Source organism: Strix uralensis, chromosome 9, assembly GCF_047716275.1.
Source record: "Strix uralensis isolate ZFMK-TIS-50842 chromosome 9, bStrUra1, whole genome shotgun sequence".
In the NCBI taxonomy this organism is placed as follows: domain Eukaryota; kingdom Metazoa; phylum Chordata; class Aves; order Strigiformes; family Strigidae; genus Strix; species Strix uralensis.
Window position 1 is genome coordinate 16,458,093 of NC_133980.1, and position 144,179 is coordinate 16,602,271.

The window sequence follows — 144,179 nt, forward strand, 5'->3', positions numbered from 1 at the left end:
GAAGTCAGGAAGTTGCAACTAATGTTCCCATAGTGAAATTAACTCAGGAATGCTTATAGATTTAAACAGTATGTTTTAGATTATATACCACACTTAGGTATTTATACAGATTTACATATGTCTTGAAAATAATTGTGGTTAACAAGCTCTGACAATCATCATTATCTGTTAACCATTTCCTTACTGGATCTCGCTGTGATTCTTAGCAGCGCAATCAGGCTGCAATCTGCAGAAGTTACGAACTCACAGGGAACCTTTGCTGTCACCTTTCCCAGCAGGAAACACCCTGTGAGCTTCGTGGGCAAGACGCTCCCTCGTGTGGGGATTTGTAGTTTTGCAGAAGAATACAGATGACGCCAATTTGCTATTCTCACTAGTTTCACACTGGTGTCATTCTGTTAAATTCAATCCTTTCAATCCTGACTTACTCTAATGCAGATTGAGAAAAAGAGACAGATTTTTATATTACTTTTTCTCTTTAAATCCCTTTGCCATCTTGGGCAGAAGTGACTATTATTGTAGCCTACAGTCTTGGGTCTCATGCAAAACCATGTCCTTGCACTGTTGTTGAGTTGTGTGTGTGCGAACAGTCAGACGAATGCAGAACCCTGTGAGATCAGCAGGCTCCCCTGCTATCTGCCACTCTTCTTCAATTTGCAGCCTTATGACCCTTGACAAGCCAAAGACATCTTTGAAGCAAATGTGTCCAAGCACCATTGAAGTCAATACAAAATAGGGTCTTATTTACCAGCAGGGCTGAATTTGGCTGTGAGTATCCACATATATACCTTGTAGGTAAGCAATACATGCATTTATTTTTTATATATTGCAACCAGATGATAGTACTGTATTTCTTGCACTTAGTGACTGTTGCTCTTTTGTGAGTTAGTACAACTTTTGTTTTTGTGTGTTTTTTTTTTTTTTTTCCCAAGTGTAATGCTTGCATACGTGTATAAGTATGTTTGAATGCCTCTATTTACACCCAGAGGCAACTTCTGGGATGTACAAGACCAGGTTCAGTCCCTGGATAAAACAAAGCACTGGGGCTGGGATAGCTCTTGCTGGTTGGAACTTCCTCAGCAGCCTGCTTGACCTTGGTTCCATCCTTCAACATCCTGGTAGAAATTCAGTGCCAATGCCAGTGTTTTTTCAACTGGAAGCTTCTTTATCTAAACCACAGCTGCCATATGAGGGCAGGTATTCATCCTCAGCAAAGATGATGGAGTTCTGTGTGATATTACTAAAGAAAAGCTAATGTGTACTAAGATTTTTAAAACCTGCAGCTCTAGCTAGTAACTCTTTCTTATTAATATCAATGTGTTTCATCATTATGGAAGCTATGTATGCTCTTTACTAATCTCACCTTTCAAGATTCCCCCACAGGTTAGGAGTGGCTCTCCAAAGGAGAATTCAGTATTTTCCAAAGGGGGACAGATATTCTCTAAAGCAGATTCATGTCTGGAACATCTTCTAGAAATAAACATGATTGTTCTAATGAAACAGAAATTTTACTTAGTCCAGCCAAGCAAATAGTTCCACACTTGATCACTAACAAAATTGTAAATCTATGTAGTACATAATTCTTGTGTTCAGTAGATGGCAGCAACTGTTCATTATTACAGTATTTAGGTTTCCACAGATCACAAGTTGTACCCAGGACACTGATTGAAGATCAAGACACCTTTAACCTCTAATTGATTTCTACCCTTAACTGGAGGATTTTATTTGTCTGATATTAAACCTTTGCCACATGATGCTGGTTTATCTTTATTGCCTGCAACTTACAGCTGAATTATGGGTGACTGATATTTTATGAGATCTGGTAGATGCATGGGCAGAATCCAGTCTACCACAAAGTGAGCTCTTCTGGTCAGCCCAAAACATATTTTTTGCACCTGGAGCATCTCTCCAGCTTCCACAGGTGGACAGAGGAGAAGCCCCAGCCCCAGGATGTTCCCCACCTTCTGCAGAAATAGGAAGTGCTGTGTCTAAAGGAGATTGCTTTGTGGTGGGGCCCCTAGAAATGTGGAAGGTTTCTATGGGTAAAATAACTTTGCTCCCGTGTTATGTCATCACAGTCCATCACTATGTGCTGTCCTCGGGCAGAGGGATGGAAACCCCCTGTAGTGCCAGAACCCCAGACAACACCAGTACCTGGGAAGGAGCTGGTTTGTCCATGGGAAAATCAGCTGCTTTTTGTAAGATAGTGGCAACACAGCATCTCTGTAAGGTAGAGATTTTTTGGTTATTTAGTAATATGGTGGATACAGAAGTACTTTTCTTCACAGACTTTGATATGTGTACTGAAAAAATCTTTTTGTTTCAATTGAGCTATTTGTTTTAGGATTAGACAAGCCTACAAATGATCCAAAATACACATTTTCTAATGGAGTCTAAGTGGTACCTGTTTGGAAAAAAAAAAAAAGCATGCAGTTTCCTCCCCCCGACTCTCTTCTTAATGGTATTGATTTCTTTTCAATTAGAATGGTATGTTCTATGTTCAAATGATACATACTTGTTTCATTCAAAGATCAACTTTAGATTTTTAAATGTACTTTTTTCTTCCCTAAAAATGTTTCCCTTAGGGGGAAAAAAAGACTTTAGTTCCTTAGGAAAAATTACCCCATATCCCGTGAAAGGAGAGTTGTTATTTTTTTTCTGGAATTCTAGATGTTTTTCTAAACTTGATCCATCTTAGGAACAGCTTCCTTGATGCCAGAACATTACCGAAGTACTCTTATTAGCACCTGCCATGAGACAACAGTTTATTAATGATTTGTCAGCATTTTATTACTTCACTCCTCTAAAATTGAAGATAACAAAACAATTTTTAAGAGACTAATACCTACTTTTTGGAGTGAGACAGCCCAGGCCAGATACAACTTTCTGCTTTCGTTCCATATTTATTAGTGTTATGCTTACAAAAGCACAATAACCTTTTACAAAAGAAAGGTCAGAAGGACAGAGACTGATGGGTGCCCAGTGGCTGTGCCACCAAAGTATGTTCATTCTTTTATCCCAAATGACAGTGAATTCCTGCCACTGTGAAAGGGAGACCTGCAGGTGACCTCACATTGCTGCATATCTCCTAGATTGCCATTGAAAATTAATCTCAGTTCACAGTTAGGTCTTATTCGCTAGTCTCACTTTGCAAAAACAATGCAGAGATTTCTCACCCCTATTCTCACTTTCATTTGTTTATGTCAAAGGAGTATAAACGTAGTTATTACAACATTGTTGTAGGAGTCAGAGCCCTGACCTCATCTGCCATGATATCCAGCAGAGCTACTTGAAAGCTACAGATTTCATGTTAAATCTCCTGTATTAATGTACACAGGACTATTCAATCCATGAGTCTCAAGTCCCACTGATTATTGAAAAGGCACACAGCGAAGTTCATGTTGGTGGGTTGTGTTTCCAGTGTGGAGTCCTGGGGTTGACTATGAAGCCATGCAGCACTGGTACCTGTACAGCTGGTTTGTCAGTCTTGGTTTTGAAATAAGTTTACTTTACTATTGCATGGATTAAATCTATCACCTCCGTTTATTATTCGCATTCATGAGGAATAAATAAGTGAGGCAATCTTGCACAGACCCAAGTTCAGTGCTTTCACAGGCTGCAGGTTCAGTTCTCTGTATTTCTCATTACATGGGCTCAGACACAGAATAATAAGTCCTTAAATCTGGATATTGGCAAGCAGGTAAGCGTGGAGACTGCTCAAATGCTTAAAGCTAGGTGAGCATTTTGTGTGCTCTTATTTCTAAAGAACCCAGTACCTCACAGGTTTAATCCTCGAATAACTATGTAATGAAAAATGTTGTTGAGAACTCCTGAGTTCTCACATAAAATCCCAATTGGGACAAAAGTCCCCACTCGAGTGACCTCATTAATTCTGCTGCTTGTTTATCTAAAGTAGGAGTAATTTCCAGTAAATGTTAACAGATTAGGTTAAGTGTGCAATAAAATAAAATAGTGCTATGGAAAAATGCAGGGTAGGACCAAGTGCGGAAAGCCACAAGGCAGCACCATGAGAGCCTTGCAGCCACCCCAGGGCTGGGGCATCCTCTCCTCCGTCCTTACAGGGAAGTTGCACTTTGGGTACATGAGGCTGGAAAATAGGGAAGCACACACCACACGTTTTCCATCTTTAAGTTTCTATAGGCCAGTCATAGTAAGTCTAATAATGTTTTTATTCTGGCAGCTGGGTGAGTATTGAAGGAAAGATCTTCCTGCAAGTCATTTCAACAGGACTTGTTAGCTCAATGTGTTCTTCTACTTTAAGATATTAATTTGAAGGACTTCTTTTGCTCTGTGCCAGGCACATCAGGTAAGTGCTGTATTTACATTACTGATGTTCTGTATTTAAAAAACCCCAAATGCAACAGCAACAAACACATATAAACCCCACAAGCTACTGTTAACAGACACTGCTCTATTGAGAAATAACTGTTTCTATCTAGAAATGACCCTGGACATTTTTTTTTTTTTGGTTAGTGTTTTTTTCTGGGTTGTTTTTTATTTTTTTTTCCAGATGAACACATTTAGAGAAAGAAAATGTCACATGCATGTGTCAAGGTCCAGTGTTGCTTTGTAAGTCTTTCTTTAGTTGTTTATGGATTGCTTGCAGAGCTTGGGGAATTTTTGGACTAGGCTACTGACTGTATTAGTTTTCTATCCACATGTTTTTTTTCTGGACCCTTGAAGAATTGTATTTTGCCATCAGTAATCATTCTGGGGAGCTGTCATGATAATGCCCCTATATACTAACCACGACTGAAATAAGAACTACAGCCTGGATCAAAATAAGGATCATTACTAGAAATATCTCATATGCTTCACACTTTTCTAGAACTCAGATTAAAGTTTTGAGCATTTTTGTAATTCCTTCTGGGTTTCATGAAGAACCCAAAGTGTGAAAATACTATTTTATTTAAAAAAGAAAAATCATAGTTGCTTTGTAAATCCAGGGGACATATTTTGGCTATTATATAAGATAGCTTGCTGATTATTATAGGATAGGAGTGAAAAAGGTTATTTTTTAAATTATTTATTTTAGCTTCTCTCCTATCTCTGGTTCCATATAGTTGTAGATTAAGGCTCAGAGCACCTGGGTACTAAGAGCCACAAGTGATGCTTTCTCTAACCTTCAGCATTGCCCAGCACTAGGGCAGCAACACCATACTTGGAACCCTGTTTCCCTTGAAAATAAGACTAAGGTGTCCTGATTTAGCCCCAGCTGGCAACTAAGACCCACAGAGCCTCTTGCTCACTCTCCCCTGGTGCGATGGAGGGGAGAATCAGAAGGGTAAAAGTGAGACAAATCATGGGTTGAAAGAAAGACAGTTTAATAGGTAAAGCAAATGCCATGTACACAAGCAAAGTAAGGAATTAATTCACCACTTCCCATCACAGGCAGGTGTTCAGCCATCTCCAGGACAGCCGGGCTCCATCACATGTAACGGTGACTTGGGAAGACAAATGCCATCGCTCTAAACATCCCCCTCTTCCTTCCTTCTCCCCCCAGCTTTCTATGCTGAGCATGATGCCACATGGTCTGGGATATCCCTGGGGTCAGTTGGGGTCAGGTGTCCTGGCTGTGTCCCCTCCCAACTTCTTGTGCACCCCCAGCCTCCTCGCTGGTGGGGTGGGGTGAGGAGCAGAAAAGGCCTTGACTAGGTGTAAGCCCTGCTCAGCAATAATGAAAACATCCCTGTGGTATCAACACTGTTTCCAGCACGAATCCAAAACATAGGCCCATACTAGCTACTATTGAAGAGAATTAACTCTATCCCAGCCAAAACCAGCACATAAGGTTACACAAATCCTTACTGTTTGCAATTCAAGGGAATTTTTAAAATGTCAGTATTTAAATCAGGAACTAGATGTGCATTTTAAACTCCTTAGAGTTTGGAACAGTTTTGATTCGATAAATATTTGATTCTGAAACATTTTCACTTAACTGAACCTACCATATGAGAGCAGCATCACTCCAATGCTCTGAAAATGCAACAGTTAGATAAAACCAACCAATTTAGTGGAAGCCAGGACAAGCAGGTTATTACTTAAATTAACAATTTAGTAAATAAATGAATTAGATAGTTCCCTATCAGGAACAGTTTTATCTCTGCCATTATTGCTTCAGACTATCAAAAGCCTGATATAAAATGGTGCCATCTAATACAAACTCTCAGAAAAGTGAAGCCCCAACAAGAATTAGTGGAGTACAATGTATTTCATCCTTCTTGATGCAGTGCTTTATCTGTTGTCCCAGCGAAGTCAATACAGTCCCACAGTTTGATTCCTTTCCTTTCCTAATGGAGCTTAATAGAAAATTAAAGAGATTTTTTTTCCTTTTGATGATCTGCTGGATCTGTCATTATTGATGTCCTTCATCCACCTGGATGCTCATATGGTATTCATCACTGTGATACCAGACCAGTGCTCACATTGTTAAAAACACGTGCAATGTGAAGTGGTACTATGCTTGCTACTGAGGAAAGCTTGAACGGCTGCCTTTGCTTCTTGCTTTGCTGAATAACTGCAAACAGCGCATAGGAAACAACATGAAAGTTTCAGGGCAATAAGATAAGGACAAGAGACACAAAAGCTCGGGAGGACTGTAGAGAGGCACACCTGTGTGAACAGATAGGGTGTGTCTTTGGGAAAGGTTTTGTTCAGTAAAAGCAGAGAAACAGACTGATATGGTGACATCAAATGTGCCAGCAAGTGTGACACCTAAATAAAGAGTGTGTATGCAGTCCATAAAAACTTCTGTTAGCTAAAACTGTTTGCTTTTAGCTGCAGTGGTTGGAACTGATGGGACTAGGCATTTTGTTCTCATTTTTGTTTTTTCAACAGAAAAACTTATTTCCTCGAATGGGTATATGCATGTGACTTCTGTACACACACCAGCTGGGAGACTGTTATAAAGAGGTGTGGTTATATGGCTGGGGGAAAAAAGTGTATGGGCTTGACTTCAGACTAACCTGTGTGTATAAGCAGTCTCATAAAATGATTTGTTTCAATTCTTTTGGTCTTTTGCCCAGTCCTCTCTTGGCAGTATTGGGTTTGACACATTTCAGCGAACAGGGTGTTTTAGTTGAACAGTCACCACCCTGGGTGAGGCCATTGGTCCTGGTGTCAGGGAAGGGTTGAATGATTGCGGAGCTTGGGCAGAGAAAGAATCTGACTGAGATAAACCCCTGCAAAACCACAGGGTAACTTGAGCTGAAGGAAAGAGTGAGGGTGTCATGGGAACAAAATGAGCAGGAGACAGAGGAGGACACAAGGAGAACAAAATATTTTTATCAAAAGTAAATGAATGCTTTCAACTAGCTGTGAAGTCTAATATGGTTTTTACAAATATGTGATCAGTGGAAAAAGTGTGATGGATCTTCATTAACAAAATAAACATCTGCTTGGTGAAGTCACGGTTACCTAATGCACTGCTGATCTGTTCAAGCTATAGTCCTCTCATCTTGTAGTTCAGGAACACCAGTGATAGAAGATGACTGCGAAGGAAAAATGTTTTAAGAAAATCTGCAGAGATGCAGAATGCATCATGCAGCATTGATGTGCTTGGCACCATATATATATTTATTACTGCAAATATGCGTTAACTTTCCAGGTGAACATTTCACTCTAAATCACTTAACTGTAAAAAAACAAAATAGAAGCCTTTCCTGAAGGAGTCATATCATAGCAGAAGAAGTAAAAAAGCCAAACCTGTAAAAGAGGGATCAGACTCCTCTCTTCTCCTATGCTGTCCCAGAAATTAAATTCTGTAAATAGCTTTGTTCAGTCTATAAAGCATCATCTTAATTGCGGTCTTGGTCATAAAGCTTTGTTCAGTTTATAAAGCATCATCTTAACTGTGGTCTTGGTTGATGTGAAACATTAAAACACAGGGCTTCATTCAAAACCAGATGAAATAAAGGTTAGCCTTTGGATCAGGTCATTAAGGCCTTTTGTCAGATGAGTTCAGAGTAATTCTATGCAGCTCTATCAGCAAGCATTTTATATTATTAACTCAGAGAAAATAACTAGTAAGTGGTGTAAAATACTTGTTCTAGTTCTAAAGCCATAGAAAACACTGATTAATGCTAATATAGATCCACTTAAGCAGAAATCACATGCTTTGAAATTCTGTGAAAGATCATTGAAAGAGAACCATATAGAATAATTGTAAATACCAGTGTGAAAAAGGCTTTTACCTCAATTCTGGAGACCTGCCTAACAAGCATTGGTTCTAGAAACCTGTAGAGTCTACCAGTGTAGACTTGTAGGCCAACTCATGCCATCCAACCTACAGAATCTGCAAGTCCAGGGGAATGGCCCTCCATTTTCCAGCAGGAAAGAGTGGACATTTCTCAGGATCAGGGGGCCATGGGGCAAATATAATTTAGAATACCACGTGATATAGCAACCAGGGAGAAATATCTTGTGGGCTGAGTAACAAAACTTGCTTTAAGAAATAATAGGACTAAATGTGAATCTCCTGAAAGCTGTGCTCAGGATTTCTAAGGAATGCTTCTGGCCTGAGGGTGAGTGCTTTGGTGAGCAATTTCTTCATGTGTAATTACATCCCACGTAGTCAGTATGAGATAAGCGTTTACTGTACCTGATATTTGTTGCTAGGTCTTAATAGTGAATAGGGTTTATGTTTGATGTAAATCTTCTGTTTTCCTTTTCCCGTGTTTTCTCCACCCCAGCTTCCAAACCTCCTGAAATACCCCTCTCTGTGAGAAGCAGTGCCCAGTGCTGGGTTTCCTCGATTCTTGTTCTTAATTGACCTGTAACTTCACCTCATAAACTCTTGCAGATTTAGTGGCACTTCTACCTTTACAACTTCTTAATTAATGAAAGCCTCAATGTCCCCAGGATGTTTTTATCAGACAAGTCTGTTATGAAATGCATTAACTTGGACTTTATTGGTTTTAATAACATCCTCTCCTCAGCCTGGTTATGTATTTAGGCATTGCACTATTCATCCTCAGGTTGATAAAAGAAGTGCCAGCGTATATCACAGCACTATCAAAACCAACCTAATTTACAGCTTCTCCTTTATCAGCAGCTCCTTGACAAGCCTAAGGTGCCTAATCAAGAACAGAAAAGTTAAAAGGTATTATTTTTTCATAATGCTGAATTAAAACCCAATGCTAGTATCCAAAAGACAAAAATATTGTAAACAAAAGCAGATGTAAGTCTGGATGCTGTCAGATATTTTTTGCTGTGCTCAAACAAAGGTGGAGTGGGGAGTGGGGGCTCCAGGGGACCGGCAAATGGAGCGGAGGAGACTCCTCACCTTGAACCAAAGATACCCCATGCACCGTGGCAAGGGGTGGCTGCTTACCAGCTTTTTTATTTTATGTACCTTTTAAAAGGGGAGATGTCAATTCAAGGCCCTGGATGTCCTAACATAACCATTTTACGTGATTCCAGTTTTGTAGCAGTGTAGCAACTTCAGCTTTAGAGGAGTCCAGTGAATCACACCCACTCACATTCCTGCTTGTGAGGAAAGGTACTGGAGGGAGGGAGTGTTCAAGGACTACTATCACTTGATTGCTGCTTTAAGATCTAACATTGCCTGCAACAGTGCTTAAATGAAAGAACATGGCCTTGCAAACAACCCCAAACAAACAAACTCCCCGAAGGAGATCACTCTAAGCAGCCTGGAAATTCAGAGTGCCAGCTTCAACACACGGAGATGGACATCTGCAGGATGTGGAGTGTGGAATTGGCCTGAGCTGGCTTTTCTGGTGTATTGTTTTAATTAAGCTGGTATTAATTATGCTTTTTAGGAAAAAAAAGTCATGCTAGGAATATGTTGCCTTTAAATATCTATTTGCAATATCACTATCCCTTTAGCAGAAAACAGGATTTACACAATCTGCATTTTAAACTCTTGGTATCACAGTTAATCCTAAATGCTGTAAACTGTAATGGCCTATTTCTTTATGTTGATCTGTTCTTTTTCTTGTTATATCCTGGTTTCCAGCTCTAAAGTGGCTGTGCCAGTTCATCTGCAGTGCTGACATTTAAATACATGAATGACTGGTGGCAATAAAACTTTATTTAGCCTCCTTCTCAGTCTAAGAAAGAACTTGGTTTGGCACAAAAACATTTAGTAGCAAAATCAAATGTGTTGTATTGTTTCTATTGTTGTTTCATTGTTGTTTTCCCCTTGTGTTCAAATATCTTGAGGAAAGACTGATGATGATGTCTGACAGTTCAGTGTGGAAATTGCTTTTCCTGTTTAAATGATTTTCATGATTATTAGTAACAGCCCGAGGGGACATGTTGCTGGTCAGTATATGTAAAAATATAAGGACTGCCCCTTTATGGGGTTTGGAACTATTAACTGTACAATCCTGCTACCTGGATGCTAAATTAACAAAGATATTATATTACAATACTAAAACCATTTTCACCCAGTTTTCCTCTCAAAGGAGAACTTAAAACTCATTTGTTAGACTGCAGGCTTGATGACTGACTTGACATTGTTAAATGAAATCAAATACGCTAACAGTCCTGTTACCACAGTTACAAATCATTAATACAGAGATAATGTGTTAGCTGCCTCTTCCGGTTTCATGAATACATTTTTTATTATCTTGGTGAAGGACTGATTACTGAACCAAAAAGAGAGCTGGAACTTGGGAGATGTCAGGTGCCTGTCAGCTGTTAGCATGATGGAATCTATTTACCCCACTTCCACATCAAAGAAATAATAAAAATAATAGTAATTTATCTACTTTTAAAAATGTTTGTACATGCTTTTTACTGCATGTACCTCACACACTGGTAGTCATCTGATATTAGACTCATTGTGTTTTATTAAAAATGTGGATTTTGCCTATGGAAACATTTCCTTATTTGGCTATCTGCTTTCAAAACCTCTACTAGTTTGGATACAACAAGTAGTATAAATGCAAAAAGGAAAATAATTTATTGATTCTGTATAAGATTCCTAAAATGTGAATAATTGGGGCTGGGGTTAGCCTTTTAAAACGCAAACTCTTGAGGCAAGTTCTAAGTATTGTGAAAATCATATCATGTGATTGTCACTTTAGTCAGATTTTAAAAGTGTGTTTTTGTGTTGGCTATAAATTGTGTGGTCCTCGCCATCAAAATCTGTACAGTGCAGAGTAGCCAATATTGCAATCTCTGGTACAGTCAGGATCTACCACTCCTCCTGTATTCACCAAAATGTTTCTGATATTCAGTTTTGCTTTTTCCCCATCATCCATAGATGGTAATACTGACTCCAATTTACTCGACCCTGCTTCATCCCTGCACTAGTTTCCATGCAGAGGGATGGAAGGATTTTACAATGCAGATGTCCAAGCCCTGCTTGGTGGGTCCTAAATCTTAGGTGAGAAACTGAAGGTCCTGGACTCGGTGAGTACCTTTTCTGTTCCTCTGCATATGCAGTTTGAGTGACATCAGCCTTTCAGAGCTGTGCACAACTGATGGATGGGAAACAGAAAAAAAAAAATGTACCCCTTGGCTGGGGCCGCTGCCAGTGCAGTTCAGGAGCCTTTCCTGGCCTGCCACAGGGAGGAGGGCATCTTTTTTCTTTTTTCATTTGTTCTTTTTCCTCTTTTTCCCTTTCTTTTTTCTTATCATTTATTTCCTGGCAGCACCCTCAATTTTGCATCTCAAACCTCACATCCTGTCTTTTCTGTATTTAAGACAACAACAACTACTCACAGCTACTGTTTCTCTGCATCTGCCAGGGCTGCTTGCTGTTCTGGGTTTGTTTTCCAGATCACAAACGCTGGAGAGTGAGTCTGCATTTTCTGTGGGTTTATGTCCACAGGCACAAAAGGCAAACCTGCCTGTAATCACTGTTATTTCTTGTGGCATGCAAACAATGCCTTTCTTGAGGCGAAATGCAGTTATACACAGTTTGAGCTGCACAAAGGCTGCACAGGTAGGCTTCTCCAGTACAACTGTAAGTGAGTTTCCTCCCATGTTCCATGACACAGACTGTACTGCCTGTGCACTAAGGGAAAAGGAGCTGCTTAGGTGATGTTAAGAAGAAAGATGAGAGCTGCTTTGGTCAACACAACTCTATCCAGCAAATGAGGTTACTGGAGACCTCTGTGTCAGAAGCTGGTGGAGGAACTGATCCCATTTCTGGTGTTGGGTACCATGGGATCAGACAAGGTGCTGCAGTCAGAAGGGTCAGAAGCTAAAGTGGTAGAAAGTAGTATTCTGAATATGCAAACCATAAGCAGCATACCTAGAAAATGGGGTCAAGAATCTACAAATAATGTTTCTTTTCAGGTAAACACGCTTAAACCTAAAAGAATAAATTACTAGGAACATGGTACCTTTCTCACCTCTTTTGAAGCAACTCCAGCTTCTCTTCTTAATGTTTAAGGGTTTCCCTGCGGCACTGATTAAATCTCACTGGAGAAAATAAAAAGGTACTGAGCATTTCAACCTACCGATCTAACAGAAAAGCACTGACTGCCAGTCATAACACCAGTGATCCCAGTTGGATAAGAAAAGAAGTGGAGCATTATTTGATATGGCAAAGACCAATAATTTACTTTGTGTTGTGTGAATCATGGCATCTTTTTTCCTGCCACCACAGGTGAATAGGTTTTTTCCTACTGATAAATGCCTGAAAGGAAGAGGAAGAGGTATGCTGTTATCTCTGTTCTGTTTGATAAGATGAAGATATCCTCATCTAAGAAATAATATTCATCCTATGTTAAAAAGCTACATTAGCTGGGCAATAAAATTTAATTTTTTTTTGCATATAAGTCTGAACTGAGCTAAATATAACTATGTTATAGTCCTGTTAAAAAAGAATGGTAGTATCAAATGCTACCATGTATTTCTAATTTCCCAGCCATGTCAAAATAATTCTATACCTATTTCTTTAAAAATGTTTAAAACCTATTTCTTGGTGTCTGCTATTAATCCTCTTAGTGGGCTCAATGCAGATACGTGGAAAAATGCTAGTCAGCTTTAGATTAGATTCTTATGGTCCTGAGGAAACTAGCAAAATAAAATCCTCAAATCCTTGTCATATCTGGTGTCTAGGTGAAATTCAATGCAGGGCTAGTATAATAGGGCTTTTTGTTTATGGAAAGTTGAATATTGAAATGAAGACCTTATTTTGGGAGTTAGAAAACCTGCAAAGTGACCTACACTTACTAATTTCTGTTTTCTTTATTAAGGATTCAAGTTTAATTCTAAGTCTCGGGATTCATGCATACAGAAATTACCGTGATCAGGTTGTCTGGTTTAGATTAAGTACAGTTTACTTTGCAGAGACATACACGGACACCAGCAGCTCCAGTACGGAATGGACTATGTGAATGTATAGAAAAGGATGCAGAAGGTTAGTTCACCAACACTGTTAATCAGGACATGAGCCAAGTTGTTCCAAGTGACTTTCCCAAACAACTCAGTATTTGTTTGTTTTTGTTCCTGTACCTATAGCATCCATATGAGTATTTTTTTCCCTGAGGTGGTGCCTTATAAGCAAGGTAAAATAGTTTCAAATATAATTTAATCTCCTTTCAAGGTGGATGTACAGCTTGAAGCTATGTAACCAGGTATTCTGTGGCTAAAAATTAATTAAATTTATTAATTTTATTAAAATGAATTAAAAATACACTGAATCAACATTATATTCTAAGTTTGGAGATGGAAAAAGTAAATATAAGGAGAAAAGCTAAGTAATCTTTAGAAATATTTTACATTTTACAATCAGACACACAATGTGCTTTCTGCCCTTCCACTCTGTGAGAGGAAAAACAGGCTCTAAAAGAGAAAGTGTTAGTTAATTCTGAGGTTTTTTGGGTTTTGTTTCTTTTTTCCTCAGTGAAACAGAGTAATACATTTTGATAGAGGGGTTGTTTGGGTTTTTTTGAGTCGATATTAAATGTGTGGCTCTGTAAACAGTAGAGACTTCAGTATCAACAACGTCATAATGTCATAATGTCTCAGGGTGTGACGTTGCTGCAGGAGCGCGCTGAAGCCCAGCCAAGTGCTGTTCCTGCCCTGGTACCTGCTCGAACATGCGGGTCCAGCACGGTCCAGATGGAGCTGGGCGAATGGACTGTTGGGCTGCCAGCCAGGGGAGGCTGCAAACTGCATCGCTACCGCTCTTTTCTGCTGAATTTTATTGCAAGGTTGACTTTAAGGCAATCCAGAAAAGTTGTTACAACTTTTCCAGATGTATCCAAGTTTTCAAACAGCTAGGATCTGCATCATGGGTGTTCTGGTTTAACCCCAGCTGGCAACTGAGCCCTACAGAGCTGCTTGCTTGCTCCCCTCTGGTGCCATGGCGGAGGGAATCGGAAAAGTGAGAAAAATCATGAGCTGAGAGAAAAACAGTTTAACAGCTAAAGCAAAAGCCACATGCACAAGCAAAACAAGGAATTCATTCACCACTTCCCATCTGCAGGCAGGTGCTCAGCCACCTTCAGGACAGCCAGGCTCCATCACATGTAACGGTGACTTGGGAAGACAAACGCCATCACTCTGCACACGCCTCCCCCCCTCCCTGCTTCCTTTCTTCTTCCCCCAGCTTTCTATGCTGAGCATGATGCCACATGGTCTGGGATATCCCTGGGGTCATCTTCCCTGTGGGAAGATAACGGAAGATTGGTGAGGAGGATTGTAAACATCTCAAGTGACTTTCTGTTGGGGTGTAGAAAACCACATATATCATACTAATTGTTTAGTCTTGCGTGTTTGACAAGTAGAACATCTGTGTTTAGATACCATAGGCCTGTGATAGACTTAGAGGCATGTTATTGAACATCCTTGAGATTTCTGCCCTGCTGTGGGAAAGATCAAAGCACAGTGGTAAACTATGCCTGCGCAAATCCCTGGTATACAGGCGAAAGCAGCAGATTCGGTGATCCTCCAGCATGGACCGAGCTCCGCGATGCCTACGTCTCCGCTTGTGTGCCTCTGCCCGGTTGCTGCTTTGGAGATCTCCCAGTTGACAAGGTAACGAAAATAAATTTACTCTTTGCATTTCATCCATGATTTTGTGGTTGTTCCTGCATCCTGCCTGTGCCAGCTCACACAATTGCTTATCTACATAACATTGACGTTAATTACATCTGTTGATCATCTTTAACCTACAAATATTTGGAATATACAACATGTTTTGTAATAAGTAGCTTCTTTCTTAAAAAGTTGGAAGCTGAAAGTGAGGGATTTAACACCTCCCTGTCTTGATCTCACATGATTCAACAGCAAATCAACAAACAAATGGGACACTTTGAGCTATAACTGTATGTCTTTTTTTTTTTTTTTTTTAAATAAATTTAAAAAAGGTAGACCTTATTTAATAGAAACCCCAATGAGCCTTTGTTTTAGGGTGATCATCTGGGTCCAAAACTGCAGCTGCTTTTACGTGAAAGACCTTCAGCAGCTCTCCTGATACTCTCTTTTTGGGTCTCTCCATTCTTCATCACTAAAGGGCTGCTAATAGATTAAGGGTGACAAGTGGCTCTGCAGGAGCTACATGGAAACAGGAAAGTACAGTAAACTTCTGACCATGCACAAAATATATTTGTATAAAGTCAGGTTTGAAATTAAAGTACTGTCTGCCCTCCTTGGGCTTCACTTTGTATGGTTAAATTTGTTATCAAAAGAATAAACAAATTAATGTGTGCCCCCATTCCTTACCCCAGTTCTCACTATCACATATGTCTGGATTCTGCATTGTGAAACTGTCCTTTTTTGTAAGACTTATTTTTGGGTTAGCTCTCCAGAGGCAAATGTTTTTGAAATAAAAATCTTTAAAAAGTTTTAGGAAACTTCTAGAAACTTTGGATATTTTCAGACTTGAAAAGTGTTTTCTCAGGCACTATGAATGCGCCGCACTGTCTGTACATCTCCAGATAGTACCATACCACTGAGTATTAATGTAGTATCAGACAGAGTGAACCGAGGATAAGGTGATCATTAAATCACCTGTGTTTTGAGGAAATCTTTCAGAAATAGCACATCAGGATAAGCACCAATCAAAGGGGTTTAGGGTTTTGCATTTTTTTTTTTTTTTTTCTTCCACTGACAGATATTTCACAGAAATCAGCTGTCTGATGAACATTTAGGTTACAGTGGAAAATGTTTCTTACGGTGGAAACTTTTTCAGACGGGAAAAGGTGATAGTGTAAGGATTATAGGAAACCTAAGACTTTTTCAGGGTTGTACTTTACTGTGAATAATCGTATGAAAGACGGTATGGGGCAAGTATGGGCAGTATGGGCAAGTTTGAACCGCCTCCTTAATGAAAGAACTCCGGTGTTATTGTAGTTGCAGAAATTATACCGAGAAAGACGTTACTACCTTCTAGAAATACGGCACCACTTAATTTTAAGCCAACATTTGACCTTCTGCTGCACGGCCATAGCAAGCGGCGCTCGGGCCGTGCCCCGCGGAACGCCGCCGCCCCCGGCCGCCGCGGCTCCTACCGGGAACAAGGACCCGCCCCCGCTGCCCGCCCCTGCGCGGCCCCGGGAGCCGCCCGCCCGCCCCGGCCGCCACCCCCGGGTGGGTCTGGGGCTGGGGCCGCCGCGACGGGGCGGGGACGGGCGGAGCGGAGCGGAGCGCGGCTGGAAGCGGGGCTCGGTGCGGGACGCCGTGGGGCGGCTCCTCGGCTTTGGGATCGGGTATTTTTTTTTGCTGTGAATATGTGACTTAATGTCTGTGATTGCTTGTAGGTGGTCCTTTCAGGTATCTCTTTTTGTTTTCATCGCAGGGATGTTTAATGATTAGAAGGGCCGTGGAAAGGTCCTGACGATTAGAAGGGCCCCGTTTTCCGGTTGCAATTGTGCAATGAATTACAAAATGTTTCTTCATCAAAGTAACTTGCTCGCAAAGGCTGGTTTAAGGAAGGATCTTGCTGCCGAGGCTGTCCTGGGAGAGCCCTGCTCGAGAGAGCTGAGAGCAGCAGGCACGGTTCAGGTTAAAATCCAGGGGCTGAACAGTCTAATATAACGTGGTGAAGTGCCACAAAACTAGCAACGGTGAACTAATGCATGCCTCGCTGCTATTTTGCCTTCCAAGCCTGTTTTTTGAATCATAAACTTTTTCGGAAAGGGCCTGGCTTGGTATGTAATTGACAGGATGTGTGACGTTCTCTTGGCACTATTTTAGTGAGCTGGAGAAGAAACGAAACTGATTGTCATGCTAGTATACTGTTTTTCTGATAAAAAAACAGAAGTTCTGTAGTTAACTGGATTAACATCTCTAAATCAGTTGCAGTGTATCTGTTGACATGAATCAGGGTAAGGGAGATGTAGCTGTGTAATGCAGTTCTGAAAATGAGAAAGTGATTGAAAAGAAACATGGACATTCTGTCATTCCTTAAAAAGGAACAATCTAGGGATGTTATTTCCTTACTGTTCTCTGAACTAGAACAATTTTCTTCTGACTTCCTTTGGAATCAGTATTTCCTTGATTTCCTTTCCAAAAGTTTTTGGCTATCCTTAAGTGCCTGGGCTCAGAAGTCCTGGAGGAGGAACACTGTGCCTGGGCCTGGGTGCCTCTGGGGGTTGCTTCCATGCTACCCATTAGAATAACGATTCAAGGAAGTAAGGAGAAAGTGAGCAACCGGTTGGGTGTGCTGGTGCTGGGTGAGAGGGTTTAGGCTGTTGCAGCAATTGACTGCTAGTTCTGAGAGCAAAGGGAAAAGGTCTGGGAACTCCTATGGGTGTGGAGGAAGCTGGCAATATGTGTTCTAGATAGTGCAAAGTAGAGGCACAGGGTATGAAGAATGAGACTTCTTGATATGAGTTCCTTTCTCTCATGAGCAGTACAGCAAAAGAGATGTAGGGGTCTGCTGTCAGCTTGCTAACCCGCAGCCGAACAGCTGCTCTTGGCAGTTGAAGGAGCGTTTGGGGAGGGGGGCAGTTCTTTTGCCTTTCATTTCCTCTCTCTGTTGCAGTGGTTGAAGCTGGAAACCATGCTGCGGGGTTCAAGTTGTGTTTTTAGGAGAGGCGGCTGGCTGTGTGTAACCTTTCCTGCTCCTGGCATGCAGGCACAGCAGGGGGGCCTCAGACCATCCAGAGACTGTGTTTCATAAGTGTCGTTCATTACCCAACAGCCACTTTGCATGAAGCTTCTCCAATTCCCCTGGTGCTTCCTTCTTGCTAGAAAAATTGCTTCTGCTTTCCCTTGTGTAAAGCTGAACCCAGGTATGTCCCCTCCTCCAGAGCAGAGAGGATATTTATAGCTCATCTGTACTCCCTTTGGGAGAGTGGACCCAGAGCTATGAGTTACTATGGGAATCTTGTCAGGAAAGGGCAAAGCTTGGTGGCTTTACTTGGCACAGGCTCCCTCATGTAGCCCTAACCTTAAAATAGCCCCAGTGAGGGGTGAGGTGCTGGGAGCTGAAGCTTTCTGCACTCCAGCTGGGGTATTCTGGGGAATGTTTGATCAACAAATACCTCAGGTAATGTAATAACGTGTGAAGGACCCTTGCAATCCTAGCATAATTTTGATTGTAAAGGTCATTTGAGGACCTTTGGAGTAATTTGGTCCATTCCTTTGCTTAAAACCAGACTAAATTCAAATTAGGTGGGATTGCTTAGGGCCTTATAAAGTTTTTTATAAGATGTATGCAAAGATATACAGCTGCTTCTTCTGAAACACCACAACCAGCTTATTCACTCCAATACAACTTACTGGTGATTTGTGTTGTGCATTCAGGTTGCAGCATGTGGCCAGTGTAGCACAAGGGATTCATGCAGCTACTGTTTTTGTTGAACTAAAATTAATTCAGTAATGGACTTCTGTTTGCTGAAGCACTTTCTTTCTGGTGTTTTCCTTTAAATCTGTCGAATTTTAACTCAATTACAAAGAAATAACATTCTCCCTCTTTTGTATTAGTGGGAACTAAATGTAAATATCTTTTACTTTTTCCTGCTAAGTAAGTAACATTTCAATGATTATTCCCTATATTTTTTTAAAAAAACTGTTACTAGAGCTAGTAATAGATAGCAGCATGTAAAGCCTCATTTTATTAAACTGAAATGAAAATGTAGGCTTCAAATCATTGCTCTGTGTAACCCAGGCACCTGGAACCAACACATTTCTCAGTGACTGGTCTGCTCATTACTACTATTTCTTGACTGGGATTACACAAGGTGGACGTTTCCCCACGAATAACAACATGGCTGAACAATATATTGTTTAATATAAAGGCTGACAAAAGTGAGTTTTTGTTCCTTCTTCCTTTGCTATTTCAGAATTTTATGCTATTTCACAGTCTTTATAAATTATTTGGATTAAAAGCAGGGCATGACTGACAATGTGTTAATCTTGATGACTGAATGGGAGGTGGTAGAAGGAGTCTAGATAAAAAGCAGTAGAAATAAAGAGATAATTTTAGTAAAAGAAATAATCAACCATTCTCTTTAACATCATGTCTGATGAAATGGGAGTTGAACTTTGTAAAATCTTTGTTGCTTTTCTGGCTAAAGGTCTATCAACATTTTCTAAATCCTAGATTGCACAGTGGCATATATGTGTGGTTGTAGGGAGAAAAAAGATTCTGGGCTACTCTAAAGCTTTTCTTTTAAATAAATCATATCATTCTGTCTCTACTCTCCCTTTACCAAAGGGTTCAGTTATAATTCTCAGTATTTCACTGAAGTTCAGGTAGCTGGAACATCTCACAGTATAAACTAATAAACTGATCTTTTGCTAGTTTAAGTAATGTTTTTTTATTCATCTTTAGTTCATGTTTTTCCTACAAGCTGGTAGGTTTGTCAACATATTTTAGTATGGTCATATATTAATCTTGTCACTCTATATTATCAACTATGAGAACAAAGTTTAAGTTACGTAGTTTGAATGTGTTCTTTCAGATTTTTAGGTTAGATGTATAATTTTAAATTATTTCCTATTTTTTTTAACCTTTATTCATGTGGGGACCAGAATCCAATTAAAGTACACAAAATAGGATGGTGTCTTTGCTAGCGAAGTAAAAAAAAAACAGAAAAAGAAACACTTTAAAACCAATCTATTAAACAAAGAGGATGTTGTGTATGAGTTGGAAACTGAGCTAGGTGCCATGTCATCCCAGAACTGTTAAACATGCTCCTGTGACATCTGCTTTTACTCTGAGAGTGAAAAGCAGGAAGGAACTGCTTTCAGTTTCGATTTCATTCCCAGCTTTGCACGACCATCTTCACTGAACTTGAACTAGTTGGAAGAACCATAACTGACAAAATATATTAGTAGTTTAGCTTGCACTGAGTGCTTTTTAAAGAATAACTAGGTTTATTATTTATTTTAAAGGTTTTGATCCTATAAAAAGAAGCTCCTATAACCATTCTTTTTTATACTCTCTTTACGGATCTCCTGGATATTTTGGACCCCTGTCTTTAATAGAAGTTGCTGCCATCGTCTTACTTCTCTTGTACCGCAGAGACTGAAAGAAGCATCTCTCAAGGTTGATGCTGGCATCAGTAAATGTCCCTTCTACTTTTTTTTAACTCCTTTTGTCAACCCTGAAAGAGTAGAAAGAAAAAGACAAGCAGTTGGCCCTTTCAATCATGATATTCTGCTGTGGAAGCCTACACACCAGTGAAAGCCCACCCTTTATTATCACACGGAGACAAAAATTTGATATGTGATATTTAGTAGTACCACTTCAGAAGTGGAATAGCATAAAGAACTGAATAGGCAGTAGCATGGCATCATGGCTGCTCCAGGATTTACCCAAGCAGATTTGTAGTCAACATCAATACACTAAAACAGTTGCTCTGAAATTACTGCAGTAATTTGTTCATCTGAATTTCATGATGCTTCTGAATGGCTGCACAACGGAGTCTTGCACTGCAATGAAATAACTGCACATCCTAATACTTTCCTCTGAGTTGAGCATGACTTAAGGATACTCAAAGCATGAGTGCAGGCATAGATAATTCAGATTTATGTTTTGGTGGAGGCAAAGCCTAGAAGATATTTAAAGTTATTTTAGCTTGTGTTTGTAATTTGGCTTTTCCATACAGTCTAGACAGGCAAGTAACTTTTATCAATAATAGAGAATTCTGAATAACTCCTGTGAAATGATATAATAAAAAAAGCACAAAATAAATATGTTGTTTTGCAGAACAATTATTAGCTGATCCACAGCAATGCAAGGTGAGTATAATATAAACAGAATGTCATCTTTTTTTAATATCAGAGATAACACGGGTCCTTCCAAGGTGCTCAAGCAGTATTAGCATAGCTATTAATTTACCTTCTAATTTTATGAAGTATGCATGAATGTTTTAAATTGAAATTATTTAAATTTTAAAATTGAATAATTTACAAAATATATGGCTTACATTTTCAGATCTTGATTTCTGAAGTTAAATTAAAAAAAAACCCACCTTGAAATTCAAGTTATTTCTGCTTACAAACTGAACTTGCTGAATGTTTTTAACTCCATAACCCTCTGAGTCTGCTGGTGAGACATTAATATAGTTCTAACTTGGAGAAATTGAAAGAAAATATTTTATATAGTGGAGAATGGCTCATTACCAGTCTGTTCCATATAGGAGAACAGCCTGTCAGTTCCCTGGCAAGTCTTTGAATTAAATCCTCCTTCTAAATATAAATGAACAAAGGCGCCTCTGGTCCAGACAGAAAGTGAACTGACCCTGCTTGAGCAGGAGTTGGACTAGGTGATCTCAAGAGGTCCCTTCTAAGCAAAATGATTCTGTGGTTCTGTGACATCTTTGTGACATCATGTGCAATACTTGCCTTTTTTCTGCACTTTAAGGATCAGAACTCTTGTAAGTTCTACTGATGTTTAATATTTTGAATAAATACAAGCTTGTTACACAGTTTTTGCTATACAGAGAACAGCTACTTAATTTTCTTGTACGTCTACTCTGAAAAATGAGGCAATGTTGTGGGTCTTTCATCCTAGGATAGGAGGAAACAAGCAATACTCAAAGCATATGTTCCATTCTTCCAGTGCATCAACCTGCCCCAGTGCCTGGATTTTCAAACGCTAACGCACCAGAAAATCAAGTCCCCTATGGCTACCCACAGCATGCACCTGGGACTTACCAAGGTAGGTTGCTTGGCTACAGATCTGCTATATCATTAAGAAATAAGCATGGGAAGTAAGAGGTTTTATGAGGGCGACCATATCTGATTTACTTTTCTGATGTTAATTCTGTAGAGTTTCTGTTCATTTCTGTTTCACTGAAAAGTCATCTTCTTTCCTTCTTGGTGCGACATGTTAGCGTGTGCTAAGCAGTACTAACACTGGTAGAAGTTAAAGAAGAAAAACTTTGTCTTAAAATTCCTCATTCGCTCAACTGACGACTTGTAAATGCCAATACTTTTCATGTATTTTAAGGCATTATGTCTACTTACAAATAACCTTCATTTATTTATTTCTAATTTTTGAATTGCCTATCTTTATGTGAATAAAATCCTGCTATATTCAAGAATGATGCATTTATTTTATTTTGTTATTTATTATCCATTTGTCTGGATGGATTAGAACATCCCAATCCAGTGTAACTTCCTTCACAAAAGTTGTAGTGTTCATAACAGAAATATATTGTAGGTATAAGGATCTTCACAGTTCAAAATAGTGAACAAATTAATCTTTTGAAGATCCATGGGGCAATTCTTTTCCAACATCTAACTTTCATAACTGCATCTCTCCTACCACACCAAATGTCACAGGTGCGGGGAGCTATGGCTTCCAGGTACAGGCCATGGGAGTCCCAGGTGCTCCACTCATCCAGAACCAGCCCATCGTCAAGGAGGGGACAATCTGGATGCCCGTCCCTCCTCCTCTTCCTAGATGCCCTCCTGGACTGGAATACCTTACACAGGTACCTGCACACTTCCTCCTTCCCCAGAGAACAGGTGTTCTCCGGAGAATCATCCTGCATCCATGAAAAAGCTAAAAAAAGCATCTGGCTTTGTTGCAGCTGCATAGGTTGCTGTTTTGGGCTGCTAAGTGAACCCTTTTGTAACGTGATTGATGCATGTTTGAATGTGGAGGTGCCTGTTGTGGCCGCAGCACTTCACAGAGTGCTCTGCTGCCGAGTGAGATGCTAAAGGACCGGGGGCACATGGCCATCATACATCCTTCCTATTTCTGAAGCTACTGTTTGTGAGATGTAATGTGATTTGGCAAGCTGTATATAATAAACGTATATAATGTGGGCAACTGTAGAACATCAGAGGTGCTTAGTTTTCTACATGATGCTTTCTTCACACCTCTTCATGATGTTGTTAGGAGAGGCGCTAGTCAGACTTCACAATGTAGAGAATGCTAATAGCCAAATAAGAGTTGTTTCCACATTGCAGAATATGTCCTTGTACTGTAAAAATACAGTTCATCTCCTCACTAGGAGCAAATATCAAGGCTTAACACTGATGTATTGTTGCCAGTTTTGCAAATTGCTCAAAAAAAAAAAAAGTAGCAGTGAGGAGAGGCTGATTTTTCCTGAGTTTCACTCAGAGCTAAGCAGTAGCTGAGCTTCTCCTCTAAAATTTGTTTCCTGCTTTTTTCCGTACAGACTCCTGATGTAGGCATCTGGGATATGTGGTGTCGGAGGCTCTGTCAGGCTCTGTAGCTGAGCTACCCTGAGCCCTGAAAGGAGCACAGGCACATTAGCCCTGTGTGCTTGTAACCAGACCAGCTTGGGTACAACTTCTGCTATCTGCACCTGTGCTCTGAAACACTGTTCTGCTAAATTGACAGAGAACAGGACAGGGGGGACATGAGCTACTTCCACAGCTTTACCAGTAGATGATCTGCCTGTAGACAATGTATTGATCCATAAATCTGCATTCTGAAATGAAACAGCAATGTTTCTTAAAACTAGTTTTCTCTTAGTTACAACTTGTTAACTATTTCTGTTTAATTTTTCAACCACAAACAGATTGACCAGATATTAATTCATCAGCAAATTGAACTTCTTGAGAGTAAGTGAAAGTATTTATAATAGAGAAATGTTTAAATCTAATGATCCCAAGAACAGTAAAATTTAGACTTTGATACTACATATTTAAGGTGGATTGCCACCTTTCTCTTTCCTGCCTCTGTTATTTGTCTCAATTCCTGCGGAAGTTGTGGAGGACAGGAAGGGGAAACTAGGAGGGCAGAGGATTTTAAGCAGATTCTCTATCTTAAAATATACGTAGCAATGCAACTGAATAATCTTGGTAGCTAGTTATAGCTGAAGTCATACTTTTCCCATGTTATCCATTCACAAGATTTCTACTTGCCTCTCTTCCCTACTTAAAGATCTTCTTTTCTGTCCTCTCTTACTCTAGCTAATTCCATAGACTGGCATGCAGCTCCGATCCCATTTCCAGGCAATCCTGCTGTTTTAGCAGATTGAACTGCTTTCCTTCTACTCCCCCCATTCCATTCACTTTAAGAATATCAAAGTCATCTTATCAGTGTCTTTCAAATAGATGAAATAAAATGGACCATCCATCTTGGCTGACACTTAATGCTGTTGCATTTTCTTTCCATAATGCTTCAAAGAGTACTTTCATTTGGTAGAGAAATTAATCAAAATTTCTGTCCTGGCTCTTGTTGTTTTCTATTTGGGCAGCTGTGAATCTTGACTGTGAGGCTTTTTTTGTGGCCTTCTCATTCTGAACATATTTGTGTCCTCTAGAGCCCTTTTCTTGCTTCACCTCCAAATTCACAAGTTTCTTTAATTCTCATCCCTTCAGCTCTTCCCTGAGAATCTTCCATGCTGTGTTATTTATAATTGTGGTGCTTGTTCTGGCAGTAGGTGTCCGTATGTGGTGGGAGGGGACTGATGGACATCTCTGTGCTGTTTTTGCACTGCCATGTTCATGGTGGCTTCTCCTCTCTTGAACAGGCTGCTCTGTTCAAGGGTCCTTCCCCACCATTTCCCTTCACTAGTGGCTACCTCTGACAGACTTTGAGTGAGGCCTGCCTTCCCAAAGGGTAGTTTTAGAGTTAGCATGGTGACTTTTCTGACGAGATGCACTTCAGAAATTTAACAGTTCTGTTCCTATTTTTCAGTTTTGACTGGCTTTGAAACAAGCAACAGATATGAAATCAAGAATACGCTGGGGCAAATAGTGTACTGTGCAGCAGAGGACACTGACTGCTGTACCAGGAATTGCTGTGGGCCAGCACGACCCTTCACCCTCCGGATTATAGACAACTTGGGCCACGAGGTGGTAACGCTGCAGAGACCCCTTCGATGTTCTTCATGCTGCTTTCCTTGCTGCTTACAGGAGGTCAGTTGCTCCTTCTCACCATCTTCCCCCATGTGGGAGATGATCCACCTGTGCGGTTTTAAGATGGGATTGTCTTGAATCAGGAGGTGAGGTGAAACAAGTCAGGTTTTGTCTGTAAGTTGTGGGGAAAGAGATCTGTGGGGTTTGTGCATGGGGTCTCTTTGGTCTGGGAAGAAGCTAGTGTGCTGCAACACTTAGGTTCACTCTGGCCACTTCTGATTATGGTAATGAAAAATTTGATTCAACAACATGTCAGGAAACTCACGGTTGGTGCCAAAATCTGTGCTGGAGATGGATTTGTGGTGTAAGAGTTGGGCAGTGGCTTTCATAAAATAACAGCTAGAGTTTTCACTATACTGCTGTGAAAGCTATAGTTAAATTCAACACAGTAAATTGTGAGCTTTCTTAATATTAAAATAATTATGGGGTGATGCAACTTCTGAAACCTCAAATCCGAGCCTACTCAGAAGTCTTACTGAGGGATTTGTAGCTGCATCCTGTGGTGTCTTCACTGAATGCTTTCAGGATGCTCACAGCCTTTCTTTCAGTAGTCTTTGATCTTTCTACTGTAGATACATAGCTTGTGTGTGCCACAGCCTTAGGAGCATCTTGTTGCTTTCAGTGAAGGGAAAAGTTGCAACCTGTGTGCAGTTTTCTGAAAATATTTGCAGAAAACCCCATGCAGCTTCGTGCATTGGAAAACCAGATTGTTGTGGAAAAAAAGCTGTATTTGGTTTGTGTGCTAGGTGGGCTTTGTCTAACAAGCATGTCATGTGGAGATTTTCTTTTTCCTGAAGCTGGAGGTTCAGGCGCCTCCAGGAACACCAGTTGGTTACGTTGTCCAGAACTGGCATCCCTGTCTGCCAAAGTTTACCATTCAAGATGAGAAAAGAATGGATGTATTGAAAATTATTGGCCCATGTGTTATCTGCAGCTGTTGTGAGGACATTAATTTTGAGGTATGCAATGCTAAAAATTGTATGTATCTTCTTTCAGGTAGTGGTTTGATAGTAGCTGTAGTATATATTAAGTAATTAGTGCATAATCTTTTAATGCTAGTATAATCACTTCTCTAGATAAGCCAAACAAACTTCCACAAATGACATCTTAAAGCTACTCATCAGTGATCAGTGAGACTGATTCCCTGTGGCTGCACACAAATCTCCTAATTGAAATATTTAGCAGCAAAATCTTTTTGAATCTATTATATTAGACCCTAACAAAAAACTTATTCTCAGCTGTATCAGTTATTTATGAAAATGACTTCCTACAACCACTCATTTAATCATTTAATAATCATTCAATGACCAAGTAGATCAAGATAATTTAGACCTAAAATACAGATTTGAATGACTGAAGAGTTACAACTTTCACTTAAAAATAACAGTGATTAATGCATCATTATTTTTGTACACATTAATTAGTAGATACAGTAGTCTACCATTTAATATTTAAAATGATGTTGTAAATAGTTGCTAAAGCAAATTTGGTATAATTTTATTTTTGGGGACTAGTCTTTCACATGACCCTGAAGACTGGATCTAGTTTTAGGAAACATAATGTTGACAAAGGGCTAATCTCTGCTTTGGAACAGAAGAATGTAATTTGTTTCATTTTCACTTGAGCAGTTCCTGATACATGGCAGGAGAAACTAATTCACTCTCTTGGCTAAAAGGCAATACTTCCAGCAGAGTGTGTGCGTGCATGCAGTAGCTGTCTTCCAACACCATTAAAGCATTGAACTTCACAGTCAGATTTAGAATTAAGTTCATGTCAGTGCTACTTAAAGCTGACTTTCTGATAGTCAGGGGTGCCTTTTGGTACAAACACTTGCATTCAATGACGGCGTTAATTCAAATAACACAATCAGAAGCTTTCAAATGAAACTATCGTGAAAAAGATTTGGGAATATTATGAATGACAGATTTGTTTTTTTAAATTTATTTTACATTATACTAGGTGAAGTCTGTGGATGAGAGTTCTACTGTTGGGAGGATTTCTAAGCAGTGGACTGGGTTTTTGAAAGAAGCCTTTACAGATGCAGATAACTTTGGAATTTCATTCCCAATGGACCTTGATGTAAAAATGAAAGCTGTCATGATTGGTGCTTGCTTCCTTATCGTAAGTCTGTCATTCACTAATACTTGAACATTAACTGACTTTTTCATCTTCATGTTCAAACTGAGTTGGTAAAGAATTTGACTCTGAGCTCCTTGAAGTGTGCGACAGCTTGTTGTGAACTTCCTGTGTCTAAAACTAGCTATGGAAGGCGACAAAGAATTATTTCAGATAATAAGCTTATTCTAGACCTCCACCTAAACTGAAGGTAGTCACCATTAACTCCAGTTTGACATAAAATTGAAGGGACTGAGTCAGGTTGAACAAAGCCAGGGCAGGAATCCTGAGTAAAGGAAATATAGCTTTGGCTAGTAATTTAAAGTTTTCATGTAGGTCTTCCACCACTTCTTTCTCTCTCTGTGGGTGGCCTATTCTGAGAGACCCAGGTGAATGGGGGAATGGAGAGACATGCTCCCACCTTCTTCTCATCATCTGAGGTTTCGAGAGGAAGGTGCTTGGAATACCTTGCAAAGCAACCAGGAGATCTCTGAACTAAGAACTACATTTAAAAGGTATTTATTTGCTTTTTGTTTGCTTCTTAGGACTTCATGTTTTTTGAGCATGCTGGTGATAAGCAACAGCGAGTAGGAGTTTGGCAATAGAATCTAGAACTTTTATATAGAAGGAAGAAGAACATAAATCTCCCAACTTTCCAGTGGACTGCAGAGCTCCAGTAAGAAAGTGAGAAATGTACATCTTGTACTTGTAGTTATATTTCTATAAACTAAAAGCTTTATGGTCTTTTTTTTGTTTGTTTGTAATCTGATGAAATAATTTTTAGTATTCAAATAGGAACCCTTTGTCTGTACATATCAATATTGTGATTTATAGAAATATATAGCAACCTTTTTTTCCAAGAAATTTAGAATTGTAAAATAACTACTTATAGTTACTTTAATACCTAACAAGGAGGACTACTACTATATTGAATATTAATATAAGCTGTGAGCCTAATAAAGAGGTCCTGATCTCTTCCTGTGTATCCTTCTTTGGTAGTTTTGCCTTGGTGTTCACATTCTGTTGTTTCCAACTTCTTATCAAACACATATGTTCAAATCAAAATAATCTAAGTGAACAGAACTATCAGAAATCATTGTAAAATTATATTAATCTAGTAATAAATTTGCTGTCAAATATGACTCCTTTAGTGTAACTTAGTTTCATAATTCAGGTTGGTTTAAAATTTAAGGCTTTGATTTTCACCAACAGAAGTTTAGAGGAGACAGGAAATATAAATGCCTGTGGTTGCTTCTGTTTAATAATCCTTTAATAATTGCTTTGTGCGTGAGTGTGTATTTCCTGAGGCAAGGAAAAACTAGTTGGTTACTTTTCAGTTTCTCCAGTCCTCTTTCCTTTTCATTTAGTCCATGATTTTCACAGATTGTACGTCTGTCTGTAGGTGTGAGGGCACAGGAATAATAAACAGAAAATTCCACTTTAAAAGCAAATGCATGAAATGGCAGGTCTATTTCTTTGCATTTATATCTTTATTTAAATGTGCAAGCAATGGATAAAGTTGCAGTTTCTTACCCCAGATTCACACAAGCATGTGCATATTGTGGTTCTTGGGATCCAGCTATGGGGAGAGGTCCTTGCCAACATTTTCAGTTATATACTAATTCAGCTAAAGATTCTTTCTGTTCAGTATTTTCAATTTATTGATTGCTTCTGGCCAGTCAAAAGGCAGAGGAAAAGAGGAGTGCCTTTGCTGCCATTGGACTCTCTTTGATGTTACAAGAATTGTGCAAATTCATGATAACAATCTAGGCTCTTCTGAAAGTCTTTAAAATTGTATGTTATGCCTTGTTGAAGTTAGCTTCTGCTGCTAAAGACATAATTCCTCAAATATGGTGATAGGGATTGCTGGAGGTACATTTTTGATTCATCAGCACTATTGTTAGGGAATTAATGTATTGTTATTTTGAAAATATTTTGTGCTTTATTATAAATGAGATACTGGAAATTCAGTCTTGCTAAAAGCTGCTAAAAGCTTCTGATTACTTAAGTTAGGAATAGAAGTTACATGTATAGAAACCAAAGTAGCACACCCAGGACCAGACCTGTCCTGTAGGGATTCATATGGGTAAGCCCATCAGTATTATTTTTTCCTGCAAGGGGTGACACACAGCTTCAGTTCTGCCTGTAGCTCTGAAGTCTGTTCAATAGCTTGAGCTGTAGCTCAAGCCTGTTCAATAGCTGCACTTTCAGCAGAGAGCAGAGTTACTCAAATGTCCCATAAGCATTTTTTTTTGAGATATTAGAAAATACCTGTTTAATTTCATGGCTGGTCCTGCATAGCATTTAAATTTACTTTCTGCATTGGAGTGAGGTCTGTTTGTGTCTCTTTGAAGAATGGATGGAATAATATTTTGCAAGTAGGCAAAACAGTGATACCTTTGCCTATGCTGAAAAGCATTTTGCATCATAAATTCATCCCTTGACAATAAACTAGGAGTATATGCAAATTTAAGTAAGGTATTAGGACCTCGGGCTAATGGGACATAACCAGCAAACTTTATTTTTATTCCTCCAAGTAATTGAACGTTTTATGTTCAGATGTTGTGCTTAGGTATTCACCATAAGTCCTGGAATCACTTGTCCCAACAACCTTGCATACAAAATTACATGGAAAAATTCACATAAATCTCTGTGGAGCAGTAAGGGAAGAATGTGAGAATGCAAACAGTCAAGAATGGTCAGCTTCATATCAAGATGTGTAGGAAAAAAATCTTGCAACTCTTGTATCTCAAGTAGAATTGCAGTTGCAAGCAGTAACAATTCTGTAAAGTGTAATCAAAGGAAAGATATCTTTGCTTACAAACAGATTTCTCAACTACAGTGAAACCCAACAATGAAGTTGTGTAAGTTGTGCTGTTGTCATTTAGATTTTTTGATTTTGTGCTGCTTGAGTCTAGTGGTCAAATTGTTACAGCTTATTCCTTTACCATGTATTTAGCAAAATTCGTAAATAAAATGAAGAATTAGATAGCCCAAGAGAATCAGTATGTGAATCCAGCTACATAGTGAGGTGTAAGAAGTTCAGGCTAAGCCCCTTAGATTTGCCAGAATTGTGGTAAGAACAGGAAAGAAGTTCCACAACCTCAGATCATAAAAGGACAGAGAGAGCATTGCATTAGGGGAACTTTCCGTCAGTTGGGTAACTGGATAGCTCTGACACTGGTTACACTTTTGTCTTGTGAAATGGTTCATAGTCTCTCATGAAGGTAAAAACATTGCATGCGAAGTCCTAACTAAAGTTATTAAGGGGTAACTCTAGTTACCAAACAATGTCTTACCACTTTTGTGATCTCATTTGCTTTTTCCTAAAGTTATTTAATTGAAAAATGCTTATTCCTTAGATTTTTCTAGACCTTCTGGATACAGCTGTATTCACTTGCTCGTTTCTGAAACTGATTGTGCTAAATGTAGAATAAATCATCCTTTGTGTTGTCTTTCTTCATTTTGAAAGAACCCATAACAGCATCCATATTTAATAAATCACCAGACTCTAGAACTCTCCACTCTATATCCATCAAACTATAAGCAATACAATGATTTATCCCCCTATCCATAAATCCAGGCTTTGGAAAGCGTTAGAAGACTTTCAGTACACTGCCTGTTATTCAATACCATCTCAGTTAGATAGAACTGTTACATAAAACCTTTACAGAGTGAGATTTGCAGATGGATTTCTCTAGTTCTGTTAATGACCTTTCCATCTGTATCATCCCTGTAAGTTTTTAATCTCCAGCCATACAGGAGATGCCATCAATTAATGAAACCCTAGGATCTATACGGCACAGAAAGGTATAATTTATATGATATTTCTCAGTAGAAAAGCACAATTAATTCCAGTTTCCAGAAACGAAAATTATAAGTGTAAAAAAAAAAAGTAAAAAAAAAAAGGTAATTTACTCCTTCTTTAGTCTTAAGCAAGATCGGGTTTTTGCTAATTGAGGAGAGCGAATAATTTTGCTAATCAGAGAAAAGAGAAGCATTGTTTTAAAGTATATCGTATTACAGTTGGTCTCCTAAAAAAATTTTCATTCATATTAGCAAAGTTCATAAAAAGGCCTCCTTGGGTGTTTTTGTAGACCCAAGGACAGCTCTTACATCCCTCATGTACCTCATCTTTGTTTTACTAACGAGAAAAACTTTGATCAAAAGCTGACAGCGGGAACAGAGACTGCACAAAAAAAAGTGAGTCAGGGAAGCAGAAAGCAACTGGTTTTCCTGAACTGAATTTAGCTCATCTACTGTAGGTGCAGGGGTAACTCATTGGAATGCTAGGGGTAATAAAGAAAATAAAATCTTTGTTCACAGGTATATATTGTAAAATTGCATGATTTAAGTGTTTGACTACTAATGGGCGTTGTATGCAGCACTGGTGAGGCTGCACCTCTAATACTGTGTTCAGTTTTGGGCCCCTCACTACAAGACAGACATTGAGGTACTGGAGTGTGTCCAAAGATGGGCAATGAAGCTGGTGAAGGGTCTAGAGCACAAGTCTTATGAGGAGCAGCTGAAGGAACTGGGGTTGTTTAGCCTGGAGAAAAGGAGGCTGAGAGGACACCTCATCGCTCTCTACAAAGGAGGTTGTAGCAAGGTGGATGTTGGTCTCTTCTCCAAGTAACAAGTGTTAGGATAAGAGAAAATAGCCTCAAGTTGCGCCAGGGGAGGTTTAGATTGGATTAGGAGAAATTTCTTCACCAAAAGGGTTGTCAAGCATTGGAACAGGCTGCCCAGGGAAGAGGTTGAGTCATCGTTCCTGAAGGTATTTAAAAGATGCGTAGATGTGGCATTTAGGGACATGGTTTAGTGGTAGACTTGGCAGTGCTAGGTTAACGGTTGGATTCAATGACCTTGAAGGTCTTTTCCAACCTAAATGATTCTGTGATTGCTAATAATTTGTGACAGGAGTACTTGTGAAATTGATAAATGGTAAAGGTAAAAGGATGATGCAGGGAGGAGGTTGTGAAATCAGAGGAACTTGCAGATAGGTGAACCTCCCATGACCAGGGCAAGGAAACAGATACAGGTTGCATGGAAGGGAAACCACCACTACACCACAGATGAAGAAGCCATGTTAAGAAAAAGAAATCATGTGGTAAGATTTGATCTTAAAATTAGTGAGACGTAAATTAGTAGGACGTAAAAAATGAATAAAAACCCCACAGAAAATAGCAAGAGGTCAGAGGGAGAGAATAACAAAGAAAAAGGTGCAGCTCTCCCAGGGTGGACGGAAGAGCCCAACTAGCGGAGAATTCTGTTGTGCTGAATCATGTGCTTTCATGATATATACACTTATACATGCTATGCTTGTGTACTGGATCAGATTGCTTTGGGACTCTAGTAGTTCCCTGTCACCACTCACAGGGAGACTTCCATACATTGCTGATTTTGTTCTGGAGAGACTTTATCCTCTGTTCTACAGATATATTTGACATGTCACTTGGTTTTAGTTTATTTGCATTTTTCCCCTGAAAACACTATGTTATTAAAGACAGCAGCAAAGAGAATTTATACATGAAAGCATTGCAACAAATACCAAAAAGAGATGAGAACAGGGATTTATGACTGCCTCTCCTATTTTTCAATGAGAGGCAATAGGTGGCAGTGTTAGCACAGGAATTATGTTTTCACTGCGTAAAAAATGCTCTGAGACTCACAAGCAGTATTGTTAGTTGTCATTCTGATTTTCTCAGTGGAAGAATTTCAGATTACACTATCTCCAAAGTATGCATTCCCTACATGTGTGTGGAAAGCTAGATGTGTCTTTCCCACCAAAGTTGCAAAATCTTAAGCTTCAAATGCAATTATGTGCCACTAGGAAAATTAAAAAGTGTGTGTGAAAGTATGTTAAAGATCATCGATTTAAAAAAAACAAACCAGAAAAACACTGTATAATATCCTTAAAGTTGCGTTAGGCTTGGTAAATGGTAGAATTTGGAATTGGAATTGGACTATGATTTCTGACAGAATTTACTACATAGTACAAAAAGTTGTTAATATATGACAGCAGGGTACATCAAAGCAAACAGGCTAATTTCATTGCTGGTTTAATGTCACTGATTTACATCTGAGATGCATTTAGCCCTCTAGACATGAGATGGCTTCAGTGTGCGTGGCTGTGACGTGGCCCTGGCCCGCCAGCACTGCAGGGCAGTGGAGGAGGGGGTGAGGGATGGGAGAACTACAGCCAGGAGGGCCTGGGAATCTGCTCCAGGCTTCCCCCCAGGCTTTGGTTGTGTTTTTCTATTTATTTATTTTTTTTAAATTAAAACTTGATGCTCATGTCTCAGCTGGTTTAACCTTTAGCTGACCTAGTTATTGAACCAGGGCAGCTGGTGGCAGCTGAGGAAGTCAATATTTCTCCTTTGTTGATTGCCATTTACTGAGGAGCAAACAGACACTGGTACAAGGCTGGGCAGTACGTGCAGAGGGGAGCCTGTGCTGGTGCTGTATGTACCAGGACCTCAGCAACTTCTGGTCTCCCCACCCCTGCTGTGCAACCAGCTCCAGTCCCTGACTACAAATGCATGCCAAAAAAAATTGGGGAGTGGGCTAGTGTAATGCAGAGACCACTGGCCTGCCTGGCCTTCTGGCCAGGAGCCTCCTGTTCCTTGCTGTGTGTGCTACAGAGAGGGAGTGACACAGAGACAATCAGCAACAGGAAAATTCCGGTGCAACCCTCCGTCATGACTGCAAGGAAAACAGACAAAGGTATATTTCAAAGGTAAGTGGTCAAATGCTGCAACACTGCCATAGCACTGCATATGAAGCTGGGAGATGGCGCTGGCACTGTGGTGATAGCACTGTGGTAATGCTGTGAGCTGGTGCTGAGCCCCAACAGTGAGCAGTGGGTGGCAAATGCTGCGTGGCAACTCCTATGCAAACTTGGGAAGCTGGGGTTTATGGTGAAGGCTCTTAATTAAAGATATTCATAAGAAGAAAATTATAAACAAAAGGTAACCTGCTAATTTAAATGACTCAGCCATAGATTTTGACCCTGAAGACACTAAAGACCTTGGAGCTGCCTTGACTTTGTGGCTTACAGCAATGTTCTGTTGGTATTACGTATAACCAGCACATCAGTGCAACAGTGTTCTGTGCTTGAGATCCTGGTTGCATGTTCCTGCTCTGAAGTATAATCCCTCTTGTGTAAGCGTACAGTTCCTCCTTGAAGTGTTGGGATTTTTTTTGGCACAATTGGAACAGCACAACCTCCCAAAGAATCTGAACTTGCACAAGCAGTGCTTTGTGCTGGTCTACTTTCTATTTAGTTATACCCTGCTATACAACCGAGCTGTTGTGTACATCACCAGTGAGCTCACTCCAACAGTCTTTACACAAGTTGTTCCTTCAATTCTTTCTGATCTTTCCCAATCCCCCCAGCTGATATTTCAGCTCAGGCTCTGTCTCCTGGTTTTACTGTGGCTCTCTCCAGCCACACAGTATGACACAGAGCAACACTTGGCCTGGGGAGTTGGAACAAAATGAATACTAATACTGCAAGGGTCAGGTACATTTGCCAGAGACCTACACTAGCAGCTAAATCCTGTTTTCTTTTACTCCTCCTGCAGCCAGTCCTGCTTTTCAACTGGTATAAAACTTTTTAACTGGTATGCAACTATTTTTTATCCCACTGAGTATGGCTGGACAATGGAACCAAGGCACATTGTTTTATTATGTCAGCAAATTTCTCATTTTTCAGGGAGCAGAATTTGTGGCTCCTGGAAAATATAGGTCTTTCAGTGGACTGAGGCTGAGCTTGCTAGCACTCTGTTTATGTCCATAGTCTGCTTGTTGCCAGATTAGGATAGAAAAGAAATACAAGCAAAGTTGTTCAACACAGACAAGGGCTCACTGTGCCCTGTCCTCTTTTTCCACTGAACAAACTTTGGAAAGGCCATGAGAGGTAGTGAGCTAATATTAAAATGCACCAAGAATTAAAGCCAGCCATTGAAATAAACAAGAACTTACCTGTGCTGTTGCAACACATGTTTTTCCATTGGGAAAAAAAGGAAAAGAACTAATAGTTAATGTTTCAGTGGTAGAGAAGAGAGAAAGAGAGAGTAAAGTAAAATCTCTGCTGAATAAATCAACTAAATTTATGTATGTTGATTGTGCTCCATTTATGGTGTTCAATCTTCTAAGCAATAAGTTTAGTTGAAGGAAATACTTGTGCAAAAGTGCATATTAAAGAAGAGTAATGAAAAATAAATCATAACAATGTCAGTGGTTATGTATGCTTTAAGGGAGCTACTCCAATGCGGTGCCAGAGTAAAACGTCAACTAATCAATGCCTGTTAAGCTGCAAATATGAAATCTTTACAGCAAATTGTTTTTCCTGGGGATTTGCACTTCAGTAATTGTGTGGTGAAATTTAGCAAAAGCTTTCACTATCAGATAAACTCAAGCCAAATTTGCAGAAATACACACTAGTCAAGTTTTTATCTTTTCAAAAGGATGCAATGAAGTGTAAACATCTATGAAATATGTTTTACTTCAAAATCCTATTGAGTCAAAGCTCAGCAAAGTCAAAGGCCTGGTCCAGAGGGCACCTAGCACCACTGATAAATCTCAGCATCTCAGCTCAGATCTAGCCACACCCGTATTCTATCCAGGTACAGATTAGGGGATTTTTTTGGGGGGGACGTTTAAGACTAGAATTTGACCATTTAAAAATACAAGTATACCTGCTGATAATGGAAAAAAGCAAGAAAAGGGTGCTAAAAATATTGGGGCTTAAGTGACTAGATAAGAGAGCGTGATGAGTTCTTGCCTTGGAGATGTGTTTTGGTGCTGCCTGACAGCTGTACCTTACAGGTACATGGAAAACTGTTGCAGTTCCTGAAACTTCATCCCTTCCCTGAGACAGCCACCTTCCACTCCACCTGAGCTCTCTACCTGCCATTCGTATTGATTCAAGTACTTATTCTTCAGCTAGGAGGAAGAATATGGCATATCCACCCAGGCCACAAGAACTGATGCTGTCTGTCCTTTTTGCTGCTGAGGTAAATCTGTATTGATAAAGCATTTGCAAATGCCTTCCTACAAACTCCCACAGCAATTCCACTAATAGCTGGTTGCTGTTAACAGGCTGTCAGCATGGCATCAACATTACTCTGCTGAGAACCAAAATGTTTTAATCTAACTCATGTTCTTGGCTGTAATATGGGGGTACATAAGAGGAATGCAATGAGTATGACATTCTGGTCAGAACAGATGATCAAATATTTCTTCCACGTTAAAATATAAGAACTATAATATTTTCTTCAAAAAAAAGAAAAAAGCAGCCAAATAGAATTATGAAGATGTTCCTGTTAATCTAGCAATTTTGTGCTTAATGTTTTTATATTTTCATACATGATGGAATTCTCTAAATAATGATACTTGAATTAATGATTGTATTAGATTTAGTTAGTGCCCTGTTTATTGCAGATTTCTGTGCCTGTGGAACAGTAACAAAGCTTCTTCTAAGTCCCATAAGTTCCTTGTTAATAACAGAGCAGAAGACTTGTGCAAAAGGTTACTTTGGTTTAAACGTTTACATATGCAACTCCTGAATGTGTTTTAGTGCAAGATTACGAATTTATTCCATAAATTTAAAATCTGTAGAAGGCTGAAAAGCGTTCACACGAATCAACTCCTTAAAAGCAGTATTTGCTTCCTCTACCACCACTGTAAAGGCACAGGGTTCTCTATAGCACTGCTGTAGGGTGTAGTCCTGTGGCAGCTGGGGAGGCCCAAGGTGCTGTGCAGAGTGGCTGTAGGTGCTGCTGCCAGTGACATAAGCTGTCCCCCAGTGACTTGACATAAACAGCCACCTCGGGCACAGCATACATGGAAAAACAAAGCATATTTGCTAGTACATGTTTTCTGAATCTTTGCTGACTGCCAAATATTTTTCAGTGGTTTAGGGGGAGATCTAGTCACAGACAGATGCTGCTTCCTTGCTGTCACCCATCCATCATCTACATTAGGTGTTTTTAAATGTTTAATCACTAAAGTATCAAAGCCTATCTCTGCCCAGTCATGCTTTCTGCTTATGGAGCCCCAACATGATGGGAATCCCAGATTGAGGTTTGTGTGGAGTTAGAAGTGTATGGACAAATTCAGAATCAAGCCTCCTCCATAAGGACAGACTGATAAATCACGTCTGTTTTCCTCTACATTGCAAAGAGGGAAAAAGCAAAGGAATGACCTAATTTAGTCATTGAGAAGTATGGTGTGACGGAAGAGTGTTCCTAAAAATGCACATAAAATGTAAATCCATCTTTCCTGTAAGTGCCTGGGCAACAGTTGACTTCTGTGACTCACTTAAGAGAAATTCCATGGGAAAAAGGTTAGACTTTCTCTGGGATGAAAAGAAAAAGAGTAAATGATATAAATGGTGATTGTAAAGCAGATCTCTGCCTAATATCCCCTGCCTGCACTATATGAAAAGCAAACACAGCCAGTAAAATTTCAAGTGCTGCAGTAAGTTCCCTGTCTTTCAGCGGTTAAGAGTACACACTCCCACAGCGCTCAGCCTTGAAGGTCAGCCTACGAGCACTGATCCTTTTCAAAAGAGAGAGGGAGTGTATCTCATCTGAGGCTCTTGGCATGCTGGCTGAAAATCATGGATATTTAACCAGCAGCTTTTTCTTTACTCCAATCAGATGTCGGTCTGATGTGCAGTGATCTACAGCAGAATCATAGCCAAAACATCTTCCCCAATTGGCTTCAGGGAGAAACAGCCAGAGTGGAAAAAGCGTGTGGATGGCCTACGTGCAGTTGAGTTCAAATGCACAGCATTTGTTTATGAAAGCTTATATTCAGCTGCAACGTCAGCTGTCTCAATTATAGTCCTAGAGCATAAGGGGAATAAAATGATAGAATTATGTTTGAGAACTAGAGAATTATTTGTAATAATTCAACAGAACAAACGCATATTGATACACAGCAAGCTGGGTTGCTGACAAACAGCAGAAGGAAGGTATGAAGAGCAGGATTAAATGGCCTACTCTTACTAAAAAACCAATAATCGTCAATAATCGTCTCTCTGACACTGATTTGGAAAAAGACGCATGAGGTACCAAGAAGAGAAAGAGGCTGTAATTGAGATTTTGCAGAAGCCTGGCTTTAATGGTGTTTGAGTTTTCTTGAATTTCTGTGATTTAGAGGGGATTTTTTTCTTCTTTATCTTGTCTTTGATTTCCTTTGGAAATTGCATCACAGTGCTCTCTCTGGCTTTGTTAGCTGCTTCAAGCATGGTCCAATTTAAAAATTATATTTTGTTTTGGGAGCAAGTGATTTCTACTCTTTGGATTAGAAATCCAGGGAGGTTATCACTATTATCTCCAGAGGGGTGAACCTTAAAACTGGGTAATGTGAATAGCCTGTGACAATATTAATACCTCACAACAGCTGTATATAGTGATTTGAGGAGTCCTGATGGCTCAGTAAATATTTAATAATAATCTCAACGACATCATTCAGATTGCTAGTCCCCTGCTAGCCCAGGTGGTGCTCAGTAGGCTTTTGCAGACTGTCAATATAATGCTGTGCACAATGTGTCTGATGCTCCTCTGGAGTCAAACAATACCAAATTTACCAGAATGATAACAATAATAAAATCAAATTATTAGCAATCTACTGGGATTACTTAATGTTCCTGTCTGAGGAAAGATGTTCACTAAACACTTTTTATCTTGAAAAGCTTCCAAAGGTGTTTATAATATGGATGTGCTATTTAGGAAGGCAAGGTTGAAAAAAAATTGCCTTGCCTTTGGATGAGAAACTAGTAACGTTGGTAGTAGTTCTGGTGTCTTGCACACTATACAATTTCAAAATTACTTTCAAGAATACTATTTTGAGGACTGGATACCATGGCTTCTATGTTATCTGGCAGCTTTAAATCTTTCAGATGGCACTAACCTGCAGGGGCCTGATGCAACAACTCTTTCAATCTGCATTCAGTTTAGGTACAAACACTTCAACTGGCTAGCATAAAAATACATGAAAAGTGGGAGGATTAAGTGATCCACAGTCTTGGGATATGATTTTTGCATCTCATGAACCAACAACTTCAAAGGGATCTCGAAAAAAAGATGAAGGCCACATGCCTGGAAATGCCGTACTCATGGCTGAATGTGTTTACCAAATGGCTGTTTCTGAGCACTATTCCAGGTTGGAGCAGACTGACAGACTTAAAGAAGGTTGAATCATCTCCATGCAGAGCTGGAAGAACAAAAGATTATGCACAAAAAAAGGGGACTGAGCTAAAAATAGTCACATGTCCCTGTCATGAAACACAGAGAATGAAATATGTATGAACCTGCGGAGCTTTTATACTGAGACTAGGCTAATACAGTACTAAAACAGCTCTGGCTACATTGCATGAGCATATTTGGGTAGAAAAAGTGAAGCATTTTGAAAACAATGATACATGAAAGGGAAACAATATGAAAATGACTGGCATAAGGGATATTTTTTGTTTATAATTTGTATCAAATCTGTCTGGTTAGAAACAATTTAGTAGCTTAACACAAGCATTTACATAGCCTTTCCAAGCAGAGTAACAAGAGTAGTATTAGTGATTTTTTTTTTTCCTGAATCGGGTGTACAAATCCCACTCTGGGAACCCAAATGCAAGAGTGAGTATTATCGATATTACCTGCTACATGTGGGGAGCATTACAGCTGAGCCACAGTGAGTTCTGTCGGCCTTATTTCAGCATTCTGAATTCTAGCAGGCAGAATGTAAGCATGAGACAGGCACATTAATAAGACTTTCCGGTAAGTAAGGGTTTTGCAGAGGTGATAATTTGCTAGGAAGCTGCCTGCCAGAGTCAGATATAGAGGCTACAATGTTTTCCTTATTTCCTTCTGGCTACATCAAAGAACATTGTTAATGCGTAAATATCTCAAAGGCAAGAATGGCTTACACTGGTACAGGGAAGCAAGGAAAGGGGACTTGTGTCTACCTCTTTTCTTTGCTATGACAACAGGATGGCTTTTACCTTGCCTTTTACTAGGAGCATCCTGGGGATGTGTGCTCTGTGCCTACCAAGTGTCCCTCCTCATTTAGGTACCCTGCAATAGAGGCTGCCTGCACAGTTTATCTGAAGACACTATTAGGTTGAGTATTGTGATTTCTGCTCTTCTAAACTTGATGAAGGTGATTTTAGCCTTATATACTATGCATATCTCCTTAATGGAGTGAAGAAAGACTGAGGAAGAAGGAAAAGCAGAAGATGACAGTGACCCAGGCTTGTCAGCACATGATGCTCAAGCTATGTGCAATTTTTGCCACTTTCTTAATCCTGCTTGGGATTTTATGAATAGCTATTCACAGTGCTGGAGCACTGCTGGGCTACCTGCAACTCCTGCTATTTATTCATCATGATGTTCCTCACCATTCTGGAGGAGGTTGCTTCCTTCTTCCGAAACAGAAGGTAAGTTTGTTTAGTTTTCATTAAATGGGAAGGAATTTCATTCCATCACATTCCCTAATGTAGAATCAATCTGTATGTTGCCATGAACAGTAAAGGCTTCAGATTATCTGGAAGTGAAGCAGCCAGATCGCCCCTGAAACTACCCACCTAAAGTCCAGACTACAGGACCAAGATGTACTGCCAATGTCAGGTTTTGCCAACCTTGACACGTCATCAGAATCATCTTAGCTAGAGACTTCATCTTTCTAAGCATGCACACTAAAGAAGCACAAACTGCAGTCTCTGATAAATTCTTCCAAAGATACAAAGGAGCCATCCTTCTGGCTTCTTTTAAGTGATGTGTTAAAAAATAATTAAATTTCCAAATCTTTTGAAAAAAGCCCTCTTGGGAATCTATTGGAAGTTCTCAATTTATTCCAGTCATTCCCTCAACAGCAGATATGCAAGTTGTCTGGAATGAAGTGTTGATCACATTTATCAAAACTATGCTGCGATTCAAAGCTTGCCTCCTCTGTGCCTCTTCCTGTGTAAACTGAGAACAGTCAAGCTCCCAGTCTTAAAAAAAGGCACATGTGCTTTTGCTCACTGGTCTAAGAAGTTCAATCGAGAAGAAGCATCCAGACTGAATGCATTTCACTTTCACAGTACACAGCCCAAAACCTAAAACTTTTTCATTGCTTCAGTAACTCCTGGCCATTTTAGTGTTAAAGATCTGAATCTGTTCCGTGCTCACACTTACCCTACCAGTCACCAGGTTAAGTGATGAAGTACACTAGTGTGGGTTAACAGTTGTGAACCCTGCTCTGCAGAGAAAGTTTTCTAGTAGTGCTCTGAATGTAACCTCCCTTCATATCCCTTTTTATCAAATAAAACTATGTGCACATGCAATGCAAGATGGAGAAGAGGATGAGAAAAAGCCCCTCAAAGGCAGTGTTTAGCTCCTAAATGTTTCAAAGCCTGAAAGCACATTCTCCTACTGATTCAGTCATGAGATTTTCTTGCTTTCTTGCTCATGTCAGGGATGCTGCTCACAACCTCAACTTTCCTGGTAACTGTATTTAACTGTTCATTTAAAGACAGTATTTTTACTTTCCATGGCTTGTTTTTATTGGCTGCCACCTCTTTTTCCCTGTAAAAGGTTTTCTTGTCAAGAGGCAAAATAGTTAGGTATTGCAAAGCCGTATAATATTTTGACCAACCAGAGAAGGCACTAAATTAAGTAAGATCTGTTCCTCTTAGCTTTTCCTCACCTTTCCTGTGGTCACCCTTTCACACAATGCCTTCTGAAAAGTGGAAGTTGGAAGGCTCCGTGCAAGAGGACTTTAGCAGCAGCAAAATAACGGCCAGCCCATCTCCTTTCTTTCTCAAGTACAGCACTCCAGAAATGCTGCCAGAAGTTGTTCTGGGGCCATCTGGGGTTCCTCATTTAGATCATACAGGAAGTAGGAAATAAGACTAATTTAATGGCAATTTTGTTATAAATCAAACTAAATTAACTAAAAAGACCTACCTGTCAAAATTAGGTTTTGTCAGACAGCAGTTTCTATTTACCTTATACAAGTCAGCTGGAGAGAATGAGATCATTGTGGACAGGCAGAACAGTCATAAAACTCCTAGAGCAGGGGCAGGAAAAGAAATTTCAACCAAAACCATTCCAGTAAAAAAGAATATGAAATTTGATGTCTTCCCGTAGGGGAATACTTGTGGGACATGCTTCTCAGCTCCCGTGGTTTTCTCAAATTGCTACTCTAGGATTCTCCACTAGGCTTCTGAAATCCCCAAAAAAGTAGGCTTTAGGGTGATTATTGTAAAAGACATACTGACCTCCCCTCCTCTATTGGTCATACACGTGACACGCTTCAGTCTGTTTAATACCACAGGATTACTTCAGAGGAACATTTTTGACATTATGATGGTTTGTTGACATAGACACAAGCACACACATAGACTCCCAGCTTCAGACAATTCCATAAACACATTTTTTCATTAGTTCCTATTAATCCCACAGTAAATATTTAAAATTATTTTTCTTTCAGCCAGTTTTCTTGAATGTCAGTTTCTTTTCCATTATATTCTTTTCTGCATCCCTAAACTATAACAAAAGCTAGACTTAAAATTAGTCATTATGATTAATTGTCCATTTCAGCAACTCTCATTTGAGGCTCTGGGAAGCATTTTATAGTTTACTGGGTGATGGGACTGAAATCTTTACAAGATCAACCCTGACCAGCAGGGTTTACAAGATACACTCTGCAGGATTTAGTTCTCAGTTTTTTGTCCCTATATAAATCACGTAAAAATGAATGCAATGAAAGCAAAAAATGGGGATCAGACCTTTGTGTCCACCAGAAGCAGTGACAGAGGTCTAAAGCATTTGGTTTAAGGCCAGGTCAGCAGGATTTATTCTCTTATGATGTCCACTGACTTCTGTAGCGTGGGATAGGACCGTGAGGCTGGAGCAATCATGTCATAAATGCCAAAGGATGGACCGCAGACAAAATCTTAACACGGCTTTTCATGGGCACTCATGTTTTCCTGCTCAGCCTCAGTAAAGGAATGTACTTTCCTTGTAATTTCAAAGCCACTCATTCAATCTTTTGAGTAATTATGGGATGACAGCTGATTATACCCTGGAAATGCTTGCTAACACTATTAATCTTTTGCTCATATGGGCTGTATATAGATATAATTATAAATGAGTGAATGAAGCAAAGTAATTTCTGATTGGGTGGCTTGGGAAAGAAACTTGACTATAGCCCAAAGGATTCACTCAGTGCTCAATAGTGAAAGGTGCTGAGCATCTGCTGAAATCAGTGGGGTCTCAGCACCTCTGAGGCATGCTCAGCATGTCTCGGCAACAAGCTGGATCGCACCCATAATAACAAGACTGGGGCGGCAACTCAAAGAGATGCTCTTATTGAAGTTGAGGATAAATTAAAGGGAGGCAACCTAAGAGAAACTATTTTCAGACAGTGGGAGTAGAATTTCAGTAACATTTAGACTGATTCCTTAGACATAAAAAGTCTATAGAAGATTTCTTATTAGGGTTGAAGTACTTATGAAGCCTTTATTAAAGGCTTGCATACACATACTCTGTCAGGCAATGTGATCCATATTTTAATGCCATATTATTGCCAGATGGGCCTTTACATTCATATTGATGTGTTTTTGCAAAAATTATACACGCTTCTTTTTTTAAATTCTAGTTTAGTTCTAGTGTTTCAATGGCTTGAGGTCAAATCAAAACAGCCACGAGCATCTAAACAAAATATATCTGAAGAACATTTTTTCCTATGACTGAAGAGGGATTTTTAAGCTTTCTATTACATTGGAATATTAATGTCTATTAGTATTATTCTGTAATAACAAACTTCTATTTTCAGCTACCCCTGACTCATGTAAAATACTTATATGTATTGAATCTATAATTCAAAACCATTATTTTCTTTTTAGGAATTACACAAGGTAAATAATTTAACTGGAATAAATAAATACGATTTACTAATTCAAAGGTGTTTTACTAACCTAATCTTAAACTCAGGGTTACTACTTGAATATAATAAATTAGATCAGTGATATAACCACAGGAAGCCAAAAACTCTGTTTAATTCTATAGTTTGTATGCAATTGATCCAGGCAGTAAAATCACAGGGCTATGTGATTACCTCTGTAACACAAAAAGAAGACAAATTTTATGAAACTAGAAAGATATTTGAGAGGACATGGATAGAAGGACAGGAATTAATTTGTTCATTATAACAAATGACTAATGACTGTTGCTATTGAAAATACATGGGGAATGACTGACTTTTGCCCAAAGAAAATGGACTTTTGACTGTTACATGTCAAATTCATTGTCTGTTAGAAAACTCTTTATGATGTTTATTGAGGTAAGGTACTTAGGATCCTTGCATGGTGATTTTTTTTTTTAATTCTTGGAATACTGCTGCTGGTGAATTGTTGATAATTTCTTCCGTCCCATGGCTTTCCACAGGCCAATCGTGTAATTTTTATTTTCTTTTGATTTTATTACTGTATAATAAACAATTTCAGTGTTGCAAGATTAGGGAAGGAAGTTCATGTGACCAACACCACTCCATTTTAGCATCTGTGGAAAAGGTATTCTAGTGGGGCACCAGAATAAAAGAAGAGATTTTGAGGCCTAGATGCAAGGTAAGGTGAGTTCAAGGGCAGGCAAAGCACAGAGGAGCACAGACTGTGTTCTTAAAGACAGTGAAACGAAGAGTAGTCAGAGGATGTGAAAAACGCCTCTTATAAGAAGCTTCTGTAGTTTAGAAGGCAGATTACTATGACAGGACTTCGCTCCATGTGGCTGCAGTGACAGGCTGGCAATGCAATGAACTATATCTGTTTCCATTCCAAGTGGCACCAGCTATATGCATTCTGAAATATAAAATTGTTGGTGGTTTGGGGAAGATGGAAGTTGCTAACCCCATGATGATTTCTTACAGACAATTAGGAAAGAGACGGGGAAAAGGAGGTAGGGGTAGGTAGATATAGACAGGGGTTTACTGAGGCTGCAAAAGAACTATCGAGACATCTGAGGAAAAGGCACTGAAGGAGTGGAGATTACTAACAATTCAGGAAGCTGTTGTGTCCTGCAGAGGTCCTGTAGATTTTTGCCCAAACATCTGCCAGCTGAATTCTAGACATTATTGCTGATCTGTTGAAAATATACCAGATCTGCAAAAAAAAAAAAAAGAAAAAGTTAGCTTGGCAACTGATTGTGAGGTTACAGAAAATTGTTCTTCATAGTGACTTTCTGAAGCGAGGACTGCTTGCAGTTCCTTTTCTCATTTTGCTCGCTATTGCTGGAGTTGTAGGACAAGAACACTCCTTGGGCTCCCATGTTCAGAGCCCCACAACTAACAGTAATGAACTCTCTCCTCTCCTCCATGCCTACTTAACCAAACTGAGTAATTTCTCATTAAGAAACTGCCTTGTAGAGGAAAAGAAGGTTTTATTATTTATGAAAAAGGCTTGATAAAGGAGCAAATAGTGACAACAGCAAGAATATAAGACTGTTTCTTGGGACATTTGTAGGAATTGTTTCTAGAGTTAACCTCTGTAGTATAATGTGCATGTATGCACATACTATGTTATTATTTAAAATTATTTTGATTTGAAGGTAAGTTCCTACTTAGCAGTTCAGATATTTAAGTGTTGAGTAGACTATAACAGTAATACAGTACTGAAGCAGCTTGCAACAGCACCAGGAGAGCTGAAGACTCTGCTAACCACCAGCTGCCAGTTCAGGCCTTGAAGTTGGTATTTCTGGACAAACGTAGCATTTCTAACCCAAGTGTCTGTGGAGGCAGGGCAAGACAGAGCCCTTGGGCACTGAGCAGCTGGCAGAGCTCAGTTCTGAAGTTTCACAAGCATTTTCCTTTCTATCGGCCAATGCCTGAGGAAGCCTCTGGGGATAGGAGATGTCTTGGCCGCATCTGTCACTTTGAAAGCAGTGTTTTGGTTAGTTCTATTTTCTCTCTGGGGGCAAAACTTGCATTTTCTAAGAACAGTTGAAAATGAAATTAGCTTTCAAGAGAGCAAGGAAAATGACAAGAAAATATGAAAGTTTCTAGCCAAAGTCTGGGCTTGCACCTGTATGTATGAGCTGTGTTTATATCACAGTACTCAACCCATTTTCCTCATACATTAGAAATCTGTCTTTGCCAGCTATTTCCTTTTCTTTCATTAATGCATATTTACAGCCTTCTTTCACTAATTCTTTTCATTCTTCCCTGCTACTGTTTACATGTACCTTTTGATAACAAAATGCCTCTTAGTATTTCTCTCGGATGCTCCCTCCTTTCTGTGCCCGTTGGTTTCCACCTAACGCTTTTGGTACCTGTGCATTAAGTCTCTGGTGAAACTGGCTGCTGCTCCTGACAGGTGAGGTGCCAAGCTGTGATTTCTCAGAGCACTGTGTATGTACTTTATTGAAGTAATCTGTAATTTCTTTCATGGTTGATGGTATTAAGTGTGTTCTACATGTCTCTTGTGATTTAATTCCTTCTCAATGATTTAGTATTTTCTCAGCTTTGTTATTACGCTTTCTTTGTATGTACAAGAGTTACTGTTAAACTGTTCTGGATCTGAGGTGAGGTTTGATCTGTTGAGGACCTCTTTTGAAATGCTTGTTTAGCTGTTTTCTACCTTAAAACTGTAGCTGTAATATAGTAACTATTTTTTCCATCTTCATTTTTCATGAGCCCAATTTCTTATTTGAAATCTTGAACTTGTTTTTTAAAAAACCCATGAAGATAAAAGTACTTGCAGTATCATCCCAGTGATGGCATTGATCATTTTCAGCTAATGCAGTCCAGGTACCTACAAAAGTTGATCAGTGCTGGTTCTTGGAAGAGTGGGCAGAGGCCATTCATGGATGTGTGCATAAATGCGGTCATACTGTCTGCATGCAAAAGATATTTGTTCTCTGGTGAATGTCTGTGTGCCTGACAGAGGTGGCAGGAGAAAGCAGGTCATGAGTAATTGCCCAAAAACTGGAGGGTCTTTTCTGTTTCTCCTACAGTTGGCAACTGCCGCTTCAGCATTGCATGAATGCATTTTCAGTATTTCCTAATTGATGTTTTCCTGGGCCTTCTCTCTTCTAGGAGTTCCTTGGGATTGAGGACTGAGTCTTTTTCTTTGGTTTGCTCTACCTCCCTCCCTGCTGTGTGTGCTGCCTGGTCCAGAAAGCATGAGCTCTCCCAGTTAACCATAAAAGCAGGCTCTGATTTCTGCTCTGGGTTTCAAACAAAAGCATGCAGTTCTTACAGTTGCAGTAGCCAAGGTCAAGTTTTCCCTTCTTTCCCTTTTTTTCTTTCCAATGTGGCTCCAAAAAAGCACATCTGTTAGGCCCATAGAGACCTTTGGGATAAAAAATGAGGTGTCTATTTGATGACTATGTAGGTGGATCTGAAATACACGAATTCCGCTTTCAGCACTAATGTTTTGGATTATGCCTTTGATCCTCAAATAATACTTCCAAGGTGTAAATCCACACTGATTCCAATAGGCTGCCATCTGCTTTTATAATTTTACATGACTTTTAAACATTTAAGCTATTGTTTACAGTATTTTTTTGAATATACTTTGTATTGCAGTAGGAAAAAGAGCAGAGGTGGGTCAGTATGTCTCCTCCACCATCACCATACTTGTTTTCAGCAACTTGGTGATTTGTTGGGTGTTTCGTTAATGATAAAAGCGTAATAGTCTTGTGTGTTAAGATTGGGCATACGAACTGTGTTCCTTTATGGAAATCTGAACGATAGAATGACGGAGTGTTTGACCGGTATGTGGTTCACAAGCAGATGGGATGCACATGTGGTCCCGATGCCAACAGTGCCATGCCCATACACTCAAGGGTTAGATTGGTTTTTGTTGGCTCGTGGAGTAACTAAGTTGTTCACAATTTCCCGAAAAACATTCAATTTTCAGGAATACGTTTATGGGGACGTAATAGCGGCCAACACCACCACTGACAAAACGCCTTGAGGGGGAGGCGAGTACAATTCCCCACGCGGCCAGCACCGTCGAGAATGTTTCCAGGAGCGGGTCGCTGCCGCCACCTCGGCCCCACACCCGGGCAGGTACGGAAGGCGGGGGGGCACCGCGCTGTGCCGGGCCAGACCCGCTCCGGGGCAGCTGCGGGCCCGCGCTCCCGGCCCGCTCCACCCCGCTCCATCCCCGCGGCGGCGGGCACCTACGGCGGGGCCCGGGCGGCGGAGGCCGAGGCGGGGCTTGGCCGGCGGCCCCTCCCCTGCCGTCCCCTCCCCCGGCGGCGGCAGCGTGCACCCGGGCGCGGCGGCCACAAGCGGCTCCTGTTGCGCCGCTGGGTGCCCTCGTTGCCCGGGTCCTCCCACCGCCGTATAAAGCCCGGGGCGGGCAGCAGCGCCCGTCGCTCCTGCCCGCAGCGGAGGAGGAGCAGGAGCGGCGGCACGCCGGGCGCGGCGGCAGCTCCCCAGGCACCGGTTTTTTCCACCTCGTTTTCCACCCCCGCCCCCTCTTCCCCCCGCGCTCGGGGGCTGGCGGCGCGGGGAGCGGCGGCAGGCCGGCGGGTGCGGAGGGGGAAGATGGCGTGGAGCGGCGCCCGGCCGCCGCGCCTCCTCCTGCCGCTGCTGCTGGCCCTGGCGCTGCCGCGGGCGGCGGCGGAGCGGCGCCCCGGGACCGGGCCCGCAGGTGAGGCGCGGCGCGAGGGTTGGGGTGCGGTGGCGGAGCCCCGCGGCGCGGTCCCGCCGCCCGTGGGAGGAGTGTTCGGGCGCGGTGAGGGCGGCCGCGGCGGGGATGCGCTGCCGGGAGGTACCGGCGCTTTTGTGCCTCCCGGCTCGGTAACATCCGCCAGGAGGGGAAAGCCCTCCCGTCTCCTGCGCGGAGGCTGGGACCCGCCGCTTTCTCCATTGATCCCCCCCTCGCCCCTTCCTGCTCCTCCGCCCCGCACCTCAAAATGCCGCTCTAGGCGCCCGAGCGTGCTCGGCGGTGCGGGCGGGGGCTGCGGGCCGGCCGGGGCAGGGCTCCCGAGGCTGCTCTCGAGGGGAACCCCTTGGCCGAAAGTGCTTTAACCCGCCGGCGTGAGTCGTACAGAGATAGATGCATAACCCGCCTTGAAAAAGAAAAACATTCCTTATTGGGTAGTGAATATCCCTGGCTTTCTCCTCCCCCCCCCCCTTTTTTTTTTTCCCCTTTCCCTGTGATAAGGTGTTGATCAACATGTTTTTCCAAGTCTAGGAAAAGCATAGCGTCATTCGCTTCTTCCCTAAACTGTAGCAACCGCAGATGAAGTTCACTACTTCATGCAAAAGTCAGCTGGAGTCTTCAGTGCTCCTTGCTGTCCCTCAGAGGCTTGCTTGCTCTTTGTTCGTTCTGTTTTGTAGTCACATTAGTTTCAAGGAGCCAAAAGATAGAAATTTTATCTTCGGTATGTATAGTAAAAGAATGTATACAGGAAATTCCCGCAGAAAGAGGTGTCCAGGCACATGTATGTTCAACTATATGCCAAAACTTATTTCTTGCTCTAATACTGTTCTAGAGTCTGTACTGCTGATTTCTATTCTAGGCATACAAAGGTATTTCATCCCACTAGATTATTACCACATGAAATCCAAAATAGTTTCATTTCTTGGCTTGTTTACTCAAGAGTGTAATCAAGTTATTTTTAATATCTAGCTTAATTTTCTTCTGGTGTGCAGAAGGAAGCTCTTCTTTTTGAGAAGTTTTGTCAGCAAGTTGAAATTTTGATAGGAAATCTGCTGACTTGGTTGATAACGAGTGTAAAAAAAAAAAAAAAAAGTGTTGATGAATACCAGACTCTACTCAATGAGCTTCACATTTCCAGTTTTCCTAATGCTTTGCTGCCTGTAGGATTTCTCTGCAGATTGTGGTCTGTGCACTGTATGCAATCTGTCAGGGGCGTGTGAGCATTCCTGTTCAGCCTTCACTGTCCCTTGAGGTGCAGCCTACGGGGGCATGTTTTGAGTAAAATGTTTAGCTCCTATGCCTGTTGTCAGGCCAGTGAGATGTAAGTCAAGCTACTTTGGAAATCAGTTATTGCAATCACAGTTATATTTTCTTGAAAATATCTATTCCAATAATGCCCTTTTTTACACTAAGTGTTTGAGTTGTGGGATCTCCAGCTAATATAATAGTTGGCATGGTGAGGATTTTTCTTTAATCCTGCTGATGTTCAAAGGTGTGAAAACCAGAGAGTGTGTAGTCCAGATAGCATTGTATGATTCAGCAAACCAAAAGTAGACTGCTACATCTATATAAATAATAAAAATGATGCTACACAAATTACAGTGCTATAAAGCACTGAATCATTTATATGTAGGTGTTCACAGAGGAAAATCTTAATCCTTTTTAATTTAAACATGAGTAGCCTGAATTGTAGCAGGCTCTGCTGAGTTGAAACCACTGCTTGAGTAGTTTAGTAACCCCAGACACTGCCTGCTGTGTTACTTGGTTTTATTCTGGTTTTAACCCTTAAATGTCTTTCCTGAGTCTGTGCTGGGTTGCTTAAAGAGAGGCAGACCTCAGTGTGTCTGCAGTTCTAGAAATCTGGTTTTTAGTTTGTAGTCTCCTGATACTGTGTACAACTTGGTGTAAAGCAGCATGCAAAGCCACCCTGACAGGTTTTAAAGCGGTCCATTAGTGTTACTTGCTTCAGAAATAGACTGTAACAAGGGTGTCTAAAACCGACTGCAGAGCTGCAACTTCTTAATAAGATTTTACTACTTAGAAAGGCTTGGAAAAGTTACATCAAGAGAACTACTGGTTGCACAGCAGTGGTGACTTGGGCAATGAGCAGTCAGCGTGGCCCTGTGGCAAACTGTGTTTGCAGAAATCCCTTCTGTGCTCCTTTGCTGAGGGTTTATGTTTCAAGCAATCACAGAGAAGAGCACCACTGAGCTCTGAAACACTGACTCCTGCACCGTGAAGATACAAAAGTTTCTGTGTTAAAACAGTGTTAAAATATTTCCATTGCACCGTACTTGCCGCATGCACGTTGCCTATGTAATGCAGTCCAGGATGTGCGGAGAGTGAGTGGAAAAGACATTTGTCATTGCGCTACAAGCAGGCACATTGCTTGGCAACAGATGTAAATGATGTTCCCGCCTAAAATGTTTATTAATCAGCTGTTTACACGAGTCTGTTCCCCATAGCGGCTGCGAGGACTTGGCTGGCTGGAGCACGGCTGTGCTGAGGTGTTGGGGCCGCAGGCTGTAACAGTGGCCAACGCCAACGGGCAGGTTTTGAGATGGGCCCCATGGGTTGTTTCTGTATGTGCTCCTGAAACGTGAGGGGTGGGAATGTGGGTTGGGAGGGGGTTTGTCATGGAGAGGGCCCCGGCAGCACGGGTGACTTTCCAGAGGCAGCCCAGCCGTCCATGGGAGCGCTCTGAGCCAGCAGGCTTTCCTCCAACCCGGCATTCATCAAATGCTGGTCACAAGTGCTTCAAGCAGTAATTGCTGACTGGCCTAGCTCTGCCAGGACTCACTTGGAGACACACGTGTACTACTGCCATTTCTGTTGACTTCTCTGGGCTCAGCCAAAATGGTTGCTGTGAGTGATCGATATGCCTTTCGCTCTGAGGTGTCTGTGGTGCGCAAGCAAAGGAATTTAGTCATTCAACCATCTTGACATACTTAGAAGTACTGAAAGACTCAGCCTGCTTGGTGGGGGAGAGGCTGTAAATACAGCACTCTATGCCTGCCTCTGTCTCCCTGCCTGATTTTTTTTCTTGCTTCTCTACTGATGCTAGTTTTGTCCCATCTTGTCACCATGTTATTTAAAACTGCTACATAAAACTGGGTTGGGGAAAAGCCTCTTCTAGGTTTCTTGGGAGTTTTGTGCCCTTTTGTAAGGACTGTACGAAAAAGCTGTCACCTGGCTTTTACAGGTAAAGGGTAAGGGCAGGGGGTGACTACCCAGGACCTGACCTAGCAGGACACAGTGGTTTTGGGTTACCCATGTGCAGAGGGCACCATCATTCTGAGTCCCGGGGGAGTATTTAGGAGTGCTTGTAGCATCAGTGTGCACCACTTCACATGGGTAATGATCACTCGAAGTAGATACCTTTAGGCTCCAGGTTTGAAATAAATGGTGAATAACAAATGAAACAGTGTGTAGTGGGCAGGGGCATGTGTGTATGTGTTTGAACATTAGTTAAACGTAAGTGAACATGGCTGTGGAGGTGCAAAGCACCGAAATAATTTTTCCGTCACGTATTTTTCTCTTGAAAATACTCATCCTTGAAGATACTCCAAGTTGGCAGTCTGAGTTCTTCGTAGCACCTGGTTTAGAGGCTGCACAATGGCAGTCTCTGTTATAACACACAAAAAAATATTTTAGAGTTTTTTTGGCCAGGTTTTTCTTTCTTCCCTTAGTTGGAGGGAATAAATAGGCTGTGGAGGTAGACCACAGTGGTGGGTGTGACATTGCTTCTTTCTGCAATATGCAGTGGGGTTGGATAAGATCACTGCAACTGTGACTTAAAATGTGCTTTTAATTAAAACAACAAAAAGTAAAACAGTTGTGACCTTTATCATCAGCATTTGATGCTATAAATTGCAGTATAAGGGCACAGTGGAATGACCACCATGGTTATTTGAGTCAGGGAGGTTTTGTGTGAAATGTGTTCCTGTTGGGGATCTAAACTAACAGATTATTTCTCAAAGCTTTCTTTACATTGGTGGCACATTCTGGAGAGTCATGATTTATGTCCAGGTTCTTGGCTTTTCCCCTGACTGCTGCTTACTTAAGCAAAAGAGACTCAGTCTCTTCATGGGGAGGTGTTTATTTTGTCTGTTGAATTAGCACTATTGCATTCTGTAATCAAAAGCAGCATCTTTCCATTTGTGTAGAGCCGATAGTCTGAAATATAAGTTACTTGACATGCTTCTCAAGTGAATTTCCTTGTTGTGAAGAGTAAGTGGTGGTAATAAGGGCATTTTTGTTTTCTTTTATGTCAGTTTTTTATAGTTTTTGAGGGACTAGTTGCAAGGCAAACAAGTTTGAAAGTGAGGAATATTTTTGTTCCCTCTAAATTTAAACATAGAGCATGGTTCTCTCCAGCACAACTTGACCAAACAGATCAGCAGCAGGAATGTGTCTGTATGTGTGGGAATGTTGAAACTCTAGAGAGTAAATGACACTTAATCATCAAGGAATACGTGCTTGCAAGCACAGTCTCACACTGCAAGTGGCTTTAGGTGGTTTAATAGACCTGCTTCTGGAGTATTTCCTTAAGGTGAATTCAGTTTTCAAAGTATGTTATACTGATCATAAGGAGACTAAGTATGTGAAGTACTGTTTCATCCCAGATGTCTTTTTTTTTTTTTTTTTTTCCCAGGAGCTAGAATTCCTTTTACAATTTGTAGTAGAAGAAAAAGCAAACAAATGAAACGCAAACAAATGACAAGTCCACTAAAGAAACAGAGTAAATTTTTTATTTGATGCTCAGAGTAATCTGGCTTCACGTTCTCTGCATGTGTGTGTACCTTTTTTATATAATATTTTAATGATATTGGTTCCAACTAATCCCTGAGACTGCAGAAACTTACTAATTGTTGAAATATTTAGATTATTGACAAATTATAGGGTTGACATATTTGATTATTTCATTCTGTTTCTGCTTGAACCAAAATTAAAGATTCTGTGGATTACCGTATAATTTCTTTTAAAACACGTTGACTATTTTTGTAATGGAGTATGATGTAATTACAGACCAATTTCCTTAATAGTTTAAGGCTAAACAGTAGAACTCTGTCTTGGCTTAAAACATTACGTTCCAATATATAGGACAGTTCTGAAGAAACTCCCTCTATTTTAGTGGTTGGCTCACCAGCTCTTATGGTCTGCCCTTTGAAAGTATTCCAGGGTTCCTTTTTGGACAAGCTGCAAATCTATCGATCCACTGTGGTTTTTCTTAGGAAATAGACACGGGGGGGAAAAAAAGCAGGGGTGTGGGGAGTCCTTTTTGATGGTAGTACTGTTTCTTGCAATGTTACTGTAAGTATGTTTTTTTAAAGCTGTCATATGCAGTATTTGTAACTAGTGCAAACAAAGCGTAAGGAAAAAAGAAAAATGCTAAACAAAAATAGGTTTGGCATTTAAGTATCGTTCCTCTGAGAATTAATTCTGTACCTGTGGGTCTAAATGGCAATGTACTGAATAATCCCGTTAGGGGTTCTTGCTGAAATCAGCTCTGCAGAAAATAATCAGTATCTGATAGAATTCCTTTTGTAATTTTTTACTTTTTTTTTTTTAAAAGTAAAAATGGATTGTTTACTTCTAGTTTTGTAGTTCACACGAAACTTTAGTAAGCACAAAGGGTTTCCTTAGGCTATCCTTATAAGCAGTTTACTAATTCTATTTTACATCTCTAAAGGAATTGTACAAATGTTAGATCAGGCCCAGGACATAGGGCCAGATGTGAAGCTGTAGGGCAGCTTTTTCAAATTAACTGACTAATCGGAGTGGTAGCATCCACTATGTCACTATCATGACAACATGAACCATGGTGCAGGCATGGACGACTATTATGTGTCTTCAGGATGGATCCAGTTCCAGCTCCAATTTCTCTTTTTTTAAGAAAAGACTAGTCTAAGGAGAAACTGTTATTGCAAATCTTAACTGATGAGTTTCATTGATGGATTGATTAGCTGTTGGAAAAGGGACTTTAACAATGCCCGGTGCTGTGTGTGACTGCTTCTGTTTAAACAGCTGGATTTGCTAAACAACAGTTTAAGAAGCATGCTTTTCTCTAGAATACATATTTATGAGAGACAGAGAGGGCAAGGCTATGAAAAGGCAGAAGCTGAGTAAACTTTCTCACTTAGACAGCTGATGTTAATTGTGTCCTGCTCTCAGCTGCACAGACCCGATGACAGTTTATAGAAGGGCCATCCAATCAGTGCCTTCAAGCAAGACCCAGCCTGTGTTGTGACTCCATCTACTCTGGCTCAAGAAGATTGTTGTGGTTTGATTGCTATCTGGGCACTAATAAACAGCTGTAACCTGATCTGTTCCCTGCTTGTCAGGAAGTTAGGCAGCTCTTGTTGGAGGAATTGCTTCATGCATAGCAATGATGTCATTTACAAACAGTTGATTTTAATTTTTTTCTTATTTGAGAACTAAGGAATGTGTCTTATCTTTGTTTTACTACAGAATAACTGATTCGGTAGACAGGGTTTCATCCAATTCCACTGAAACTAATGGAAAAACTCTTGACTGCTGCAAAATGAGGAAATCTTGCATTAGAATGAGTGCAGGCCTGAGCACTGGCCAGTGCTGCACCTGGGACTGACATGGGTGATTGACGAGTGCACATAAAGGTCTTAATGAGTTCTTGTTGACTGTATATTCAATTCTACTAAATTAAAAGAAAGTAGATTAAGAGCTGAGACAGAACTAGCTTTCAAAGGTTTTCTGAAATCAGTTGTGTATTAATATTGGGAGTAATTACTAATCTTTGTCTGAAAGTGTGTGTACATATATATGCATATACAGAAAAACAGTTACAGAGATTGTCTGTGGGTGGTGTTTTTTATTTATTTATTTTTTAGAACTGGCTCTATTCAACAGTTGATCATTTCCATGTAAACGTTTTAGATGCTGTATCTATGTGACATCAGGAAGGATGTGATAAATACCAGGCAATAAGCAGCAGCTCAGCAGGCTTGCTGTTCGAGTCAGTACACATGGAAGAGGGAAATACCTGTTCACATCCCTGTAGTCTGTGAATTAAAGCATGAGAGAATACTTTTGCATGAGAAATATTCAGTATTTTAATAACAAACTTGAGATTCTGAAATGCACAGTTGCTACAGCACTGTTCACCTCTCCATAAATGGATTTAGATTGCAGATGGCATTTAACAGTAATGGGACTCTTGAATCATAGATTTCTTTCTAAGTCTTGGAAAACTTCAGTTTGGATTCAGTTAGTAGAAAAGAAAAAATAAAATAATTTTAGTGTCCTGTCCAGGGGCTGTGTGTTAGCAAGTACTAATCTGGAATTAATTCTATATTATGAGAAAATTCAGAGCATCTCTTGCTTAACATAAGCACATATTTCTGCTAACCCAGCTTCTTTGTTCCTTTCAAACACATGAAAAGAGGGAGAACTCTGTAACAAGCAACACTTACTGTGTCTGAGGAATTTGCAACAGTACCAACTATTCAAAAGTAACTGAAATTGGGAAATTATACATTCTATATTTCTCTCCCTAGACAACTTCTGAAAACTTCCTGCCTTTACTAGTTCCATTCCCTGGCTTGGGGCAGTGTTGGGAGTTTTGATACTAACAGCTATTGCTCTGTAACTTCAGCAAGGTCTACAAATAACCTGGAGGAGCACAGGAAGGTTTATCTGTCGACAGCCTGTGCATTGAGTGATCCCTGATAACCATAAATGCCAGTTGTTGTCATAACCTGTTTGCAACAGTTTAAAGGCAGCAGTATTTTTTTTTCTTCTGCAGGTTGGACGTTTCTGTATATCAGGGTTGGCAGAGGCAATACCTGTGTACCTACACTAGTTCTGCAATAACTATGCTTATACCATCAAAAGACAGACTTCTATTTGCTTGAATTTAATATGTCTGATTTAAAGTGGAGAAGGTACAAGTCTACTAATAGCTAGCCAAGAAGAATCTTGTACTTTTTTGGAAATTACATAAATAACATTTGTGCTGCTCTTTGTGTTTTGCAATAAGACATACATATATTGAAGTGCAGTGATTAACAGGACGTTTGTGATAGAGGAAAACAGACCAAACTTTCAGAAGAGCTCTGTACATGAAGGTCTGCTTGTTCAAAATCTGGCCCTTAAGATCTAATTGAAGCATTGCTTCTTAGAAATCCATTTCTCTTACACAAGAATGTGTACTGGTATAGGAAATCAGTATGTACTATGTGTTTGGCAACCCATGCCTGTTCTTAACTTGTTCTCTGTTAATTCTAATTTAATCTTTTACTTTAAATCTTATCACTTTCTAATCTTTCATGAGTTTTTCAAGCATATTTTTGTCTCCCCTCCAAGGATATTTTTTAAGTAATTCATCCATGCTATTAAATTGCAGAGGATCCAAACTTAGAGGGTGATCATGGCTGTGGTTAATGGGACTTTGAAACCAGTCCACCTCTCTTGGAAGCAGTAAGCTGTGGGATGAATGCAGAACAGAAGTTGATTGTATAATATAAAGATCATATTAAAACAACCCCCAGAACTTCCAAATATGAAGTAGTATTGTTTATGCACCAGTCATCTTTCCCCTTCCTGGAGTGTAATGCACATCTCTTTCCTGAGAAGAGATGATGAACATGTTTGCTATTTCAGCACATTGTCATGTTTCTAAAGAATCCTGGGGGAAAATAAACAGCTGTTGGATGTCTCTCTCTTTTCCCTCTTTATGCCAGAAGTTTTATTTGACCAGAAATACTTCTCTTACTTAGCTTACTACTTTCTTTGACCATGTGTACATCATATAAGCTGTCACTGGATAGATATATATGTTTAAAGCTTGTGTTTTTTTCATGTTGTGTACTTAAGATGTTCTTTGTTTGCTGCTGGATTACATTAACCAAGTACATGTATGTAAGCATAATTTATAATCATGGTTATATTGCATATGATGGATTTCTCCTGTCTCCAGCTGTTTGACATCTTTTCAGAGTATGTGGATTTTCAAAAGTTTTATTTGACATAGAATCTTAAGTTTAGACTGTAGCTCCTATTCATAGGGGAAAAAAACCAGTTTTCTTTTTCAGGAGTCTAATATTGCCTTCTTGAGTGATAAGTAGAAGACTGTTGTGCTAAAAATCTGGATATTGAAAGTGCTCTTTCATCTTTCAACTTTTTAGTTGGCTTAACAGTTCTTTGGGTTTTGAACATACGGTTTGGGTCCATAGAAATAGGGAAGGGAAGTTACTGTTGGCACCATCGGTGACCCTCTAGTGATCTGCAGAGCTTCAACATGTCTCAGAAGCATAAGGAAGAATTGGTTTTAGTAATGTCATCAAAACTGCTTGGGAAGAGAATTGGTTATCATGACTGTATTGACTCTGTACAGTATTGTGTAGCCCAATGATCCATTTCATTTCTTTGAATGCTTTCTTTACTATTGTGGGCTTAAACCTTGTGCTGCATTCTCTTTAAAAGCTCTGTCACAGTTTTGCAATTAATTGGGAACTCAGACTGTTATGTTATTCAGTTTTATGGAGGAAACGGCAGTTGAGCCTATAAATAAGATATTTTTGAACATGCTTTATAACAGCTATTTTTTTGGATCTCGGTAAGTTTTGTCTTGTTCAGAAGATATTATATTTTACATTTTCCAGGATATCTTCCAGAAATAAACTCATCTGTTAAAGAAATTACAGGAGGTTAGTTGTATAACAATGCTGTATTTCTAAATAGTGTTTAAAATTTTATTCTTCCAAAATTTACCAGTTTTATCGTGAAGGTATAAGAAACTCTAGATCTTGAATCCCAGTTATGGATCATGCCTTTACATACTGTAAGCTGCCCCCCCCACAGCTCAACCTGCACTGTTACCATTTTATTTGCTAACTCAAATGTGTTGTACTTGATACGTTTATCAGGGCAATGATATTAAAATGGCATGTTCTCCAGACAGGGGTGGTGACATGCTGAAAAGCACCCACCAGGGGCTTCTGGTGTGCAAATGGCTATGTTAAGGGCAGAGCTGAAGACTGTGAGTTCTCCTCCATGCACAGAAATATTCCCCTTTTAGGGGAGCATAGTGGATAGGAAGGTCAAGGAAACTGCTAATTACATTTTTTTTCTGAGTCAGACTACTGTAAAATTCTCAGAATATGGATTTCGTTGACAAAGTACATGCTTTAGGTGAAGTGTGTAAGGAAGGAAAATAGAACTTGTTGAAGATAATTCCTTTAGTTCACGTTCTCGTTACTGGCTGAGTACAGAAATTGGAAGGGAAAGTGGCAAGTTAGGACTCATAAATTTGAGATGATTATACATGGGGTAGGTTGTCTTCCTTGGAGATAAACAGACATACTGGAGAACTTTAATCTACAAATAAACAAGCTTTTTCCCCCCTTTCATTTTCTGTCTTTTTTTTTTAAAGAGTCTGTGGAAACAATAAATCATAGTGGAAACTCAGTCAGAAGTCTGCAGTTAGTTGGGGCTGTTTACTGTCACTCTGACAGCTACTTCTCAGTTCACTGTTGAACATTCCTCATTACTGTGCTTTTGAAGTGTAACAGGAGGAATCCAGGCTGAAAACACTTTTCAGTTGTGTTGTGCTTTTGTGCGTCTCTCCAGTGGTGGAGAAGCATGCTCCTATGTGGTGTAAAGGCATGCTAAATCCAGTCTGTGGGTTTGTTGGGGTGTCTTTGTGTGGGGTTTTTTTGTGGTGGTGTTTTTTGTTTGTTTTTGGTGGGAAACTGTACCTTGTTGATCTCCCACATCTCCAGAGATGTGGGAGACATAATAATAAGCACAATTACATAGCTTAATGGGCTTGGATGCATCCATGTGCCTCTTCCAGGTATCCATCTCATCCATCTTCTCTTCCAGGTATCTGCCCACATATGCCTTAGATTAAGGTCATACAGATCACTGCCAAGGTTACTACCTGACCTTTCTTTGACAATGTGTATGTATTTTTAAATTTTTTTTTTTTTTAAATACACAGAGGTATTCCTAGTATGCTTCCAGTTCCCAAGCTTTTACCATGATCTCTAGCAACTTGTTTATTTGCTCGCTGGAAACCATTGGTGAATTATTTTACAATTGTACATCTCTGCTCATTTAATGGAGAGGCTGATGCACACTTGTTACTCTGCTGAGCAGTTCTGGGTGGAATGTAATCTGCAAATGGGAAAGTAGACTGTGTTTTATGTAGACACTAGAACATGGATAAAACTGTATTCCATGAACCAAACATCATTTGTTTACCATTATAAGGCACGAGTTTTAAAGATAGAGAGATTTTAATGGCATAATGAGGTACCATGCACAGATGTCCTTTGATTTTACAGCTCACTCTTACTCCAGAGAAGTCCATGGTAATTGAATCCAAGGACTAAATATCAGCTCCCGTGTGGCTGTGAGCAGTGTCCTCAGTTTTGGCTTCTCTGAGGCTACTGTACTAATGCCCACAACCCCTGGTAGAAATTATGTAGTAATCTCTGTCAGTCTTCATTCAAGATAAATAAGAACCAGTGGGTGTGCGATGAATGGCTGCAGCTCTTTGCATACTTCTTTGCCAAGGTACAAGGAGAGAGGTCACTGCTACTTAAAGCAGTCTTGGCATGGCAATTCCTGGCTGAGACCTCGCCAGGCAATTCACTGAAGACAAACGCTCTGGTTTGTAGTTCTTATTTACGATGCAGTCAGATCCCTGATGGTAGCAGTACATAAGACTGAGTAAAAGAGTGAGATGTTTTGATAAACTTTCACTGGATTTCCTAATATGTTGTGTCTTTCACAAAAGTGCTAAAGGATTTCCCAATTTGCATGTAAAAATGAATTCTGTTTGTCACTGGATATACTTTTTTTGGCCAAATGTGTGCGCTCTCAGGCTTGTTTTCAAAACAGAACAGCTGTTTTGTGAATGTAACTATCAGAAAGCCCTCTGGAATAATTGCACTCTAGTAACTTCAGCACCCTGATACCTGGCATGAAACTCTTCAGAGATTTTTTTTTTTTTTTCCATGCCTTCCTGTTGAACTTCAGTATAGGGTTTGCATTTCCTTTTTACACAAACTGACTTTACTTGTGGAAATAAATGCCAAGCTTGGTAATCCCCTCCAGTGACTGCCAAGATGCCTCTGGCAGGCTGTGTGCTGGGGGAGCCCTGCCCTGCCAGGCAGCCCATACCCTTTGCGGCATCCCAGTACCCTGCAAGTGTGGAGGGATGTGACCTCCTGCTGTGTTCTTGGTTTCATATATGTTTGCATTTTGAGGATGATATTACAGTTTGTTGGAAAGTATTACTGAGAGTGTGTATTTGTCCCCTTGTGTGAGGGGTATAGTTAGACTTAAGAAACTGAATAGCTCAAGTCTGTATGTAAGACCATAGAGCAGAGCTCCTTAGGGTAGACACCTGGGTGGAGGGCAGGGCTTTGTGCCAAAGTGGATGGTGAAGCAGTAACAGTGTCTAGCTGCAACTAAATTCATCGTGGTTTTTTTTGTGAAGATTGAGAATTTTGTGGCTCATTTGCTGGGGAGTACTGAGCCACAGTGGTAACTTGGGGTCTGAGTAATTGCAGGCCGTTTGCTGCTGCTACGCCTAGGTCTTCCTTGCACAGCTGGAGCCCTGGGGCTGGCACAGCGATGCTGGTGGGGATTCTGGGCCTGTCACTGAACCCTTCAGTGTGACACTTGCCTGTGATATGGGCTCTGATGCTGCACTGAACCTCTGCCCTGGCGGGGCTCTTCGTGGGACCAAACCTGCTCTGCACAGCAGGGACACTCTGGGTGGCTGTAGCTAAAATAGATGTAGTTGAGCACATCCTGAAATGGAAATGCCACTTGGATAAACTTACTCCCCTGGCAATATGTGTTGTACTTGCATGTGGACACTCCTGTGAGTTCATGAGAGTCATTTTGGATTTGTGTTACTAGTAACACATAGTTACAAATGGGACAGGTGTTCTAAGAGGTTGTTGTACCCTAAATGTAACAAAGAAGGAATAGATTTTTTCAAAGTGAATGAAGTTAAAAGGTTAAAAATAAATTAGCAGAAGTATGTGGTGGTCAGAAGCATTCTCTTCACTTGCTTCCACCGGAAGAAACAAATACCTCCCATGCTACTCTTAGTGGAACTCTGCCAGTAAAACTGGTGCAAGTTGTCATTTGCATCGAAATAAAGTCACAGGAGCTTACAGGAATTACATTAATATTTTTGTAATGTCTTACTAGCTAGAAGAGAGTGGTGCTGCTTTCCTCATTTGGTTAATAATACCCTCTAATATGCCAAGGTAACTATCATTTAATGCACTTTGCATTGTCTGTCCATACACACTATAGACAGAACAAAAGCATGTGTCTCTGCTATTTGAACAGACACAGATTGCTTTAAAAAACCCCACAAAACAAACCCAAAGAATCAAAAAACTATCACCCCCCAAAAAAACCCCAACCAACAAAGACTAAGTCTATAAAGAAACTCTAATTCTATATGACCTCTAAATGCTATAATTACACTTCTGCTGCACTTAAAAATTGTTTAAGTACCACATGCACCTAAAATTCTGTCAAGCAGCAGAGACATGGAAATAAAGCCTTTTAAACCTCTTCATCTGTCATTTTTAAAAATTGACCATTGGCAAGTATGCTAAAAAGAAAACATTTCCAATGTGAGTAATACCTTTATAAAAATAGCTTCCTGTTGTTCTGTGACTGTTTGCAAACCTGACTCAGGCAGCCTACTTAAATTGCTTCACTGGCTGTGAGTGTAATACAGATTCTTTTGTAGTTTCTTGTCAATATAAACTGCATTATTTGTCTGCTCAGCTTTCTCCATTTTATATAGCCCAAGTTGAAATCCCTTATGATTTGGCACATCGTTCTCTTTCCTCCTATTCCACAGAACTCAAGTAACATACCAGGCTCCATAGAGAATCTTGAAATACATGAACAATGTGTAGGTGGAATTACTGTGTGTTCCATTAAAAAAAGAGTAACAATATCCCATACAGAACAGTAGATTATTTTTTGCTTGCCAAACTGTACTTGTATGTTGATTTAATACTTTGACTTAGTGACTATGGGAACACATTTTGTCATTTACATCATGCTGTGAAGTACAGATTTTTGAAATCCTTGCTGTTAGCATTCCTCAGGAAGGGGTAGGTGTGAAATATGTCTATCCCAAACCAAATTCCACAGTTATAGTCAGTGCTTGACTGGTCACCTAGGAAACTTTCAATAATGGATTCACTTGGCTTGGCAATGCAGTCTGGTATGATCAGATTTTTCCAGTTTCCTCTAATTTGAAAATGCAGTGCTTGAACAAAAAATTAATCTTAACTTAATCTGTTCCATAGAGAAAAATCCTATCTTCTGTCTTCAGTTCTGTTTTAGTCATAGTCTAAGATACCATGTTCTTTATTCATTCTGTGGTAACTCCTGTGGAATTACTTGAGATTGCATGACCTTTAGAATAAATGACTTTGAAGGTATTGAACCATTATTGCTGTGTTTATGTCTATCTGTGAGTCAGTGTGTCTGTGAATGCATTGCACTGGAATCCTCTGTGGATGTCCTCCTGCCCTTATGAGATGTACTCATGGGATTTTCTTCTGATTCTTGCCTACAAAAGATTGCTAGCACAAGTGGGAAAAAGATGGAGCAATTAATCTTCTTAAGCTGTCTTCTCAAAATTTTTGGCTGTTCAAGTTCAGTTGATTGAAGTATTTAAAGTATTTCCAGTTGTTTCTGTGCTGTGTATTGTACTGCAGAAGCGTCTGGTTCAGTAGAGCCCGCAGTTAAAATCTTCATTAGAACTGTTGAGGAAGAGGACCCTCCTCCCTGTGCCCTGCCAAAAAAAAAGCAAGCTATGGCAGCATGTGAGAGAAATCTGCAAAACTGTGCATGGTGGGGAGGGCAGGTAGAGATGTTGTCTGTAGTTGAACTTGAGCAGTGTCAGACAAAAACTGTAGCAGCCCTGCTCAAGGCACAGAATGTTTTTTCGTGAAGTAGGTACTGGATAAGTGGTGCTGTCACTGCTTAAAGGTTGCATCAGTTCAAGGAGTGACTCAGTAAAAACAAGGCCATGAAATGGACCGAGTGTTTCAGAACATATGGAAACTACATCTAGGTCAGGAAAACCCATAAACTGATACTGGTAGAAAAAGCAGAGAAAGTATCATATATGCCTGTCTTATCCTTGCGGTTCCTTGTGTATGCTGTTACAGCTACTGTTGAGGATGGACTAGCCAGACCACTGTCTGACCTGGTAGGAGTGTTTTTTGGAAGTGATCTGTTGAGAAGAGCTGAATCTAAGCCTTATTTCGGCTGAAAAAATGTCAGCGGCTCCTGAAACTAGTCTCCATAATTTGCCTGCTGTGGCTATTTTAGACAGACTTGAATTTTATTAGAACAAGTGTCTTTTGTGTACAGGCATTTTTGTTTGATTGAGCAGAGGTGTGCTTGAAATAATAGCCTGGTACTTGGCTGCAGAGCATTGCACGAATAACTTGCAAGATGCACTTCTGCAAAGTGGGAAGCAGATCATCATCTTGTTTGTTAATTTTGCTGGTGTCAGATAAAACAAAATGGCAAGCAGTGATTGATTTGAATAGACTCAGGATGACATCTTGGGTGTCTGAGGGCTGCTAAGTCTGCGGTGGTGGACAAGGCTGAAGGGTTAATAGGAATGTTTTTCCCAGCAGCCACTTCTAGCACATGTTACTGTGCTGGTGAAGATAAACCCAGAGGATGTTTTTGGGAAAGTGAAACAACAACAGGCGCTGTGTCTGGAATGCTCATTAGAGGCAATTAAATTTACTTTCTTGTAAGGATTGATCTCATGGGCTCTGTTTAGAGTGCAGCTGTTGCTTGAACTCAAACCAAATTGGGGAACTGCAATGTGCCCTGTGATCCAGGCTGGGCTGATTAGATACTTGGTGTTGGATAGGGGTACTGTCTTTCTCATAGCTTTGAATTACATACCTCGATTATGCAGCATATTGCATAGGGTACTGAATGTTGTTCAGTAGTTTAATCGGGAAGCTGCTTAGTAGGAATTCATGGCCTCATTTGAACTATGGGTTCTGAAAGCCCTGGGATATGAAAAGGAAATTGGTTGCATGGTCATTTGCCTGCATACAGTAAGAGGGCAAAATTAGCACTGCTGTAATTTACAGAGGATCTGAATAAAAAAAACCCTTGCTCTTTTGTCTCTGCCCAACAACTTAAAAGCACTAAATGCTGCCTGTTGGGGGACTGGTTTCCATGTGTTTTTTTTTTTTTTTTTTTGCCCTGTTTTCATGAAGAATATGAAGCACTTCCTTTCAAAGGAGTTGCTGAGGTTGGGTGATGTTCTCTGGTACCATTCAGTCCTGTGATAAGGGGTCACAGGCTTAGCTCAGACTGAAAAGTAATGTTATTTTTATTTTGAAGATTCCTTCCTGTCCAGTAGTCATACTAGTTTTGTTTTCATGTCTTGAGCTAGTTGTTTACATAGTAGATAGACTTCTTTGCTTTCACTTCCTGAGGATAATTTTAAATACAGCACCCTTGTCCATAGTGGTTCTTGTCTGATAATGTCTCATGCATATAATGTGACAGTGTACTTGCCGCCTCCTTGTTGAATGAAATGCAGGCAAGTCATAGAGCCCCCTGATCCAGTGCTGTTCAGTGCATTTTGTTTGTTATAATCTGTGGCCTTGAAACATATTATACATGGTTCTTTTTTCTCTCCCTCAGATAAACTACTGGTTTTCACTGTAGCAACTAAAGAAACTGATGGCTTTCACCGTTTCATGCAAACTGCAAAGCACTTCAACTACACAGTGAAGGTATTGTATATTTTTCATACCAAGTATTCATCCTATACAGCCTTTAGGAGAGCAACAGTGTAATAGTAGCTGAAGTTACATTAGTTTCCTTCCATGTTGGGACAAAGTAAAACAGTTACAGAGCTTGGGGGCAGGTAGGGCGCTTGCACATGGCCCTGCAGCTGTCCCTGTTGCTTACCTGCTGGTCCCCTTTGACTGACCATGGGAGGGTGCTTCTTCCACTGCCTTAGGAACTGTTTTATAGATTAGTAGCTATTGTGATCAGTGTCCTCAATCACTTACGGTTTATGTCATGATTTATCATATAGCCTTGCTTTTCAGTGCAGCTGATTTTGTTTGCATGAATACTTCTGGAAGCTACATGCACTCGGAGGGCTTTGGATGTCTCCTTCCTCCTTAAACAAGGCTGGATGCCTGCTGTGGGGGAGGAGGGAGAGTCACAGCTGAAAGTTTCACTGTGTTTCCCAGGAACCTGTAATTCTCTCAGAATTCTGTCATTCTTGCCAGCCTTTTCTGCCTTGCTCCACATCTCCATATGTCACGTACTGAGGTTGGCCTCTGTGTGACCTTGGGAAAAAGGGAGGGCACTAACCTTCTAAACTCCCCCCACAAATTGGTTTGTGTTTTTTTTTTTTTTTTTTCTGAAGGAGACACATTTGAATAAATGGTGGTAGCAGGCAATTGCTCAATTCTTATTTGGTTAAGAAATGTGTCTCATGTTTTTGTAGTGATGTCATTGTGCTGAATCCTGCTTCAGACATGGAAAACTTATGATGCTGGAAATGCTGCCTTGCTATGCTTTAATGTGTTGCTTCTGATTTAACATCTGTTTTCAATAAGGGTCTGCTTTAAGAAGCCTCTGGTTTTTGGGTACTAGCAAGAAGTGCTTTTTTCTTATTCCAGGTACTTGGAAAAGGTGAAGAGTGGAAAGGTGGTGAGCTGCCTAACTCTATTGGTGGAGGGCAGAAAGTTCGGCTGCTGAAAGAAGGCATAGAAAACTATGCTGATCAAGAGGACTTGGTTGTAATGTTTGTTGAATGGTGAGCAAACCTGGCTTGTTGCCTTTACATTTTAGTCTGAGTAGGCATACAAAAGTAGCTGCTGTGACATGCTGAAAGTTGCATGCTGCTTTTCCCCCCCTCACTGTTTATTTAAGAGAGTTTGCTTCCATTTTTCTCCATTCATAAAAATAGTAGATTGCTCTTTGAGCGATCATTACTTTTTTAACGGATTTACAGATGTAAGAATTGTTCATAGTTCTGTTGCCTCAAGGGGGTAAAAAAACATTATTGGGAGCTGACAGGCTTTTAGACAAGCATTCGTCGTCTCCCTGTTCAGCTGCAGAGCAAGCAGGACGTGGCTGTGGGCTGGGAGTGTGGAATGGGGGGAGCAAAAGCAGCTCCAGAAATAAAGTGGCCAGTAAGGACAAGAGCGCGGATCACAGCTAGTGTTAACCAGAGCAGGGTCACAGCTCTAAAAGAGTTGCTGCAAGGAAGGTACAGGATCAGGTCTTGAATCAGGGACATGAAGCCCTGACTGCAGACAGGCATTGGGGAGGTGGCTGAGTGTGAGCTTGGAGAGGTTCATGCATGGGTTCACGCTGCTGTTACTGAGTCATGCTGGAATGTCTGCTCCAGAACTTTCATTCAGCATTTAACCTGCTTTTTTTATATATTTGCTTTTTAAAATTTGACATCTGAACAATTTTAGGGACCCTTTTGCAGGGTAGAGCTTTGTCAGAATTTGTGCAGCAGACACCATCACAAGAGAGAAAGTGGTCTGACAGTGGTATTTACTGGAAAGTTCCCTTGTTGTTTGCATAAGTTAATGGTTTAGGAAAGTTGGAGTAGCATATTAAACTGGTAGCAAATTTAAAGATGTTACTCAGTTTTCTCTTTTAGTTTTACCTCTTGTGAAACGTAGAAGATAAAGCTAGAAAGCCAATGTCTAAATCATCTTAATTTATGATCAAGCTTGATAAGGGAAACATTATGCCAAATATTTTCTTTGTATGCTTAGTTGACAGTAAAAGTAACATAGTGTTAGGAGGTACACATTCAGTTTCTGAATTTTTTTCTTATTGACTTGATTAGTTTTGCGTTTGGTAAGTGGAAAAAGTATTTTTCTAAAAATATTATGTTTGTTCCTAGTGTTGTCCTACTGATCATGCAATAACTGAAACTTTTTAAGATTAATTTGGGAGATTATTTTGTTCTTGATGAAAAGATCAGATGAATCAAAGGTTTCCCAAATGTTTGCTACTTACATTGAATTTCTTTGTTTTCAAATTTATTATCCTGATTCATTGTTATTTTCTCCCTGTATGCCAAAACATGCAAATTTGTTATCAGATTTGAATATAGTTTAAATTCTCCTCCAACATAATTTATTCTCTCGAGGGGCAGGCTGTCTACTGTCATGGATGAGAGAGTACAGACGACCATGTGTGTGGAAGGGCAGATGCCATAATCTCACTTGCCATGGAAAAATCACAGGATTTAAGGCCTCCCAAGTTCTTGAGGTCCATAATCCCAAGTACATATTGATTTAAAGCTGGTGGAACTGATTCCAAATAGGAGAAAATAGTTTGCTGATTCTAGCATTATATTTTAATTCTAATGAGCTTTTTAATTTCCAGGAATTCTGATTTGCAATTTAAACATTGATCAATGTAGCAGTAAGTTTGGAAAAGACAAATATAGTGAACTTTCTTTCTTTTTTCAAGTGTTTTTCATTATATTCATTGTGAAGCATTTGGAATATTAATCTTGGGGGTGGGGAAAGGAAGTGTCTGATTTACTTACTGTAACTAGGCAAATATTTCTAGTGAACTGTTTACTTAACAAACGTAGCTTCTTGCCTTTTTGAGCAGTTTTTTTATATGGGTCACAATTCTGGAAATAGTTTGAACTTCTGTGGACATCTTGTGTCTAGGTGCAGGTAGCAAAACGCTTTGTCTGCAGATGGAACTCTATGTAAATTACGCTTGTTTTTGCAAGAGCTAACTATTGGTTTACTTTGGACCATTTCAGATTGAACTGGCTAATGGCCAGTGTAGACTGGATAAAATGGTTGATGCTGTGACTGTTCATCCAGAACTCCCACAGCTGTCTATTTGTCATTTTTTTAAACATTTGTTGAAGTAAGGGATGATTACATTTTCTACATATTTCAAAATGTCAAAGGTGTGGTGTAATCCTGTTGGGGATACAGTGTAAATGACAAAATGGCTGTGTGGCTGAACAGTCCAGTTAAATAAGATGAGATATGGGATCTGAATTGCTAGTTACTAGTAAGCCCACTCGTTTGTATTTTGAGCTCCTAACCTGCAGCTCCAATAGTAACAAGTCCTTGTTGTAATAAAAGTTGTGTATGCAAAAATTGCATATTCAATTCCAGAGGACCCAAGGCACGGCTGCCGTTTCCCTGTGTTGCTGGGAGCACTGGGTGCGTAGCTGGGATGCTTTGCTCCTGCAAAAGAGGAGGGATGGGTGGATTCCAGCCCCAAGCATCTGCCATCTGGGAGCTTCAGGAAATAGGATTGGAGTTGTGGAAACTTTCTGGTTTATTTACTTATTTTTATTCTTTCTACTTAATTGAAAGGATTTATGAAGTATAAATAAAAGACTATATGAGCTCTTCCAGCTTGCTAAGGCAGCCTGCTTTTTCCTGGATATATCCACACTTTTTCTTCCCTGTCAAATTTTGAAGCCCTGTTTAGTGTAACTCATGTGCACCACCCATAATAAGAGTATAAACTGTCAAGGATAGACCAGAGGCCCACTTTGTGATGGTCTTAGTGGTGTAGACCTGAGGTGAATCCTCCCTTACAGTAGGAGTTGAGTGCTGGATAGGCTGAACGTAGTCTGACAGGGCAGGTAAGCAAGGCCAATAATGGATTTAAAGGTTTTAGTTTGACTCTAGAAGTTTTCCTGTTGCCTGGAGAGAAAAGCAGGAGCCTCATAAAGCATCTGATGGGGAGACTGACAGCAAGGGGTGGGAGGCTGGTGGAGGTCCTGCCCAGGAGGAGGTGTGGTGACAATAAGTCACCTCTTAACAAAACAGAGGACCATGAAAATCAGTGGAAAATGTAGGTCCATGCTGGATTCATACTCCTGCATAATATCTGTTAGTGTATAAAGTTTACAATAATTGGTAATGCAGTTTAGCAGCTCTGTACTGTGCTATTGTGAAATGTGCTATATTAAGTAGCCTATCCCTTTCAGAAGCAGAGCCTGTGGCTAGCCCAGCACGTTGCTCAACTTTGGCTTTCTTTTACAGAATGACGGTCCTTGGAAGCAATTTTCCAGGGGTGTTTGGTTCCTTCCTGCAGCTGTAAGTCATTGCAGCAGCAGCACTAACCTGATCAAAGAGGAGAAGCACAGCCTGCCATAAGATATTAAGCTATCAAACAAATCTCTGTTTTTGTCTGTCTTCTGCTTGTCTCCTGTTTCTTGCTTGTTCTTTAGGCTCATTCTGCCAGTTGAATGGAAAAGGGAGAGAGGTGTATCCCTGTATATTTGGGCAGAAACAGGCAGTTTTTGCAAAACTAGGGAAGCTCCAAAATGTACAGTTTTTTTCATACATTCTTCTGCCAAAGTTACAGAAAAACAAAACAGAGTTTTCAGAAACCCACTTACTTTATATAGACTACATAATACACTTCCTCTCCAGGGTTCATGCTTTGTTCTGCGGTGGAAGCCTTCTCTTTTACATTTGTAAGCCAGCTGTTGTTCAGTTCTCTTAGGCCAATTGCATGAAATCCCCTTTGAAGAAAAGAAGTTTTAAATAATTTCAGAACTGTAATAAAGAAGTACCAGAAGTCAGTAATGGTTGATCTGTTGGCACTATTGCTGGGTAATACATTGCAATGCAAAAAGTTCTGTGTACTGCAGGTGGGGGCACTGCTGTCCTTAGCCCAGCTGAAAGACTTTACAAGAACAAAATCTTGGTCAGGGTTAGACCTTTTGATTTTTTTGTTAGCTGTACCATTCCTTTGCCCTATATCAGGGCTGATGATTTTCAGTTACTAAGGTAGATGTATGGAATAAGAATATATCTGCATTCAGGTAAGGAAACTGTGAGACTGGGATGCTGCCATTAAATCCAAATATTCTGCTGCTTCAGCCAGAGACTAATCTATGACATGATTCTGATATTACTGTGTCAAGGTTTCATGCTGTGTAAAATGAACCTTGAAGTGGTTTGCACATTTATATGCAGATCTCAAGTACAAACAAAGGACCTTTATACTCTGAATAATTTAGTCAGTTATACATATTTTGAGGTTTTGGGTTGTTTTTTGGTTTTGGGTTTGGTTTTTTTTTTTTTGAGGCATCGATTTAGATATTGTTCAGCAACAGGAAACCACTAGGCTTGTGATAGTACATTCTTAGATGACCTTCCTTTGCCAAACCTGTGCATGTATGTTTCTGTTTAGGGGTAGTGTTGACCTTTGGCTATGGGTAACTACTGTTCTTAGGGATGAGCCCTCCACCTTTAGGTCTTTGTCCTCAATAGGAGTTGGGAGTCAAATCTGATGAACATATAAAGGCAGGTGAAGTTTTTCATAGATATTGTGAAGTTTAGAGCCTTCTGAAGTCTTCAGTACATCAAAGAGGTTGAAGGAGAAATCTATATGCTGTCAGGATGCAACACAGTTTAAGTTCATGGTCAACTAGACTTTATTGAGAAATATCTTACATTCTTGATAAGACTTTTCAGAAGAAAGTCAGTGCTGTTGTGTTTTGGAACAAGATCATCTAGAGTTTCCCAGTGAGAATCACCCAAATCATCATTCAGTCCTACTCTATTTCATAAACAGTTTTCTAAAGGGGAAAATATATTTTTTAACTCAAAATACATGAAATATGAAAATCAATTTCAGGTAGACAAAATCTGAAGGGAAAAGAATGTCCAAAATGTGGAAGGTTGTTTGTTTTTTTTTTTTAAAAAAAAGAATGTAAATAGAAGGGGAAACTGTATTGAATAAATAGCATTGATTGAAGTTCTTCTCCTAGAAAGGAATAGGATTTTTACATGGCAGTAAAGCATGATTTAATGAGTAATTTTTCAGAATAAAAGGGCTGTCTGTATGACTTTTAAAATTTGAATAGTCCAATCATTTGCTGTTTTAAACACAGAAGCATTAAAAATAAACTAATCTAATGGATATATTTTGTTTATTTTCAGCTATGATGTCATCTTTGCAGGGGGCCCTGAAGAACTGCTGAAGAAATTTCAGGAAACTAATCATAAAGTGGTGTTTGCAGCAGATGGACTAATTTGGCCAGACAAAAGGCTAGCTGATAAGTATCCTGTTGTCCGGAGTGGAAAACGATTCCTGAACTCAGGAGGCAAGTGTGATTCTTGAACGCATTAAAGTCCTGAACTTGAACATGACTCACTTCTGTTATCTGTTATATGTATTTGTATGTGGAACTGTTCCTGAATTCCCCGAGTATAAAATCAAGGACTGGATTTGTTGTCCTCTTCTTCCCTTCTCCCTCCCCACTTGAATAGCTTCTCTTCTGTGCTCAAGAATAGTTTTCATTCAAACTTACATAGTATTTGTTGGCAATAACTTGTAAAAAGCAGGTAAATAAAGTAACGGCCTAGCAGGCAACTGTGCCTTGCAACGAAATGCTGTGTAGGGGTTGCCCAATTGCCACCAATTGTTTCTGAAGTAATTCAATCTAGTGCACAAGCCCAGTCAAAGCTGTACATGCTATTTATAGGCACAGTTTAGCTGGGTTGCAGAATTTCCTGACTTGGCTACTTTGTTCTTGGGGATCTCTGCATACAGTGTAGATGTGCTGGTAGCTCTACCTGGCCCATCAGCATGGCTTAGGTAGCTCATTCCAAGAGAAGTGCGAGTCGCTCCTGTTAATCTCAATGACATGTTAATTCTGGAGTCCTCCTTTAAATGCCAGTTTTGGTAATTTGCAGTTGATTAATACAAGCACTGACACTGATAAAGTTTAACTGCTACAGAGCACTGTATGTCACTTTTTCTAGGTACATGGTGATGGGCAGCATGCAGATCTGGGAGTGTCCCCGTTCCTTTCCCTCCCTTCTTTACCTTGCCTATCTGCCCTATCTTTTTTTGTTCTGGCTTAAACATAATATATGTTGGTTTTGAGTTGAATTCTCTTTGCAGTTCTAGCAGTATTAGATTCAGGCTTCTCTGCCAGCAAGAAGCGTTTGATGAAAATGAAACTTTTTCCACAGATGGGCTTCTTAGGAACAGTAGTAGTCTAATCTTATGCTTTCTAGTTCTCAGGACCATCCTAAACAGATGTGTTTCCTATGTTTTCCCTTAAAATAGCATTAGTATAAAAATAACTCTTCATTATGAACTCTTTAAAACAGAACTGGTACATATCACGGGAAGAAAACTGAATTTTTGAGCCAAGTTGTATGAATTTCATACTTTTCCTTTGCTGGCACCAAACAGTCAGAATGAAGTCTCTGACTGATGGACGGTGTTGGCAGAGTAGTGCTTTTTATGGAAATAACTTACATGTGTGTGATATTGCAGGATTTATTGGTTATGCTCCATATATAAATCGTATTGTACAGCAATGGAATCTGCAGGATAATGATGATGACCAGCTGTTTTACACCAAAATCTATGTTGACCCGTTGGCAAGGGTAGGTAATGACTGGCTTCCTCATTTCTTTCTGCTTGAAATAACATGCTGCTCCTCATAAAACATCAGGAGGTAAAAATAAAAGGAACGCTGTCTCTTTATTCCTGAATGCCATGTTGACAGTTGTTTGTTGTGTGGAGGTTTCTACTGTCGGAGTGATGAACAGGTTTCCCAAGGGTCATGACTTGATATATTATTTCAGGCTGTCTGCAGATCCAAGCAGGTTGTGCTTCGTTGTTAGAAATAATAGCTTTGAGGGATGCGATCGGACACATTCATCTCAATGAGGGTCCCATGTACTTGGCAGTTTGACAGCCATAGAATGTGGCATTTTTCCAGGGTGTCACTGAACTACTTGCTGATCCAGTGTTTTATATTTTTGGCTTGCTGCCATTTCAGATCCTGTCTGTGGCTGCCTCTGACTCTTCAGCTTTTTGTGCAGATACGTTCAATAAAGCTGCGTCGTAAATTTTTGGTGAAGACCTCTCTGTGATGTAGCTTAACAAAGTTCTCTGAGTAGCAACATTAAAGCATGATAGACGTCAGAGGCATGGCCCTGATGCTGGAAAAAGAGGGCTAAGGAGAGTTAACAACGTATTGATGCAAAAAGACTTTTAGAAGCTGATATTGCAGAATTCTGAGGTTGATTTTGAGCATTTGTATGCTTAAGGCAGATGTGAATTTTCTGAAATACATATGTTTTTCCATTAAGTTATGCCTGAAACATCAGGCATGTTTAGATACAGGTACAGAAATAGAATAAATAGAATATTTCAGTTGGAAGAGACCTACAACGATCATCTAGTCCCACTGCCTGATCAATACGGGGCTGATCAAAAGCTAAAGCATGTTATTAAAGGCATTGTCCAAGTGCCTCTTAAACACTTTACAGGCTTGGGGCATTGACTACCTCTCTTGGAAGTCTGTTCCAGTGTTTGACCACCCTCTCGGTAAAAAAAAATACTTCCTAATGTCTGGTCTGAACCTCCCCTGGCGCAGCTTTGAACCATTCCAACATGTCCTATCACTGGGTACCAGGGAGAAGAGCTCAGCATGTCCCTGTTCTCTTCCCCTCCTCAGAAGGCTGTAGAGAGTGATGAGGTGACCCCTCAGCCTCCTTTTCTCCAAACTAGACAAACCCAAAGTACTTAACAACTCCATATAGGACATTCTGTCCAGCCCTTAATGTTTGAGTTGATTTTTATACAAGTTAAGTCAGATGCTAGATATGCAATTGAAAGGACAGGATGTAGAGACATTAAAGCTGACTTGGTACAGAGTCAGAGTAGGATAATTAGCTGTCTAAACAGATTGTCTTCTAGACAAAAAATATGTACCTCTGCACAGTGCACTGCTGCGCTGTGATTCAAAATGCCTTCATGGTGTTTAGCCTGGGATACTGCACTATACATTAGCACTAATTCTCTGTATGGTATTGTCCAGTGCTGTAGACTGTAACAAAATCTTGGAAGACCAAAACAGAGTATACTATTACATACACAGGTTTTAAGTATGTTTTCAAAGTTGTATGCTTTGATCAACATGTTAAAACTTAAAAACATGGTACTTTAAATAAAAATCTAGGTAGGATTAATAATATAGTATTAGGAACACGTTTTAAAACCACTGGTGTTTTCTATTCTGACATGATACTTAAACTTGGCTTTTGTATTTTTGAGACTGGGAAACACAGTATGTTTTGTTGCTTGGCCAAAACTCGTTAAATTTATTTTCAAGATAAGACACAAATTTTCTCTGGCTTATGCTGCCAAATTGTAGTTTCTTTGGAGAGTTATGATCTTTATCCTTCAAGTTTAGATAAAGGTTTTGCATATATAAAACTGGTTGCTTCACACTTGCACAACTCGGGAATATAGAAAAACTTAATATAAAATTAAGAATTGCATCTAAGAGTTAAATATGTAGAGTAGTTTTGCCTGATTGCTTGCTGCCACTGCAGTGTAACTGCAACATTACCATAAAAATATTGGTTTTTAGAATGCCTCAACATCTTTGGTACTTTTATTTCAGGAACACATTAACATTACTTTGGACCACAAATGTACGATTTTCCAGACCCTAAATGGAGCTGTTGGTAAGTGTATGATTTGCATGTTGTGTGTTTTATTAACTGTTATTAACGCTTCTGTTGCTTAACCATGAATATCATTCCCTAAGTGTATGCTTGTTTTAAAGAAATATTTGGATGGGTAAACCTGATTACCAGATTAGATACAGTTCTTTTGGGTTTATTATTAATTATTTTCTCACATTGATAAAATGTTTGATTTAAAATAGAAAAAATTAGTTTTCAGTAAATGAAGTTAGCAATAAGCACAAAGTTAAGAACCATTTTTTCCATCTGCCTTTCACAAACTTAATTACAAGATTAAGATTGGTAATTAAAATTGCATTTTAGATGTTCTTAAGCAAATGGCAATATATAATGAAATGTAATGTAGACTTTCCTTTATTAAACTGTCATGAATTTAAATTGAAAAATGGCATCTGTGCAAACTTCCTTTCTTACCTTTAACCTCTACTTATGACACAGCTTTTTATAGTCAGATTGTATCTGAAATAACTGTGGTTTCTCTATGAATAACATTTGAACAAAATTAGTTTTATTTTTAAAGCAGATTTTATTCAAATACTGAAGGCTGCTGATGGCAAACTGAAGTCTGATGTAACCTTATTTAGCATAAAGAGCTTAGAATTCAAGATCTAGTTAAAAAAAATTAACAAAAGCTTCCAAATAAGTAACATTAACAATGATAGCAACAGCAATGTATATTGTATCAGCAAGAACTTAAAGAACTGTGAAATTTTAGCTCTTATTTATAAACTGTTATTACTGTATAATCTTTGAGTTACAGATGAAGTCCTTTTGAAATTTGAAGAAGGAAAAGTAAGAGCAAGGAATTCAGTGTACGACACATTACCGATCACTGTTCATGGAAATGGTCCAACTAAAGTGAGTGACAGGTTTTTATTTTTTGTAAAGATGGCAATTTTAATAGAGGCAGAAACAGTGGTGGAAGAGTCTGAAACAGTCATAGCACACCGCCACTGCTCATTTCCAATTAATGTTAATAAGAATTGCAAGGATGAAAAAACCATTCTAATAGCTCTCTCCATGTTATTCTGCTGTCACTGTAACTTGATATTGCTGCTGAAACAACTCATTCTGCTCCCAGATTCATTGTAACGTGGGATATTAGAAGCGAGTAAGCTTGTGTTAATTTGTTCATTATCAGAAAACAGTTCTTGAAGTTAGTGAACTGTCTGTCTGGTTATTAAACAGTAACCAGAATGGGTTTTCAGGGGAAGAAAAATCTGACCCAAGAGTCATAGACTGGGGTACAAAACAGTAACACACCTGATCCTATCACAGACCTTGGTGTGTGTTTGTATGTACATGTATAAAAAACTAAATTGTATATAGGCAAAAATATATATATTTAAGTGTGTATATATATACACACACACATGGATGACTTTTGTTGCATCTTCAGTGTCATTGATCAATGCCTGCAGTGTACCCATGGCTCATGAGCTTTGGGTTCATGGTAGAGCCCTGTCTGCCCTGTGAAATAGCTGTCTTGGCAGATTTTGTCCATGTGTAAGGATTCAGTAGTTCAGAGGACGTGGCACAGCTTCTCTGGGAGAAATGGCTATGTTTTGGACATATGGCAGTTACATTTTTTGTTATATGACAAAGAAGTGTAAAGGTGCATGATTTCTAATAGCCTCTGTTGGCTGAAGGATTGGGCATGACTATTTTCTAAGTTATTGTGAATATGTGTTCTTACCATAGCTGCTTATTTTCAGAAAAATGTCTCCCAAGAGAATGAAATAAAGTTTGGAACTCATTAATATCTCAGTGACTACCTAGTTTTTGCACTGTATTTCATCTTTGGAATTGGGGACTATAATGATGCTGTTATCTGTTTGGCTTATAACTACTCAGTAGTGGTGAATTACATGACCAATTTCTTCCGTGTTGCTACAGTTATTTTTGCCTCAATTAAATCCTGAGGTTATCTATCATCACTGGTTTTGCTGCGAGTTTGCCAATGAAAAGAAAGTTGGGCAAGCAGTTTAGGTTGGAACTCCTTATACTAATATGTTATACTACATTAAACAAAACTCAGTCTCTGCATGTAGTGATGTAGTTTTAAAAACAAAGAGAAAAACTCTTGCAATATGTCACTTTGTCAATGTGATTACATTCTTCTGTTTTAAACAGAGTAGAATTAAGAGGACAACAGTGTGTAATAGGATTGGAAAATTTGTCAATAGTTAGTAAATAAACTAGCATGAAAGTAACTTCCAGAATTAACTCCAAATAGCAAAAGTTTTTTGTTTATAAGAACCTTTGGTTTTGTATTTAATCTTTTCAGTTTGCATATTAGTAAATAGTATTGGTCAGAGACGCGTCTTTGAAATGGATGCCGAATTATCCTGACAAGGATTTTTTGTGAAATACTAATTTTTGTAGACTTCATTGTACATCTCTGAAATTAAGTTCAAGCAATTCTATTAATAATCTGTCTAGAATGATTTTCAATATGCATAAATAAACACCCGAAGTATGATAAAATGCAGATTGAGTATTGGACTGGAGTGTATTTTCTATGCAAAATGTTCTATCCTCCCATTTTTTTGAGGACAGTAGAGTGAAATGAATAGTAGCTTCCTTCAGGCAGACTCTTCCCAGCGTAAGAGATCCCTTAAACATTGCTAATGGCAGTAGAGAAGAGCGAAGTTCTGCACAGCTTCCTGTGGTATCCAGGAGGACAGGGCAGCTCAGGCAACACATTGATGGAAAAAGTACATATTTTGTTCAGTGCCAATTCAAAACGTGTGAAGCTAGATGCTGCTTAAAATGTATCCCTCTGGCTGGCTTCTGAATCTTGGCATAGCTTGTCAAAAATACATCATCTGGGCATTTATCTTCTACATTTTCTGTGTTTCATGTGGTCACTTTTTGGTTTTTATGTAAAGTGTTGGTGATTCTCAGATTTGGGAAAAGAATTAAACTATGATTTTTTTTTTTTTTTTAATTCCTTGAAATAATGCCTAGTACCTTTTGGGAGCTGAATGATCTATACTCTGTGTCTGGGAAGTTCTACAAGTATTTAGTTGGTAGTTATACATGCAACAAATATTTTGGTTTAACTGAAGCAATAAATGTAGATGCTAGGAGAATATAATCTCTGTTTTGTAAATAAAAAGAAAAGCCTTTGCCAGCTATTTTTCTATTGTGTTGGGTTTTTTTTTAATCTTAAATTAAGAAAAAGACAGTCAATTGCCTTTAGGTATAAGAGATTCAATGAGTAAACCTGAATTCTTTAAAAGGCACACATTACCATTTGCACCCACTTTTCATTAATCTGAATTGTTCATTCATTTACCAGATTCACTTGAATTACTTGGGAAACTATATTCCTAATGCTTGGACACGGGAAACTGGTTGCAGTATTTGTGATTTAGACTTACTAGACCTGTCAACAGTAACGGTAAGAATACTTTTCACTAGAACAAAATCCTCTTGAATGCAGTTGATAGGTATATAGTGATTTCTGAGGCAAAATGTCTTCAATATATGTTTTATAGACACCTCAGGACACTTTTTTTCTGGTATATGAAACTGTAAAGATGGAATTTTAATTAACTGGAAATCGCAATACTTCTGGAAATACTTTTATGCATGCATTTTATTATAGGTTTCCCCAATATTACTGAAGATGATCCCATCCCCAAAAGCCCTCCAGATCCTTTGCTCTGTTCACTGAGGGTGAATGAATCATTTTTGAATCATGAAAGATACAAGTGAATAATTTGAATTTTTAGGGAGGTAGAAAGACTCTTTAGATATTTCAGATTTTTAACAGCAGAAGGACAAGAAACTTGATATGCATCAGTTTAACAATTTCTGTTACAAATAGATGTTAATAGTTAACTGTAACATGGTTACAGTTACTATTTTGAGAGATATAGAGAAATAGTCAAAACTGCTTTACCTTGTAAAGGATGATACAGATATCTGTATATGCAAATGTGTTTCTGTAGAATAAATCTGATGTAACTGAGATTGGATATCAGTTCAGTTTTTCAGAATTCTTATAGGACAAACATACATGTACATATGGCGTGTGTGTATATCCAATATTTGGGAACTCATTTTGGCTCTTCGGTTCCAAACATGTCATCTTTACTGTCTTTATGAATATTTCAGATTTTACTCAGTAAATTTTAGGCAGAGTAAATACTAAGATCTACCCTGTGGAAATGTAAGCTTGTACTTAAAAGAATGTTCTGATTATTAACAGGCTGTTTCCAGCAGCTGTTTCATTTCTGTTCTGTATTGAAGATTTGAATGAGAACAGGTTTTAGAAGGTCATGTTGAGGATAGCATGAAAGTAGTAATGGCTTGTGATCTTTGTAATGAAAGGACAAAGCAAAAGAATTTCTGGGCAATAAATAGCTTGTGAACTGGAATGGAAATTAAAAAAAAGTATTGCTGGAATTGTAATAACTTTCAGATTCTTTTTATATCTTTTCTTTTAATTTTAATTTTGCTTTGAAGATATATTAGAATGGTGTGCTACTGAAATAGTGTTTGCACTCCCAACATAAAATTTATCTGAGGAAAAGTTGCCTAAGTTTTTCCTAATGGTGTTGGTAATTAAAACATCGTTGGGGAGCAGTTAAGTCTTAAAGCCAGTATTGGGGAGTGACTTGCAATGGTTTACTGGATAGCTTCCTATGGTTTATGTATATCTACTTGGAATGTATCTTCCTTACTGTAATTCATTCTTTGGACTTCATACCTCACTCACTCTGCCAGCAGAAATAACGAGACTTTTCCTTGGCCTCAGTGGAAGTGTTTACTTCAGGCAAGCAATATTGTACAAGCAATACTTCATTTTCTGAACACGCTTTCTGTTCAGGCCTGGCTGGTTGCTACTTAACAAGAAATCTTCAGTGAAAAGAGCAATACCAGCTCTGTGCCTCTACTCATTCTTCCCATATTATTTTATTTAACTTTCTGCATTGATACACTCAAATCTTCTAAGGATTTTACTTGTTCTTCTCATAAGCAAGTAGAGAATCAGGTTGGTTTGTTACCACCTATGTTCTGGGCTTTGAGTTGCTTTAGATGAATTCTGGTGTGAATGGGTCCTTGACTCAATGAGCTTAGGTGTTGTGGATTCAATGTTTTGGGCTGGGCTTACCTACAGATCTGGACTTTATCAGTACAAAACAAATAAGCTCCACTGTAGGACAAGGAGCTGAAATATTACTGCTTTCCATCATGGACATAGGGATATCCTTCCTTCTGTGAAGGTCAGGGGTAGGCATGTGCAAGGCAGAGATGGGTGGAAGGATTGCCATGGGTTGTGTAGGTCAGTCTGCAGTGGATGAGCAGAAGAGCCCAGGCACTACCAGGTTCATTGTGAGTAGATGCTGGGAGCATGGCCTGTGAAAAGTTGAGCTTCAGGGTTACCTGTTAAGAAGCTGAGAGCCACATACCCAGAGTCTTTTGCTCAGACCTTGTCCTCTTTATGGAAGTAGGACCTCCCGTGCTCTGATCATGGCTGAGGTGTGGAAATACTTGGTAAATTCTTGCTTCTGCTAATGTCAGCAGCCTGTGCCACTCCCAAATTAGCTACCTGCCCAGGTCAAAGGAGGGTAATGGATAATAAATTGCAGACACCTTGACTTAATAAGTGTAAATTTTTGCCACTTTTCTTAAAGTTTTTTTGCTAAAACCTAAATTAAATTGGACAGGAAACTTAATCTCCCTAGAGCTGCTACTTAAATCCTGAAGCTTGTTACTGGTATGGAGATTTCCTGGTACGGGTGGAAAGGATGACCTCACTCATCCTCTAGCTTCACTGGCAACTCTTGTGGCAAGGGTTCCTGGACTTTGCTCTGTGTAGTCATACTGAGATATTGTCCTGTATTTCTTCCAAAAATTGTCATATGCTCAACTCTTGCTTGTGAAAAAGTAAAATTTAAAAGGCAAATGTATGACCTTAGTGAAAATGAGAAATTCTGTTAGAGAAAATGTAACATCTTGGTGCAGACTGGGTATTTCCAAAGTGGTTTTGCTGAGGTACAACTGGGAAGAACTAAAATTTCTGACTTGATGTACTCAAAATGCTGGTTATTTAAAATTTTTTCAGTGTGGATCTAGATTAAGATTATGCAGTAACAACTGTTTATATTATGGTGAACCTGGGTCAAGTTTGAACTCTGCTTTGAGGAGATGCAGCAGAGAACTCTGCTTTGAGGAGATGCAGTTTGCAGGAATTTTTACTCTTAATTTTCTAAACACTATTTTGTTTTAGCCACACTTCCTGAGGTTCTAGTGTAGAGCCAAGTGTTTCACACTTTGGTGTATGGAATTCCTGATTGTCCCTATAATCTTTGCAGATCCAGCCTGAACCTGCTTCTCTTTGTCCTGGAGAATAAAGGGAAAATGGCTTAGAATTAGAGAAATATGCAAAACAAATTATTGCAACAGTTCTGGTATTGGTAGCAAATGTGCATGTTCAGTTTAGTAAGCCCAAAGGTACACCTTGCTTTCCTTGTCACTCGCAATCAGCGGTGTCAGTTACCATGACACCAGCCTCAGTGGAGTGGTTGCCAGAGAACATCACAGTTGCTTTTTTCAAGACATGTCAGTGTACCTGTCTTCATCAGCCATTTTGAAGTTATTAGCATGTCTGCATAGGTACATATTAGGTTTGCAGATGAAGTTGTGAATAGGAGGTAGTCAGGGTAAACATTGGTGCCTGATGTTTCCAATCTAATATACTTGCCAGTGTATTTCTGGATTTCCGATGTAGACAGTGACACTGTAAAATCTCAACATGCGCTGATGGTTTATCCAGACGCTTTTCAAGTGGGTGTTTGGCTTGCTTAAGGAAAGCTAACTTGCAGTCTTTTATACTCATATAAGGTTTCTCTCTGAACCTTGTAGTGGCTTAGACGTTTATATGTTTATATGTCTGTTTTAGAGATGGAGAAAATTTTTGTTCAATCAGTGCATTCCTTTGTGTAGGAGTCGATACCTTTGAAGGTTAAATGTGTCTTGCATAATGTAATAATATATTTTAGGAATACACAAAAATGCTGTCTAGATTTGTTTTGGTGGTCATGATCTCTATATCAAGCACATACAAACCAGGAATTAATACTACTGTTCAAAAGATGTCAATTTACATTAAAATAAGGGTGGATAAAACTTCAGTATCCCTGGATGCAAGGGGAGAAGCTCTAGTTAATTCATCAAAGGTCTGGATAGAATCAGTGAGTAGGGAAGTAATGCAGAGCCCACTTAGAATGATCAGGGGAGAAATAGTGTTTATAAGTGTATGGAAGGGTATTGCAGTCTGTGGCTTAAAGTACAGATGAGTAATATATTTTATGGTATTCTTTAACTTCTTTTAAAAATACTGGTCTTCCCTGTATTTTCTTGTATATATGTATGTTACTCTCAAAAAATGCATTTTCCATGCAGTTCTAGGTTTATTTCCTTAAATACTTTTTCTGCTGTTCTAATATATTTTTAAAGTAAGAATTTTAAAAACCACAATACATTTTCCTACTTCCAGTTTCTGTTATTGGAATTCAGAGTTTTCTAGCAATATTAAATCCATTATCTTTGCCTATTTAATGAAGCCAGTGAAAATAAACAGGGGGCATAACACTTTTGAGCTAGTTGGTTTTGATTGTTTGAAAGCTGTGTGGCCTAAGTTACTACAACATGACATTAGCTGTTTTTTAATATAACTAATCTCAGAAAGGAGGCAAGTCTTATTGGTTGTGTCAAAATATCATTTTTTTTAGGAGTATCCAAGAGTAAAAATTGGTGTTTTCATTGAACAACCCACTCCTTTCCTACCTAAATTTTTAGACAGACTGTTGACTCTGGACTACCCAAAGGAGACACTCAGTATCTTCATTCATAATAATGTAAGTATGATGTTACTATTGTGCAAAGCTTCAGTTTTGGAAATTATGGTGTGAATGAAAGTGTGTGAGGGAGTATATGGATTCTATATATGTACATAGTTAAACTGCATAGGAAGAGATAATATTTCAGAATTTAGTATGCAGAAGTGGAAAAAATACACAAATAAAATGAAATTGTGGCAGTGCTTACTGAAGTCTATTTAAAGAAACTGCTTAGATTCTTTCTATTTTACTAATGAAATAAAGTGTCTGCTTTTAGAGGAGGTACTGATTGACATAAAACAATAAAGTAGAATGAGAACAGAGTAGTTCAGTTGGAAGGGACCTACAACAATCATCTAGGCCAACTGCCTGACCACTTCAAGACTGACCAGAAGTTATATCATGTTATTAATAACTATTATCCCGTAGTTGACATTGGATTTGCTTTTCCTCTTGCTGATATCCCAGTACATTTCTGTTTCTCTCGGTGCTCCTGTTGGGTGCTATGAGAGAGGCTGGTGTGTCCAGGTATATTTTGAATGTCAGTACAGATAAGTTGCTCTTTTGAATATTTTTTGGAATGTTTTTTGCTAATTAGCTAATGAGCTGGTGTTGCTGATACTTCACCAGTAACTTCAGTATTGCTATTTTCATGAGTGAGCTGACAAATGTGTGTAAGTCTCTTGGAAAAAAAAAAACTGGGCTGGAAGAAAAATGAGCGGAAAATATAATTCTGCCCTTTTTCACTTGGCGGTGCATTACTGTTGATATCATAGCACAAAAGTCCTGACTAACAGAAATAGAGTTTATCTTTAAAGTCTTCAGTGTGCTTTTGTAAGGGGATGTTAAAGGTAGAAATGTGATATGCACATAGGAATTGTAGGCTATGCTAGGGTTCGTTGTTTCAGCCAGAAGTCATGTGGTAGTATTTGAAATGAATATAAAAGACTGAATAGCTTTTTTTATCATAGAGGAGAGAAAGCCCTATCTAATATTTCAATTATTCTAATGTCAGCCATAATACACAAAAGCTACAGATGAGGGTGCTGGGTTGGAAACATTGCATGCAGCTGAGATCTCTTAAATTAGAGGTAGGGTAATTAGAAATTAAAGAAACAGTCACTGTGACTACATCTTAGAGACAATGACTGTAACTGTCCACTTGGGTACAGGTGGCAGCTCCCTCTCTAAATCCATTCTGGAGTGGCATAAAAAATTCCTGTGTACCACTGAAGTTGTAGAGTGGGTTTTGAAGACGGTAAAATAAATATCCTGAAAAAATATCACATAAACAGTCTGTGAATCTTGCATCATTGATCTGGAGGTACAGTTTTGCTGATGTGTTGGATTCTTTCACTAAAATTTTGGATAGAATAGCTTCATTTTAATGACAGATATACTGGAATATCTTCAAATGCTGTTTGCTATCTGTTTGTTTAGGATAGAATACAATGTGTTCTTGGACACTATGTTTATGATTTCACAGCAGCGTGTACTTTTCATTCACTATAAACAATGTTAACATGATTACAGGAGGTTTACCATGAAAAGCACATCAAGAAATTCTGGGAAAAAGCCAAGAACATTATCAGAAATATAAAAATTGTTGGACCTGAAGAAAATCTGAGTCAAGCAGAAGCCCGGAACATGGGAATGTAAATTCTAATTTATAAATCTGTTACAGTGATGCATACACTAACTTTTTTTTTAATCTTTTATGTATATTATTTTGCATCTTAAACACTAACAACTTTACATCTTAAGTTACAAAAGTGGGAGCTTTTGTGGTAGAACATGATCTAGATATAAGATATGAACTGTTGAGTGTTTTATGGTTTCTGTCTAATATGAAAAGCTGTTGGTCATGGTGAAAACATATCTCTGGTTTGGACTACTTTGATAGTCTGTCATATTGTCTTCTAATGCAGGCATAGACAATAGTAGACTACAAAGAAATAAGAGGTGTTAGATTATTTTTACATTATAGTTATCTCAAACACAGGTATATATTAAAACATGATGAGCATAAACTGTAAAGTTTACATATTTTTATTAAAAAGAATTCTAATGAAATAAAATAGATGGTACAACAAACTTTAATAAACAGTTTGTGCAGAAAATTATATGTAACAGTAACATAAAAAGAAAGGTGGAAGCATGTGCAAATGTAAATAGAAATTCTAATTGCAGTGTGTTTGCAAAAAAATGTATTTGGCTTTATTTTTTTATACAAAACCTTTCCAAGCTAACTTATCTCAGAGTGATTTCACAGAAGTACCTCTTGCATTGGATATGCATTTAATACTTGCTCTTTTGTTGTCCTAGGCTCTCTTCCTTTTTTCAAAAATTACATTACATTTAAGTATTTCAGTAAAAATGTGGTTAAAGCTTGACCTGGGCATACAGGTGGCAATTACATTTCTTCCTGGTTCAAAGAGACAGGAATACCCCTTAGAAGTGCTCTAGTAGAAGTTTCTTCTTTCAGGAAAAAAAAAAAGACTTGCAAAGACAACTGACTTTATCTTATCCTTGGTCTTGCTTGTTTTTTTTCTTTTTTCTTTTTTTCCTTTCATACTTACTAGGGAATCCAAATTTTTAGCTGTTAAACCTGGCACTTGCCAGGCCTAAATCTGAACCTTGAAGTATGTATCGTGTGTCAGACCTGCCTGTCAAGGGGTCTCTTTAGCGGCTGCAGCACGGGCTACTACCACAGGTTGCTCATGTCTCTCCCAGTATGTCCATCAGTCAGATTATGGAGTTTTACAGACCAGGATCCCAGCAAGACCTCGCTGTGGCCCTTGAGCAGGCTTCATTCTCACATAATTCTTCCACTCTTTTCTCTCAAATCTTCCGTGAGTGTCAGAGCAGAGAAATTCATTTCAAAAGGCCCTTTTCTGTTATATTCAGAGGTTAAGAGCATAGCATAGGCTGTTCATAGCATCAACTGAAAGAATGAAGGTCTAGTCCTGACTCTCTGTGATGTTACTGGAAATCCGTTTGAATGGGGTTTTGTTATGCTGAAGCCACTGGGAAACAGATATTTGTCTGGGGTCCAAGCCTCTCCCCTAGCCTTTCGAGGAAACACTACAGATGTCCAGTGTTCGTGTAAGCAGCCATTCACATGTTTATAAATCATTCTTTATTTCCAATAGTGTCTAAAGCAAATGTACCATGTTTGCAAACTTTTTGAAGTAGTGTATGTTATGTGTAACTGAGGTGGACTTTCTGGAGTTGTGTTTTACTCTTTGTTATATAGACACCATAAGGCAGAATTTTTAGTGTAATCAATTTCTATACTGTTACTAAATCTCACCCAAAGATCTTTAAACCTGTCATCTTTTGATAGAGCCTACTGACTTACGTGACAGTTTTTGATATGATATATGATCTTTGCTTGATCTGTGGATGAAAAGTAATAATTTAAATGTATATTTGCACAAAATAATTTCAAATTCTGTCATGTAAGTCAGGGAGATAATCATACTTGTGACGTGTGCCACTGGATACACTACACTGCGTGTTATCCATTGTCTGGATAGAATTTTATCCATGTTGTTCCTGCTTTGAAAGGCCTCTTTAATAAAAATTCTGTCCTAAAGAGATAAATAGCATATAGAGAAAACGTGAAGTATAATGCATGTGGAATGAGACCATATCAAAATACTGAATCATCCAGAACATATGAGTGTTAGGTAGTAGGATCTCTTACGTGAACAACGTAGATATAATTTGACGGCTTCTTTCAATTTGACTGAAAGAGGTTCAGTTCATCTGCTGCTTCCTTTGCACTGCTGGTCTGCTTGGCTGCCCTTGTGAACATCACCAACTTCTCTGAAACAACTGCATTTTACTTTTCCTCAAAAAAAATCTAGCTCAAAAGTACAGGATGTTCACGGCAAAGGCATTCACTACAAAAAGTTATTTGCTTTCAACCCTTCAGCTGGCTTTCAACACAATAACCTCATTTATTTCTCACTAATACTGCAACAGGAATAACTTGGAAAGAGTGATTCTTCAAATCTGTTTAATAGTTTGATGTACAGATTGATATATTCAGTATTCTGATTAATCTTCTCCTGCCTCTATCTGCATTATTGACTGATAGTTTTGTTTCATCTGCCTCAAATTCTTGCTTTCTGTCTTTTTTGATATTAGCTGATTTTAGTACCTTTCTGTTAATTTCCAGTAGATATAGAATTTACTCTCCTTACTTGCACATTTCACACAAAGAGTATTTATCTGAAGCAGCAAAACAGGCTTCAATTAATACAGAGAGAGAGAACTTAAGCATTGAAGGTATGGTTTGTTTTCAACAGAATGCTTTTGAGTATGTAATACAGTTGGCTCAGTTTTCTCCTTACCTCTTCTTTTTTCCTTTTTGGCTCAGTGAAAAGTGGTGATAAATCACAATGAGGTTTTCAATAAATAAGACTCTTATGTCAGTATAAATGTGAGAAAATAACATTTTTTAATTTCACTCATAGTCATGCAGCAAACCTCTGCCTACTTTTCTCATTCACATAATAAAGAACAATTGAAACATTTACTTTCTTGCTGCTTTTTGACATGGAAAGCCCTCTCCTGCAGTTGTGAAAGTTGGATAGGTGTTGGAAAGGACCCAACATTGTGCAGTCAGCAAAAACTTGTTGAAATTCAACAGTGTTGGCAAACAGGAGTACACAGTTTTCCTTACTGTGAGCTGAAACAGAATAAAAAAAGGGAGGAAGATAAAGTAGAATAAAGAGAAAGAAAGTTTAGTTGCATGTTGTCTGAGTATTTTCTCTGCATGTACATCACTTGAAACCCCAAAGCAGCATTTCCATGTCTCTTTTCTTAGTCTCTGTCTGCAAGGAATATATTAGTGAACTTACAGTTGATTCTTTTTTCTTTAAGAAAAAATGCATTTGTGGTTTTGCCTTATTTGGAGATGAGATTTCAGCCAGCTGTTACAGAATTGGTTATGACAGAAAATGTAAAATAACGATATGAAATATGTTAAAGCAGTAATAAGAAGTGGGAAAATACAGGAATTTATCTCATCCACTTCTCTGAGGTTTTATTTATAAAAAGCTTATTTTCCATAATCTTTTTTTTTCCCAAGTGCTTACAGACTTCAGGGTTTCTTTTTTTGGGGTGGTTGTTTTTTTTTCCTCCATCAAAAATATTAGCAATAGAACTAGTTAGGATTTTTCCTGGAATTTTTAGAAAATGTGATTTAGCTCAACTTTTAGTGGGAATGTGCACATTCTAATGAAAGCTTACATAAAAAGCTTTCAAAAGTTTCAGGAAGAATAGTGGAGAGATGAGAATCAGAGTACATTGACCTCACTGCTGAATTTTGAGCTGAATTTGGGGTCTCTTATGTCTTTCTTGAAAGAGGATATTAGGACGTCATCTCTGAGCTCCCATCTGGTATTGATGAATAATGACATGAACATAGGAGGACTCCCTTTCAGTCCTTTGAGTAGGGCAAGTATCTTGGCTGTGGTTGAAGGAAGAGCAGGGATTAAATCTGTGTCTCCCAGTTGTCTCCCTGTGTCAACTGATTTCTGTTGGAGACTTGGATTTTCTGGAGCTGCTTCTCCTGAATGCATCAGTAGTTTTGGGTTTCAGCCTCAGGTAGGAGGAACAGTTTGAAATTTTGAGTGTTGCAGAAGAAAAACAACTTCCCCACCCATACAGTCAATGTCAACCATCAGTGTTAGGTTAATGGTTGGACTAGATGATCTTCAAGGTCTTTTCCAACCTAGATGATTCTGTGATTCATACTTGATTTCAGTACCTTCCAGGTGTGGTAACTGTGATAACAATACTTAAGCCAGAGAAACAAAACTGGTTTTATCTGGTTTGTAGCTACATTTGTTTGGTTTTAGTGATGGTTGATAAGAATTTCTTTTTATTATTGTGGCTGTCTGGAGAAATGCAAAATGTAACCCTAAATGGCAGGCAATGTTGCTCAGTCTTTCAGTGAGTGTTGCAGACTTGTACCTGGGACACCTTTTCTTTCAGAGGTCTGTCAAATGGTGTAAGTGCTTTCCCTTTGGGCTCACAGTCTACATCTTGAATTTTATTTCCAAACTGTGAGGGGATATAAAAAAGATACATTGGTTAATTGCAAATTCAAACTATGTCTAAAAAAAAAAAGTGACTCAATGATAAAGAAATTAGGTAGACCATATGTTTTACAGCTATAAACAACTAGGCCTTTGGAATATCTCAGTGGAAAGTTTGATGAAGAGAAGAGCAGTGACACTTTCCCTTTTCAGATGAGGTCACTGTTCCAGATGGGCTCGTAGTTTGTAAGCAAAGCTAAATGTTACTCTGATTGCAAAATACTTTAAACTGATCTGTTAACCTTCATTTCACTCTTCCAAGAAAAAAATCTCGGTCTTCTACTAAATTTTTGTTAATTGCTACACTGAAATGGCTTTAAGTTATCTACAAAAGTATATCTTTCTTTTCAACATTTGGTTTTAGTTTATAAGCAGGTAGAGTGTAAAGCAAGTAGATTAAAGGTTTTAGCCATTGAATTTAGATTAGGAAGTATATTAATATACATATGAGTATTGCTAGAAAGCACTTTCCACTTGTTCCTTGCTGTGACCTGCATATACATAATAAATAGTTTCACATATAATCTGGGATTTCTACATCTGGAGAGGTTAGCATATACTGTAAGAAGGTAATACTTTAAAGCATGAGAATATCTAGGATTACTTTTATTTCTTTGGGAAAGCTACTCGGCAGTATTGAAAGCCTACAGAGAAGATACATGAATTTCTTAAAAGTAGGCTTGCTTTGTTAATTTTGACAGAAACTTTTACAACTTTTTTCCTGTATATCTGAAACCTGAAGTGTTTTGTGGAGATTTTTGTTAGTGACCTTAAAGTGCAAAGGCAAAACTTCACACTTGATATGGTGACTTGTATCTGGAAATGCAAAGAGAATTATGCTTTGAACATGAAGTTTTGCCATTTGGTTATCCAGTCTTCAATGCTGTCTAGAAAGAATTAGGGGAAAACGTGAGTTAAAATACAGTCAGAAGAATAGCCCTGATTTTTGCCCTTTTTATATCTATATTAATTATTCTTGGTTACAGAGGTTGAAGTTAGAGGTTTCACATTGTAGGTGATTTCTACTACAGCTGAATTTCCAGACTATTTAAGACAGCAATGCTTTCAAAGAGTTATCAATATGTTATTGAGTGACTGAGTGCGACTTAGACCAAAACTTTTAATTTAGTATTTTGTGGTTTGGATTACTATGAAGGATTTGCAACACTAAACACATTGGACCAGTTTTAATAGAATTCTCTGGCTTTGGATTTAAGGAGAGGGGGAAGAAGAAAAAAGGCAAAAGTTGAAGTATCATACCTTTCAAAATTATGTAATCAGTTTTGCAGTCATGTTTGCTTAAAACTAAATATAAATCTGTTCCATTTTTAAGATTTTCATAATTAAAAACATTAATTTCATTCATATTTTTGTTAGCAACAAAAGGTTTAGCTGCTTTTGGGGAGGTTCTGGACAGTGTTGTGGCTGGAACCCTGGACTGTCATTAAGTCTGTTTGCTTCTCAGATTTAGTTTCCTCACTAGTAGAATGAAGATAAAGAAGCTGAATGTTTTTGTAAGAAATTGAACATCTAATGTCAAGTGCAATATAACAGTCACGTTACTATTAATAATTGTAATTATGCTAATGATAAAGCTACATGTAAATTGAGTGCAGTAGTTGTAAAGCTTTGAACAGAATAGGTTAGTAATGGAAAATGCCGTAAAGACTTAATTGCTGGACTGTGCTATGGCCAAAATAATACCTGCTGGTTTCAGTTGTGGCAATTATGTGAGAAAGTGTTGATTAAGGAACTGCTGTCATAAAAACAGGTATATGTAAGATAGAAAACTGTCAGTTAAGGCAAAACCAGAGACTGACCAAAGATTTAAACTATGGGTGTGTGTCCAAACACAGTGACTTCAGCAGTAGTGGGAAGACCATTAGATTTATGGAATAAAAAAGCTCTACCTTCTACTGTGATTCCAACAAAGTCATACCTCTAAAGTCTTTTGAGCAGAAGAAAGTTTGAACAAAAAGACCCAAAAGGAGTTGATAAGTATTAATCCTTACAGGAGACAGACTAAATGCTGAGTGAAGTGCTATGCTAGGTAGTGGAGGGGAGCAGAGGAGGAGCAGGCAGGAAGCCATGCCAGCAGTTGCCTTGACTTGTATGAAGCCTGTCACATCCACTGTTTATCAGATTTTCTGAAGTGAGAGAGATCTTTTCCTTTGCAGAAAACAGTCACAAGCAATCAAGTCAAGTGGAACTTAAACTAAAGCAGTGTTTATAGACATTTTAAAACAAGAAAGTAAAATAACTTTAATGTTTCAAGCTGTTACAATGGAATTAATGAAGGTTCTGTCTATAATAGTGGGGAAAATAGACAAAAATCAATAATATCACCTGCATGATAGAAAGCTACTGCTGTAGCATGACTTGAGGAAATTGTTCCACATTCTCTATATTTGATTTACTATAATGTCCTACTATTCTGTTGGCATAGGAAAGCTGAATTCACTATACTGGATCTTGGCATAGCAAGTGTACCCTGCCAGAAACACAAAAAAAATCTGTGTATCTTTTATAGTAGAAAGTGTCTTCTGCTTGGTGGAAGCTTTCTCTTGAAGGTGTGGGAATCTATTCAAATAATTTATTTTTCTGAGATCAAAATCACAACTGATAGAAATAGTGTATGGGGTAAATCTCTGTGCAATTGTTTTGTTTCTCTTTACCAACTGTGTTAGTCTTTTTGCGACCTACAAGAATAAGAAAAGGTCTTTAAATATATATTTGCTAATGCTTTGTCTTACACTCTCCATAAGGTTTCAATTACTGTTCAGATCAGCAGATCACATCTGTACCATCTTTGCCCAAAGGCAGTGTTACAGCCACATGCAGTTAGTTACTAGAGAAGCTTACTTAATAAGCTCATACTTCACTATTAAGTGACTCTACTGATATCCAGCTTTATAAATCATGGCCTGATTTTCCCCCCACGCCACCCCTGACCCCATTTGCAATTAGAACAGCACATAGTAGCTCTTACTGAACATGGTAAAGGTTAGAGATCACTTGATTTATTTAAAAAAAAAAAAAAGGGCATCTGATCCATGTTTAGTTTATCACACTACTGTAATCTAAAGTTACTTTTTTTTTTACAATACTACACTGCAGAGGGCTTTTAATGCAATATGCAAGTACAGCACTTGGTTGTGGATTGGGTTTTTTGAGGTTTTGTTTTGTTGTTTGTGAATCTTTTCTGGACATGTGAGTTAACCATTCCTTTTTGTCTTTGTAGGGACCTTTGTCGCCAGGATAAAGCATGTGAATATTACTTCAGCATAGATGCAGATGTTGTGCTGACAAACCCGAAAACTTTAAGAATACTGATAGAACAGAACAGGTGTAGTATATATCTTGATTTTATAGAATTTCCTCTAGCTTGGAAGGATTCTCTGGGGCCCATCCAGTGAAAATAAGAACTTGACTGTTCTTGGAGAGTTAGATCCTCTTTGTTTACCTGTGGTATTTGATTGCCAAAGTTCATAACGGGATTGGAGGCCACTAATTCACAAAGCGTTTTGCTCCTGTCAAACAGCAATTTCTGATGTGAATTTCAAATTCTTCAAAGTTCCTCTGAAGAGAATGGTGTGGTATAAGCAGATTTTAGAAAAATAGTTAAGATTTTACTGACTAACAATTTCAGTTGGTCACACAAAATGTTAAAAAAACCAACCCCAAACCAGAACAACAAAAACCTAAAACAAAACCAAGCAAAAACTCCCTAGTTGACTACTACCAGAGTTTACTACTCTGGTATTGCAGTATTATTACTTTCTTTTTCAATCACAGATGCAATAAAATAGTGGAAAAGTATTGGAGTTGACGCAGCTGTAATGACCAATTTCTCCTTTTATTAGTATGATTTCTTAAGTTATACAAAGCTGTGACTTTATCAGCAGCAGCTTTCAGCAGTCTGGGCCTGCTGTGAATGCTATGCACTTCACTGCTGCCAATTTGTAAATTGTCATGTAAGTAGGTAGTGTTTGCCTGTTCATAACAAATCTGGGAATCTGATTCACAGAAAAATAAATTATCAATGTCTGTTTTGACCTACTAGTGACAAGGAATGGAGCTTAAGTAAAGATGTGTCTGCCAGTTATTTGCATTATATTCCTTGTAATATTTACTGTTGTAGAAAGAGGCTAAAAGCCAGGTACACTAAGTGGAAGAAACAGAAGCTTTGCAAAATATATATACCAGTAGGCCATTTCATTCTTTTTATTCTGATCAATTTATATTTCCCCTTTTGACTCTCCTAATTTTGAGTAAGCCAAGTCTCACTATGTTTTTGTTTATTTTTTTCATGTCTGACTTTGCTTTTGTCATTATGCTATGGGCAGGTTTGTTTTGTTTTGGTTTTTTTTATTGTCTTAAAATGAAGGGACCTCTGATTTATAGGAGTCTTTGCTTCTATTACACTGATGTTGTTTCTGGGCAGTGGGTGCTTAGATGCTATTTCTTCCAGCTTAAGTTCAGAATAGCTGTTCCAAAATTTGACAGTCATTGGTGTTTTAGCTACACTATATTCCAAACTGAGTAAAGCTGGTATATTTTAATGTGTAGTACGTATAACAGTTCATATTTCCTTATTCAATATGTCACTTCACAGAAAGATAATTGCTCCGCTTGTAACTCGTCATGGGAAGCTTTGGTCCAATTTCTGGGGTGCTTTGAGCCCAGATGGTTATTATGCTCGATCAGAAGATTATGTTGATATTGTCCAAGGGAATAGAGTGTAAGTAATTGTAAGCTAATTTTTAAAGTCAAGGCACACAGTATGGTTATTAGCAACATATCCTTACATTTTCATGCAACATGGTATTATTTCTGAAGAGCTTAAGGTTAGTTACATTGTTTAGCTTTTCTATTTCATAGAAATGAATTAGTTTTTCCATTTGTTTTTTCCTGTTCACAGCTTAAATAAAGCCAAATGTCTAACACGATGAGCTGGTATTAGTAATAGACATTAGTAATAGACATAGTCATAGACACAGACTAGTTCCTGACTGTGTCTGGTTACTCTATCAGTGCATTAATACAGAAAATGACAAGACAAACGAATAGGGAACCCCAACCTTTGTATCCCAGGAACCTCAGTCAAAAGAAATGATTGTTGCATCAAATTACTTCATCTCTTTGGGGCACATGTTTAATCAGCTGAACAGCTATAATTTCTTCATGTGTTTCTTCCTGTCTATTATGTCAGATAAGTCCAAAGGAACTCTTGAGAAATACTTTTGTCACATAGCCTTTTGAGCTTGTCCTTCCCTTAAATGAATGTGGTGCAAGTTGTTCTAAGCTTGACTTTCCCATGTGGTGTTGCCTTTTCATTGCCCTCGAAGAACAAAAAGGTCTGAAACAGATTGACTGCTTGAATAGGACTGGCTCATTTTCAATCGCACTGGAAGATGTGCTCGTGGCGCTGGGAGGGAGGAAATCTGCAGAGCGAGCATTGTGACAGCAATGCTTTTTTGTTGATATTGGCCCAACTCACATAAATACGTGGCCTGCTGTGGTCTGTGGGTATTTGTGTGAAGAGGTCAGACCAGTTGTGTGAAGCCTCAGTGAAGTCTTTGAACTCATTTAAAAATCTGTTTTAGAATTACTTTCTCCATCTGGTAGTGTAGAATAACATTACAGAATAGTTTGACTGATTGCCTTAACTGTGGAAACATGAAGTACATTTGTAGTTAAAACTCTTTAGAGAATTTGACTTTTCATTTTTTGTAACAATACTTTGTAGAAGTTGAATTACTGCCTACACCTACTTTTGCGATGTCCACAATGTCTAGCTGTAGTTTTTCAAATGTCCTGGGAACATTTCAGCTTTATTTCCTTGAAACTTGTTTAATCTTGTCAGCAAATATAGAGACCTGATTTGATAGAATAGGCAACAAATTAGTTTTCATGGCTTTAAACTATTTACATTTGGTTTTTTACAGAGGGGTATGGAATATTCCTTATATGGCTAATATATACTTAATTAAGGGACAAACTCTCAGATTGGAGATGAAAGAAAAGAACTACTTTATGCGTGATAAGTTGGATCCTGACATGGCACTGTGCAGGAATGCCAGGGAAATGGTAAGCTGTATCTATAGCAGATTGCTTTTAAATACACACAGACTTCTTTGTGTTCTGCTACACTCGACTGCTTCACTTGATTGATCTTGGATATTATATTTTTACTTCTAATTCAAAGTACTGGCCAATTTTTGTGACATGGAACACATTAAGTGAATTGTTGAGAACAGAGGTTTTTGCAAGGCCAGTGCACTGGTGCACTGACTGCATGATGGTTTTCATTTAAATTCACAGAAAATTCATATTGAGGTTAAAATACCCTCCTCGCTGGCACAACCTCAACAAATAAGAGAGCTCAACTTCTCTGCTGTGTGTGACTTCAAACTTAGAGATGCTCTAAATGCATTGATATTATGCACATTTTTATACAGTGTGAAACTTCTAGCAGACTAAGTTGAAATATTTTGCAATTTTATATTTAAGTAGATATATATTTAAACTAATGATGGGCGGTGTTGATATAAAAAGCCTAAGTGATATATGAAATGGTAGGAATATTCTTAGGGAGCATGAATTACTCATTAATTTTTCCAGATAGATTAAAACTGTATCAGAAATTTGTTACTTGCATTAAGTTGTAAGTAATGAGAGAAAACTTATTTGTACTGTAAAATTATGAACATGTAAATCCACATTTCTACTGATATTTACACTAGTTTTGGCACAGAAACAAATAGACCTAAACCAGACCTATTTCCAGACACTATAGCATTGAAAATTAATTTTGCTGAATTGAACAAGAAAAGTTGGCAAGTATTAATTTTTTTATTCCCTTATAACAAGGCATGATCTCCTTTGTACTGATTCTTCAGAACATCCCCATCCAATTCTGTTATATTCAAACCTTCTCAGCATCAGTTACTGCAAACCTGTGCTTCCCATGCGCTCATTAAACTAATCGGACTGGCTCATCAGAAAATTGCTTTCTCTTTCTCTCTTTCTTCATCTGTGCTGTAAGATGGTCTCGTATGTGCTTGTTTTTGTATTGCAGCAGATAAGAAGGGGCTGGTGGAAACAGCTTTGACATGTGTATTATGAGCTTTGCTTGAAGATGCATGTTGTCTGTAAAGGCATATCAGCTTTTGATCAAAGGCTGCTATTTCCCTAATGTAACTGTGGAAACCTAATAGTAGTCAGAAAAGAGAGATTATGTATCAGAAAACTGATGTGATGATTCTCCTTCATTTTAGAGTTTACAAAGGGAAAAAGACTCCCCTTCTTCGGAAACATTCCATATGCTCAGACCCCCAAAGGTGTTGCTTTACTTTTTTTATTCATTAGTTGTTATTACGTGCAGTATTATTCTACCACAGGAAGATACTTCTCCTCTGTCCACTTACTCTAATGAAATACTGCTCTAGATTTCTCTCAGTCTTCTAAGGTTCAAGTTTTTGCCAGGGACAGGTTCTTGATGATGCTCAAAGCATATTAGAGAGGCTAATTGTTTCCTCAGGGAGGTTTCTCAGTCTTCTGAGGTCAAGGTGTGTTGAAACTGTGCTTCCGTAGCTAAAATTGATTCAGCAGTCCTAGGAAGGACTAAAGCAGGTCTGCCAGGCTTCCTCAGTGACCACATAGGGCAGTTGTGAAATCAGTGTCACTTTAAGCTGTTTTTCTTGACCCAGACCCTCCTTATTCTCCCTGCTGCAGCTATTTTATGATTTGGTAAGTGCCCAAAACTGGGCATGTATTTAACATAATCATTATCTTTCTAACAGTTTAACTCTTTTTCAGACAAAAACATACAGAAATACCAAAGTATCCAAATGGTAATGTCTTCATCTGCTGCAAATCCCAAAATCACAGACACATCAGAAATAAAGTTTTAGTCTGAAAAACAGTAAACTAAAAAACCCCACAGAACCTAAGTTTCTTTTAAAAAAGACTATTTCCTGCTACTATTTCTAATTAAGAGAGTTTTGTTAATATCTTCTGTTAATAACTTGATAATAAAGCTATACCTCACCACACTTGATATCTTGCACATATTTTGCAATGTTTGCTTAGGTGAACATACTTTAAAGTGCTCAGCTGTTTTGTACCCTGATGCTGTATTTGCCAATATCTTTTTATTTCAGGCCAATTCACCAGAAGGATCACATAGTGAATACTCTGAAATAAGTTTCTTGTTCTGACTTCCATTAGCCCTTTTACTGTTAGCTTATTCTTTCAGTTTTTAATCAGAAACTAAACCCTAGATGTTGATTTTCTTGTATGAGTATTTTCAGTTTGAGTACAGGTGTTTCCTGTATGTCTGCTTAGGTTTTCTGGAAAACAAATCAACCAATCATTTCTCTGTTTTTTCCTTTCTGTAACTGTATGTGGGTTTTTCACTATCAATAATATATGTTTTGGTTTAATGTGTTAAATTCAACTAAATGCTTGTAAACAAGAACTTATGAACACTAGTTGGTGATTAGAATCAACCATTTGAAAATTAAAGATGCTAAATGAACAGCGTGTGTATAGTATGTATATACAAGTGTGTGATATATTTTATGTAAGTGCAGGCATAAACAAACAGACTTTTTTAAAACATCATTTTTGCTAAGATGAGCAGTTTTGCTAATGATGTTTTCTCTACTTGATATAGGGTGTTTTCATGTACATTACCAATAGACATGAATTTGGAAGACTTATTTCTACAGCCAATTACAATACCTCCCACTACAACAATGACCTCTGGCAGATATTTGAAAATCCTGTGGTATGCATCTTATTATTGATGAAACAGTTATTTAAAAAAAAAGTGAAGTTTACCTATTATAAAGAACTTGGTATTTAAAGATTTTACATGGAGAACATTTGTTTATTATGCACTAAATATTGGTTGTTAAAGAAAAAGTGTTCTATACCACCCATTTAAGCAAATGACAATATATCATATCAACAAGCCAACTGATGACCAGACTAAGGACTTGGAGATACAACCCTGATGTAACAGGTTTCATGATTTTTGACATGGTGAGAACCAGTTTGTTTATGGGTATAAGGAATTTTTTAATTCTTTCCAATGCTTTCAGTAGGGCAAATTAATAGCATATAAATTAATTTTTGTCACTTATAAATTAATTTGTTCTGTTTTAATAATTTAAAATCATGGTTTTTAGGACTGGAAGGAAACCTATATAAATCCCAACTACTCAAAGATCTTCACTGATAATATAGTAGAACAGGTGGGTATAAGTAGTTTTCTTAAAATTTGTGGGACTGGCTGATAAATTGGCATACAGTTACTATTTCTATGCAAATGCCATTTTGGTCTGTGGCTGAACAGCTTTTTGATATTTTGGATCAGAACTGAATTTTTGCCACTTTGAAAACTAGATGAGAGGAGTCACATAATTGCTAGATTGCTCAGAATAATGTAATTGTCCAAGTAATTGCCTTCTCTGAAATACAGATATATTTAGCTTATTTATTTGAACTACTAGTACCACTAGTAGAAGGCCTAATAAAATTTCTGTAGCAGATTGCTGTGTTTTCTGGTATCTAGTAAAAGCAAGCTCATCTAGGCACTTTCCTTGGGGTGTGCTTTTCCCTGCGGATTCCTAAGGTCTGACAACCATGAATCCAAGGTAAAGCCTTTTGCTGGATATGAAGAGGTCTTTTTTTTTTTTTGTCCACCTGGCTGCTTACTTTCATGCAACTGATCTGGACAGTGTGCTTCTAAGATGGTAACTGTTGTACCAGTGTTGGATGATCAGTTCTGTGACAACTGGGGACAGTGATTTAATGAACTTGGATTCCTTAAGAAGGTGGGATAAATTGTTTTTGTGTTTAAAACAATGTTAAGTTTTAAACTGTTCTTCTTAATAGTTGTAATGTAGAAGATCAGAGTTGTTATTTAGAGCAAACAGGATACTGAATATGTGGGTACACTGATGCAGTGTTTGCTTCATTCTGTGAGAATGTGCTTATGGATCAAGACAAAAAGATTACTTACATGTATCTGAATTATGGCTCAGATGAGAACAGCTGATATTCTTTGGTGAGCAAGAGATGTCCTTTTTTAACAGCTGAAAATAAAAGATAGGTGTTAAAGCTTAACTCCACTGAAAGAGATGAATGTAGTTTTTTTTTAAATCTTTTTTTTATTCTTTTGTAGCCATGTCCAGATGTGTTTTGGTTTCCCATATTTTCTGACACTGCCTGTGATGAATTGGTAGAAGAAATGGAACATTTTGGACAATGGTCTGGTGGAAAACACCAAGTAAGTGTCAGCCTATATAAATAACCTTAATGAGTATGATCGTTTATAGTAATAAGTCACACTGTACTGCAACAAACAAGCATTTCACTAATTGCCAGTGACCCCAGAAATCTGCTTTGTGGTATAAAATGCTTAGTTTAGTCGACCACATAGCTTGTTGTTCAGTAGATTTAGAGACATTCCTCAATTAACCTTGTGGTGGGTTGACCTGACTGGACATCAAGTGCCAACCAGAGCTGCTCTGTCACTCCTTCTCAGCTGGACAAGGGAGAGAAAATATAACAAAAGGCTCATGGGTTGAGATAAGGATAGGGAGAGATCACTCACCGATTACCATCACGGGCAGAACAGACTCGACTTGGGGAAATTAGTTTAATTTATTACCAATCAAATCAGAGTAGGATAATGAGAAATAAAACCAAATCTTAAAACACCTTCTCCTCACCACTCACTTCTTCCCTGGCTTAACTTTACTCCCAATCTTCTCTACCTCCTCCCCTCGAGCAGCACAGGGGGATGGGGAGTGGGGCTTGGGGTCAGCTCATCACAGTTGTTTCTGCTGCTCCTTCCCCCTCAGGGGGAGGACTCCACACTTCCTCTGTTTCAGCATGGAGTCCCTCCCATGAGAGACAGACCTCCATGAACTTCTCCAACATGAGTCCTTCCCACGGGCTGCAGTTTTTCATGAACTGCTCCACCATGGGTCCCCCATGGGGTCACAAATCCTGCCAGCAAACCTGCTCCAGCCTGGGGTCCTCTCTCCATGGGTCCACAGTGTGGGTTTCCCACAGGGTCACAGCCTCCTTCGGGCACCCACCTGTTCTGACGTGGCATCCTCCATGGGCTGCAGGTGGGTATCTGCTGCACTGTGGACCTCCATGGGCTACAGGGGCACAGCTGCCTCACCATGGTCTTCATCATGGGCTGCAGGGGAATCTCTGCTCTGGTGCCTGGAGCACCTTCTCCCCCTCCTTCTAGCTGTGGGTGTCTGCAGAGTTTTTTCTCTCACATATTTTCACTTCTCTCTCTGGCTGCAGTTGAACAATTTTTCCCCCCCCCCCTTCTTAAATACATTATTGCAGAGGCGCTACCACTATCACTGATGGACTTGGCCTTGGCCAGTAGCGGGTCTGTCTGAGCTGACTGGCATTATCTGTCAGACATGGGGGAAGCTTCCAGTAGCTTCTCACAAAAGCCATCCCTGTAGCTCCCTGCTACCAAAACCTTGCCACGCAAACCCAATACAAACCTTGAACTAGCAAATTCAGTCACTAACAGTGGTGCAGTTGCTATAGTAGTTATTTGATGGTTATCCAAAGCTGATCTTGAATAGCTGTTGATAACTGTTCAGAGAAGTCTTACTCATTTACCTCAAGTACTAATTTGTCAGACTTGTCCCCCTAAGCAGTTACTCACAAATGTTATGAGCTTTTGTGTTTGCAGAATGTTCAAGGTATTCATTCACTACCCCTGAAATTGGAGAAATGTTTGTTGTATTCACAAATGTGGTACCTTGGAAATGAGATAAATTACAGTCATTATTTTATTGCAGGTAGAAGCTTCCAGAAAGTATTTTAACATACTTTTATCTTCAAATTATTTCAACGCTTATTACCATGTCAAGTTGAGGCTTGTACTTTCTTGATCTGATATAACTTCATTTGCATCTACATCTCAATAAATAAAACCATTACCCCAGGAAGCCCTTATTTATAGGCAACACATCCAAATATTGACTCACTTAAAAAAAAAAATTCAAATTTTTGCTTCTTGATAGCTCAGCATTTTTTTTTCCCACAGCAGTTACGCCTAAAGTTACTGTATAGCAAGCTCACATATGCCCACTAAAGCATTGCTTTGTTGCAGTTTTGTGATTCTGCAGATTTCAAATAAATATTTGTAGAAGAGCCGGAAGCATTCCATGTCCATATTTCAAGGCTCTTTATGGTGTTTTCATTAGGACAGCCGTATTTCTGGAGGTTATGAAAATGTCCCAACTGATGATATTCATATGAAGCAAATCGGACTGGATAATGAATGGCTGCATTTCATAAGAGAGTTCATTGCACCAGTAACGCTAAAAGTGTTTGCTGGCTATTATACCAAGGTATGGGTTTAAAACTTTTGCAAATAATTACTGAATGGCATGACTGATTCTAAGTATTTTATCGAACGTACCCTATTTGGTTTTGTTGGGGAGTTTATACATGATGTACCAGTAGTTATAGATGAATGTTGTTGAATTTTTAACTCGGCTTTAAACAAAGAAACCGCCAAGAACCCTATGTCTGACTTGGAAGTTCACATGTTGAAGTCTGTGTATTTTTTTCAGGGGTATGCTTTATTGAATTTTGTTGTAAAATATAGCCCTGACAGACAACGGTCGCTCAGACCTCATCATGACTCCTCTACATTCACAATCAACATTGCTCTCAACAAAGTAGGAGAGGACTTTCAAGTAAGTTGACAACTTATTGACTTAAATGTTGTCCTTTGAGTGTCTAATGTCATTTCCAAACTAGAGCCCAAATAGATATATTTAAAGACCATGCTGAAAAGGAAAAGACATGTGTCACAAATTGCAATATAGTATTCCTTGGTGTCTTTTCACAAGTACTAAATTTGCTCTATTGCAGGATGCAGAACTGTTGATGCAGTCAGACTGAATTGGTCAAAATAGTTTCAGATGGGAGATGGGGTTTAAAGAAAAGCTTTGGAGATGTTAGCGATTTATTTTTTAACATTTCTGAAATGCTTCATTTCTGTACAGTGAAAACCAATTTTTCAAAATACTTTAAATAGTCCCAAGTTGACTCAAATGGCTTCTTTTCATTACAAGTTTTTTAATGATTCTATTTTAGATCAGCCACGGAAGGAAAACTTTCAACTGTTGTTCCTGGTTTGTTTTTTTCTGAGATAATTTATTTCTACTCTGATACTGCTTTGAATAAAACAGTCCACGGAGTATGGAGATAGGCAGGGCAGTGGCAGTAATATCCAGCTTTGACTAGCAGGGAGACTTAGCCTGTCAATAAATCTCTATTATTCAGTCCTACTTAACACCCATAAATGTGTTTGTCAAATATTACTTTAGAAAACACACCTTCATTTTGAAAGCAATAACCAGTTTCATTTATTTAAGATTTGTTTAAATGTTATCCTGGATAGGGATACAGTCCTGGAACAAGGCCTGTGAACATGTTTTGCTTCTCTCTGGTATCACCTACAGTAAAGTTATTGAAAATCTGTTTGTCAGAGTTGCTGCTTGAATGGCTTGTTACCAGGGAATGCTAAAGCAAAGCAAGGGGAAATTTTTGATTGCAAGGGCTACGATCTTATGGCCATCCCATGTTGTGGGATGGCTCCTATGACTGGAGTGTTGGCATGGAAAGATACAGGCTCTTCAGGAAGGATGGACAGGGTAGACGAGGAGAGGTGTTGCTCTCTATGTCAGTGACCATCTGGAATGCATGGAGCTCTGCCGGGAGATGGATGAGGAGCCAACCGAGAGTTTATGGGTCAGGATTAAAGGGAAGGCAGGGACAGGAGATGTTATAGCAGGGGTCTGCTACAGGCCACCTGACCAGGAAAACCGAGCAGATGAGGCCCTCTATAGACAGATAGCAGCATCACATTCACAAGGGTCAACACAGCAGGGCACAAGCAATCCAGAAGGTTCTTGGAGTGTGTTGATGATAACTTCCTTCTCCAAGTGACAGAGGAGCCAACAAGGAGAGGTGCTATGCTGGACCTTGTTCTCGCCAACAAGGAGGGGCTGGTGGGGAGTGTGAAGCTCAAGGGTAGCCTTGGCTGCGGTGACCATGAAAGGGTGGTGTTCAAGATCCTTAGGGCAGTGAGGAGGGCACACAGCAAGCTCGCTACCCTGAACTTGAAGAGAGCAGACTTTGGCCTCTTCAGGGATCTGCTTGGCAGAGTAGCATGGGATAAAGTCCTGGAGGAAAGAGGGGTCCAGGAAAGCTGGTCAATGTTCAAGGATGACCTTCTCCAAGCTCAGGAGCGATGCATCCTGATAAAGAGGAAGTCAGGTAAGACTGCCAGCAGGACTGCATGGATGAACAAAGAGCTCCTGGACAAGTTCAAGCTCAAAAAGGAAGCCTAGAGAGGGTGGAAGCAAGGACAGATAGTCTGGGAGGAATACAGAGAAACTGTCTGAACAACTGGGGATCAGGTTAGGACAGCCAAAGCCCTGATAGAATTAAATCTGGCCAGGGATGTCAAGGGCAACAAGAAATGCTTCTATAGGTATGTTGATAATAAAAGGAAGACTAGGGACAATGTGGGCCCTCTCTGGAAGGATACGGAAGACTTGGTTACCTGGGATATGGAGAAGGCTGAGGTACTCAACAACTTTTTTGCTTCAGTGGAAAGTGCTCCAGCCACACTGCCCAAGATGCAGAAGGCAAAGGCAGAGACTGGGAGAATGAAGAACCGCCCACTGTAGAAGATCAGGTTTGAGACCATCTAGAAACCTGAAGATGCACAAGTCCATGGGACCTGATGAGATGCATCCATGGGTCCTGAGGGAACTGGCAGATGAAGTGGCTAAGCCACTATCATTCATATTTGAGAAGTTGTGGCAGTCTGGTGAATGTCCTGCTGACTGGAAAAGAGGAAACATAACCCCAATTTTTAAAAAGTGAAAAAAAGAAGACCCAGGGAACTACAGGCTGGTCAGTCTCACCTCTGTGCCTGGCAAGATCATGGAGCAGATCCTCCTTAAACTATTCTAGTGCATGTGGAAAATAAGGAGATGATTGGTGACAACCAATATGGCTTCACTAAGGGCAGATTGTGACTGACAAATTTGGTGGCCTTCTGCGATGAGGTTACAGCATTGATGGATAAGGGAAGAGCAGCTGATGTCATCTACCTGGACCTGTGCAAAGCATTTGACACTGTCCCACATGACATCCTTCTCTCTAAATTTGAGAAACATGGATTTGATGGATGGACCACTCGGTGGATAAGGGATTGGCTGGGTGTTTGTACTCAGAGTTGCAGTCAATGGCTCAATGTGTTGAATGAGTTGGTGTTGGGACCGGTGCTGATTAACATCTTTGTTGGTGACATGGACAGTGGGATCGAGTGCACCCTCAGCAAGTTTTCCAGTGACACTAAGCTGTGTGGTGTGGTCAAGACGCTGGAGGGAAGGAATGTCATCCAGAGGGACCCTGACAGGCTGGAGAGGTGGGCCCATGCGAACCTTATGAAGTTCAACAAGGCCACATGCAAGGTCCTGCACATGGGTCAGGGCAATCCCAAGCACAAATACAGGCTGGGTGATGAGTAGTTTGAGAACAGCCCTGCAGAGAAGGACTTGGGGGTAGTAGTGGATGGAAAACTGACTATGAGCCAGCAACATGCACTCGCAGCCCAGAAAGCCAACCGTGTCCTGGGCTGCATCAAGAGAAGTGTGACTCTCTATCAGGGAGTGTAGTGATAGGTCAAGGGGTAACAGTTTTAAACTGAAAGAGGGTAGATTCCAATTAAATATAAGGAAGAAATTCTTTACTGTGAAGGTGGTGAGACACTAGAACAGGTTGCCCAGGGAAGTTGTGGCTGCCCCCTCCCTGGCAGTGTTCAAGGCCAGGTTGGACGGGGCTTTGAGCAACCTGATCTAGTGGAAGGTGTCCTTGCCCATGGCAGGGAGGCTGGAACTACATGATCTTTAAGGTCCCTTCAAACCCAAACCGTTCTATATAAAATACATGTCTGTTATGTATTGCTCTGAAGATGGTGTTTAAACAATCTTGTTAGTAGGAATAGTAAAAAAAAAAAAATAATTATTGTCAACAGCCTATTATTAATTGCAAAATATTTTAAGTTGTGGATAAATAAAAGAACTTTCTCTACTAAAACACAAGGTAAATGTTTGGGTTTTTGTTTTGTTTGTTTTTACTACAGGGAGGTGGATGTAAATTTCTTAGGTACAACTGCTCCATTGAGTCTCCCAGGAAAGGATGGAGTTTCATGCACCCAGGAAGACTTACTCATTTACACGAAGGACTTCCTATCTTGAATGGCACAAGATACATTGCAGTATCATTTATTGATCCTTAAATTTTTTTCCCCTCTTCAACAGCAGTATTTGATTCTTTATGTAAACATTTATTTATAGATTTCTTCTGGAAGATGGTGATAAAAGAAACTTTTAAGTTACTGTTCCTAGACAGCAAAGTTACTTTGGGCTAAAAGAATGAAAAAAGAGAAAATGTTCTAAAATGGTTGAAGACTTCTCAATATCTGCTCTGAGCCTTGAGTCACAAAGTAAACATGTCCTGCTTGTTTTTCCATTCTGCTGTCTTAAAAGAGTAGGTAAGGAGGGAAAATGGAAAAACATTTTATAATAAATCCATGTCTTGGTTGAAAAAACCCCAAACAACCCTAAAAATTATCTGAAAAATTTATTGTGGTTTTCATTCAGTGAAGTGACACAGCTAATGTTTTTGTGGTGTGTGTATAGTTGGTACCAACCAATTAAAAACCAGAGTGTGAAATTAAAATCAAGTGACTCTTGTATACAGTTGTTGGGATAAGCAATAATTCTATATGCTGGTATATACTGAAGGGAAAACATCTCAGTAGCCTGTTTTCTTAATTTTCAATACCAAAATGTACACCTTTAGAAGAAAAAAATAATTGTGCAGTTGGACAAGAATTAAATAATTTAACTAAGAAAAAATGGTTTATCATTTGTTTTGGGAACTCATCCTGTTGAAAAATTACTTTTCTTCACCAAGTGACCTTCATTAAAAATGAGTTATTTTTCTAAATGTGTAACTGCACCCAATTGATACTGGAAATTTGATGTTTATTTTCAGAATGCTGATAAATTTTAATAATAGGATGTTTTATAAAGATAATTTTCTACTCTTAAAATTACTTGAATTTTGTATCAGGAAAATGAAATGGTGGCAGTCTCTCTTTTAAAGCTAAGGGTCTTAACTTGCCGTTTATTTTAAAGCAATTGTTTTAAAATATTCTTACTGTATCTACTGTTTGTAATTTAAAGAAACTTGAAGGTATCTCCGTCTACCATGCCAAAATGCACAACGTGTTGGAAAAACTTGTGAAAAATAAAAGGTAATTTTAAATTAATGTAACAGCTTTTACTTGACTGTATTAGATAGTTTCTTTGCATTTTGCCATTTTTCTTACAGAAATTATATTTACTGGTGAATATTTTTAAGGGAAGGGTAGATACATTTACATTGGAGGTTTCTAAGTGTCAGTTCTTGGCTTATTTACTCTTTTGTAATTTCTATTCTTGTAATTTCTATTTCTATTGAAATTATTTCTTATACGAGTTGGTGCTTGTGTACCAAACCTTGTGTTACACTTTCAGAACAACCCCAGCAGGATGGATGTTTCTTGCTTTCTGTACCAACTTCCCTTTTTTATATAGAGGCTTTTTGATGATCTAAACAGTAGTTCACTTTTTACCTGCTAATATTTGAGGAAGCTGTATATCACATTTCCTGAACAAGGAGCTTTATTTGGAGTTCAAAGGATTGGCAGAGGAGTTCAAAGGAGCATGTCTGTTTATTTCCCTGTTCTCCTGTGTGGTGGGTTGACCCTGGCTGGATACCAGGTGCCCACCAGACCTGCTTTATCACTTCCCCTCCTCAGCTGGACAGGGGAGAGAAAATATAATGCAAGGCTTGTGGGTCAAGATAAGGATAGTTTAATAAAGCAAGCAAAGGAAAACAGAAGATATTATTCTTTACTTCCTGTCAGCAGGTGCTTCCAGCCACTTCCCAGGAAGCAGGGCTTCAGTACATGCAGCAGTTGCTCAGGAAGACAAATGTAAATAACAAATGCTTCTTTCTTTCTCTTAGCTTTTATTGCTGAGCAGGTGTCATATGGTATGGAATATCCCTTTGGTCAGTTTGGGTCAGCTGTCCTGGCTCTGTCCCTTCCCAAAATCCTGTTCACCCCCAGCCTACTGGTAGAGGCAGAAATGTTGGAGAGACAGCCTTGATGCTGTGTGAGTGCTGCTCAGCAGTAGCCGAAACACTGGTATGTTATCAGCACCTGTCTAGCTACCAGTACAAAGCACAGCACTATTGTCATGGTTTGAACTCGACTGGTAGCCAATCGCTATGCAGCCAGTTGCTTACTTTTCCCCCCTCCCTGGTGAAATAGGGGAGGGACAAAAAAAGGGAGAATTTGTAGGTTGAATAAAAAAAAAAAAAGTTTAGTGATAGTAACAAAACAGTAACAATAGGAAGTCCAAATGGGTAATACACAATGCAGTTGCTTACCACCCATCAACTGGTACGCAGCCCATGCCCAGCAGCAATCCCCACAGCACAAAAAAATCCCACTGACTGGAAGTGGAAATGAGAGAGCACCCACCTCCTTTGTATACTGAGCATAACATCACATGATATAGAATACTCCAGTGATCAATCTGGGCCTGGTCCTCCAGCTGTGCTCCCTCCCAGCCCAAGGAAAGTTAACTCTATCCTGGGTGAAACCAGGACAACTGAAGGCTGCTATGGGGAAAAATTAACCGTCTCAACCAGACTTAAATTAATGCTGAAGCAAATACATGAAAATGTGGTAACCAATACTGTACTAAAATGGGCTGCCTTGAAAAGAAATGGCTTTTCATAGGAAGCTCTTTGCTTTCTTTTAATTTCTCTTTGCACTGTTGACTTTTCTCCATTTCAGGCTAATATTTGGAGATTGATATCCCTTGACTTTGTTTCCAGACATGAAACACCCATGTCTTAGAGAAAGAGACACTCACTATAGCCTGTGCTTAGGCAGACTTTACAGATAAGAAAATCTTCAGGCCTTCAGAATGAAAGCCACCTTTGTTAATCACCTTTTTCTGAGCATTTGCCTGTGGTCTCTTAGGCTAACTCAGAACAGAATAATATTTTTACCACTGGATCAGTTACAGACAGTTTACTGTTATGAGGAGCTTTCTTGGAAAAAAACACAAAAATACAATCCTATAACATACAGGGGAAGTTCTTCAGCAGAATTTTTTTTCCATAACTTGCATTTTAATTATGTATTTTGTAATTCTCAGTCATACTTGATTTTATGTGTGTTTTCTTGCAACATATATATGAGGGCTTTACTTTTAAATTTCTGTTTGCAACTAATAATTCACTCTGTCACATAGTGACATGTAATGCTATGTTTACTGTGCTGCACATCTGTTGGAAGGGAAAAATGTGTTTACCATGCCATTGTTACTAAGATTCTCTCTTGTTTTTTCTTTTATTTTTTCTTTTAATGAAGTATTTGTAAAGGCTAACAACTGCCTTTCAGGTCGACGGCAACATATATGAAAGTGTCTTCATTAACTTCTTAATAATTGACAGATACCAGAAAAAAGTCTATTCTTAACAGTTCACCTGAATTAGTTCTGAAAGCTTTGCTGTACTGTTAGTATGTGAGTACCTGAGCTCACACAAACTAAAGAGAATTGTCACTATTAGGAAATCAATTTTAGTTTTCATTACTTTTAAAAACACTTAAAGACTCTTGTGTCTCCTAACAAAGTGTGTTTTGGGGCAGAGAGGATATATGCATCAGGAGGAAAGCAACAAACTTAATTCCAGCAGTGTATGAGAAACCTCGGGAGTACAGGGACATAAAGGTGCACTGCAGCAGTTGAGACATTTGTAAAGTATTTGATTTGTTCTGCTTTCATCTAGCTTTATTTTTCACTGTTAAGTACTTGAAGAGACTGTTGCGTGGGTAAGAGGTGGGAGAGCAGTGTATGGACAAGAGATTTCTCAATATTTTTAACCAAAAGGAGACTGAGCATAGCTTGGTTTTACTTCATATTCATGAACTATTCCAACTCTACTCCTAAAAAATGTTCAGAGCATTTGGTAGTATTTTACACATTTAATTTTCTCTAAAATTATTGTGCAACAAGTAATTCCAATATGTATTTGTCACTTCATTTTTTTTTGCAAAGGACTGCTGTTTCACTCTTACTGTGAGCTGATAGGAGTAAGACTATGACAAGCCCAAATAGAAGATAGATTTTTAGTGAGGCAATAATAATGAAATCTAATTGCTTGTACCTTTTTTCTTTTGTAATGGCTCTTCCCCCACATCCTCTGTATTCATGGAATAAATGTTAATTCAATGCAGGGCTTCCACATTAGCTTCTCTTTTGCAGTGTGTAAGAAATAAGGAGACAAAGACATTTAAAGAGATGGAAATTCTAGAAAGGACCCTTATAATTCCTTCTTCTCATGTGCACGTACTAGTTTTGCTTTTGTTTTTCTGCTTGAAAGAATTTGTTCAGATTTTTCTTTTCAGCTACTGCAATGAGCTTTTTAAAGAATATATGCATTTTTGTTTCCTTTGATTTATTTCTGATACAGTCCTCAGTGGATTCAGTTCTGAAAGAAGTAAGTATTTTTTGAATCTTCACTTCCTTGAATCCTCACTTTCTGGCATGGCAGAGTAGATCACTTTGCTATTTTTGTGAGAGAAAAGGAAGACAATACCTGTCTCAGCAGCCCCCTGTGACTGAGGTGTCAGATATTTTTCATTACAGGATTTTTTTAATTCCATAGCAGCGCATGAATTAGAGGGCAGAGCCTTTATAATATGTATTTGTAGAATTGATATTGGCAGTTCTTGGAGCTGAGATTTGCACTAGTAGAGTTAACTGTAGAGTTGCAGGAATAACTAATTAATTTATGACTGCCAGGAGGTCCCAATTGTTCTGTTTCTTCCCTGTAGCTGCTGCCAAGAAAGATGGTCTCTGACAGGAAGTTAGTTTCCAGCCAACACTAAAACTGAAATGCAAATTGATGGTTCAGGATTTTGTTGTACCCAAGTGGAGGAAGTATTGCTTCAAATGGCTTTCCAGCATGGTTTCCCAAATACTTTCTTTATCTTAATATAAAAAGTTGTTCTGGATCTAATGAAGCAGATAGTCTTGCTCAGCGATAGTGAAGAACCTTGGTTTTATGTACAAATGAAACTGTAAACACAACTGGAAAAGATGCTTCTATCTTCAGTGAAATATTTTATTTGCTAGTTGTATTTTTTTCCTCTCTGTAATTGTCTTCCCATTTGACATATCTTTTAAGATCTGTATAAGTGCATCCCACTTATGGGATGACTACTGTCAGTGCATTTTGGGGCTGGGGGGAGGGTGAAATGAGAGAGGTATGGGTCAAAGCTCAGGAGAGTTCAAAATTCACCCCACGGAATTGCTTCCTTCTGCAGTTATTGGCACAGAGCTGTGCAGTGTGTTCCTACGGCACCTTGATCCTAAACTAAAAGGAGGGGATCTGAGAAGCAGTTGATACTGTGGTGTGATGCTAAGGCTGCTAAATGTAGAGAGATGATCCTAATTTTCTTTTCTTTTGCTAACTTATTGCTTTTGGAGTTAGTTTTCTGCATTGAGCCTCACTTCAGAAAAGTTGTTTTGGCTGTGTTTAAAGCCATGCCCCCCCGGATTATTTTGCACAGAAATCAAATGTAAGATAAGATGTCTGATAAAAGCATATTCATCTTAAGATATTTAATAGAGTGTGGCAACAGTTCAAAAGTAGGATTTCAGTCAGCATGGTTACAGCCTTTATTGGCATCAGTGCAACTGCAACTTCAGAAGTAGCAAAGCTGAGAGCCTGGCCAGTGTGGAGGATATTTGCCATGTTGCAGGCAGCTCTTTGGGGTGAAGCCGTACTGCCTAGGTAGTTGAGAAAACTGTTTTCTTGAGAAAGCTCACTTATGTTTTGGGTCTAGAATATTGTTTCCCTTGCACTTGCCTGCTCTACTTATTGCTGGTTTACAGCTGTTGAACGTCTCAGAGAGTCTGAAGTTGGCAAGGGAGATACATAGTCACATAGTAACAGATTTATTCAGGAGCTAGTCTTTTGGCTTGAAACCAGAATTCTTCTATTTCCAAGAATTTTGCTTAGTTGTGAAAGGAGTTGCTCAACTACTAATGGCTTTGCGCCATTTTGTTTCTGCACTCTCTTGGGAGCGGGGAGCAGAGAGAGGAGAAAGGTAGCAGAGTAAATTTAGTATAAGTTACTTATTACAGTGTCTGTAGTACAGATGGGGCATGAAAACACTGCATTTTCACAACTTCAGTTGGAATGGCAGTTAATGTGAGCAATGCTTTAAGCCCATGGGATGGTTTACAATACTTAATACCTTAAGACATCAGGACCTACCTTTCAAAGTGGGCTTCACTAACACTTCAGGCTTTAAGCTTTCTTGGACTTGGGTTGCTAATGTCTCACAATGTATAGTCATCCACTGATGGTGTGTGAAAAGGAGGTTTGCAACCTTACTGTTTTCTACTTTGTTTTTAGAGTAGTAATTTTCAGTTTTAAATTAAAGCATATTCTTCCAAGCATATAAAGTAAATTATCTTCTTCATGTAATATAGCAGCAGAACTAGCAGAATAACTGCTCAGGTCTTTGTTCCTTAAGTAACTTGGTGACTGATAACTGTTACTTTTCTCCAAGGGGAAGGTATGTTCAAACTGCTGTTAATATTTGAATGATAGGTCCTGTGGCAGCAGTGAGGGTGGAGAGATGGAGTTGGTGAGTGTACCTGAGAAAGCAAGCTGTATGCTGCTCCAGTCCCTGGATGCATTCAGTACACAGGTTTTTTGCTGCTATAGTTGGTCCAGCTTAGTTGCCCCCAGGATATGTATAAAGAGCTTGGACAAAACAGATCATGCTTTGTAAGGATGAACTCCTGGTATTTTAGCTCCTGAATTCTAGCAAGTCTCTGAGCTTACAGAAGATGAGGATTTTTCAGGGTTTAACTTGTTTTTTCTCCAAAGACTTCTAACTTGGACATGGTGGTAACTGAAAGCATTTCTGTAAGAAGTGGTGTCCCTTAATGAGTTTCAAGTCCCAAAAGCACAAGGCCATTGCAGCTTTTTAAAGGAAGGTTCTCCAGCATGAAGTTGTTGTGGATGAAAGTATCTCACGTGGTTATGATTTAATATCAATTTAAGATTTATTAATGGTGTGAGGTGGATCAAAAGGTTGAATTTTAGCAACATTTAATGATTGACCAATTTAAAGATAAACAAGGTGACTTGGTAGAGTATATTATGATTAAAATAACTTAATTACAAATTCAAGAATGACAAGATTCACACTAACATACTACAAAATATTCTAAATCAAAAGTATATCTGTATAAACACAAAACATACACACAAACAGCACAGAAATACTTGGATATCCAGTGTAATATATAGACATCCACCCTTGTGAAGGCAAATGTGCATATTCAAGCACATAGATAGGTAAAGAGGTGGATGGAAGAGGCTAGCCTATGGTTAAAATTTCCTTCTTGACTTTGGAGCAAATACAATGCATCAGTATTTCTTAATGGGTGATAATTGAGATTCAAGAAGTAGTCCAACTTCACTCTGGCCTTCTGTTGGCTTTGTGGGCAGACAGTCTTCAAAATTCAAGAAGTCAGAGCCTGAGAGGTGTCCCAGATCAGGGGAGGTGCTGGTCACAGTCTGCTGTGATCCTGGATCTTGCAGGGTCTTGCTTAGAATCGTGATTTATAGGGTCAAGAGATAATTGATTTTTGTCAGGTACTTTTCCATTTCAGCCCCACTCAGATGATGGAATATTCTGGTACTTTCTAACAGAATAGGCCCAGAACTTGCTAGATCTTGGAGTTCTGGTATCACCCCCTTTGGGCCTCAAGCCAAGTACAAATGTATAGGCTGTCAGGAGGTGATTGATTGTTCCTATTGTTCTTTAAGTGGTAGAAGAGGGAGGCACAAACCAGGTGGGCTGAGGGATAGCTTAACACTCTGGTCTACTGCCTTTCCCAGGCCATTTGAGTTGTCATGTGGTCTGCTCCCAAGCAATAGGGGAGGTAGGAGTCAGGAGTGTTGAGGGAGTGCCTTTATGCTCTGGTTCCCTACCTTTCCCTATTCATCTTGTGTTGGCACATGACCCAGGGCTGGAAAATTGCATGAAGTACCAAGCAGCCCAAGGACTGGGGAGGGGTTGCATGACCACAAAAGTAAACATAATGCATGAGAAATTGAGGCAGAAAGTATTAAGTATAAGCTACTAAAAGCTAGTTTTTATTTTTGCAAGTAATGGATGAATGTAAGAGGTGAATGGGTGCACAATGCAGCAATGAACTTCTGGCACAGCCAAATTTAGAGACTTGTCATCTCTGAATCACTTTTACAAACTGTACTTCACCTGGGAGTGATTTCAAGCATTTGGTCATTCTTTAAAACACGTACCATGTAAAGTAGGGCAGGACCTGATACATAAAATAGTGTTTTGTCTTAAAATTTCCAGATCCAACTGTCTTAGACTTGTCTTTGCTGTGATATCATGAATTGTAGAGTGGAGATCTTGATCGCATTACTTGTAAAAAGATGAAATTCTCAGTTCTTGTACTTTAATCATAGGCATTAATCTGCATGAGAGCATTTTGGCCATATGAGGTATGAACTTTTTGTTCTCTTAGACTCCTTGTCTGTGCCCCCATCACTCAAGCATATGTACACAGGTCTCTTTCCATCCAGACTGTGCCCCCTTTGTGTCTCATGTGTCTGCCAGATGTCAGCTTTTCAGCAGGGACAAAAAAACCCCACAACCTGGGTGGCCAATGGCTTTTGCATAAATGCAGGCTGGAGCAAAAAAGACAGAGACAAGGGATCTTTATTTTAAAGTGTTCTTGAAGTGTAAATTTTAAACTGCTGCTTCTGTGGTAATGAAAGATGCCTTAGGATCAGAACTAGGGAGCTATTATATATCAAAAGTATAGCCGAGATATGCTCAGTAGAAAAGCACAGAAGATGTTTCCCGATTAAACTTTTTTTCCTGTAGTTTACGCAGCCAGTGGGATGAAATGGATACAGAGGGACACTGGCGAGTGCAGTTTCTCAGATCCCACAGGCGAGCCTTTCATCCCGACTTGCAGCATCGCTGGTGGCTGTTAGAGCAGGTCACCGCTGCAGTGTGTCACTGTTGCAATGTGTATTTGGTGAGATCAGCCTATGCATGTGTGTGTATGAATACAAACCCATGCTTCATCTTTTCTATAGCCTGACTGTGTCTTGCCCTTGTTCTACAAAGAGGATTTTTTTTTCATTGTGCTGCTCAGACTTGAAAAAAGTGTTTCCCTTATTCTGAAAATTATGGCACACAGAAGAGTACACAGGCAAGGCTTGATTTTTTTTTTTAATATCACTGACACAAAGGGAATATGAACTTTTAATGAGTTAATTGATCCATATTAGTTGTTCAAATGGCAAAAGTAGGAAAATGAGATGTTCTTTAGCTGAACAGAGGCATGGGAAATACTGTGCATTCTTTTGTCATTAGGTAGACATAATCTACCTGAAGTTGGATAACACAGATGTGAAAGGCTGAATGGGGATACCAGTATGTTTCCAAAATATCTGAGCAGGTGTTCTTGGAAAGTTGTTTGAGCAAATAAAAGGATCTGTTCTTGGCAAGTTGTTCCTATTCTTATTTACTTTTAGTCTGAAGGGAACAAAAGCACATTATAAAGCTATAGCAGCATTCAAATGCTGGGAATCAGAAGCTCATTAAAAATAAAAATAAATTGAGATTATATTGCAGAGGAAGGGAAAACTTTGCAGCCATTAAGACAACAAAAATACTCCCTACATGGAGTATTTTATGACCAGAACCCTGAGGAGGCACTTGAAGAATGTTGTCAAAATACCACAGCCTGAAGAACTATTTTAATTTTTATACACATCTAACTTTCTTTAAAAATAATACTAAAAAAAAAATAAATGGGAAGAGCTCCTAGTTGCAGACTTTCTTCCTGAAGGGTCTTTTCATGTACAATGAACAATGAGAGATATCATTAAAGCAAATGTATTCAAAAATCAGGCCAAGCTTCTAACCTAGTCATTGTTCCTTAGCTGGGGAGCCCCCAGCATGCAATACTGCATGTAGCTCTAATGCCTACCAGGTCTCATGCCTGGCATTAAAACTCTATGGCAGGTAAGTTATTCAAAGTTAACAGGGAAAAAGATAGACAAGTATAGAGACAGGTGGTGTTTTGACAGATTTCGTGGAGGAATTGAAAGTGACTGCATTTGTGAATGCAGCTTGTTGATATAAGTATTAATTTCAGCTAGAACAGGTTGTGTGTGTATGGCTTCAAAGTGACCTTTGCTTGCAAGTACCTAGGAGCTGATAACAAGTTTGCAAAAATATTTACACTTAAAGTGCTAATTTATCTACTTCCTGCAAAGCAGCTGATGGTATTTTATATTGAGACCACTGGGGCCAAGGGTTGAGAGGATGTATGTTCACCATTCTGTTCTCTTAGTTTTCCTGGACAAGCTCCACATTTGGGATAAATAAGTTGTTGAATGAAAGACTTATCTCAGAGGATGCTACTATCTCACCTGACTCTTGCAGTTTGAAATTCAAAACACCTTCCTTGTGTACGGGACTGACTGCAGGTTTTCTTGTCTTAATATTTTAGAAATCTAGCCAGAGCTCTCCGTTTCTGATGCATTTCTTGTGAAGGAGCAGGCTGGCAATTGTAGAGTAGCACTAGGGCTTGACGGACATCCAAGCAGAGGCACTGAGACAGAGCAAAGCCGCTGGAAGAGAGAAGGCTGATAGCGTACTTCATGTGGTTTTTCCATGGCATTGATCTAGGGTGTTTTACTATGCCCTTTTTTTGGTTTTGGTCGTGTGGGTGTTTTTTTTTTGGGGGGGGGGTTTTGTTTGTTTTTAACGTGGAGAATGAAGAAAGCCAATATAGTTCTTGAGCAATGTAAATCACTAGAACTATAGAAATGTGTTAACACAAATGAGTGAACACCTTTTTCTTTCTTTTAGGGAAATAGATAAAATACATAATTGGAATGTTCAAATATAAAGTAATTCCTGTTGACAAAGTGTAGAAGGTCTGTAATAAGTAAAATTTATTCTTTTTGCTGAAAATGCTCTTACAGAATTATTTTATTTCTTTAGATAATGGAGTTAAATGTGTAGAAGATAAAACTGCAGCTCTTTGATAATGCAAAAGGAATTGGTCTCACAAGGCTTTAAAATATTTCCTTATTTCACAAAGAAACTTTAGAGAAGGATACACTTGTGTTTATTATAAGTAATTAATATATAAATACCGCTACTGTATAGTTACGTTTATTTTATAAATGTAGGTTGCTTTTTCTTTCCCATATGTTAAAATACTGTTTCTGCTCTTTTTTTTCCATGTGTTTATCTTCAAGCTGAAGATTTTGTGCTGTATACTGTATTGTAGTGCTACTTCTTTACTTCAAAGACAAGCTAAGGAAGCTCTTTCAGACTGAATGTCTTCCACAGAATATTTGCTCATGATAAAAACTTTATAGCATGCTTTACTAGTTTTCAATATTTTCTCTTTTAGATAATTAAGAAGAGATAAGAGTGTTTATTGCTAATCATAAGAATGTTTTCCTTTCACCAATGAAGCTTGCAGATCCAAAAAAAAAAAAAACCAACCTACTGAAGAAAACTGGTTTGGGATTCAGTTTTGCTTTTCACAAAGAAAGAAATAAAAGTTTTTTCTTTTTTTTATAATGGAGCCAAGTGATTGTATGTGAAATAAAGTTATAAATCTTCATGCATAGGAAATGAGTCTAGAAAAAGTGCAAGGCAGTGGAATTGAGTAAGCTAGCGACAGCATTGCATATCAAGGTCTACCGTTCATGAGAAAAATAACATTAAATGTGGTGCCTCTTTTCAATCCAGCTGCCAAGCTATAATGGACAGTAAAATATATTGATCATGTCAGAAGTTAGCAAATCTTCTGCTGTCTTTTATTTTTTGCTCTAAGGGGCCGATCCTCCAACAAATATCTCTGCTGTCATTTGTCACGTTTGGTCAGCTGAAACACTGAGGATTATTCATAAGACAACTAATAGGAACTCTGAGATACCTTCTCACCCCCAACTTAAGTTTACTCTTTGTTTCCTTGTCATCAACTTTTAGGTAACCTTGAATCATTATTTTTTGACTTTACTGTGCTGCCTTCTGTGTGTGTTGCTTGGTGGAATGTCTCCTGGTACAAGCAGAGTACTGAGACATGGCATTTCTCCATACTTCATGCCAACTTCTTTCTTTCTTTCTTTCTTGAATCCAGTATTTTCCTAAATGCCTGTGGTCCACTGGTAAAGTGATTACAGAGATGCCTGCAGTCCTTCCTTATGACTTTATTAAACATTTCACTTCTCCTCTCAGATTCCTGGAAATTGGTGGTAGGTACAGAGCTTCTTTCTGCGTTTCCACCTGGCTTTAGTTCAGAATGTTGGTAGCCCTCTGTAAGCAATGAACCTTGATAAAGAGAATATTCATCCTTTTCAGCTAGCTTCCCAACCTCCTAAGTCTTGAATTATGGATGTTTTTCTTCGTAACAAAGTGTTGTGGGAAAGGAGAAAACACTCCAACAACACAGCCAATACCATTGGCAATATAAATGCTACTTAAATGTGAAGCATGGTTTCTTCATGGTATGCTTCTCCAGGCTCCAGTTCCTCTCTTTGCCTTCACCCCTCCTTCAGTTGAGAAATAAATGTATTCAAACCAAATGCCAAAAAACCTGTTTCCTTTCCTTTTTAGAACAGCAATGTGTTCAGGACTGTGTAAAGACTTGCATAGATAGTGGACTAACGACTTTGCACAGTGTCAATCTTGTACTTATTTATTGCTCAGGAAATTATTTGAAGACGCTTTAGAACTCTGAACTGAACTGCTGCCCTCTGCAAGTTGGAGCGCATTATGCTTTGGTTAAATGATAACACATGAAACTCAAAGCCCTCTGCAATATTTAATGGTGCTTTCTGTTTTCATTTTCTTTAGAAGTTGGGACAGAAGGCCATTAAAAAATTAAAATTCACTAAATATAAACCAAGAATAATAACAGCAAGGAAAAGATTTATAATTTAGGAGTGAGTTTTGGGTGGTCCTACAATAACCTTCTGTCTGCTAAGCTTCTGGTCATTTATTCTGCTATCTTGGGTATGTATTGAGTAAATATATCACAACAACATAATTTGTTTGGTGGTTACTTAAGGATACCTGCAAGAATAATCTTAAAGACTGTTAAATAGAAAGGAAGTAACAGTAATTTTAAAACAATTAAAATAGCATTATGTATGAACAATACGATAGATCTGGTTTGGGCCCATGCCTGCAAATTGGTGAATTTCTGCATATCTGACTTAAGCTTCTTCTTGGAAATGACCTTCCTCAATTTAATTTCATGATATGTCTGTTCTATAAACTCTCTTCTGTAATTTGGTGGGGAGGTCAAGTATTTAACCTAGTTAATAAAAGTATGAGCAAATAGAGACAGTGGAAAGAAAAAATGCTTTGCCTTATATATATACTTTTCCCCTGGTGATTAGAAGTTGAAGATGAAATAGTGCCTTTATACTCTGTCTGCCATCCTGTGGCTAAAATCGAATTTTACAGATGCTTATTAAAGACAGGATGGGGTCTGGATAATAGAAATTAGGATAGACATAATAGCTGCAAAAATTCTTAAATATAATACTTCAGATACAGTTTCAGAATTCAAGTCTAGTAATACGTTTATGTTTGGGCAGTACATGTGTACCTAAAACCCCATGAAAAATACTTGCATACCCACATTTTCAGGTAGTAGTTGCAATTTATAACCTGAGAGAGAATGAAGTAATGTCTGGTAATACAGCAGTACTTGTATAGCCTTTCATCTAAATGTGTCAAAGTATTTTGTAAGTAGGTGGGAAAATTGAGGTAATGCAATGCCATGGGAGCATCTCTTCCCTCCCCTTGTCTTCTCTGCAGGGAGCCCTCCATCTCCCTATGCTACACACCATCTCTCCTGCACCTGGCACTTATGCACTTGCATTCTAATGAAATGTTATTTCTGATTCTTATGATGTGGTTTGAATAATAATACGTAGGGGCAGTGTTAATACATGCTGGAGCAAATATCTTGTTTATAGTTTTCCTAGATGTTGGTTGGGTGTGCTGTTTTAGTATGGTGCATGTGGTAAGTATGAAGTACCTGGAGAGGTGGGACCCCTTTTCCAAGCCTTTCTGCTAATTATTTGGGTGTGAGAAAAAACCAGTTACCTCCCAGAATGAAAAGTAAATTTTCCTCTTGTTTCTTTGAAATCACTTACTATTCCAAAGATAAGAAGCCTAATTTTATTTTTGGGGGATTTTTTTTTATTTTGATATCTCCACTCCTTACCAAAGTACTGTCAAATATTTCAAGTGACCACTGACATACATGTTTCGTTGTACCTTGCCAAAGTGAGGTCAGAAAAAGAATACAGAACTTAAAACTATACTAAAAAAATATTCGCACAGGACCATTTCTTGAACTCTTTTAACAACAAGAGGTAGATGTTTAGAGTCACTTTTATCAGCTCTAATTCGATGGGTTTGCCTACTCATTTTAGTCAAGTAGGAAAAAATTAAATGGAAACTGTACTTCAGTGAATATATTAACTGGTTATGTGTTTGCAGACTGCAGAGGAAAAGACAAAATGGAAAAATTATTTACATTTTACACCTTAAAACTGTAAAATGCTTGGGCTATTAACTTCTATAAATATTCATTGTTAATAATAATTCTATTTCCCTTAAGTGCTCTGAACTGGATCTTGAGCTTCTGACTGATAGCACAAAGATTTCACTTTCTATCTCAAATTCTCTGTTGGCAAAGTTCAATTGTTTCAATGTAATTTTGTTGTCAAAGGAAGTCATTATCAGAGAAGAGGCAATTTCTGAGTGAGTAAAGCCAGTTTGGATTGGCGTTTGAATTTACGGGTGTGACAGATCAGAGAATACAACTGCAGAATTGTTTTCTTATTAGAGATTATTAACTCCCTCTTCTATGTGAGATGAAAAGTTATAGTTTTGAACCACCTGGAGCCTTTTCATGCTGCAAGATTTCCTTACGAGTTGTGGTGAGTGGAAATAGCATTTTTAAAATACTGACTGGAAAGTAACAAAATTCCTAAACTAGTCTTAAAGAATAATCCAGCAGAAAATCCTTATCTTTTGTGGTTACTTGAGGTTCTCCTCCTTCTAAAGGCACTAAAAACCAAAGGACCATAAAGGGTTAAAAACCTTCTCTCTTATAGGAATGGAAAATGTAGCAAGTATCTGTTTAATTACCCAGGGACTTCTGTGGTTGCTTGTTCTGAGTCAGGTTAAAGCAGACTTCTGGTCGAAGAGGAATAGCTTTCTTTAAAAAGAAAACAGGTTGCTGGAAATATCAAGGTACACTGAGTCACTCTTGTGCCACGTGTCAGCACTGTTTCACAGGTACCACGGCGCTGGTCTTCTCCAGTGTTCCGCTGGATGCCCTGGTTATCCTACAGCACTCCAACCACAGCTGGGCTGTCAGCTGGGTAAATCATGCTGTGTTTATCTTAAGAGGTCATTCTTGGCCAGGAATGAATACAGATCTGACAATCCAGATAGTTTTGAAAGTACGAAGCAGTTCTGGAGACACCAGGGTTTCGTCACATTGGTGGAAAGTTTAGAGATGCAGAGCGGGCTCGGTGCATGCGCAGGGCTGCCGGGCAGTCGCTGGGAGACCCGTCTGTTTTCATGGCTCTGTTTTCCTTCGACAGCCGTCCCCGCTGCGGGAGTGAAGGAGAAGGCACGGATGCAAGGGACGGGACTGCTATGCTGCTGCCAGAGGATCTACTTCCTCTATCACCTGTTCAGTTTTGTTGGACTCAAGTGATACGGCTGGGAAGCAACAACAAAAATGTCTTGTTGCCATTTTTAGTCCCGACTGACACTTACAGCATCAGGCACAGACGATGTTCCTCAGCTCTGAGTGAATGAAGCTTCTAAATCAAGAGCTGTACAGCTGCTAATAAAGCAGCTGATTACTCATTGGATCTCACCTCCTTGTAAATTCTTCACATCTCTGGTCAGGTTTTACTTCCTAGATATATGGAAAGTATATACCCATCAAGGAAGGTACCATTACAGACAAATAAATGTCTGGGTGTGGTATATTTTATTTGAATTGTCATTTGGATGAAGGCACTTTCAGAAATGGCTTTTTAACTGGAAGACTGTGCTAGAGCTGAAGTGATTCAGAGGAAGAATAAAGCCTGTGAAACTTGCTTTGAGCAGGGCTAGCAGGAGGCAGTAATTTGTCCCTTGCTCCATTATATAATTTGACAGTATCTTAAAAGCATTTTCAGCTGCAGAACCAGCTCTTCTAAAAGCAGTTTGTACGGACAACAGATTTTCCTGTGCCCTGAGTTTTTGTGAGGGGTGTTGGCTCCTGTATTTGCAATCTGTGAGGAAGAAGCTGAGCTTGAAGGCATGTGCCAAAGCTTATCCCGGAGGGCACAGACTGTGAGCCCTGCTGGGCAGCGGGCTCTGCCCGCCCTGGTGGGAGCCTCAACCTCCTGCAGAGAGGCACTGGGAGCTGGGAAACGGAAATGGAGTGATGGGTGCTCTTGGCAACAGGCACCTCTCTCTCTTTTATAAGACATAACAAACCTGTGTTTTACAGCCCCTCACAGAACAGAGTAAATTTGTGCTGCATCTCTGTCCATCTCTTGATATTTAGAAGTCTGCCCTGAAGGGGTGCATAAAAACTGGTCGGGGAATAAGGAGTAATGAAGTTAAAGCTGCTGCAGGAGAGTGAAAAGTAGGTCTTTTTTTTTTTGTTTTTTAACAGAAACAAGCCCCAGCAAAATTACCTTTTCAGGAAATGCACAGATTTGCTTTAAAAATTTCCCTGCTTCAACATATTTTCTTTGCCAGCCGATCTCTGGAATTAATTTAAATTCATTGTGTCAGCAGTCACTGTAGCCTAAGCATTAATGTAGAAGTTTCCAGTGACTTTCATTAATTTGACTCCTTGCATTATCTTGATGCTTAATCAACAGATTGATTGTGGCAAGAAAGATTTCAGAAATTTTACTTTGCCAGCATGTGGTAATTTCTGATATAAACTTGGTGATTGTTAAGGAAAAATGGTGACTCTTACAGGCTTTATTGGACAGATGTATATGAATGTTGATTATGCTATTTATTGTGTAGATCTCAACTGACTGCATGCTAATAAGCTGCATTTTCCTTAGCTACTCTGGAGTTGCTTTTCTAGCAGTTTCTTCTTTCCTCATTCCCTAGCCACGTATGTACTTTCTCTTCTAACCTTTTATTTTACACAGATGCTCTGTTGATGGTCTTTGAATGCAGGCAGGGAAAAGCCCCTTGTCATCATTTTTTTTTTTTTTTTTTTCCCCTTTGGCAGTGAAGCATTTGGCCACGTCTCCATGTTCTCTTCCTACTAGTATTGTTTCCAGATGTTTTCTTGGTGCTTCTTTCTTGTTTGCATTTGGATTGTCACTTGATCATTAGCACTCTGTTTTCAAGAGGGATGCCTATGACTTGGTAGCAACTAGACATGAACCCAAGCCACAACTGTCTGACCTCAGCTTCCTCAGTTTGAGGTTATGTTTGGATTTGAGATGTTGGTTTGGCCTACAGCAATAGTCAAACCCAGCCACAAAGTTCATTTCTGAAATCAGAGATGGATTTTTACCAATGATCCAAGACAACAAAACTTACTGCTTCATGTTGACTATGTGTAGAGTCAAAATCTATTGCTAAAGATTTAATCCCCTTTTTTGTTTCAAACAATGCTATGGGCAACTTCCATCTTCAGTGAAATTAAATGACCCAGAAATTGGAGCTTGATGTGATTTTGTTCCAGAGTGCCATAAATATCATCTCAGGAAGGAGGACAGTCTTACTTTGTAGGCTGGGAGACCATCTCTCCCTGAGGTTTGCAGTGACCCTGGCACAGACCTGAGCTGTGCTGCTCTGATAAGAGGAATTGAAGCTCAGTTTCTGCCTGCAGCTGCCTCAAACACTTTTTCCTTCCCTTAGCACTGTGCAGGTCCTGGAGGAGTCTCAGGGGAGTCAACCTTGCTAGAGTGACAGCTGTGACAGCACTATGAATAATTCCCTAGGGGCTTTCATGCAGGAAGAATTATTAATTACGAATTTAAATAACAAAACAGCCCTACTACCCTGTGTTCCTCATGGCTCTCACCACTCATGCAACATGCACAAGAAAAGAAGTATGTTCTTTTCTTACATAGCCCAGGTACTCCCATCCTATCTCCTGGATGTTGCTTCAGGCATGAAGAGACCAATTATTAGCTTCTCAGTCTTTAATTGCTGTCTGTGTTTCACAACTCATTGTTTTAGGAGCATTTCCTACCTCCTACTGGTGGGGAATTTGCCTCTTCTTCCCCTTCCTAAGGATGGGATAACTAACTGAAGACCAGCGAAACTGTGTGCCATCCCCAAATCAATTCAGCCATAGTTCAGAATTCAAATGGATCCCAAATTCAGTCTGTTACAGGAATAGGGATCTACAGTCCCCAAGTGACAAAAACATGGGGAGTGTCACACGAGTGACAAACATTTAACTGTGTTATAAAGAGGCTGTTGCAGAAAAACCCACCCTAGCCTAGGCAAGGGAGAAGCCTTCATCAGATTGGAAGTGAAAATTGTTTATGCCTTTATACCAGTGGTTTAACACCCCATTGTTGGTCACCCGTACTCTCAGGAGGCAAAGGATGAAAAAAAAAAAATCACTCCGCCATTTAAACCTGCTGAAAAAAATTGAAGACTAGTTTTTTGTTCCAGCAAACTTTATGTATTGCCTCTCTTCCCTCAGCTGGAAGAAATTCAGCATAAATACCATATTGTAAGCTGTGGCTAATTTGGCAAGATGCAGATGTTTATTCCTATGGCTGATCTGGAGCAGACTTGTACCAAAAGTAGTGCAGAAATGATAAAATCTAGAGAACAGTGTTTACGTGATTCTTCTCATCTGTGCTTACTCCCCCTCAGCTGGAAAGGAGGGGACCATACCCAGATTTCTCTCCATGTGATGAAGGTGTGAAGAAATACAACAGTTCTCCCTTTCTTCGGCCCACAGGAGGGCAACATCGAGCTGCAGCTGAAACTAACAGGCTTTGTCAAAGCAGGTGTACAGTTTACTAATTTAAGAATTAATGAATTGAAACAAATTAGCTAATTTAGAGAAATTATAGATTATGGTTATTTAGTGGTGTGTTGGTCTGAATCCACTCTGACTTTGTTTGGTTGTATTTGTGGTTAATCTGTAATTGTCCTAAACTTTTTTAACAACTGTGGCCAACATGAATGTATTGTGAAGAATGAGGCAAAGTTGTTTGTTAGATGGTAGCTCTGTTTTTTTCTTCATATTTCTCTTCTCAAACTGTATTGCATAGTTAAATGTTGTGTTGAGGAAAATGGACTATGAGGATTCTGATTTTGAATTGTGGAGTTATCTAAGAGTACATGTATGTTAAGGACTATGTTAAAAGGATCACAGGCTGAGAGTTGCATGATACTGATGGTTTGAAGTTCAGTTATTTGGGCAACATATCAGCTGTAGCGTTTAATGCAAGGTGGTTTTCAGTAGTCATGGTAGTATAGCAAATGTAGCTGCACAAAGGGTTCCTGTTTTGCAATAACCTGTAGTCTCCTTAAATCCTGATCACAGTCTGGAGCTAGATGCTTTGGGAGGCTGAGAAGCCTGATTCCAGAGGAGCTGAGAAATGAGGTAGATATGCCAGATCTGAAGAGGCTGAGAAGTCAGATCAGTGCTTGGCACTCATGCTTTCTGAGACTGTGGACATGCAATGTTTTCAGGTTGCAGTCAGTTACTAGAATAAGGCATTTCTTCCTCTGTACAGGTGGTGGAACATGCTACAAATAGTAACCGGGAGCAGAGGCATGTCAGGGCAGGAATGGGAGCAGGTGTTTGGTACCTTTGCCTGTGGTACTGTCCAGGGGTGAGTAGACTCAGATCTGGACCATGGCAGAACAGTCCAAGAAGCATGTGCAGCACTCTACCTACCTGAAGCTCTGGGCTAACCAAGTAGAATGAGAGCACTGACCATCATGCTGATACATGAAAGGGTGTGGAGACCTTCAGGAGGACAAGATGGTCAGGCTGCTCCAAGCACACAACCTGTGAGCTGTGGCCTCAGGCTGGATGAAGAGGGCAGGACTGAGGTGTTTTGCTTTTTTTGTTATAGGCATATAGAGACCTCTTTATCATTATTGCCACAAACCTTTTATGTAGATGAAATTGGGAAAAGTAGTAAAGAATAAATGGCTAAAGATTTTATAAGATGCCTAAGGAAGTGCAGTACGCAGGGTCTTACTCTACAGTCTGGTACCCATTTCTGCTGGAAGATGCTGAACCCCATGTGATGCCTGAGCTGGTGGTGAGAGATAAGGACAGGAGAAGGGCCAGTGGCTGCAACAGGGACAGCACAGATCTCTCTTCAGACCTCAACTCCGCTGTATCCCTTTGGCTGCAAAACTGTTTTTGCCAGGGGAATTACCAGGGTGCCTGAACTTTCAGGCCCTTTTCTGCAAGGGAGGGTGGAGACTCAGGTGGAGGTTGTGGTCTGTCAGGCACTAATAAAATTATTTAGGAGAAGTTGTGTCTTTTGTTAGACTAACTGATCCGCAGTCAGAGTGAGGGAGCCCATGCCCCATGGATGTTAATGGTATGGTTAAGAGATCTTCATTTAGGCGCTCTGCTGTCTCATAGTGTCAGCATGTTGCCAATTCAGACAAAATTTATAATTTGGAAGCTTTTTTTTCCCCCTTAGCCATGTAAGCTAAAAGCATTTTTGAAAGTGAAAACCAGCAGTCTGTAACAAGGTAGTGGATTTTGTGCCAAGTTCCACGGTTCTGTAAGTGGATAATATTTGAAGTTCCTTTTTAATGTTCCAAGCAGGAAAGAATGAGCTAGGCCTCCTCCCCACCCCCCTTTTTTCCTTTTTTTATTTTTTCCCTAGGGACTAGGGAGTATATTGGCATATACTAAAACAGCTTTGACAGGACATTATAAATGATGGATTGGTGTGTAAAGGATACCTTCTAGTATTTTATTAGAAAAATAATTGTTTGGATGTGTATCACTTGTAGTTTAGCCAGAGGCACATATATAGTTTCATATAGCCAGTAAGATTAACTCTCTGTAGATTGACATTTTGGGAAACTAGCAATCTTTCGAAGACTCAAAAAAAACCTCAAGTAGAAGAACAGGCCTGTGTCCATTTTTGTCTTTATCAGCAAATACCCTTTTGGGGTCCTTGGGAGCCAGACTTGCATTTAAAAACCATTCCAAAGCATTATACTTTAATGAAGGAAAAAAAAAAAAATCAGTCTAGAAATGATTTGCTTTTCAAATTTACTCTGTTGGCCTTGTGTTGTTGAACTCTAACAACAGTTTTGTTTGTCTGTGCTGTCCTGGCCTTGCCAGTAAGAAGTGTAGGTCTTCAGATGCATTTACTCAACTCATTATCAACAAAAGTACAGATACTAAGAGATTAATCAGAATGGTCTTTTTCAAGGTGAGTAATAAAAACCCTTAGTGCTTTTATGTAAGTTCAATTATGCTAATAAAATAACTTAAAAGAAAAAAACAAACAAGCCCAGCTGATTAGCGGAGAAAGTTTGTTGAAAGTAACTCTAGTTTCTACATGTGCATTTGACTTATTTTTGATGGCTTATGTGGAAGGGTTTCAGGGGGTTTGTCCCTCTCATATTTTACCTCTTCCTACTACTTCATCAAAATCCAATAGGAGCAAGATGGTTCATGCATCTTTATGTGAGGAGGATTGCCCAGTGAAGATAACAGCAGTCAGGTATATCAAATTCAGAAAAAAAAAAAAAAAAAAGGCAAAAGAGGCACATAGAAGTGAACATGTGGAAATATGAAGGTGTGGTCATGCTGTGGATGGGGAGGAGGAGGGCTCAGGCTTGTGTCCAACACGGCACTTTCTCTGGCTATAGGAGTCCCTGCAACAGATGTAGTCACTAGTGCTCAGCCAGCCCTGTCTCCCATCACAGCAAAGTGCTCACACAATGAGTGAAGCAATCTCAGGCCTGCCAAAGTCCTCCCTTTCACTCCTTGGTTTACAGCTGGAAACCCTAGGTTAGCGTAACAAGAGTAGGTAAGACGTTATTTCAGATGAGCACAATCTGCCCTGATTTGCCTCAAACTGAGGTTCCACTAGTCTGCTCAATTTCTTCTCCATCTGGAAATTCCCTTCTCATGCAACCTCTAATGGCTGTTCACCAACCCCATTTTTTTTTCCTCCTGGAACACTTTACAAACTCCTCTGACAATAAGCAGTTTCACAAGCTATTTCTGGTGGCAGTGCCTCCCCCAGCCCCCTGCACTGCTGCAATGCCATGGCAGAGCCAGATGAGCCTTTGCTGCTGAGGAGTTGCACAAACTGTGTGTGGGATGGGGAACATCTCAAAGGCATCACTGCTGCTACAAGAAATGCCTGTGAAGTTGGAGTGTTAAATTCTCATTGACAGTTGATTTATAGCAAGTGGGATGATGTAGTATTGAAATAAAATATTCATAAAAACATAACGTATCAAAACAACCCCCCCTTTTTCCCCCTCTACCTCCAAAGAACATAAAGTATTTGGGCTAGATCCAGTTATATCCCAGGTTTCTACACTAAAAAGTGTCAAATGGCAAAACCTAGAGGAAAATCTGAAACCAGGGGAGGAGGAAGGATAGAACATTATTACAAGGATTAGTATTGTTTTGACATAAACATGAAGGAATTCTGTTCCTTACTCCATAGCCTTGATAAATTAAAAGCTTCAGATATTTTTAAACATTGAACAATGATGATAACCTCTTTGACAAAGCTGCACATACCAACCTTACCAGTTAGGATGGTGTCCAGTCCAGTAGTTTGTTGCTAGAAATACTTTTGAGTACTTTCTGGCTTGTTTTGATTTTTTAACTGAAAAATATGAATACATTTCAACGTGAAGCATGTGGGTTTTTTATGCACGTATGTCTGTGTATAAACTAACTGATTTCAATTAGTTCCTTGCCCTCTGGGCCCTTGGTATGTATGCCAGGACTAGGGTATGATTCGCTGCTAAGACCTTCAGGAGTAACTAAGGACGTGGCTGTAGTGATTGTTTTATTCAGGATATGCAGAGTCTATGCCTAGGCCAATGAAGTAGATGAAAGGATGAGAAAAAATAACATGTTTCCAAATTCTGTCACTGAAAAACTTGTTCAAGAAACAACTGCACTTGCCCACACTCACAAATTGTTTTCCATAAAAGAGGTGTTAAACATGCACTGCACCCTCCATATGTAGTCCCTTAGACACCCAACTTCCTAGCTCTTGAATATTCGTAAATTATTTGAAATTTGTTCCCCAGCAGTGATTTCCTACTGTGGAGGAGGAGTCAGGGACTCTACAAAACGTTCTGGGACCAGTACTGAGTGACTATAGGCAAAAACCCTCAGATATACCTTTGAAGGACTAGGAAAATGAAGAGAGCTTTGTAAAGCACTGCTGCGGGAGGCTTGGGATGACAGATTGGTTAGTAGGAGGCTGCACATCGTGGCCACAGAGAGACAATCTTGTGGCAACAGTGAGGTTAACAAGCAGAGTTTGTGCAGCAAAAAAGCACAGTCCCTACTACCGAAACTAGAAGGAAATTACCATTAATTTTTGACAACACAGAGGCTGGCGTTCAGCTGCATCTTGTGAATCCTTCCATGACGCAGCTGTGGTTCACAAACTGGTGAGCCTGCTCCCTAGGTGGGTGTGGTGACATGGTGTGTACGTGGCAGAAACAAGCCCACCGTGGTGCTGCTCTGGGCTAGCCGAGAGCTACAGCACTGTGTTAGCACAGCACTGCTGAGTGAATAAGTCTTGCAGATATCAGTGTGTGGCTCTGTGCCACACTCATGCTGCCAGATAGCTTTCAGGTCAGGGCTGGCTTGTGTCCTGCCACTCCAGGGCACAGGCAGAGTGAACCCAAGCTGGCTCTGAGTATCATATGTTGGTAAAAATCAATTTGTTTATCTAATTGTAAAAAGGATGGAAAGCTCTCAGGTGGGTATGAATACCTTAATTCTCCTAAGTGGCTGGCTATGTAGCTGCTACAAACCTCTTGCAGAGTTTGGAACTTGGCATGTGACGAGTTGAAGTCCAGGAATTCTAAAATCCTTAACAGCACTAAGGAATTAAAATCCAAAGCTCTGGATCATCAGTGTAAAGAAAGTACTGTGCATCTTAACTTCATAGAGTTCAGAGTTTTCATTCCCTTCTGCAATAATGGAAATTTCTTTAAGCAGAGGAAGAGGTTCTGTTTTAGGTAGTTTAAATAACGTGTCAGGAAAGCAGAGGAGTATGCATGGAGTAGGGGCATGATTGATGAGTGGGTGGAGAATAACTATTACTCTGATGTTTAATATTACGGGCTAGCAGAAACCGGAGACAGATGTTTTCATTACATTTTCTGTCTTCAAAAGGTGGTAAATTAAGGGTAGTCCTAGATAGCAAGGTGCTTTTCAAAAAGAGCAGCACTGAAATTGATGTATTAGTCATTCTTCTCTTTGTCCTCTGAAGAATGAAAATGCAGCATGCTGGGTTATGGGACTCTGCTTATGGTGTAATTTGTTATGAAAAACTGTGCTTTCTTCCTCCACCATCTTTGTTAATAATTGATACCTGTTCTAAGATCTAAACATGTAGCATTTGTGTAACGACAGAAAAAAAAAAACCTCCAATAGAGAGCCACAGATAAGAAAACAACCTTTTCTTATGCTTTTTCTGCTGATACCTTGAGCAGAAATGTCACTTCTGGAGAAAATCAGTCAGGGAGCCAATATATCTGGAAACAGTAACTACAAGGAGCATGTGATGTTCCCATTTTGGGGAAGCAGCAGTATAGATGGCTGTATATATTTGCTTTACCTTATTAGTTCAAAATATCTGCATTGCTAGGGGAGAAAACAATGTTTTTTCAAGAATAAATACCATAAAGGAGAGAAAGTAAAACAACTACTATTTTAAGTTTCAGATTATCTAAATTTTTTGAGGATTTGTCAATCTAATGGCCAGAAGCAATTCTCTGCCCAGCAAGTATAGATAAACTGTGCTCTCAGTTGTCAAATTGGAGTCAGGAACCATTAGATCCAGCAATATGCTAATGCTGTTTTGAAGTGCAGAGCCTCAGAGCTGGTGTTTGTGTCTCCCTGGGTATTCCTCTAACCACTGGGAGCAGTGACCAGAAAGCAGTTCTTGACTGCAGGATCAAATATTTGATGCCAAACTCCTTTATCGAATAAGGGATCCATAAGACTGTAAGCTGTAGTATCCTTTTTGGCTAGACACAACTAATACCACTAACTCACAAACCCAATATCCTTGACAACATGGTAAGGGCCAAATGCTGTTGATTTGAACTGACTAGACCCTTTTCCCTTAGAAACTCCATAAACAGAAGCACCTAACTTTAGAAAGCTGTGCTAGATTTTTTGTTGTTTGAAAAGCTGCTCTTTCAGATAGTCCATCAAAATAAGAATTTCTCTTTCATTTCTTCCTAAAATTGAGTTCTGCCACATATCAGCAGTGGTGGAAACTTTGAGTTCAGTGTACACACAAAATGAGCAATACCAACATTGGCACTGAGCGTTGGCAAAGATGCTCAGTTGTGTTTTGAAAGGGCCACCTCCAGGAGCAAAAGACAAGTTCAACAATACAGCTCCATAATATTTTCCAGAGTTTGCTGTGAGTGCTGATGATTTTCATACTTTGAAGACTTATTCCATCAAGCCATAGAAGGAAATACCACTGACATAAATGTCAGAATATTCTGTTCAGATCCAGCTCTCCTTGGGTATGGTTCTCTTGCGTTTTTTACATTACAGCTGTAATGGTTAAAACAAGGTCTTCTGACTGTCATGACAGTGGAATTATTTCCAGCAAACATTTTAAAAGACCTTAGAAGAGGACAAGAAAAGTGGGTGGATTACTAGAAGTTCTAAATACACAGTAGCAGAAGTTATTTTAAAATTCTAATGACACATATTTTCGTGTAGGCAAAAAACCTAATTCATAGTAGTACCAGACAGCAAAAAGTATTGCATATTAGTTTTAGTTAGTGGTAGGAACCTAGTAATCTTCTTCCTAAAAAGACAAGTTATTTCAGTGTATATACAAGAAGGAACTGATAATCCTGGTTCTTTATTAAAGTAAACAAATGACAAACATCCATTTTCCAAAATTTAAGAATTAATGATTACTTGTCCTGTGCATTTCATTGGTCTTCATACATTCACTGTTTTTTCTCGCTGCTTGCTATCTTCTCCATAGATTTATATGGCATACATCTAGCAAGGAACAGGTTTTGGATAGTCTCACTATAGTAAAATCATATGAGCACTACCTTCTTTCATAAGTAATTTATCTACCTACCTCTTCAGCCCCTAAAAAATGCACAAACATACTCATTAAAAATAATTGTGTAGCTCCATCCATTATTTCTTTTACAATGGGATGCTAGGATTTTTCCTGTGTATATAATTTAGATAAATATTAAAATATTAAATTAGCTTTTGTGGGAGACATACATTATATAAAAGTATTTATGCACTGGGCACCTTAACATCAAGCCCTTGTCACTCAAATAAATGTATATGTTGGCTAGTCTAAACTGTCTGCTGTTAAATATCTTTTTCTCTGTATAGACTCTGTGTCTTGAAAGTACGAGAGTTTGACTTGTGATCATTGACCATCACTGAACTTCCATACCACAGATTAAGCCCTTTTCTTCTGATAGGAAGAGTTATTACAGAGAGCTTTACAAATCATGTATGAGTGATGTTACTACTAAATGTGATTTCATGATCATTCCTATTTCAGGTTTAAACAATGTGTGTATACATATGTAATAACAGCGAGAACAATAAAAGCAAAGCCCAGGAGTGCAGAAGCACTCATACAGGGGTATCTTTGGAGAACGGCCAATTTAGCAGAGATAAGTCAAAATCTTGTTTGCTGTAGCTGTAATCTTAATTCACTACAATACCTAATAAACTGTTAGGTTATATTTGAAGTTAAATGCAATAGTATTGATTAGAAAGCAAAGTAAATTAAGTATTAAAAAAAAAAGTTTTACAAAACCAAAACAGCAGCATATATCTCCTGTCAGTTCTTTTTGTTCCTCGGAAATACTTAATATTTTTCACATCTTTTTTGGAGAAAACAAGATCCTTGTGCTAGCATAAGCTAACATTTAGTCTGTGTCTGCATACAGGCTCATAGTGTTGGAGACAGATAAGACTCGGGAGAGCCTTGATGTCCCTCAGTGAAACTCCTTGGGGCATGAATAGGGAAACTGGACACACAGACTTGCATCCATGCACATGTACATTTGGAGGAAATGATTAAGCTAGAACTTTGAAAATCCAATTTAATATTAAATTTGCTCCCCACTCAAAAAAAACCCCAGCTGAAAATATTTTGGTTGAACAGAATGTTTCAGTAGACAAACCTGGAATGACAATTCAGATTTCAATTATTCTAAATATAACCAAAAAAATTTCAGATAGAAGTATTTTTGAACAGAGAAAAGAATATTTTTTGTGATATTGTGGACACATAAAGGCACATATCTGATTTTGTGGGCCTGTTTTGTGACTTGGTCTATAGATCTATACATATGTATGTGTATATGTGTTGTAGATTCCATATATAAATAAAATAGAAACTTCTTCCACTGAAGGAACAGTTTGAAGGGATGCAAGCTGGATGTAAGGTAAATATAGCAATCTTGCCATAACACAGAAGGGTGGAGCTTCCTAACTTTCAACATTTCTGTGCGTGTGCTACTATTGCCTGCTGTACTCTTTGGTGAAGAGACAATAAATAGTTTCTGATGCTAAAGAGAATATTCAGATACATTTCTGAGAGTATGCTTGCCAAATGACATTCAGCATTCCTGAGTCTGCTTGAAAAAAATTTTAGTAGACACTTTAATTTCAGTAATTAGGATAATATCCATGTTTAAGACATGAAATTTAAAATGTTTAACTGAATCATATATTTCTTCTGTGTGCTCTGGAGGTCTTCTGACATTTTTCAAATCTTGATTACCTAAAAGTCCAAGTATAATACCACATTAGTATTCAGAACGAATGTTTGAATCTTCATGCCTTATTTGATAAGGCTAAGTATGCATCCCACTTTGATTAAGACTTCGCTTATCCCAGAGTAAAATCATTAAACATTCATAAAGGGCCATTGCTTTTTCTCCTCCTCAAGAATGTACTGACACATTTTATGCAATTATTTGTCTCAAGTATCTTCCTGAACTTTTAACCCCCTTTAGGTTCCCTTATGTCTACATATTAAGTCCAAAAATCTTCATTTCAAAGCATTTTTAAAAGCTAATATACAATTCATTTGAGTTCAGTGAAAGTAAAATTATGAAAAAGCACCCTGTCATGGAAGGGCTCATTGCTAATTAACTACATGGGTGGTTTCCTTTGAGGAATAATTCCTCTCAATTCTTTAATTCCTAGGTTAAAATGCCTTTGAGCCTAGGCTCATCTTTTAGAAAGATCTTTCTGAAAGTGATAGCTGGATAATGTCCTCCAAGGTAAAGTCTGATATCACATCTCCTGCTCTCACATCTCATCTCAATGGCATGAGGCTAGACAGGGAGTTTAATCCACCAGAGATTTTTTTTTTTTTCCTCTTAGCCTGACTTCCTAAATACACAAGGTTTATGCTTCTTTTAGCACTCTCTAACCTGATCCCTCCATTCTTTCTCATTATTTGTGCATGGTCTGATGGGAGAGGGATGTTTCCAGGGCTCCAAGCTGTGCACCACAGCACCAAGGCCATATCCAGCTCCAGGCTGTGCCGCAGCCACCGGGCACCATCTTCTCTTCCCAAGGGCAAGACCCAAACCACCAGAAACCAAGTTTGTCCTTGTGGTGCTCATGGAACTGTCTGAGCACACATATATGCCTATCCTACCCTTTGGGGGTTGTCTGGCACTGTATGTAAGGAGAACTGCTCACAGTCCTGCGAGACCCATGAGCAGTGGCTGTCCTTTTTTTCCTGTGCTTTGTGCTCATGTGTTCTAAGTTTGAGCTGGAGATGTAAAAGGCCAAAAGAAACAGATGTAAGCCATTATGTTCAGAGTCTGCAATATTTTAATGTTAAAATACATAGAAAGCAATTTGAATCAGTAGGTATGCAAAGTTGGGAGAGTAACCAGTCTTCTTCCATCATTTATTCTAAGTGTAAAAATTCCATTTTAGAAATCTATATAAAATGCTCTTAAATACCCAGTTACCCAGTCTTTTTATTAAAACATCTTTATTTAAGGTGTTTAAAAAATTCATATATGTGCTTATTACAATTAAAACTGATCATAAAACCCCCACTGGCTTAAAGAGTAGGGATTAATCAAAATACTTAATTATTCATTACTGGAAAAACACCTGCACAGAATTTCAGGTTATCAGAATTGTTTGCTTTTGATGCCTTCATTTAAATTTAATGTATATTGAAGCCTAAGTAGGATTTTGGTACAAAATAGGAAGGATACGTCTACACTGGAGAAGGCAGACATACAGTTTATATTCTCAGAAAAGGCTAGACTGGCTTCGTTTAAAAGTAGACTATAAGTCTTCCTATGGTAATGGTTTCTAAAGCTTAAGAAAGATGTTTTTGTTAGTTACTTTTCTTAGAGATTCTTCCCTGCCCCCTCTTTTTCTGCTGCTTGCTTTAATTAGAGAACTAATGCATTATTGACATCAGAGATACCAGGAAATAAACTTCTAGTAATTAAGAACAAATGAGAATTTTAATCAAATGATTAAAAGCATTTCAGGGTGGCTTGTTTTTTAAATACCTTTTTCTATCAGAAATCAAGAATGGGATCATTTCTTATGTCTCCATGCATTCAGAGCACAGGATTTGGAGTTGTAGTCATCCTTGATTCCTTGATGCTGAAAATTGAAAAATGGGTATTGCTGAGCAAAAAATCCTGCAAAAACCCCACATAATCTTTTTTTAGTCCTCCTTTACAGTCATTAAGGCTGCAGATTTTTAAATGGCTAGCTTGCTTTTACATATTTACATATTACTTTTACATAGCTTGCTTTTACATATTTAGGACTTTTTTTGGCTTAGCTAAGGGAATAAGAATATTTCTTCCTACTCTGATTATGTTGCTTACAATCATGTGTAATCTGACTGTAGTCAGTACTAGCTGAGTAAAGGAGTAAAAGGGTCCTAATTTCCATTTCAGAATGAAAAGTGAAGTACATCCTTTGACAAGCATTGAGACTTGTTTTCAAATATTTTGCAATGTTTTTTGCCATTTGTTGCTTTGCTATTTAGATAACATGTTTTGTATCTCATGTTTGAGACAAAGTAGAGTCAAGGCACAGATTCTTTATCGTGGTGAAAAATATAGCACTTAGGTACCAAATACATGGCACAGTGCCCTCAAACTGCCTAATTTAGCAATTTCAGTACCTGATTAATATGCTAAATATGTGGAACATATTAGATCAAATTTAGAGTATAAAAAGTTCATTGGAATGTTTTGAAAGGGTAACAATAAGAAGGCTTTAAAACATGAGCCTTTTCTTTCAGGATAAATATTCTAAATGAATTGGTTGAAACCAAACTTTCTGTCACTGCAGCAGTGAGTTACACAAGCAGATTATACTCTGCATTCTGTGATATTACAGACTATTACTCTGACTATAGAAAGCTCAGTCACTGCAGCATAGTATTTGCACAGTGTTGGGAAAATGTCCTATAGTAATTCACATTTTTTTAGATGCTGCCACTTGGGCACTATAAACCATCCACAGTGGTGAGGAGGAATTTGGTGCTTACTTTTAAAATCCTCAGACAGAAGATGCTCTGGTTTGTGTACAACGTCTGGCAAACCACATTGTTCTCTGAAGCACTTTCTTCTCAAATAGAAACATTGCTCCTTTCTTCCTGAGGAGCTGCCTGGTTTTCAGCATGGTAAAAAACAGATTGGAAAAGACTCTGAGACTAAAAAATTTAACAAATGCAAAATTTGTTGATCAGTGTTTTCCTGTTTTGGAGGGTGGTCCTTCCTCCCTGAAGGCAGGAGGGTTGCATTCTTCAACAGCTGCCAAAACGTCCCATCTCTCTGTGCCTTGAAGAAGTTAGCTGCAGATCTAAAATATGTAACTCTGTATGGTGTGTGTAAGTGTAATCTTTATTTGGGACAGTCATTCCAGATGCAACAGGTGAGTGTGGCAGTTTAAATTCAGGGATGACCACTATAGCTTGTTTTCATCTGTGCCCTCCTGGGAGGTGAGGGCCTGGAAGCACAGAGCAAGGCAGTCACTGCTGATGACTCCACCAGCCGCATTCCTTTTATTTTCCCATAGTTTTGTAGACACTCTGTCACCTACATACAATTCTTAGGTGCAAATGTAGCAGGAAGTGCCTGACTGCAAGTCATCCTTTAAGCATTCAACTCAAAAAAATGATTCATGAAGCACTTTTTTTAAAAAAAATCTTTAGAGATCTGCAAGAAAACCTGAGTTTTGGACCTAAATATTTTACAGATTTTGTCATTATACCAACTAAACTGCGTCGTTATTATTGGAGCTTATGGTGGTGTTGCAGAAGCTGCTAGACCACTTCAGTAAATTGGGTGGAGGGAAACTGTGAGGAGATTTAAGTCCTCTGTTTATGTTCATTGGCCTGCAGGCATAACTACATACCTCCACTGCACTTAAGGGACTAACAGTAATAACTTTCCAAATACACTTTTAATTCCTTGTGACTTAGCAGATAACTTAGGGGCCTTGCGCTTACTTTTTCCTACCATTCCACTTTATATTTTTAAGTGATCTATTTTTCTGTGTGAGCTTTGTGTTTTTTGTATTATCATTTTTTAAAGCCGTGGTTACAGAGCGGTGGTGCTAAGCAACTCAGGTCTCAAACTGTTCACAGCTGGAATTTTTTGTTATGATAAGTATAAGAGTAGGGAGGGAACATAAGATAGATGAGAATCTGGGGAGTTCCCTGCTTAGGCACTGTTTTGCAAAGATCAGATCTGGAATCAAAATTAAATCCAAATGGTCTCTTTTACTTTCTTGCACATCAATAGTCTATTATTAAAATCCAGTATCTGTGGCTCAAAATTAATTTAATTAGCCTAATCTTAATAGGATAGTTTTAAATATTCATCTACATTGTCCAGGGATTGCCTAAATTAAGCTGTTTGAAAACTGCTCATAAATTGCAAATGTATATTGATCCTTTCTGCCCATCTTTGCATTTGAGAGGAGCTCATGTGCAGAAAACCTTCGTTCCCTTAAAGCCAATCCTAATGTTGGTCCAGCTGCAGTCAATACATTGACATCACATGCCACTTGCAAACAGATGAGGGTAACAAATAAGTCAAATTTGTTTTCAGGAAAAATACGAACTATCCTGATTGATACATCACCATTACTGTGCCTCTAACTTAACAGGGCCCAGTTTGTTTTCTCACAGGTTCACTTGCATCCCTATTATCAGTAGAACTGACCAGAATTTTAATACCAAGACAAGCAGAATATGTAAATGCAGTCCTGCTTCCAAATCCCTCAATGACATGGTTTAGCCTTCTCTGGTAAGGAGCATAAGAACCTAGAATAAGCCCTATCTCCTAAGAATGTATCTTTAAGTTTCCTGAACCAGTTCAATATCTACTTTGAACACCCCCAATAGAAACACTAACTGCTTAGATTTATTACCTCTGCATTGAGGCTCGTTGTCGTTGTGGTAGAGCTCACCAAGATGCAACAGCAAAGGAGCTGACCTGATTAGACAGAAGTCTTCTCTGGTCTTGTTCCTTGTGGAAGAAAGAGGAAGGGCATAAGCTCATAAGGCTACCAGAAAAACAGGACTTCTTGGGAAGAGGGTTGCAATTCTGGCCTTTCATGTAAGAGCCACACTTCAGCAGATGATACAGGAGTGTCCTGGGGTCCCAAGATTGAAGGACCAAGCTCTGGGCTAGCTGCCACAAGAAAAGGAAATTCCAGGCCACTGGGGAATTGCTGGCATGAGCAACAGGGGTGTGGGAGGGAAGGTCGTGAGTTTCTTCCCTAGCGCATGCTTCCTTTTTTCTATTAGACCACAGTACAGCTCCAAGCACTTTGAGTACTGTTAACTCCTTCACACTGCCAGAAAAAATACAAGTAGTAGTTCATCAGGAGTGTGAAACGGAAAAATCCTGTGTATAATAATAACGTAGGACCAAGATATATAAACAATATTTTCAATAATGAGGTCATTCAAATATTTCCAGTTCTTTCTTATTTATTTATTCTAGGTAACAATTCCCTCTTTGCTGTTCTTGCCGCATATAGAAGGTTAGATATTTTGTGTTCAACTTTCCTGCTTGATTTAACCATTTGGAGACATTATGACTTAGAGAAATTAGGTGAAAGATCCCATAAACCAACCAGATTTACACATCTAGAGGCACATGGTGTTCAGAGCCAATACTTCTGCAGGAATAAAGCTGCAGAGCACATTGCTATGTTTTCATTTGGTCATACTGACTTTCCAGGCTGCCGACATACAGCAGTATGAACAGCATTCCTACTACTTTTTTTGCGTGAAACCAAAGGTCTATTTTCTATCAATTTATTTCTTGGATTTTTTTTTTCCCAAATTCATACATTCAAGAAGTAATTAGATCAATTATGTATACTCCAAAGTTGGTTTTAATGCCTTATTGTCAGGAAGCAAACAATATTCAACCTCCAATGTAGAAAGTCCAGATATAGGGTAATTATGATTATCAGGCAGTTTGAACTAATTTGTGCTTATGATCCAGAGGTCTTAGAGAAGCACATAGAAGCAGTTTATAATAAGAGGCAATTTTTATTTCAGTGTTTATGGCACTTGAAAATGAAGACATGGTAAATGTCAAAGTAATTTTCAGATTTAAAAATAAAAAAGAGATATACACACCTTGTATTTTTTCTCCAGCTAGCTCTAAAGACTATATTTGCTCTACTTATGACTTCTTCACAGGACGGTGGTACCAAAGAATGCAGAGCTTCCAATGCACAGTGCCATCCATGTCCTTTCTTGACACAGGCCAGCAAATCTCTTTTGTACCATTAGCAAGGTAAGGTAGTGACCCACTTGGTCCATGCTCACTTGGCCAAACATGGTCACACCTTTCTGGGGCTTTAGTGCAACCTGAGACTTACTGTCACCTCCTGCTCACTCCTAGTGCAAGGGAATCGCAGCTGATCCACCGTGGGGTACACTCGAGGCTTTGCCTTTTTCCTTTCAGTAATATTGTTGTTTCTCCTACAGAGTTCAGCAACAACAGACATCATGGCTTTTTCTCTGTAATTCCTCCTGTACTGGTGGATGACAAACAGGAATGGAGTCACAAGGTCAGGTTTTTCATGCATTTCCACTAGTTTCTTGAAGTTCTTAGGTCACAGGTTTCTATTTGTGCCCTGAAAAGAAAGTACAATGCACACAGCTGTCCTTCCAGGGAAGCTGTCAGGTAGACTTTATAGAGCTAAATGCAAAAGGAAATGTTAGTGAGGTTCACTGAAGTATTAAAGATGTTTTGGTACAATATCCAGGATATTTGTAGTAGACCTGTGTAACATTGCTGTAAAAAAACCACTGCATCTTCTACCATCCTCAGAATACCTGATAACATTTTTTCCCTAAATGCTTTAAGATACGTTCATTTAAATATTTTGTATCCGGTATTCCTCTCATTGGGAGAAATAGTAAATAGATTTCTGAGCATTTTTTATTATACATTTTCTCAATTCTTGCCAAAAATAAATTGATCAAAAATGCACTCAGTAAAGCTTTCCAGGTTTCCATATTCAGAATCTAACAAAATGTTCAAAAATAGTAAAAAATATACTCAGATAATAATTATATAGACTAGTAAAAATGAAAAATAACTAGGGAGTTCAGTTAATAGACTGCTGATTTTTTTTAAAATAATTAATCAAGAGAGTCCATGTAATAATGTTTTATATTAGTCTTTTACAATGATAGTGATGTTCTTCATTGCTGACATAACCCCAACAGCTATTCACAGAAGTAGTAATAGGCTTCAGGAATACCCATGCACCATGCTGTATATGTATTTATGTACTAACCTGGATTCCTGTTCAGAGACTGATAAAAAATTTTAAAAGCTGTCTACTAAAACATAAATCCTATCAGGAAAGAGGTTTTGTGAGAGAAGCAGAGAATGTATTAAAAATAAAAAGTCTACTAGTTTTAAAAACAGATGTGATAGGCTCCTATGAAATAATTTCCTACCGCTATCGTGCTGATTAGCTGCAGAGATTGTGTTACTAGTCTCTTGAACAGATGGTCTATACTTCTCTCGTAAACTCCAGAGTTACTGGACAACAGAAGTATTTAATTCTGAGGTCCTTTAAAAAAAAAATCTTGTTTCAGATTTATTTCCTCATGAAGATTCACATATTTTTATTGCAAAGTAGTATTTGTCCAAAGTTTAAATCCCTACCAGTTTATTTCTGGAATGATTCACAGGCTTTGTCTCCAACTTTAGCTGCACTGTATTGGTCTGGCTCCCAGCTCCAAGTGCGTTGTTTTATTTTCTCTCCGGTGACTGCTACACTACACCCATCTCCCTGTGAGATCGAAAAGAAGGTAACATTAAGCAAACTTTGCTTACAATAGCATCTTCCAGAAGAACTCAGATACTTTCAATCTCTCTGCATTTATTTCCTTGGGTAAGAAAAGAAATTTCAATGACTATCTTGAGAACTTCTAGAATGGTTCTAGAATAGTAAATATGAATAGTTGCATAAATCAACTTTATGACTACTACAAGCTTTAGTATGACACAACCCAGCAGTCAAGTACCAAGTACCACAGCTCATTCCCATCTGTCTTTATGTAGCACATACTTTTGCCTGGCAGACTGGATCATGCATATATATTTAAGTATGTTTAAATATTTCCTGGCAGTATAAGACAGGACTGTAACAACTATCAATGCTGCAAATTGCACTGAACATTTTATGAACTCAGAATTTATGTTTTGGTTTGCTTTTCTGCCATGTGTTTTCTTAGAAAGGCCTCAAGCTGACAATATATCAAGTGAATTCTAAGTTAACAACTTTATTGCCTTATTTTATATTTCTAAAATTATGTTGGAAACTCTAATAGCTTTAAGGCTAAATTCAATACAAGGATCTATAGCAGCACAACTAGAACACATCATGGCAGATGGATAAAGAAGCTGAAACTCCATTTGCTCAGAAGGAGTTACATAAGTCAAACCTGAGTGCAAAAACTGTGAGATTCTGGTAAACTTAGAGACATACGAGGCACAGTACCGTATAGGCTGCAGGGTTTATCCAAGCACTCTTCTGGCTGCTCCCACATGGGGAAGGATGCCTGGTACCTTTCTCCCAGAAAAAATTCAGAGGAGTGGCTTTCTGGACATAGGGACCTCCTCTGTCATAAATGAGTATAACTAAAATCTCTCTCCAAATGACTGTAAAACTTGGCTATAGCCTAACTAGAGACCACAGAACTTCCTCACCTAGCACCTCCATGTTGGCTGGCAGCATCACTACTTTTCTGGCCATGTTTGTCTCAATCATGCAGCAAAAATGAGTGGCAGATATGTAATAGGATAATCCCATCATATTATTTGCATGTCTGAGATCATCCAGCCTTCATAGATCTGACATAATGAAATGTTAGTTCATACCCTATAGATATTTTTATTTTGTAGCTGACATTCCTTGCTCATTGTCTATGTGAAGGTCTAGCATGTAGGATACTGAAAACAAAGGCTTCATCAAGTAGATTCATCCTGAATGTCTGTTCACACGTGCTTGAAGGAGTTGTATTTTACACTTCATGCTGAGCATGTAATGGAATGCAAATTCCCTCACTCACCATGTAGGAAAATGGCTTACACAAAGGGTTTTCTTTTTCTCTGTCATATAATTCAACAAAGTTAGGTCTCTGCTTGCTCTTTTACCTGATTTAGTACCCTCTCACCTAGGAGAAGAGACCAGGGAAGGTACCTTTCTTGCATAGTTTTCATTATATTGTGTACTAGCCTTTCAGCATCCTCCCTGGGTTTAATTTTTGACTGAGATTTTGACTGAGACAGATCTGAAGACAAATTCCTACAAGTGAAAACTGTCCCCAGAGCCTAGGGAGTCCTTAAGGAAAATATTCATCTTCACATTCCACAGAACTACCATCTTCCTCGCTCTACTGTCCTACAAGCACTTTTATCAGAGAGGGTGCTTAGGCGGGAATTGCAGCAGTTGTACACTGTCTTGTGTATTTTTTCAGAAAAAGAGATGACATGGATTTATTGCATTCCTTTTCCACTTTTTTTTTTTTATGAACTTACAAGCTACAAGGCATCCTTCACCCTGTGAAGAGAGACATGCTCCCAAAGTGGAGACTACATCTATTCTCCTGCAGTGCCTCCCAGAACTTGGTGTGCTCCGGTCTTGGGGGCTGAACGTTGACTCAATTTCTCAGTCGATGCTTATGCAATTTTAAGCTTTGGCTGCAAGAAGTCTTTTTACTTAATGTATATTTAGACCAGGGTATAGTGTCACTTTTCTTATGGAAACAATCTTGCTGAATGAAAGTAAACGATACCTATAAAGTTAGCTTTCCTAACCTGTAAAACATATCACAAATCGGTGGAAAAATATTTCCAGCAAGCTGTTTTTCAATTCCTTTAGAGGACAACCAAGTTTGTGATTAACATATATACAATGCTGAACCCTGTGAGTTTGGCACTTACTAGCTTTATGCCAATGAGAGAACCACAAATGTACATGTAGCAACTCCTCTTACGGAAATGTCATCTCCTTCACCCTCCAAGAGCCAGAAATGTTTCCATTTATGAAAAACAGACCATCAAGTGGTGTGGTGGAACTTACCACCACAAATTAAGATCTTTGAAATCACATGGATAGGTTTGTTCAAACTGTACAGTATATAATTTGCCTGCTCCACAAATGGAAACAAAAGAAATCAGTGTCAGATGGCCCTTGCAGGCTGGTGTGTGTCATATTGTTTATTTAAACAGATCAATGATTCCTGGGATCTATTGCACAGCTTAATTCATACTGGAAATAGAAAATGGAAGATAAATAAATCAACAGTTGAATTGTAAACACCCCAATTTTTGCCTTTTTTTTTTTCCTGCTTGAGGGAAGTAGTTAGGAATAAACATTTCCACTGGGACCTAGTGACTGTGACTGAAGTAAAAACAGTTTGCCTTGGTAGAGCTAGGTCCCATCTAGAACTAATCTATTTAACAGTTCAGTCTGAAACCACTGTCCTATCGGCAGCACTCATC

General features: G+C 39.0%; 2 protein-coding genes across 16 annotated transcripts; both read left to right on the forward strand.

Moving 5' to 3' along the window:
* Nucleotides 1-16,574: 16,574 nt before the first annotated feature.
* On the forward strand, nt 16,575-28,499 carry LOC141947011 (phospholipid scramblase 1-like). 12 transcript variants are annotated; one of them, XM_074877547.1, is made up of 12 exons: nt 16,601-16,655; nt 18,092-18,182; nt 19,061-19,200; nt 20,290-20,443; nt 21,107-21,138; nt 21,962-22,060; nt 22,687-22,838; nt 23,898-23,940; nt 25,022-25,242; nt 26,040-26,201; nt 27,202-27,363; nt 27,903-28,499. In XM_074877547.1, the coding sequence occupies exons 5-12, from the start codon at nt 21,132-21,134 to the stop codon at nt 27,960-27,962; spliced, it is 906 nt and encodes a 301-aa protein (XP_074733648.1). In that variant the 5' UTR covers nt 16,601-16,655; nt 18,092-18,182; nt 19,061-19,200; nt 20,290-20,443; nt 21,107-21,131; the 3' UTR covers nt 27,963-28,499. The 12 variants fall into 12 exon arrangements, with proteins under 12 accessions (XP_074733644.1, XP_074733651.1, XP_074733647.1 ...); XM_074877546.1 differs by lacking the exon at nt 18,092-18,182 and having other exon boundaries at nt 16,579-16,655; XM_074877542.1 differs by having other exon boundaries at nt 18,092-19,200.
* A 20,157-nt stretch (nt 28,500-48,656) lies between these two features.
* PLOD2 (procollagen-lysine,2-oxoglutarate 5-dioxygenase 2) lies at nt 48,657-106,988 on the forward strand. Of its 4 annotated transcripts, none has more exons than XM_074877551.1 (20): nt 48,657-49,003; nt 65,741-65,832; nt 66,736-66,872; nt 72,025-72,188; nt 73,373-73,485; nt 75,516-75,579; nt 76,355-76,458; nt 78,905-79,006; nt 83,349-83,474; nt 84,990-85,111; nt 92,811-92,915; nt 94,185-94,310; nt 95,518-95,659; nt 96,850-96,912; nt 98,250-98,363; nt 98,767-98,832; nt 99,765-99,869; nt 101,830-101,976; nt 102,202-102,327; nt 105,795-106,988. In XM_074877551.1, exons 1-20 carry the CDS (start codon nt 48,898-48,900, stop codon nt 105,948-105,950), a joined length of 2,280 nt encoding a protein of 759 aa, XP_074733652.1. In that variant the 5' UTR covers nt 48,657-48,897; the 3' UTR covers nt 105,951-106,988. The 4 variants fall into 4 exon arrangements, with proteins under 4 accessions (XP_074733652.1, XP_074733653.1, XP_074733654.1 ...); XM_074877552.1 differs by having other exon boundaries at nt 76,361-76,458; XM_074877553.1 differs by lacking the exon at nt 96,850-96,912 and having other exon boundaries at nt 48,658-49,003.
* Nucleotides 106,989-144,179: the final 37,191 nt, after the last annotated feature.

Coding starts and splice junctions, on each gene's coding strand:
- PLOD2 (XM_074877551.1), top strand. CDS start 48,898: ATGGCGTGGAGCGGCGCCCGGCCGCCGCGCCTCCTCCTGCCGCTGCTG. Junction 49,004..65,740: donor CCCCGGGACCGGGCCCGCAG/GTGAGGCGCGGC, acceptor TCTCTCCCTCAG/ATAAACTACTGGTTTTCACT. Junction 98,364..98,766: donor AGATATTTGAAAATCCTGTG/GTATGCATCTTA, acceptor CATGGTTTTTAG/GACTGGAAGGAAACCTATAT.
- LOC141947011 (XM_074877543.1), top strand. Junction 23,941..25,021: donor GCAAATTGAACTTCTTGAGA/GTAAGTGAAAGT, acceptor CCTATTTTTCAG/TTTTGACTGGCTTTGAAACA. Junction 26,202..27,201: donor GTGAGGACATTAATTTTGAG/GTATGCAATGCT, acceptor ACATTATACTAG/GTGAAGTCTGTGGATGAGAG.